The sequence below is a fragment of the Pagrus pagrus genome (assembly GCF_965226575.1).
Source record: "Pagrus pagrus genome assembly, chromosome: 18".
In the NCBI taxonomy this organism is placed as follows: domain Eukaryota; kingdom Metazoa; phylum Chordata; class Actinopteri; order Spariformes; family Sparidae; genus Pagrus; species Pagrus pagrus.
Window position 1 is genome coordinate 24,376,743 of NC_140202.1, and position 143,148 is coordinate 24,519,890.

The 143,148-nt window shown below is 42.1% G+C and overlaps 6 protein-coding genes, 1 long non-coding RNA gene and 1 gene segment (V, D, J or C); 4 read left to right on the forward strand and 4 right to left on the reverse strand.

Annotated features, from left to right (window-relative positions):
- Positions 1–11,383: 11,383 nt before the first annotated feature.
- Positions 11,384–25,485, forward strand: LOC311274083 (T-cell receptor beta-1 chain C region-like). The segment is given in 6 exons: positions 11,384–11,594; positions 15,348–15,392; positions 23,228–23,584; positions 23,958–23,987; positions 24,762–24,868; positions 24,993–25,485.
- A 3,140-nt stretch (positions 25,486–28,625) lies between these two features.
- paplna (papilin a, proteoglycan-like sulfated glycoprotein) lies at positions 28,626–50,348 on the reverse strand. Of its 2 annotated transcripts, XM_084380502.1 has the most exons (28): positions 50,124–50,348; positions 45,963–46,025; positions 45,554–45,657; positions 42,493–42,553; positions 42,183–42,285; positions 41,937–42,067; positions 40,588–40,711; positions 40,374–40,454; positions 40,103–40,275; positions 39,847–39,970; positions 39,641–39,767; positions 39,433–39,498; positions 37,638–37,842; positions 37,276–37,452; positions 37,022–37,172; positions 36,687–36,767; positions 35,201–35,396; positions 34,842–34,926; positions 34,534–34,660; positions 33,354–33,822; positions 31,439–31,597; positions 31,216–31,343; positions 30,572–30,626; positions 30,301–30,447; positions 29,831–29,958; positions 29,516–29,624; positions 28,969–29,144; positions 28,626–28,787 (listed from the first exon to the last, which is right to left on the reverse strand). In XM_084380502.1, exons 2-28 carry the CDS (start codon positions 46,017–46,019, stop codon positions 28,627–28,629), a joined length of 3,705 nt encoding a protein of 1,234 aa, XP_084236628.1. In that variant the 5' UTR covers positions 46,020–46,025; positions 50,124–50,348; the 3' UTR covers position 28,626. The 2 variants fall into 2 exon arrangements, with proteins under 2 accessions (XP_084236628.1, XP_084236629.1); XM_084380503.1 differs by lacking the exon at positions 39,433–39,498.
- A 1,202-nt stretch (positions 50,349–51,550) lies between these two features.
- Positions 51,551–61,675, forward strand: LOC311274281. The gene is made up of 3 exons (XR_014624737.1): positions 51,551–51,634; positions 52,103–52,163; positions 61,619–61,675. It is a non-coding gene; the product is annotated as an uncharacterized lncRNA (long non-coding RNA).
- Positions 57,791–69,265, reverse strand: psen1 (presenilin 1). Of its 2 annotated transcripts, none has more exons than XM_084381829.1 (11): positions 69,125–69,265; positions 68,018–68,103; positions 65,498–65,838; positions 64,336–64,477; positions 63,569–63,636; positions 63,225–63,445; positions 62,266–62,364; positions 61,914–62,006; positions 61,626–61,799; positions 60,126–60,244; positions 57,791–59,920 (listed from the first exon to the last, which is right to left on the reverse strand). In XM_084381829.1, the coding sequence occupies exons 2-11, from the start codon at positions 68,051–68,053 to the stop codon at positions 59,765–59,767; spliced, it is 1,449 nt and encodes a 482-aa protein (XP_084237955.1). In that variant the 5' UTR covers positions 68,054–68,103; positions 69,125–69,265; the 3' UTR covers positions 57,791–59,764. The 2 variants fall into 2 exon arrangements, with proteins under 2 accessions (XP_084237955.1, XP_084237954.1); XM_084381828.1 differs by having other exon boundaries at positions 69,121–69,265.
- Positions 69,266–69,463: 198 nt separating this feature from the next.
- On the forward strand, positions 69,464–72,689 carry LOC311274280 (enhancer of rudimentary homolog). Its single transcript, XM_084381830.1, has 4 exons — positions 69,464–69,564; positions 70,240–70,327; positions 70,988–71,108; positions 72,370–72,689. Exons 1-4 carry the CDS (start codon positions 69,562–69,564, stop codon positions 72,470–72,472), a joined length of 315 nt encoding a protein of 104 aa, XP_084237956.1. The 5' UTR covers positions 69,464–69,561; the 3' UTR covers positions 72,473–72,689.
- Positions 72,690–75,154: 2,465 nt separating this feature from the next.
- On the forward strand, positions 75,155–92,687 carry LOC311274348 (BRD4-interacting chromatin-remodeling complex-associated protein). Its single transcript, XM_084381962.1, has 14 exons — positions 75,155–75,242; positions 76,197–76,376; positions 78,784–78,829; positions 78,975–79,017; positions 79,234–79,299; positions 79,482–81,023; positions 82,361–82,579; positions 83,191–83,773; positions 83,873–84,021; positions 85,229–85,290; positions 86,138–86,286; positions 86,516–86,610; positions 86,801–86,903; positions 87,645–92,687. The coding sequence occupies exons 3-14, from the start codon at positions 78,789–78,791 to the stop codon at positions 88,367–88,369; spliced, it is 3,777 nt and encodes a 1,258-aa protein (XP_084238088.1). The 5' UTR covers positions 75,155–75,242; positions 76,197–76,376; positions 78,784–78,788; the 3' UTR covers positions 88,370–92,687.
- Positions 92,688–93,773: 1,086 nt separating this feature from the next.
- exd2 (exonuclease 3'-5' domain containing 2) lies at positions 93,774–101,728 on the reverse strand. 2 transcript variants are annotated; one of them, XM_084382262.1, is made up of 10 exons: positions 101,638–101,728; positions 100,515–100,585; positions 99,975–100,405; positions 99,591–99,847; positions 99,381–99,507; positions 98,423–98,733; positions 98,104–98,210; positions 96,832–96,967; positions 96,190–96,558; positions 93,774–95,139 (listed from the first exon to the last, which is right to left on the reverse strand). In XM_084382262.1, exons 3-10 carry the CDS (start codon positions 100,362–100,364, stop codon positions 94,923–94,925), a joined length of 1,914 nt encoding a protein of 637 aa, XP_084238388.1. In that variant the 5' UTR covers positions 100,365–100,405; positions 100,515–100,585; positions 101,638–101,728; the 3' UTR covers positions 93,774–94,922. The 2 variants fall into 2 exon arrangements, with proteins under 2 accessions (XP_084238388.1, XP_084238387.1); XM_084382261.1 differs by having other exon boundaries at positions 99,960–100,405.
- A 674-nt stretch (positions 101,729–102,402) lies between these two features.
- numb (NUMB endocytic adaptor protein) lies at positions 102,403–120,720 on the reverse strand. Of its 4 annotated transcripts, none has more exons than XM_084381649.1 (10): positions 120,584–120,720; positions 114,737–114,811; positions 108,414–108,446; positions 107,646–107,720; positions 106,973–107,113; positions 106,476–106,680; positions 106,083–106,379; positions 105,832–105,975; positions 105,073–105,210; positions 102,403–104,656 (listed from the first exon to the last, which is right to left on the reverse strand). In XM_084381649.1, the coding sequence occupies exons 1-10, from the start codon at positions 120,707–120,709 to the stop codon at positions 103,905–103,907; spliced, it is 1,986 nt and encodes a 661-aa protein (XP_084237775.1). In that variant the 5' UTR covers positions 120,710–120,720; the 3' UTR covers positions 102,403–103,904. The 4 variants fall into 4 exon arrangements, with proteins under 4 accessions (XP_084237775.1, XP_084237774.1, XP_084237776.1 ...); XM_084381648.1 differs by having other exon boundaries at positions 106,083–106,382; XM_084381650.1 differs by lacking the exon at positions 108,414–108,446 and having other exon boundaries at positions 106,083–106,382.
- Between the last annotated feature and the right edge of the window lie 22,428 nt (positions 120,721–143,148).

Genomic DNA, 143,148 nt, shown 5'->3' on the forward strand with positions numbered 1-143,148 from the left:
AAAACAAGTAGTTCAGACTCCATCTGAGCTGTTCATGAAGCCAGATGGTGAATTCAACCTGAACTGTTCACATGAAATCTCGGGCTATAACACTATTCTCTGGTACCAGCGCTCACCAGGAGACACTGCCCTAAAGCTGATTGGATATATGTTCGTTACAAATCCTACTGTTGAGACAGCATTTCAGAGTCACTTTAAAGTGAGTGGAGATGGACGGACCAAAGCTCATCTTCACATCCTGAAAGCGAGACACCCTGAAGACAGTGGAGAATATTTTGCAGCAGCAAGTAGGCACAGTGATAAAGTCAGTGATTGTCTCGTACAAAAACCTCCATAATAACCCAGCAGATAACAGCACACCTACAGGAAACCACTGAAACCATGTGACACAGCAGCACAACCAGTTATAACTGGTTCATTAGAGCAGCACTGCAATGAGGTAATGTAGATAATAATAAAGAAAGATCATGATAATAGAATCAATTAATTTATAATCATGTAATGATACACAGTAATAAAGTAAAACGATCAGGATCAGTTTTCATCCATCACAGTCACACACAAAGGTCATCTTAACCTGCTCAGCTCTCCACCGTGTCTGTCAGTGACCTCCATTACTGATCAATCAGATAATCATTTTCCCCATTAGTCTGATAAAATGTGCAAATATGAACCAAAACCCAAAGATATTCAATCTGCCATCACATATGATAAAGGAAAGCAGCATATCTACACAACTGAAAAGATGGCAAATGATTCATCAATTCTTAACACTGTTGTTCACTTAACTTTCTTAAGTACTTCCAACTAATTTTGGCTGACTGCAAATACTGATATATGCACATATTTTTCCACGTACTCTAATTACATACAGACATACAGTTTTATACACTAGTCATAAGTTTGCTGGGTAAAATAAGAAAACTGCTCATGGTTTGGGTTACATGTACATAGTTAAATCCTCATCTTTTCGGCCTGTCATATTGGCAGAAACGCTCATTTTTGGCATCTTCCTCAACCGACACCGACGACGTGATTATAATTTTGCACTCCTAAATAATAATGACTGCTGTCGGAAGCAAAGGTGGAAGAAACTTGATATTCCAACTAGGTCTTGGGCAATTTGGGATGACGACATGAGCATATAAAGTCTGCTGAATACAATACAGCATGTATCCTAATGAATAGATTCAACCAACAGATGGAGGCACAGCACATGCTTTGTTATCATGAGGATGTGGTGATGAGTTAACCCACACACACCTCCCTCCCTCCCTCTTCCCCATGAGCCTTATTCTTCTCAGCACATTACTTTACTCACATCATTCAGTGCCTGACGATGTTTTCATTGATGCAAATCTTTGGTTTACTCTTAATCTACTTTTATAGTAAGATCTCAAATGTCATCCTGAAGTACATTATTATCATTATCTATGTAACAATCATGCTATAAATGAATACTTTCTCCTCATTTCTGTTGTGCATCAGTAACATTTTCTAAATCTGCTTCTTCCACAGGTCAGGTGAGCGCTGTTACATTTCAAGAATTTCCTCCTCAGATAGTGAAGGAGAGCATTGAGGTCCAGATTCCCTGCAGCCATGATGATAATACCAAACTACAAATGCTCTGGTACCAGCAAAAAAAAGACAACCAGTCTATGACTCTCATTGGGTTTGTGTATGGACAAGGTTCCCTAACCTACGAGGGTCAGTTTGAACAACAATTCAAGCTGACAAAAGAAGAAACAACGAAGGGAAAGCTGATCATTCGCAGTGCAAACCCGTCAGACTCGGCTGTTTACTTCTGCGCTGCCAGTACACAGTGATGTGGTTGAACGACACTCCCTCACTAAAAACCCTCAGCGTCTTCCTGTAAACGAGATGTTTGCACTTTGCAGATGAGGAGTGTCTCTCTAAGTCCATCACTGGAGGAGGCACAAACTTGAAAATGTCTCTGGCTGTGATCGGATTTCTTCTCATCTTACTTCCATGTAATAAAATGAAATAAACTGCAAAAATAACAATTTATTATGCTTTAATTTAAAAAATACATTTTATGAATGTTTTTTCACCACGGCTTCTGCATCTACTAAAAATCTGTCTTTTTCCAACAGATCGAGCTACGAGTGTGACGTTTAAGCCGTCTTTTCCAAGAATAGTCAGCGACACTTCCAAGGTGGAAATTAAATGCAGTCATGATGACGACGGCCTCTATAACATGCTCTGGTACCAGCAAAAGCAGAGCGGTTTGATGACTCTGATTGGATACAGCTACATGAGCAATGACCCCGAATATGAGACACAGTTTGAACATCGGTTTGAGATTACAAGAGAAAGCACCAAAGCAGGAGCTCTGATTATTCAGAGCGTGAATCTGTCAGACACGGCTGTGTATTACTGTGCTGCCAGTACACAGTGATGTGGTTTAATGTCGCCTCATTACTAAAAACCCCCTGCTCTCTTTTCTCTCTGTTGTTTTCATGTTCAAGACCCAGAGTGTCAGGCTGGTGGAATTAATGTCAAGACAGCTCTATTACTTTTCTGGCATTAAAAACACAGACTGTGATTTTAAATAAATTGGAAAGGATGTGATTCCTCACAGTCACAAAAAATCATTTAAATATTAAAGTGTTCAACTATTTTGACTGATAAATGTTTTTTAAAGCGTAAAATGGAATGTGGTGGAATTGCAATACACAATATTATCCCAATAATCATCACAAATATGCTTAAAACTCTACTAAAACATACTGGAGTAACTTTTCCTGATATTTTGTGAAGGACAGAAGAAAATGTAATGCATGAAATATAGTGAAAAGGTCATGTTTTAATGTTTTTTCAGTCATTTCTTTCCAATTCCTGTTTTATTGTGGCTTCTAACTCCCCTCTCGTTTAAGATCCGCTTCCTGTCCTTGTGCGATTGTCTGCTCCGCCCTGATGTGTTTCACCTGCGTCCCATTATCCCCTCCTGCCTTGTGCATGTTCCCCTGCCTTTTTGCCAGTTTGTCTTTCATAGCAAGCTTTCCAGCATTTTTCACCCCGTTTTGGATACTCAGCCCTTGTGATTTGCTTGCCTGATCTCTCTGTGGATGTCACATTTTTGGCAAGTAAACTTGATTTTTAAGAAGTTGTCTTTTGTCTCTTAATTCAGCGATGGAGTGACGGACCTAAGATTTTGTAATAACTGATAAGATGTGGGCTCCTCTTCATCCATCAGGAAATCAATCTAGAATACATCAATGTACATTCTCAAGCTAGATATTCAGATAATGGAAATAAATTCTCCCATACAGTTTGTATGTAAGACAGCTGCACAATATTGTAAAAAAAAATAATTGACTATTTGGATACAGGCCTATATGAACACTTAGAGCAAATGAATACCATCAGCTGCAGTGAGCAAGTGCTGTCATTTAAAGAAACCTCTGACCACTGTCCACAAGCAAACATCATGCTTGGCACAGACAGGTGAGTCATGACAAGAGTAGGGCAAAGCAAAGCCTCAGGGCAAATGGTGCATAACCAATTCAGCCCAAAAACACTCAAAAGATACTCAACTCTACCATTTATATTCATCTGCCAAACAGCCACCAACAGAAAAAGCTCAATCACTCAAACAAATAATTCACAATTAACATTTGACAAAAGCATCAAAAAACGTCGGCCAAAAGCAGAAACATTAACTTATAATACGCATGTCGGCGCTAATTCTTACCTTGGTGAGGTGAAGCTGTGATTCACTTCCAGGAAGAAAACGACTGTTGGTGTGAGGAACAACTTTATATTTAACAAACACCTGAGAAATACTCTCCACCAGCAGTTTTAGCACAGCTACAACGTTTTAAATCCTCCACACAAGCCTCCAGAAGTAACATTATTAAACGGTTAGCAAATTAGCTTTAGCTTTTAGTTTATTTGCCGCAGGTGCAGTGATTGTCAAACGTCAGTGTAATGAGTGGGCGGAGCGTCGTCAGATTAGAGAGCAGTGACCAATCAAGGTCCAACAGAGAGCTGGTTTTCAGCCAATCACCGCAGCAGGTGATTAATGGCGCATATTTAAATGCTGCCAACAAAACACAAGATGTATTGTAGGCAGAACATAAACATATTATGTTATACTAAACTGAGACATGGAGGAGGGTATTGTACGATGATCCTTGGTTTCATATTTGATATTTTTCAGTGAGGAAAAATGCATTTTGCATATTGCAAGTTGCATATTTGTTGCATATTTTCAAACATGTGGCAACCAGGAGGGGACGATCATTATTCCCCCACACACCTTATTTTCTGCAATAATCCAGAATTCAATTGAAAATCCAGAAGGAATCCTTCCAACACTATACAGGGCCAACGTTTCTCCATTTTTATACCTGGACACATGATTGCAATCATTATTTTATTCGTTCATTGCCCTTAAACAGGATAGATTGGATGAATAAAGAGATATCTTTTCCCAGCATTGCTTCCATTTAAGTCTCTGATGGGCAAGTTTTGCTCGTCTTTGGTGGAAAGAAAAAAACCTGCAGATATCCTTGGTTTAATTGCAAAAGGGCACTGCACTGGAGTTGTCTGCTTGAACCTTTGAAAGAACTTTATTGACAAAACTCTTACAGGTAACAAGCAAAAAAAAAAAATATATATAAATAGAATATAAAAGAGAGGCTTTATGCTGGAGAGAGTACACACGAGAAATTGAATAAAACAATCTCAAATTATGGTTGAACTCACCAGATACAGTTTTAGTTTTCAGAGCTTTGGTTGTCGTTTGTGCAAAGGAGCAGAATCAGTCAGATCAGCTGTGTGCAGAGGAAGAAGGTGGGGAAGAGGAGGTGTGACGTAGAAGGGAAGGTAGTCATCGCCCATTTGTGAAGACTGTCAGAACAGAGGACCATGTGAATGCTCCACCTCTGATACCAGCTTTCAGTATATGGTGGAACTGTAAATTTGATATGCTGTAACTGTCATTTCAGTGTATTTTGGTTATTTGTCACTGTTGCACAGGTTTAACTTTAGTTTCCAGGATGTCTCCAGCTTTATACACATTTGGATTTTTACTGCTCGTGCTCACAAGTAAGCCTCACTCAGTATTATATAACATTTCTTTTAATATCAAGGACTGTTGTTTATGTAACATCTATACCACTTTGACTTTGTTCACAGGGAAAGTGGCGAGTGTTGAATTTAAACAGCCCTCTTCTAAAGTTGTGGAGGAAGGGACGAAGGAGCTCACCATTACCTGCAGTCATGATGACAGCAGCCTCCAAGCGATGCTGTGGTACCAACACCAACAGAGCAGTCAGTCTATGAGCCTCATTGGGTACACAGTCCTCAAGAGCAACCTGACCTATGAGGGCCAGTTTAAAGACTCCAGATTCCAGATTAAAGGAGAAGACACAGCAAAAGGATCTCTGCTCATTCATGAAGTCAACACATCAGACTCAGCTGTGTATTTCTGCGCTGCCAGCACACAGTGATGTGGTTTAATAGCACCGCTTGACTAAAAACCTCCTACAACACAGAAACTAATGACAGCTGTTGCTCAGGGTTTTAGTTATTTGAGAACTGAAATGAAATAAGTATGCTGATTACTGGGGTCTGATTCTGCTGATTGATGAAGTAAGTGAACATACAGTTTGTGCTCATGTAAACTTATTAAAGACATAATATGTAAATACTTTTATATTCAGCATTCTCCTGAACAGCTGAAGTAAATGGGGACTTGTTTAAGCGTAAGAAAACAACCGAAAGAAAACATAAAATGTCTCCATAAAATGTAGTACCTCCCCCTCCAGTCATGTGATCATGGGAGCATGTGACCTTGTGTTTCCTTTGTGTTGAACAGTTTGACTCCATCCTTCATCTGGACGGAGGCTCATCATGCTGATCTCAGTCATTTATCTGTCACTTCTTTTACACTCTGGTAGGTTTTGTGAATTAACTAATAATGGATGTAATAGCTGACCGGTACTTGAAAGGTCGAGTTCCCATCAAATGTACATATCTAAGTGCATTCACTCTTCTGTTTATCGAGATGAAACACAAAGAAACATTATCCTTCATGTGCTGCAGGTCTCACAGTTGTAGTTCTTCAATCTGGAGATCAAATATCGGACAGTGGACGCACAGTGAAGTTGGACTGCAGCATGGGTCCAGGGTTCAATATGAATAGCTACACCATGCTCTGGTACCGACAAAACCACTACGGAGCTCCAGTGGAGTTTCTCATCGGAGAGTACGAGTTACCTGCTTACCAGCACATCCAGTCCTCTGTCGACAAATCCAGAAACAGCTTCACTCTTGAAATAACTGAGCTGCTTCTCAATGACAGCAGCACCTACTACTGTGCTGCCAGTCACAGTGATGCACACAGAGCAGACAGTCATACAAATAACAAGTGTGACTGTCACAGATGGCACACAGGCAGGAAGGAGCTGTGGCTCCACTGGTTTGATACTAAATTGCTTATTAATGTAGGATAAGAATGACCTCCAATGCCAATATTGTGCTTTAATTTTTAATGTCAAGTAGTGGTTGGTAACACACATCACTTTATACATTTACTCATTTACTTAAGTAGGCTACAACTATGAGGTTCTTGGACTTTGATTGAATCATATTTTTTTATGCTGGAGAGTACACACAAGAAATGAAATAAAACAATCTCAAATTCTGGTTAAATTCATCAGATACAGTTTTAGTTTTCACATCTTTGGTTGTCGTTTCTCACGTTGGTTAAGTGCAAAGGAGCAGAATCAGTCAGATCAGCTGTGTGCAGAGGAAGAAGGTGGGGAAGAGGAGGTGTGACGTAGAAGGGAAGGTAGTCATCGCCCATTTGTAATAAGTTTGTCAGAGCAGAGGACCATGTGAATGCTCCACCTCTGATACCAGATTTCAGTATATGCTCTAACTGTAAATTTGACATGAAAATAATCGGTGTGTATTTTGGTTGTTTGTCACTGTTGCACAGGTTTAACTTCAGTTTCCAGGATGTCTCCAGCTTTATACACATGTGGATTTTTACTGCTCGTGCTCACAAGTAAGCCTCACTCAATATTATATGACATTTCTTTTAATATCAAGTACTGTAGTTTATGTAACATCTGTACCACTTTGACTTTGTTCACAGGAAAAGTGGCGAGTGTTGAATTTAAACAGCCCTCTTCTAAAGTTGTGGAGGAAGGGACGAAGGAGCTCACCATTACCTGCAGTCATGATGACAGCAGCCTCCAAGCGATGCTGTGGTACCAACACCAACAGAGCAGTCAGTCTATGAGCCTCATTGGGTACACAGTCCTCAAGAGTGACCCGACCTATGAGGGCCAGTTTAAAGACTCCAGATTCCAGATTAAAGGAGAAGACACAACGAAAGGATCTCTGCTCATTCATGAAGTCAACACATCAGACTCAGCTGTGTATTTCTGCGCTGCCAGCACACAGTGATGTGGTTAATAGCACCGCTTGACTAAAAACCTCCTACAACACAGAAACTAATGACAGCTGTTGCTCAGGGTTTTAGTTATTTGAGAACTGAAATAATTATGATGATTACTGGGGTCTGATTCTGCTGATTGATGAAGAAGTAAGTGAACATGCAGCTTGTGCTCATGTAAACGTATTTACTACATAATATGCAAATACTTTTATATTCAGCATTCTCCTGAACAGCTGAAGTAAATGGGGACTTGTTTAAGCGTAAAAAAACAACAGAAAGAAAACATAAAATTGGCTCCATACAGCTTGTCCAACATAATCCTAGTCTCTGATAGCCCCAAGATCTCAAATTGATTTGAAAAGACTGTATTTACACCCTTTTTAAAGCTGAAATCTTCACTGTAGCTGTGAGGTAAAAGCATCTTTTTAAATGATTTTGGGATCTCTGCGCTCTGGAGACTTGGATTATGCCAGACAAGCAGAATGGAGCCTTTTTATTTTTTTATTTTTTACATTTTAAAACAAGTCCTCATCAACTTCAGCCTTCTTTGAGCCTTCATGCACTTTAAAGTATCAGCTGATTACGGGTGAGTGTGATATATGCAGTACCTCCCCCTCCAGTCATGTGATCATGGGAGCATGTGACCTTGTGTTTCCTTTGTGTTGAACAGTTTGACTCCATCCTTCATCTGGACGGAGGCTCATCATGCTGATCTCAGTCATTTATCTGTCACTTCTTTTACACTCAGGTAGGTTTTGTGAATTAACTCATAATGGATGTAATAGCTGACCGGTACTTGAAAGGTCAAGTTCCCATCAAATGTACATATCTAAGTGCATTCACTCTTCTGTTTATCGAGATGAAACACAAAGAAACATTATCCTTCATGTGCTGCAGGTCTCACAGTTGTAGTTCTTCAATCTGGAGATCAAATATCGGACAGTGGACGCACAGTGAAGTTGGAGTGCAGCATGGGTCCAGGGTTAAACATGATGAGCTACACCATGTTCTGGTACCGACAAAACCACTATGGAGCTCCACTGGAGTATCTCATCAGAGAGTACGACCAAACTGCTGACCATCACTTCCAGTCCTCTGTCGACAAATCCAAAAACATCTTCAATCTTCAAATAACTGAGCTGCTTCTCAATGACAGCAGCACCTACTACTGTGCTGCCAGTCACAGTGATGCACACAGAGCAGACAGTCATACAAATAACAAGTGTGACTGTCACAGATGGCACACAGGCAGGAAGGAGCTGTGGCTCCACTGGTTTGGCCGTTAAAAAACAGTGAGGAGAGAATATAAAAGAGAGGCTTCATGCTGGAGAGAGTAACCACAAGCAGTGAAATAAAACGATCTCAAATTCTGGTTAAATTCATCAGATACAGTTTTAGTTTTCACAGCTTTGGTTGTCGTTTCTCACGTTTGTTAAGTGCAAAGGAGCAGAATCAGTCAGATCAGCTGTGTGCAGAGGAAGAAGGTGGGGAAGAGGAGGTGTGACGTAGAAGGGAAGGTAGTCATCACTCATTTGTAATAAGTTTGTCAGAACAGAGGACCATGTGAATGCTCCACCTCTGATACCAGATTTCAGTATATGCTGTAACTGTAAATTTGATATGAAAATAATCAGTGTATATTTTGGTTATTTGTCACTGTTGCACAGCTTTAACTTCAGTTTCCAGGATGTCTCCAGCTTTATACACATGTGGATTTTTACTGCTCGTGCTCACAAGTAAGCCTCACTCAATATTATATGACATTTCTTTTAATATCAAGTACTGTAGTTTCTGTAACATCTGTAACACTTTGAGCTTATTCTACAACCAAGTGAATGAAAACAAAAATCACATTGACTTGAATTGACTTTGTTCACAGGAAAAGTGGCGAGTGTTGAATTTAAACAGCCCTCTTCTAAAGTTGTGGAGGAAGGGACGAAGGAGCTCACCATTACCTGCAGTCATGATGACAGCAACCTTCAAGTGATGCTGTGGTACCAGCACCAACAGAGCAGTCGGTCTATGAGCCTCATTGGGTACACATACGGCGTGAATGACCCGACCTACGAGGTCCAGTTTAAAGACTCCAGATTCCAGATTAAAAGAGAGGACACACTGAAAGGATCTCTGCTCATTCATGAAGTGAACACATCAGACTCAGCTGTGTATTTCTGCGCTGCCAGCACACAGTGATGTGGTTTAATAGCACCGCTTGACAAAAAACCTCCTACAACCCAGAAAGTAATGACAGCTGTTGCTCAGAGTTTTAGTTATTTGAGAAGTGAAATAATAATGCTGATTACTGGGGTCTGATTCTGCTGATTGATGAAGACGTAAGTGAACATGCAGCTTGTGCTCATGTAAACTTATTTACTACATAATATGCAAATACTTTTATATTCAGCATTCTCTGAACAACTGAAGTAGATGGGGACTTGTTTAAGTGTAAGAAAACAACGGAAATAATCAGATACAGTTTTAGTTTTCACAGCTTTGGTTGTCGTTTCTCACGTTTGTTAAGTGCAAAGGAGCAGAATCAGTCAGATCAGCTGTGTGCAGAGGAAGAAGGTGGGGAAGAGGAGGTGTGACGTAGAAGAGAAGGTAGTCATCGCTCATTTGTAAAGACTTTGTCAGAGCAGAGGACCATGTGAAAGCTCCACCTCTGATACCAACTTTCAGTATATGGTGGAACTGTAAATTTGATATGCTGTAACTGTAATTTCAGTGTATTTCGCTCATTTGTCACTGTTGCACAACTTTAACATCAGTTTCCAGGATGTCTCCAGCTTTATATGCATGTGGATTTTTACTGCTCGTGCTCACAAGTAAGCCTCACTCAATATTATATGACATTTCTTTTAATATCAAGTACTGTAGTTTCTGTAACATCTGTACCACTTTGACTTTGTTCACAGGGAAAGTGGTGAGTGTTGAATTTAAACAGCCCTCTTCTAAAGTTGTGGAGGAAGGGACGAAGGAGCTCACCATTACCTGCAGTCATGATGACAGCAGCCTCCAAGTGATGCTGTGGTACCAACACCAACAGAGCAGTCGGTCTATGAGCCTCATTGGGTTCACATTCCTCAAGAATGACCCGACCTACGAGGTCCAGTTTAAAGACTCCAGATTCCAGATTAAAAGAGAGGACACACTGAAAGGATCTCTGCTCATTCACACAGTGAACACATCAGACTCAGCTGTGTATTTCTGCGCTGCCAGCACACAGTGATGTGGTTTAATAGCACCGCTTGACTAAAAACCTCCTACAACACAGAAAATAATGACAGCTGTTGCTCAGGGTTTTAGTTATTTGAGAAGTGAAATAATTATGATGATTACTGGGGTCTGATTCTGCTAATTGATGAAGTAAGTGCACACGCAGTTTGTGCTCATGTAAACTTATTTACTACATAATATGCAAATAATTTTATATTCAGCATTCTCTGAACACCTGAAGTAGATCGGGACTTGTTTAAGCGTAAAAAACAACAGAAAGAAAACATAAAATGGCTTGATACAGCTTGTCCGGTATAATCCAAGTCTCTGAAAGCCCGAGATCCCAAATTGATTTGCTGATTACGGGTGAGTGTGATATATGCAGTACCTCCCCCTCCAGTCATGTGATCATGGGAGCATGTGACCTTGTGTTTCCTTTGTGTTGAACAGTTTGACTCCATCCTTCATCTGGACGGAGGCTCATCATGCTGATCTCAGTCATTTATCTGTCACTTCTTTTACACTCAGGTAGGTTGTAATAGTGGATGTAATAGCTGACCGGTACTTGAAAGTTCCTATCAAATGTACATATCTAAGTGCATTCACTCTTCTGTTTATTGAGATGAAACAAAGAAACATTATCCTTCATGTGCTGCAGGTCTCACAGTTGTAGTTCTTCAACCTGGAGATCAAATATCGGACAGTGGACTCCCATTAAAGTTGGAGTGCAGCATGGGTCCAGGGTTCGACATGATGAGCTACACCATGCTCTGGTATCGACAAACCCACTACGGAGCTCCAGTGGAGTTTCTCATCAAAGAACATGAGAAGATTTCGGGGCACTTCCAGTCCTCTATCGATGCATCCAAAAACAGCTTCACTCTTGAAATAACTGAGCTGCTTCTCAATGACAGCAGCACCTACTACTGTGCTGCCAGTCACAGTGATGTACACAGAGCAGACAGTCATACAAATAACAAGTGTGACTGTCACAGATGGCACACAGGCAGGAAGGAGCTGTGGCTCCACTGGTTTGATACTAAACTGCCTATTAATGTAGGATAAGAATGACTTCTAATGGCATTTACTCATTTACTTAACTAGGCTACAACTTTGAGGTTCTTGGACTTTAATTGAATATTTCCATTTCTGCTACTTTATACTTCCACTCCAAAGTTAAAGTATAAGTTGTAAAATCATCTGATGTCACACGGTGAATATAGGTCATGTTTTTGATCAGGCCTCCTTCAGCTATGATTCAACATGATTTGGCCAGCCCAAAATCGTGTGATGACTTAATGTTTCAGATTATACCATGTCATTTTGTAGGTGAGAAGCATCAGCTCCCTATGACTCTGTCAAAGGATACAGTGTGCAACAAGCACCACAGGAGGGAAACCTTCAAGTCTCTGCATGCATGAGTTAACTTTTAAAAATATCCTCTACATTAAGCAGTTTAAAAAAACGTGTAAATTGCATGCATATGACAGATACTGGCCGATATATCAGTTGGCCTATAATATCATCTGAAATATCAGTAATATGCCGGTATCATATCAAATACCAATTTCATATCATTTCATATTGTAGATATTATGTATATACCAGTTAAATTCTATTTCTTATGTCTTATTATATTGTTTATTTTTTACTTTTATTGCTGTTTAAGTGTGATACTGTCCTTTGGCTGTTGTGACAAAGAAATTTCCCCATTTGCGGGACAAATAAAGGAATTCTGATTCTGATTCTGATCATTGTTACCCAATATGCGTCAATATTAAAAATCTTTTTTTAGGGAATGTTATGCAGAAAAAGATGCTCAGGAAAATGTATGACTATCAAATTCCCAGTGAAGTTTACTGTTTCAGTTTCAGATGTCATCTTAGACAATACTATTTATTATTAAACTGTAAAATATCCTGCCACATATATCCTTTTTAAGCTGGAGACATCATCTCCTGGATTTTGCACTTTGTCACCAATTAATACAGGCAGCAACCTCAGGAAATTCAAGTTCTGGATGGCTCGATGCAGAAGAATGGGAAATAATTTCTATGTCGGCAGTAAATAATGATTTTATAGTGATTGTATTTTATTTTTTTAACCAGTAACTGGACATGCCACAGGCCGCCCCTCCACTAAATGTTCTTTTAAGTGGGATATAAGTTATTTCACGGTCATAAATTGGCGCTCACACAGCGAAAGGGCGCATTTAAATTTGTTACAACGGCTGTCGCAGTAACGGACGGTGCGTGCACATCGTGAACAAGATAGAAATGAGCTTCACTGATAAACTGCGAGGATAAAGAGGTGTGACCAGCAGTGATGTCACTTCCTCTGAGGAGTGACAAACAAACCCAAACAAAGACCAGTTTATCTTTACCTCCCCTCTGTTCTTGCTTCTTTTCTTAGCCGTCACAGAAATAGCAGCAGTCAGGTTGGAGCTCGTTCATCCGTCACCCAGCCCGACCTGCACAGCTGCTCCCACAGACACACAGAGATGGAGGCTGAGATACGGAGGAGCTGGGTGGGGGAAGGAGAGGGGGGGGAGAAATGAAGCGACATTAGGTTTTTGTTAGACGGTTTTTCATCGTGGGGACAGGGGGCCACGGTGATACATTCCCATAGAGCCGTCGTACAAAAACCTCCTCCCATTAACACCCATTGTTTAGACGGCTACATGCAGCCTGGGAGCAGAAAAATCAGTAATCTGAGGGTTTATAAGATGCAGGAACACTTTGATATTGAAAAGTCAATTAATATGAAGGTAACTGGATAGAAAAAAAAGTTTTTTATTGACTTTCAAGTCACATCTGGGGCATTTGGATTCCTCTTTTAGTCATCGTCACAACAAACAGAACAACTTTGGACATAATGAAGCTCATCCTGCATGTTTGAAGCTTCTTCATCCTCTGGATTATTAGACTGTCTCAACATGCTGATTATGGAAAGTTTTGTGACTTTTTGTTGGAGGAGACATTCAGTGTGACACTGGAACTGAAGCTTACTTTGGAAAGGGAACAAAACTCACTGTTCTGGGTAAGTCGAAGCTTTTGCAACTTCAGTTCACTGAAACAAACTTAGATTATTTGAAACATTGGTCTAAAAGCGAAGGAAAAAAACTGTTCGTATATAAAAGCTGCAATATTGAGCTGAAGTGGGATCACTGTGAACTACAATGAGCCTGCTTACTTCGGCCAAGGAACCAAACTCACTGTTTTAGGTAAATATTTCACTTCATTACATTTTAATAGCTGTCACGTCACTTTAGAGTCTTTGTAAAAAATGAATTCTTTGAAAAAGTGTTTCTAAAGATAAATCTAGTAGGGAAAGACACGAGTTTCATGCTCAGTATTTCTGCACTGTGACAATGCAAACGAAGCTTACTTTGGAAAAGGAACAAAACTCACTGTTTTAGGTAAGTCAAAGCTTTTGTATCTTCAGTTCACTGCAACAAAAATAGTTGAATTGTTCCCATAAAAGTGAAGGAGAAACCAGTTTCTATAAAAAAGTTTAAGTATTGAGCTGAAGTGAAAACACTGTGAACCAAGGTCAGCCTGCTTACTTCGGCCAAGGAACCAAACTCACAGTTTTAGGTAAATATTTCTCTTCATTACTGTATTTTAATAGCTGTCACATCACTTTAGAGTCTTTGTAAAAACAGAATTATTTGTGAAAGTGTTTCCAAAGATAAATCTAGTAAAGAAAGACACAAGAGTTTCATGTCCAGTATTTCTGCACTGTGACAACATAAACGAAGCTTACTTTGGGAAAGGAACAAAACTCACTGTTTTGGGTAAGTCAAAGCTTTATCGACTTAAATAAGCGCAAGAAACTTAAACTAGTTTAATTGTTTAAATGTATGAAAGCAAAGGGAAAAAAAACTGTTGTTACGAAAAAGCTGCAATATTGAGCTGGAGTGAAAACACTGTGACCTACACTGATCCTGCTTACTTCGGCCAAGGAACCAAACTCACTGTTTTAGGTAAATACTTCAGTTCATTACTGTATTTTAATAGATGTGACATCACTTTAGAGTCTTTGTAAAAACAGAATTATTAGTCAAAGTGTTTCCAAAGATAATTCTGGTAGAGAAAGACACAAGGGTTTCATGCTCAGTATTTCTGCACTGTGACGATCGAAGCGAAGCTTACTTTGGAAAAGGAACAAAACTCACTGTTTTGGGTAAGTCAAAGCTTTTGTAGCTTCAGTTCACTGCAACAAAAATAGTCGAAGTGTTCGTGTAAAAGTGAAGGAGAAACCAGTTTCTGTGACAAAGTTGAAGTATTGAGCTGGAGTGAAAACACTGTGAACCAAGCTAACCCTGCTTACTTCGGCCAAGGAACCAAACTCACAGTTTTAGGTAAATATTTCACTTCATTACTGTATTTTAATAGCCGTCACGTCACTTTAGAGTCTTTGTAAAAACAGAATTATTAGTCAAAGTGTTTCCAAAGATGATTCTGGTAGAGAAAGACACAAGGGTTTCATGCTCAGTATTTCTGCACTGTGACAATCAAGGCGAAGCTTACTTTGGAAAAGGAACAAAACTCACTGTTTTGGGTAAGTCAAAGCTTTTGTAGATTCAGTTCACTGCAACAAAAATAGTCAAGGTGTTCGTATAAAAGTGAAGGAGAAACCAGTTTCTGTAACAAAGTTGAAGTATTGAGCTGGAGTGAAACCACTGTGAACCAAGGTGATCCTGCTTACTTCGGCCAAGGAACCAAACTCAGAGTTTTAGGTAAATATTTCACTTCATTACTGTATTTTAATAGCTGTCACATCACTTTAGAGTCTTTGTAAAAACAGAATTATTAGTCAAAGTGTTTCCAAAGATAATTCTGGTAGAGAAAGACACAAGAGTTTCATGCTCAGTATTTCTGCACTGTGACAATCAAGTCGAAGCTTACTTTGGAAAAGGAACAAAACTCACTGTTTTGGGTAAGTTGGAGCTTTATTGACTTAAAATAAGTGCAAGAAACTCAAACTAGTTTAATTGTTTAAAAGTAAAATGTATGTAAGCAAAAAATGTATGTTGCAAAAAAGCTGCAATATTGAGCTGGAGTGAAAACACTGTGACCAACACTCAGCCTGCTTACTTTGGCCAAGGAACCAAACTCACAGTTTTAGGTAAATATTTCAGTTCATTACTGTATTTTAATAGATGTGACATCACTTTAGAGTCTAGTTAACAGAAGTAAAGACTTCCCAAAATTAATTGTGCTCAAGAAAGACACCAGAGTTTCGTGTTAAGCATTTCTGCACTGTGACAATGCTGAAGCATACTTCGGAAAAGGAACAAAACTGACTGTTTTGGGTAAGTCGATGAATAAACTGGACAAATTTAACTGGATTTATAATCAGGGTAGTGTATTAAGAATCATAATGCATTTGGGTCTTCATAGCTTAAGCTCAGCTCAGTACTTTTTGTTGTTCAGCTCAAGCGCTGTGCCAATTACGAAGCCTATTTCGGCCAGGGAACAAAACTGACTGTTCTCGGTGAGTAAGACATTAAATAATCTTCTGATTAATTCCCCTGTAAGAGACGTAAAACATATACAAGTTAAAGGAAAAGTTTTGTGTTACATTAAACTTGTGAAAAACAAACAAACTGCAGTGCAGCTGAATGTTGGTGTTGAATGCTGGAGTCAAAAAGTAGTGGCATTTAATGCAATAAACACTTAAAGCAACTAAATTTAAAGAAACAAAGTAAAAGCTGTATCTGGGGCTGTTTTGAGCACTGAACAAGTGCACTGTGACTCCAGTGGTTATGAAGCTTACTTCGGTGGAGGAACAAAACTAACTGTTTTAGGTAAGAAATCAAAGAAATGACAAAAAGTATTTTAATCATAGTGCTTCTGTCAGAAAGTTACTGCACTCAAGTCCAGTTTAAGTTTGGCTCAGAGGTTTTTGTTCTTGAGATTAAGCGCTGTGTCAGTACGAAGCTTATTTCGGCCCAGGCACAAAACTGACTGTTCTTGGTGAGTAAATAATGTCTAACAGGATTGTGATTGTGATTGTTGGTTTGTGTTGCTTAAAACCTGCAAAAAACAGGCTGAAGTTGTTGGTTTTAAAGTGAAGTTACATTTATTTGAAAACTAGAAACTAAAGAAACAAAGTAAAAGCAGTATCTGAGGCTGTTTTTAGCACTGATCGAGTGCACTGTGACAATGATAGAGAGGCTTACTTCGGTGGAGGAACAAAGTTAACTGTTTTAGGTAAGAAATCCAACTAAGTATTTTATTAATTTGTAATTTTGAGTGTATATGTAACTGCACTGAAGTCCATTTAAAGTTTAGCTCAGAGGTTTTAGTTCTTTGTAAGTTAATAAAGCCTGACAGGGTGATGATTGACAGGTTTGCATTGCTTACAACTTGCAAAAACTGCAGCTGCAGTTGTCGGTTTTAAAGGGAAGTTACATTTATTAGAAAACTACAAGATAAAGCAGCAAAGTCAAAGCAGCATCTGGGGCTGTTCTGAGCACTGATCAAGTGCACTGTGACTCTAGTGGCAATGAAGCTCACTTCGGTGGAGGAACAAAGTTAACTGTTCTAGGTAAGAAATCAAAGAAAGTATTTTATTAATTTGTAAATTTGGGTCAACTCAAGTCCAGTTTAAGTTTAGCTCAGTGGTTTTTGCTCTTCAGATTAAACTTGGTGTCAGTCAGAAGCTTTTTTCAGGCCAGGCACAAAACTGACTGTTCTTGGTGAGTAAATAAAGTCTAACAGGGTAGTAATTGTTAGTTTGTGTTGCTTGCAACTTGAAAAAAACAGGCTGTAGTTGTTGGTCTTAAAGGAAAATTTATTCATTTATTAGAAAACTATAAGATAAAGCTGCAAAGTAAAAGCAGCATCTGGGGCTGTTTTGAGCACTAATCAAGTGCACTGTGACTCTGGTAGCTATGAAGCTTACTTCGGTGGAGGAACAAAGTTAACTGTTCTAGGTAAGAAATCAAACTAAGTATTTTATTTAATCTGTAGTGTTAGTGTTTCTGCACTGCACTGAAGTCCATTTTAAGATTGGCTCAGAGGTTTTTGTTCTTATTTTGGCTCAGGCACAAAACTGACTGTTCATGGTAGGTTTATAAAGTCTAACAGGGTGGTAATTGTTGGTCTGCATTGCTTACAACTTGCAAAAACAGGACAAAAAAAGGACAGTTACAGTTATTAGAAAACTAGAAAACTAAAGAAACAAAGTAAAGCAGCATCTGGGGCTGTTTTAAGCACTGATCAAGTGCACTGTGACTCTAATACTGGAGAAGCTTACTTCGGTGGAGGAACAAAGTTAACTGTTTTAGGTAAGAAATCAAATAAAGTGTTTTGTAAAATGTAATGTGAGAGTTCCTGTTAGTCCAGTTTAAGTTTAGCTGAGAGGTTTTTGATCTTCAGATTAAACTCTGTGTCAGAAAGAAGTTTATTTTGGCCCAGGCGCAAAACTGACTGTTCTTGGTAAGTTTGTAAAGTCTAACAGGTTGGTAATTGTTGGTCTGCATTGCTTACAGCTTGCAAAAACAGACTGTAGTCGTTGGTTATTAAGGAAAGTTACATTTATTAGAAAATTAGAAAATAAAGAAACAATGTTAAAGCAGCATCTGGGGCTGTTTTGAGCACTGAGCAAGTGCACTGTGACACTAATGGTGCAGAGGCTTACTTCGGTGGAGGAACAAAATTAACTGTTTTAGGTAAGAAATCAAACAAAGTGTTTTGTAAAACTTAATGTGAGAGTTCCTGTTACTCCAGTTTAAGTTTAGCTGAGAGGTTTTTGCTCTTCAGATTAAACTCTGTGTCAGAACGAAGTTTATTTCGGCCCAGGCACAAAACTGACTGTTCTTGGTAAGTTTATAAAGTCTAACAGGGTGGTAATTGTTGGTTTGCATTGCTTAGAACTTTCAAAAACAGGCTGCAGGTGTTGGTTTTAAAGGAGAGTTTTATCTATTAGAAAACTAGAAACTGAAGAAGCGAAGTCAATGCAGCATCTGGGGCTGTTTCGAGCACTGATCGAGTGCACTGTGACTCTGGTAACAGAGAGGCTTACTTCGGTGGAGGAACAAAATTAACTGTTTTAGGTAAGAAATCAAACAAAGTGTTTTGTAAAATGTAATGTGAGAGATCTTGTTAGTCCAGTTTAGGTCTAGCTCAGAGGTTTTTGCTCTTTAGATTAAACTCTGTGTCAGTTCGAAGCTTTTTTCAGCCCAGGCACAAAACTGACTGTTCTTGGTAAGTTTATAAAATCTAACAGGGTGGTAATTGTTGGTTTGCATTGCTTACAACTTGCAAAAACAGGCTGCGGGTGTTGGTTTTAAAGGAGAGTTTTATTTATTAAAAAACTAGAAGGAAAAGAAGCAAAGTCAAAGCAGCATCTGGGGCTGTTTTGAGCACTGATCAAGTGCACTGTGACTCTGCTGGTGGAGAGGCTTACTTCGGTGGAGGAACAAAATTAACTGTTTTAGGTAAGAAATCAAAGAAATTATTATTATTTGAGTGTTTCTGTGAGAAACGTACTGCACTCAAGTCCAGTCTAAGTTTAGCTGAGAGGTTTTTGCTCTTCAGATTAAACACTGTGTCAGAACGAAGTTTATTTTGGCCCAGGCACAAAACTGACTGTTCTTGGTGAGTAAATAAAAGTCTAACAGGGTGGTAATTGTTGGTCTGCGTTGCTTACAAGTTGCAAAAACAGGCTGCAGGTGTTTGTTTTAAAGGAAAGTTTGAACTATTAGAAAACTAGAAACTAAAGAAACAAAGTCAAAGCAGCATCTGAGGCTGTTTTGAGCACCGATCGAGTGCACTGTGACTCTGGTGGTGCCTCAGAGGCTTACTTCGGTGGAGGAACAAAATTAACTGTTTTAGGTAAGAAATCAAACAAAGTGTTTTGTAAAATATAATGTGAGTGTTCCTGTTAGTCCAGTTTAAGTTTAGCTGAGAGGTTTTTGCTCTTCAGAAAACTAGAAACTAAAGAAGCTAAGTCAAAGCAGCATCTGGGGCTGTTTTGAGCACTGATCGAGTGCACTGTGACTCAGAGAGAGGCTTACTTCGGTGGAGGAACAAAGTTAACTGTTTTAGGTAAGAAATCAAATTTAATTGTAGTGTTTCTGAAAGAAACTATCTGCAATCAAGTCCAGTTTAAATTTAGCTCAGATGTTTTTGCTCTTCAGATTAAACAGGCACAAAACTGTTCTTGGTAAGTTCATAAAATCTAACAGGAATGTAATTGTTGGTCTGCGTTGCTTACAACTTGCAAAAACAGGCTGTAGTCATTGATTTTAAAGGGAAGTTTGATTTATTAGAAAACTATAAGATGAAGCAGCAATGTTAAAGCAGCATCTGGGGCTGTTCTGAGCACTGATCAAGTGCACTGTGACTCTGGTACTGGCTCAGAGGCTTACTTCGGTGGAGGAACAAAATTAACTGTTTTAGGTAAGAAATCTAACTAAGTGTTTTGTAAAACTTAATGTGAGTGTTCCTGTTAGTCCAGTTTAAGTTGAGCTCAGAGGTTTTTGCTCTTCAGATTAAACTCTGTGTCAGAATGAAGCTTATTTTGGCCCAGGCACAAAACTGACTGTTCTTGGTGAGTGTATTAAGTCTAACAGGATCTTAATTGATTGTTTGTATTGCTGAAAAATGGTGTGTAGTTGATGGTTTTAAAGGGAAGTTACATTTATTAGAAAACTAAAATTTGATGTAGCAATATTAAAGCAGCATCTGAGGCTGTTTTGAGCACTGATCAAGTGCACTGTGACTCTGGTGGTGGCACAGAAGCTTACTTCGGTGGAGGAACAAAATTGACTGTTTTAGGTAAGAAATCAAATTTAATTGTAGTGTTTCTGAAAGAAAGTATCTGCAATCAAGTCCAGTTTAAGTTTAGCTCAAAGGTTTTTGTTTTTCAGATTAAACTCTGTCAGAATGAAGCTTATTTTGGTCCAGGCACAAAACTGACTGTTCTTGGTGAGTTGGTGTTGGTTTTAAAGGAAAGTTACATTTATTAGAAAACTATAAGATAAAGCAGCAAAGTCAAAGCAGCATCTGGGGCTGTTTTGAGCACTGATCAAGTGCACTGTGACACTGGTAGCAATGAAGCGTACTTTGGTGGAGGAACAAAGTTAACTGTTCTAGGTAAGAAATCAAACATCAATAAAAAATCAAGTATTTCATTAATCTGTAGTCTTACTGCACTGAAGTCCATTTTAAGTTTAGCTCAGAGGTTTTTGTTCTTATTTTGGCCAAGGCACAAAACTGACTGTTCTTGGTAAGTTAATAAAAATCTAACAGGGTTGTAATTGTTGGTCTGCGTTGCTTACAACCTGTAAAAACAGTCTGAAGTTGTTGGTTTTAAAGCGAAGTTACAGTTATTAGAAAACTAGAAACCAGAGAAGAAAAGTCAAAGCAGCATCTGGGGCTGTTTTGAGCACTGATCGAATGCACTGTGAACCAGAATGCAGAAGCTTACTTTGGTGGAGGAACAAAGTTAACTGTTTTAGGTAAGAAATCGAACTTTAATTTGAGTGTTTCTGTGAGAAACTTACTGTACTCAAGGGCAGTTTAACTTTAGCTCAGAGGTTTTTGTTCTTGGGGATCATATTCTGTGTCAGTATGAAGCTAATTTCAGCTGGGGCACAAAACTGACTGTTCTTGGTGAGTTAATAAAGTCTGACAGGGTGATGATTGTTAGTCTGTACTGCTTGCAACTTGCAAAACCAGGCGGTAGTTGTTACTTTTAAAGGAAAGTTCACATGTATTAAAAAAAGATGAGCAGCATCTGGGACTGTTTTGAGCACTGATCGAGTGCACTGTGACAATGATGGTAGAGAGGCTTTCTTCGGTGGAGGAACAAAGTTAACTGTTTTGGGTAAGAAATCGTTTTAAATTGCGTTAAATATTGTTCAGGTATGATTTTGTTAAGATGTTTTTAGTACTGTAAAGATACTCGCAGGCTCAAACAACTCCTGAACACCAACGTTTTTGCACATAACTAAATTAAAAAAGCATTATATGAACACAAAAATGTTGAATAGATGTTAAAATGGTCCATAAAAAAAAAAGTTAGAATAATTTCAGAGTGTCAGAGACAAAGAAAGGCTGTAGGAAGAGGTTTTGTCACGGTTGAAAGTCTCTGTGCTCCAACACCGAGGCTTACTTTGGAGCTGGAACTAAACTCACCGTTTTAGGTAAGAAAACCTGCAGCAAAATCATTTCACAGAGCTTCAGTCACAACTTGTTTGGATAATGCATGAGTAGGAAATAATGTCCAGTGTTAAGATATACGTTCAGACCTTTAATTTAATGCTAGTAAACAAAGTACAAAAAGTATTGTCTTTTTAAAAAGTGGAAGATTGTGCTCAGAAAAACAATCTTTGTCTATGTTCTCTAGCAAAAGTACTGCAGCGATAAAAAAAAACAACAACCTGGCTCTATGCCCAGATTATTACTCTCACATGGAGTTCTTATCATCTCTGTTAAATACTGTGAGTTCACAGTCAGAAGCTTATTTCGGAGCTGGGACTAAACTCACTGTTTTAGGTAAGATACTTACATGTTAACATAAACTAATCTAATATTCCTTAGGATCTACTGGCAAACTAGTTGGTAACTGAAATGTTAGATGTAAGGGTTGTTTTTAATCTCATGCAGTTAAATGCATTTTTGAATCAGAAGCAACTAAACCAATTCAGTATGCAGGTGTATTGTTTCTACGTTTTAACGTGCACAAAGGTTTTTACTTTATCTGAAGCAAAAAAAAAAAAGGCACAAACCCAGTTTTGCACCTGCCAGTGCTGAGAGGCTGCACAGTTTTTCTGTAGCCTTGTATCAGTGTGAACAACTATGACCCTGCTTACTTTGGCAGTGGAACCAAGCTGACTGTGTTGGGTAAGAAAACTTTATATATAAAAAAATATCCTGACATTAATGTTTGTCTTGTGACTTTCTTTAAACTCAAATCCTGAGAAAGATTAAGTTTGTTGCTGTAAAAAGCTGCTGTTTGGATGTCTTTGTTTAGTGATTTCCTGGTGTTAGTGTGCAGGTTTACTCTCAAATATGCTAAACAAAGTGTAAAAGTTATGAATTAAGTTTTTTTTCAAGCCCAAAAATGTCATTAAAGTATTTATAATGGCCAACATTTGATCAGCTGCTGGTAAGATTTCCTTCTTTAAATCAAGAAGTGAAGGAACAGGGTCTTTAAAATTTGATTAACGAGTCTTTAAGTGGGATCCTTGTTTGTGAAAAACTCCCAAATGCAGTAAAAGAATAAATTAGGCCGTGGTAGATCTTTGTCAGTTTTTTACATGCGAGTCAGCGGTGTGCTCAGACACTTATCCTGCTGAATTTGGAGGGGGAACCAGGCTTACAGTTCTTGGTAAGATCACTGCATTAAAAACCACATTTTTAACTGAGGAAACTCAATTTAAATGACTCTCTGCGAGTGTTTAAAGTTCAGTTTGAAAAAGTTCTCCTGTGTCTTTTTTGCACCCTGATGTGTACATCATAATCAGGTACTAAGATGTCACATTTACATTAGAGTTATTTCACACTGGTTTAACGTATGAATGCAACGTTGGTTAATTGACTTTTGTCCTTCTTGCAGAAAAAGACCGTGAAATTATCAAACCAACAGTGAAAGTGCTCCCACCTTCAACGAAGGAGTGCCGAAACAAAATAAACCCAGACAAAAGGAAGAAGACCTTGCTTTGTGTGGCCAGTGAATTCTACCCAGACCATGTCAAAGTATCCTGGAAGATTAATGGGGAGCCACGAGTTATTGGTGTGGCGACGGACAACCAAGCTGTGCGGCCAAGCAATGGACAGTTTTACAAAATCACCAGCAGGCTGAGGGTCCCCGCTGAAGAGTGGTTCGATCCCAACAATGAATTTGAGTGCATTGTCAGCTTCTTCAATAGGACTGCTACAGAGGACTGTCCAGCTAAAATAAGTGGCGTAGAAGGTATGTTCATTCATAAAGGATAAGTTCACCCAAAAATAAATATTCTGTCATTATCTGCTCAACTCTGATGGAAGGTCAAGTGAAGTTTCTCAGTCCACAAAACATTTCTGGAGCTTCACAGCAAAACAGCATTGCAGCGTTCTCCTAAACAGCTGAAGTAGATGGGGACTTGTTTTAAATGTTAAAAACAACCAAATAAATACATTTAATAAATAAAGTCCCCATCTACTGCGACGCTGTTTTGCTGTGAAGCTCCGAAAATAGTAGATAATGACTGAAATTTCATTTTTCTGTGAACTGTTCCTTTAAACAACATCTTCTTGCTGTTGGAAATACATGTAATTAATCTCTCCTTGTCTTGTCCATTTCATAGCTCCAGATACAGGAAATACCATGACAAAAGGTAAATACATTATTTTGTGCTTCTGTTTACCTCAATGCCTAAAATTATAATAATACAGTCTATAAAATACACTCATGGTGGTTTTTATAAGCATACATTAACTGCATATATAAACCGCTGCCACAAAGTACACTGGATGTGTCCTCTTTAAATCATGTTAATTTGTTGCCGAAGCACAATTACAATTATGATCAAATAAGGAAGGAAATTAACTTAGAAATTGTGTGAGTAACAATATTAGTTCGCGGAATAAAAAAGTTAATGAAATAGAAAAATGAAACAAAATAACAGACACACATATATATAACATGCATCATGTATATAAATATACATAAAAAGCAGTGTTGTGTTGTAAAAAGTACCCAGAAAGTTATATTTGAGTGAAAGTAAAGATATCATGTTAAAATATTACTTTAGGAAGAGTGAAAGTCCCCCATACGGATAGTACTTGAGTAAAAGTCTTAAGTGTACTTCATATAAATATTTACATGTCTGTATATACAGTTATATACCGATACTATTTAAAAATAAGCTTCTTTGGCTCTAATGTAGCGTGTAATCTGCAAAGTAACTATCAATTAAAGAAAATGGAAATACTCAAGTTATGATATTGCAGCCAACTCACCGAAATAAAATGTTGTCATTGTACGTTTCTGCAATTCACAGATATGTTAAATTTTCACTTTTCATACATATCACCTCTACATTTCTATAAAACGTATCATATATCATGTATGTTTATGTCACTCATTGTAATGTTTGAACTTTCTGCAGAGACATATTTGAAGACAAACCAGGCTGGCAAACTCGCCTACAGTGTTTTAATCACCAAGAGCTGCGTCTACGGGGCCTTCGTGATGTTGGTGGTGTGGAAGCTTCAGGTTCGTTCTCCACCGTCTCCACGTTGTCTGTCCCTTGTGTAAAAACTACTTCTGCAAATGTTATATGTCAAGGAACAAGTGACAAAAAGAGCTCATGAAGATGTGTCCGTTCTGTCTGTTGCAGGGTTCGTCTGGAAAGCGGAACAACTGAGAGCTGAGCCTGAACGAACGAGTTCCCGGGGATGTTGTTTGTTTCTGTAAATACTGGCTGAAAACATTGAAGACACATTTTTGCTGACTTTGTATGTTCTTGTTACTCAATTCTGCTAAAATACAGCTCTCTATATATTGTTGTTACAATCTTAAAGGTGCAATATAAAGGAATTTTAGTTGTTAACATTCACGACTTCACTAAAATTTGATGTGGAGGAATGACAGTTTTGACCTCGTGACATCGATGTATTGTGCTGCAATTTTTAGCACGCTAAATCCAGACCGCTAGCTGTTAGCAGCTACTCTGGCCAATTCTTACATATTGCACCTTTAAGGCTGCTTTAGTGTGGCCTTTTTATGAATGCTTATAATAATGATGATAATATGTCCTCTTTGCATGTGTGTTCGTGGTTGTGAATCAATTGTTTGCTTCATTTTCTTCTCAATAAAAGTCTTTTAGAGCATCTCATCGATCATGTGCCTTCTTTACCCTGTAAAAGTTTGTCCTCAGTGAGTTTGACGTCTCCAGACAGTCAAACTTTATTTAAATTCAGTGTATCTAAACAGCAGAAAAGGGCATGCGTTGATCTCCATGTCAGACACAGTTCAGAACATAGTGGTCGATTAAATTTAGAAAGAATTTGACAGATAGCTGTCACTCGTCAGTTGCTATAAATTGGTGCCAACAGAGCTGATAACATGCTGCAGTTACCCCACGTCTTATCTGTGGAGGTATTTTTAGCAGCTCACCTATCTGCCTTTTCTGAGAAAAAGAAACTATTTTTCACCCACATGCAGTTTGTTGGAACATCCCAGCTCAGATAAACTGGTTCATTTGAGTCTTAAGAAGTTTTTCCACTGATCAAACTGAGAGATGACTAAAGTGGCATTTCATTTAAATTAAATTCCGTCGACTAATCTGTATTTTAAAATTCCTTTTAATAACTCATTTGACCTTTCATGCGTTGTTTTTCATATCAAGTCATATCTAGTTTTTCCATTTTGCACAAATGAAAGAAGCTTATGAGAGTTTATATTCCCTTCATGAATAAAGAAGTTATCTTTTGTGAGTAGGAAAGTAAATGTGAGAGTGTGAGTGAGTCTATCACACAACAACAGGAAATCAACCGTCTCATCTGTGCACAGAAAAAGGTCGAAGCTGTTGTTGGCAAGGGTTTGAAACCCTGCAGAGGAGCAGAGAGCGGCAGCGGAGGAGAGGATGTGGTCATACAGCAGCCTGCAGATCGCTCTCTGTGCTGAGAAATGACGAAGGTGCAACCTTCCTCGTCACCGCAACCTCCGGCTCACACCTGCATCTCTGCACCCAACAACCCCGCACTGCATCTCTGAGCAAACAGCTGCTAACACTTCAGTTTCTGTGTCAACTGAAGAACTCATTTGACCTTTTTGAAATGGGTTTATTGAAGTCACATCTAGTTTTTACATTTTGCACAATTGAATAAAAGCTTTTTACATTTCACAATGAACACGAATGTGTGTAATAGCTCACACAACTGCTGGTAAATTTGTAGTTGTTAAACGTTAGTTAACAAACAATGAAATGCTTTATAAACCATGTATTAATCAATTGTTTATTGCAAAGTTGCAACTGATGTTTATAATTCTTTGTAAATCATAATAAACACTAAATAACAAAATAAATGTACTTAGTTACTTTCCACCACTGCTCATCAAACATTTTTAAATGTATTTATGACTCCAGGGACTCAAACTGAAGAAAAACACGTCCTACTTTCTACATTTGTTTCCCTCAAAAAACATGTTTGTGCTCGCTGCAGCCACATAAACAGGAAACACAGTCGGTGAGACCGCAACAGAAACATGTTGTGTCAAGCAGCTGCGAACATGGTAATAATATCTCCTCCTGTAAAACCCTGATGGTAAATTTGTAAGCTGTTGTTTTCATCTCTGGTTGTTACGTAACACAAAACAGCATTTATCACTCTCTGCAGTTTCATGTGCCAAACTGCAAACTGCTTCTGAACTAAGATTAAAAACACCTCCAGCACCTATAAAAGTGATCTATAACATTATCAATCTACGTATACTAACAGGACAGTGTGGAGTACAAAATAGTGCACGTTATTTTTCACAAACCATGTCATCTAACATAGAAACAAGGCGTAATGTGAGATTTCCATATGGGAGTTTTGTATTGGAGCAGGATAATCATATACTGTACATCATTGATACATCAGACCAGCCTCAACAGCTTTCATTGAATCTTTCTAAACATTTTAATGTGCTTATTCTGTGTTTTGAATGTTATTTATTTGTTTTTGTTTTATCATTTAAATCTAAGTATTAATACGTGACCAACATTAGTGTTTTTCATCATGAAAAACAGTCTTTCATGTCTTATTTCACTGATATTAAACACCAGGACACAAAGAGATGAGAAACATTTCTAAATCATGTGTTGCTAATAGCATCAACGACGGCTCTGTTCTTTTTAGGTGTCCCCGTGATTCATGACAGTGTGACAGTGAGCAAAAGTTAATGTCCTCTGTGAAAAATGCCTATAATTACAGAAGTAACAGCCAGACTACACTGACCTGATGTCAGAGCAGGGTTGTCAGATCATCAAAACTCAAATTTCCTCTGATATTTAAAAACTAAGAGAAAAGTTCATCTTCAAACCTTCATGATCACAGTTACTTTTACAAAAAATATGTGTGGCCTACACATAAAATGAGTCTGACTGGTTTTAAGTTGGAAAACAGAAATAAAGGCACAGCTAAAACAAGGGAAAACATGATTGGGGTTGTTCATTCAAGCTGTAAAATACCAGCCTGGTGTTAATATGGTAGGAAACATCAATTTTAGTCATGTAATCTAAGAGATATCATTGATTAATTTTCTATAATCAGTCAACACAGTTCAGGAACTACAGAGACGTTTAGTACGAAGCAGCTAAGCTGAGTCTTCATGTTGAGCGACCTCCTGTGGTTCAAACTGATAAAACAAGTCCTGCAGGAGCAACTTATTCAAAAACTAGAACCTTTTTTTTAATCAAAATATGATTTTATTATCAAATAATTACATAAAAATAAACAATGCAAAGAGAAAAATACAAACTTTTATCCGTGAAATGCCAAAATATAGATTAAAAAAAAAGAGCAGTGGTCACAACAAGTACAGCAGTGATGGAATCATTTCACGTGGAGGGGTTTACTGGATTTAATGGGCGGAAAAGTAAAATCATCATAATCCTCTAGAAAACAGAGAACATGTGCACGAGGTCCAGTGAGTAAATAACTTATTCATTCAACAGACTTTAACTTTAAGGCCTCTATTCAATGTTTCAGTGTTTTAATGCAGCAGTGTACAAACAGACTCCCTGAACAAAAAGTGTTCACAACCTGCAAACTCCTGGTTCACAGCATCTACAGCTACAGTATCAGTCCCTTTTTATCGATGTGTTCTTGAACTGGTCAGATTTGTGCTTTTTTAACTCATTTTGGCAAAATGCAGAAGTTCAGTGTTGGAAGGTTTTTTCAAAATTCAGTCCTCCAAAACGGCTTCTCCCCCTCCCGTCCCCTCTCCCCCACCCGTCCCAGAGTTTGTAGCACCCCTCCTCGGCTTCAGCCTAGCCGACCGAACCTGTCGTTCTTCTGCGAATGCCTGGTACAGCTGGCACAGCAGAAACTGGAGTAGTACGAGTTGGAGCAGAGCCGGGCGTAAACTATCAGCTCGCAGTTGGCGAGCTCAGGCTGGTCGACGCATTCTGGCGGCACATCGACACCTGCAACAGCAGAAATAAAGGACAGTGTTTTGTTGTGCCTCATGAATTCAGAACAATACACAGAACTTTATAAAAGCTTTCAGACAAAAGATGATAATGGTGAAACAAAGTAAACTTGTTATTTTCTCCTGGATTCCACCTGGTTAATCTGGGACAAACAGTTTCCATGTCTGATTCTCACCTTGTTGTGTGTCTTTAGTGACTCTGACTTCAGCTGTGGCGCTCACAGAGTAGATGCCGGTGTAAGCGTTACAGGTGTAAGTGCCCTCATCTGAAGGCTTCACGTTGTTCAGGATCAGGCTGCCGTCAGAAGACAGCAGGATTTTACGACCGTCTGGACGCACCGGGACGCCGTTTCTGTCGTAAGAGAGGAGAAAGTGGAGGTCCAGTTCAAGGCTGATGAGCTCGGTGCACCTTGTTTTACTCCTGCTAGTTGATAGAGGCTTTAATTTCTTACAGATTTAACATTTAAGGGCCCCATTTACAAAAATCTGTCACCTCATCTGAGGAAAAAGATTTCTTCTACTGTATAAAAATCACATTTGTGTATGTAAAACCCCAGAGTGGTGTTTGATTAAATATAATTTGAAAGATTACTTCCTTTCCACTTTGTTTTATTGTGGGTGACAAAAGGCCTGTTGATTGTTGGTGAGCCCAAAATGAGGCATCACTTCATCATCAGGTCCAACAGGATATAGACACTTGAGCCTAATAACGTGAGTTCCTACCTGGACCAGCCTATATTGACGTTGTCTCCTGACACCACACAGGGGAGCTGAGCTGTGCTGCCCTCAGACACCTGGATGTTATTGGGGGCTGTGGTGATCTTCAGGTCCGCTGGACAATAAAAACAGAATGAGATTTTTAAACCTAGAGAAACAGCAGCTCTAACACAGTCTGTTGTAATCACACTCAGATCTGCTGACCTCTGCTGGTGATTGCGTGAAATTACAACAATGATAGAAGTCTCTTGCATTCATATTGAACATGCATTGTCCATGTTCAGTGTTTACTATGATGTTAAAGACATGAATAAAACTCACTCTGGACTCTGAGCTGCAGCTGTTTCTGCTCCAGCTGCTGCTGGTTGGAGGCCGTACAGGTGTAAACACCAGAGTCCTCAGACTTCAGAGGGCCGACGATCAGCGTGCCGTCTGTGTGCTGCGTGTACCTGCAACACAGCAGAGACTTGAGTCACATGTCTGATATAATTTCATGAATTTTCAACTTGGTAACTGTACTTTGTTTGGTGAGAAACATTATTATATCATTGTTCAGTGTATTTTATGTCTTAAACGTGTCTGCAGGGAATCTTCAAGGATTATAATTGCATTTAAAATCTAATTTGCAATTGTTGGAATAACTATATTATGACTATGTGTGAACATTTTGTCATTTAATTGAAGCCCTACCAGAGTTAATTGCAGTTAGTTGGCAGGAATTTCAAGACTTTGGCGGTTCCTCCAAAATCAGATATACTGTGAGTAAATCAGTAGAGCAGTATGGTGATTACCTGGAGTCACTGACGGGCTGTCCATCTTTAGTCCACTGAATGTTGACAGACTGAAGAGCTGAGGGAGGGACGATCCTGCAGGGAAGTCTGGCTGTTTGTCCCGATCGCATTTCCACCGAAGATGAACCCGACCGCTCGATACTGAACCTGATAGAAGTTACAGGAATTTGATTTTGTCCATGCCTTTGGGTGTTTTGTACCCACAATCCTCAATTTCTGATCTTCATGGCAGAAAGCTTTATGTTTATGGAGAGTAAGGAGTTGTTCTTACCGAGGGAAAGGACCATCTCTGGGCAGTGAGGTAGGAGTCAGCGAAGAAGATCCCTCTGTGAGACACACACACGATTGTACGAACGCTCCTGTCATTCACTCACATAACGTTACATAAACCCATCATGCGTAAAGAACAGCTGACTTCTCGAGGTCAGCGTGTTGTGACACAACCTCTGACATCATCTATGACATCAGGGCTTCACCTCGACCGAGACAGAATAATTGGGGTTAAAGTCGGTCAAATTAAGGTTTTGACTGAATCTGGCCCCAATTAGCCGAATGCACAAGGGGTGAAAGGTTTTCTCAGAAGCTTTCTTAGAGTGCGCTGATCTTGAAACATATATACAATGTGGAGTTTACCGGACAATCCACACTCTGTGTATTGTACATCAATGCATAATTTGGATTTGTAGATACAATAGATGTCAAAAATGTCCAGACTTTTTGTCAGAGGCGGACAAATCAACCAAAATCTTGAACATCTTTTCCTAATTTCATGACAATCCATCCAAAAGTTGTTGAGATATTTCAAACCAATGCTACGTAACTCCCTGTCTTCCGGTTTTGCTCCTCTCTACGTCACCACACTTGCACAACTCCTTTCTCGAATGAAATGACGTCATGCAGATGCTGCTGCCTTACCTGTGACCGACAGGTAAATGTAGCGGTGGTCTCTCTCCCGTTCACGAGTAGCCACACACAAGAACCAACCGGAGTCCAGCTTAGTGAGAGGACCGACCAACAGGGAACCGTTGGGCTGCTGGTGATGCCTGAAGAAAATAAAGAGGTAGAGAATGATCACAAACACTGACAGAAATCAAAAATTAAATGTATGTGAAACCATCGAGTGTGTGCTGCTACTGACCTGCGAGTAGACAGAGGGACGCCATCTCTTCTCCAATCGACGATGACGGTGGAGGACGGCGGCGGGCTGACTCTGCAGGGCAGCACGACCGTCTGCCCGACTAAAGCCTCCACTTGAGAGGGGTCACTCTTATCGATGGTCACTCCTCCCAGGGTCAAACTGAGGACACAGGAGGGGGGAGACAAGGACAGAAGGAAGGAAAGGAGGAAAAGAGGGAAGGACGATCAGGAGAAAGTTGGAAAATCAAAGAAAGAGAAGGGAGGAAGAGAGTGAAAGAGTCACTTTATGCTCTACTGTTGGTACTCTGATTAGTAGTCACCAAAGCAAGCATAAAGATTGCCCACAACCTGGCTTCAGAGAGAGCTCAGACAGAAGAGACAGAGGAGAAACCCAGCTTTGGCACCCAAATGGCCCATGCAACATGAAGAAAGTGACGAGGCAATGAACCCTTCACCCACAAAACAACAAATGATGTGCGTTAAAAATCAACGGTGATGTTAACACACAAACAGACGAAGGACAATTTTAAAACACCCAAATTTCCCAGCATGAAGCAGTGTCCCCCTAAAACCTGTGACGTAGCTAACACACACAACTACACAAATATAAAGTGAGGAAGGAGGTTTAGTGACTAAACACACACACACAAAAGACAGATGAAGCATCACAGCACAACCTTTATTAGTTTGATCTAGTGACATCACGGCGACAACACAAAGCCCCGAAGGTGGTGGCGACTGACACGGTGAGACAGCAGGCACAAAACAAAAGCACGAGACGACTAACGTTTAACTCTGACACACAGTGAAAAGTCCCAGAAGCATTAAACAGAAGAGCTGTCCATTTAGGGTCGCTGTGAGGTTGTAAACTTCTCCAGAACCTCCTTTATTGAGGTTAAAGACAGAAAACGAGGTGCCGCTACTTGCTGCAAGCGTGAGAGTCTGTGGAGTTAGAAGTACAGTAGCGTAGCTGTGGTGTGTTTTACAAAGCAAGGGTTTGGATTATATTAGCACCACAACGATGTAAACAGCAGGTTTGCATAAAATAAAGCAAAACAAGTGAAATACTTTGTTGTAAATAAAGACAATTAAAAGCAGAAATGTTTATTACTACGATGCCTTTAAAAGTAACTCAACACCAGCCTGTTTAACTGCCCTCTCTGGTTCTAGACCACAGCTGCTACACCCAAAGCACTCTTCTACATCACTGTGAGAAGATGAACCACCAGAGGTCAGTGAAAACAAGATTTTCAGGAGGTGTTGAGTTCCTTGTTAAGTAAGCTAATTTGTCTGAGAAGCTTAGAAAAGAAGGCAAGGTTGACTCTAAGATAGCACACATATGTCTCGGAGACCTGGGGAATAAAATTTATGTTCGAAGGACGTAGCATGTGGAGCGTTTGCTAATAGGGAAGGCGTCGGTGAGGCGTCGGCATTTGGTCGACGCCTCGCCAACGTCTTCCCGATTAGCAAAAGTTTATCCAACGTAACTCGCGTAGATGTCTGCGAGGCGTATGTGTGCTGCTGGGGCTGTTTATTCAGTCTTCACTTCTATTGCTCTTCCATTTTACATTTACAGATGCTGCATTAGTGACATTTTACTGAAGATATTTAAAAATCAGAACTGGTATCCTTCATTTCTAAAATGTTTGGTGTGTTATTGAAAATTACTGTTCTTAACTCTGGATGCGGTTTATATAAACTCATGACACCATGATAAAGAACTTTAACATCAACATCATCATCATATTTTTTGGTAAATGATTGATGCACATGATTTGTCTGTGGACGGTGTTTCAATCTCCTTCAGCTCACTCTTTGCCCCTCCTCATTGGGGCTCCTTCAGCAGGGGTAGGAAGGCTGTTAACGGGGCAGGGACTGAGCTTTTCGTCGCGCTCCCTGGGTCTTCAGGGTCTTACCTCGCTGCTGGACCGGTGTGCTGGGCAGCAGTACCATGGGAAGGCCGACGAGGGCGCTGCTGGATTCTAGCTCTGTGGGCATGTGTGGCGGCGCTTGAGGCCTGTCTGCCGGTGCTACCGGTCGAGCCTCCCTGCACGGTGAAAATCCTCCCCATGTTACGTGAGCCACCTGCTCCAGCTCCTCCTCCAGATGCGGTGCCTGCTCCAGATGGGATCCTTGCAGGGGTAGGCTCTCTTCTAGGAGCTGGACCTCCAGCGGGAGCGACAGGGCCCGGGGCCGGCTGGCTCGCCGCAGGAGCCTGGCACGCCCTCTGGCACTCGGCGCGGGTCATGAAGTTGTTGCTGTTACCGTGGCAACCTCCGTACCAGAAGTGCATGCACTTGGAGGTGACGACGTCGAAGTGGTAGCGGGTTATCCAGTCGCTGCAGGAGCCGGCAGCGCGAGGAAGGGAGCAGATGGAGCGCTCAACTGCAGCGGAGAAACAGAAGGGGCGAGGTTACCAACATGAAGTCTACAAGCTAGGAAAATGCTTTTCCTGTGCTTTCAACTGTATCACATCAGTGGATAGGGTCTGCTCATTCGACATCCTCTGACAAAGACCATGTCTTTACCTTGAAAAAGACAACATATTTCTTTGGGTTTGAACATTGTTGGAAACATTTGGGATAATTGAAGTCAACAGCTCAACAAAATATATAATGGGGGTCGAGTCTTTTCAGACATTTTGATGCAGAAATGTTACATATTGTATCTTAATAGGTCATGAATGAACTTGAATTCTTCTCTTTCTCTATTTTATCTAAGCATCGAAACCTTTTCAGAGGAAAATGTATTTGTTTGACTAATTTCTTTTAACAAATGGAAACTGACATTTCTCTCTAAGTGCCACATCTTTGACCAAGACTATAACCCCTGAAGTGAAAAAACAGAAAACCGGATTTATACTGATCGCATCATAAAGTTTGGAGCAGGCCTGGATAAACTGGAGATATTTGGACAGGAAAAGTCAAAACTGCATATTTTCCCATGCTTACAATAAATCCTGTGAGCAAACCCTTCAATCACTGGCAATGGAGCGTCTCAGATTGTGTTTGTACTGGACGGATCCACATGTGAATTTCGGAAAAAGCAGGAACACAAAACCAGAGATCAACTTGTAATAATGTGTCGGTTGTTTACTGTGGTTGGGTGGGTTGGGGCAGCCCTCGCCGTTGGGTCCTCCTGCAACTGATGTGCGGTCGTAGCAGCACCCGTATGTGGTTCTACGGCACTGCACGGCATTCTCAGTGGGAAGAGAAGGAGCAGCCTGTGGAAACATGAGGTGAACAATGAGAAGAAACAGGCAAGAAGACTGTGAAGGCATCGATATCAAATGTCACTGTTTTCTAACGTTTCATTCTTGACAGACGATACCTCACACTATCAGACATCTTTATTATGGTCGATCTCTTCTTCACTATGTATAGATTTTCATTATGTTTGCTTACGGTGGGTGCAGGGGCCACAAACTCCACGCAGCCCTCCTTGTTGGGGCCCTGAGCAGCCGTCAATCCGTCCCTGCAGCAGCCATAACTGACAGACAAGAACAAAAAGTGAGAAGATACAAACAATAAAACACTTTGTACAGAAAGTTTGAGCCAAAAATAACAAAAATGTGCAACTCTGTCATTTCTAAGAAACCCTTAACTACACTGTGGTCGCTTAATGGTAGTTATGGTGGTCATGCGTAATCCCAAACAATCTCTGGTTAGAGCGCAGTTATAAAAGTGACACCCAGACAAAAGCTCTTAAACAGACTCCATATGTAACCTCAACCACAGGGTAATGACAGGATGGAGCTGGATACCTGGTCTGAATGCAGGATGGCTGGACAGCAGTGGGAGCTGCGGCATATGGGCAGCCCAGACCCTGAGGGCCCCCAGCTGTAGTGCGTCCATCGGGGCAGCAGCCATAATGGGACTGGCTGCAGTGGAGGGCCGGGGAGGAGCCGTGAGGGTCATGGACTGTGTTGGTCTGGGTCAGATCGGTCTCAGGCCTGCGGACTGAGATGAAGCCAAGTGGGGGGACAGTTCACACATGTAGGCTAGACCCCCACAGTTCATGGTGTTTAAATAGACAACACAAAGCAATAAAGGAGTTCACACGTTGCTTTAGAAATTTATAATAGAGCCTAAACTAGTGTGCTCGAGGCCACACAGCCCTCACTGGAAGCTGAAGCAGGGAACAACGGAGATTGAATTGGGACAAGTGGTTCCTGTGATCAGACCTCAAACTTGACATTCCTGAACACTGTGTCGGTGCTGCAGAATGCCAGAACATGCCAAAAAAACACCACAGCCAGCACTTGCACACTTCAGTGCTTCGGAAATATTTTAATCAGGCTGACAGTGTCCATGGACCCCTGAAAACATGTCAATCAGGCCTGGATAATTAGTGCTGGGACAGGGGCTGGATGGGGAAAAAGGAGGGGCCGATGGGCACAAAGTGACAGGAGTTATATCAGCAGAGAGGAGGAGGTGCAGGGGAGCTGGAGGGGAGCAATTATTAGGGTGCCATCACACCTACAGTCTGTTTTGTTAAGAAAAATATCACGTTATTTATTTGTTATTTACCAGTTATACGTTTAAGATGTTGGTCTAAACTGCTCAGTAGCTCTTTCCAGAGAGTGAGTTGTATCAATTTTCAATGAAGGGCTTTTGTAATGACTTAAAGAATGAGCAAGACGCTAACAAAAAAAGAGGTAGCAGAAAAAGACAAACATCAAGCCAAAGAGTAAGTGCCAGCCAAAAACACAATGAGCTAGCAAAAACAGACAGACAAGTGGCCGTTAAAAGTTGGGGTCAGCACAACGTTTAGAGCATCACACCCACCACGCGGTGACAATTGTCAGTTGCGACTTGTGGCTTCATATTGCTGGCTTTTACGGAAAATGACTTGTGGCCCGTTGCTTTTTTTGACTGGTACTCCGAACACATTAAAGGAGCTAAAAAAAAAAAAAAACGAGCCAGCAGAAAAGACAAAGAGCAAGAAAATACAAAGAAAAGACAAGCTAGCAAAAAAAAAGAGCTCACAGAAAGGTGAGGTCAAGAAGAGTTAGCAAAAGTAAAAACAGCGAGATAAAGACTAAGTGCTTGCAAAGACACATGGAGGTAGGAAAAAAGTCCCACAGACAAAGTTCAGCTTCTTGTGGGTCGAAATGTGTGCTGTGTTATTGCTCTGTGCTTCATTTCAGTATTCTTGACATTCTACTGGTTTAAACTGTGTGTCTATCACCTCACACACAAAACATCCTCAGTACTGTCTGTGTAATAAACTTCGAGATGGAGTCAAACCTGTTGCGTGGTCGGGCACGTAGGGCTGGAAACCAGTCTGTGTGTTGTCGTGTCCTCGTGGGTCCTGAACGCTTGGCACCACTGCACGAGACCAACAACAACAAACCAATGAGCACAACTTGTTAATCCCAAGGCAGCTACGCCATGAAGCATCCTGCATTATCGTCAATTTTAATCTAAATGGGACCATAATTTACTAAATGAACATCATGCTGTGTTAAAGAAGACTTGAAGCTAATGATTGACACCATGAACTCATTAGGAAGCTGTTTAATGGGGCAGTTAATCAAAAGCGATGCAGGTTTAATTTACAAGGTGGTTTTGGTTATGCTCACCCTGTGGGCTGTAGCAGGGCTGGGTGTTGCAGCGCTCCACTGTGGAGGGTTTGGGGTTGGCGTTACAGTGCTCCACAGGGTACAGGCTCCTGTCCTGGTCCGAGCAGATCACCTGTCGGTCTCTTGAGCCGGATCCACAGCTCCTAGAGCACTGGAGGAAAACGCAGAGAGAGATTATAACCGACAGGATGGCATGAGTTCACATTCAGCCACACTAAGTGTCCCTGCATTGTTTGTGTCTTTGCTGTTCTCACCAGGCCCCACTCTCCAACGTGCCAGCTGATCGTCCTCGGGCAGGCCGCCATCTCACAGGGTCGAGCTGCGAGCGGGCGGAGCAGAGTGCTGCAGGATGTTTCCTCCAGCCTCATTCCTCCTGAACCAATGCAGGTGATTTCCCTGGTCTGCTGACCTGAACCGCAGGTCACTGAGCACTGCACACAACACAGATTTTAAAACACAGATCTTGTACATTTATGTCTGCATAAAGAGTTCGATATTCAGCCTTTTTCTGATAATCACAAATTAGTGATTGTATAAAATAAATTCATTTAAAAACACACTACTTTGGCTGCAGGATGCAATCTGCACAGTAACTAGTAAATAACAGTCCACTCACCGCGCTCCATCTGCTTGCACGATACTCGGCACACTTGTGCATGTTGCAGGTCTGCAGAGAAGGCGGTGCCTCGGCGTAGGCAGCACAAGTGGCATCCTCCACCACGCGGGGTCCCGCAGCATCATTGGAGATGCACTCCACTTTGCGTACCTGAGAGCCTCCACCGCAGGTAACTGAGCAGGCGTTCCACTCACCGGTTCTCCAGCTGGGAAACCCACCGGGAGGAAACACAAGTCAGGAGATGTTGTAACGTGGTAGAGAAAACATGAAGAGTTTCATTCCGTTCGTTCAGATTTTGTTTTTGAGAAGCAAATATGATATTTGGCATTTTAAAATCTGGGACATTTAGAGCAAAGAGACGTTTTCTTATTGAAACCCCACTTTGTTTTTCTGCCCAGCGATATGTAAACTGTGACACAGCATTTCTTGGCAATGTCAGCATTTACCTGGGTAATCTTATCTGGGCTGACTTCTGACCACAACCCACACCCAGGAGTGAGAAATAATAATAAACAATATCCATCTATAATTCCCAGATTGACAGATTGTTTGCTTTTGTCCAAAACTGAATGTTAAATTAATAAACAATAACTCCAAAACATAGAAAAGCAGCAAATCCTAACATATGAGAAGCTGTAACCAGATAATGCTTGACAATTGAGTAGATTTATTTTACATCCATCAACAAATCGATGAATCGACAGATGGTTTCTGCAGAATTTGAACATCAACCTTCTATATTTCACTAATAAACTTTAGTTCTGATCAGAATTGTGGAATGAAACCCCTCAAATAAAATGCACATGTAGACAAAGGATGAATTGCTTTAACAACACAGCTACGAAGGCAAAAACTACTTAACTACTAGAGGCATGATTATATTAAAAACAACACATCCTCTTTGGAGACTGCACTCTACAAACCAAAAAGTGACTTCCAGCTACAAGACAGAGAGTATGTCTCACCTCCTGGTTATTGTGAACAGACACTGATTACTAGAAGAAAACAAACACTATAACCAGCAATCTTTATCCCCCAAATCTCTGCCCAAACTTTAGCACACATGTCTCCGGTCGTTCATGCAGTGTATCTTTCAATTGAGGGATAATGAGGGTGCACTAAGCGTCACCCGAGCTTCATAAACATCTCAGGTTTCTGAGCAGCAGCAGCATCAAAGAAAAGAAGCAGGAAATACCAGAGAGTCACTGACTGAAGCCCCGGCTCTTTACTACCACGCCGCTGCTGCTGCTGTGTCCCATTCAGATGTACACAATCCCCGACACCCCCCCCCCCTGCATGACGACCTTTGACCTGCGAACACCTCACAACACTACGGCTACACTAACACACAGGGACAGAGAGTGTTTACAGTTTTGCTAAAGCAATCAGGCAGCAGCCCGGCTCAGGGATCGGGCACAGAGGCCACAGGTTGGGAGGTTAAAGATCTGGCATCAAATCACCACCTGGCCTCCCTGGAGAGAGACGTTAAGTGTGTCCAAGATGAATGAGGATCATTAAATGGTTGAAAGGGAGATCTCTGAGCTGGACAGTTGCCCCACGCCGTCGTTCTGACCTCACATGAGGGAACAGACTTTGGCGCTAAACACAGATGCTACAGTCAAACACATCTGAAGGGGGAGAGTTTGTGACGGACATTAATTACATGTCTTTGGCATTTTTAAGAGGCTAGTAGCTAAGAAAAAGCAAATAGAGAAAATCATGACTTAATGATTCAGATCTCCCCCTGTGTTTGCAGCTACCTACGACTTCTACACGACCACAGATCCTGGGTTACCTGAACACATAGGCTCTGGGTCTTTCTGAGGATCTCCACAACTTGGGTGGATACAGGTACGCCATCCTTTCAGACAGTCATGATACACCAACAACAGTCAGAGAAAAGCCCCATTCACTTTCAGTGGAACAAACATGAACTCTGGCTGCTTGTGTCCTCAGAAAGTTCTGAGAAAGTTTACTATCAGAGTAACATGACTGTAGTTTACCTGCGGGTCTGTGGGCATGGATGTGGGTTGCATGTACGGTTGGTCTGTGGCCTCGGCAGAGACGCACAGAGATAGTCGGGGTATGACTCGTTATCGATGGTGCAGAAGACCAAACGGGACTGGTAGCCTGATGAGGGAACAGAATAACTTAATTTTGAAAAAATCTTTAAACACTGAATTGAATGTTTAAGTGCAAGACTCCTGACCTGATCCACACTCCCTGCTGCAGGCAGACCACGATCCGTAACTCCAGTAGTAGCCCTCTCTGGAGCGTCCATTCGGGAGATAAAATTCATACTGCACTCCCTGGTTTGGCTCCTGGCTGATCAGCTGAGAGGAGAGGGGTGCACATAAAGGTATAGTATAAATTCTATGTAGAGCTGTTTTAAAAAGAGATTTGGAGTTACATAATTGTCAGACAAAGAAAGTACAAAAACGTTATGTCAGTATGTACAATCTTACCTCAACAACGAGGGGTTCAGTGGTGGGGCCGCGGCCGATGATGGTTTCAGGGACGTTGTCGCCCTCAGCGCCTCGCTGGTAGTACAGCATTGTTCCAGCAACGGGTGTCGCCCTGGAGAAATCAATTACCCAGTGGCCATTGAGGTAGTACTCACCACGCAGGTTCTTGATAGCTGGAAGAGAGGTTATAGTCATTGTATGCACAGAATACATCCGAACATACAAGAGAATTATAACTATTTCTGTGTTTTCTAAAAAGTCAAACACTCACCAAGGTAGTTACGTGTGGCCACAGTCTCCCTGATGCTGATGGTGGTGGCTCCAACTGGGATGATGAACATCTGGTTGTAGCCTGAGATAAAAAAAAAATAAACTTAACTACAGAACGCTGCAAACATCTTTCAAACGTTTCTTTATCTGTCTGGTCCCTCTGTGAAGGCTCTGCTGGTGTGACAAAACGTAATGATTGGACACATGCAGCGTACCAGTTGGCAGGTCGCGTACAGAGAAGCTGTTCTGGACTCGGTGGCAGGTCTGTCCATTACCCCCACACTGCAGGCAGGGGTCTTCCTGCTGTGGAGACTCCAACATGTTGTCACAGCCCAGACGCTGAAAAAGGAACAAGTGGGGAAGTAGATTAGAGCGGTACTGTGACTTTTACTGGCAACAGACAGCTTGTTTTGCTTTAACTTATCATTCTGAAATAAATACTGATTGCACATTGTAGATTGGTTCCACCAGGACTTGAGACGGTTCAAAACCAGCACTGTTTCCGCTCGATCAGGAACTAAACCTGCCTACTTATTAATACAACCGAGTGTTTTACTTTTATAGCATTGAGATCAGGGTTTCTGGGATTCTTTCAGTAACAGATGTGAGTAGGCTACTTCTTCCATCACTGCTTTCACGTCCCAATGTTATCGCATCGACAGAAATATAAACATTACAACACAAAAGCCTCAAAAGAGTCCAATCACAGAATAGCCGGTTCAGGGGCCAAACCAAAACACCACTTCAGGGGGCCAAACCGATACAAGGCCTGATTTAACATTTAACAAGGCGTAACGGACGGGTACATCTGTGGGGACACGACGTGTCTGTGAAGGTAGCAATCCTAAAACCAACAAAACTCTGCTGAAGCTGAAAATTAAATACATAAACAAACAATAAGGTTCAAAAATAAGACCCGAGCGCGGAGTGGACTCTGGACAGCTGCTCCCCACAGAGGAGGTGATAAAGACACAATGGCAGAGGTTAAATAGAGGGAGGTGTTTCATGAGGAGAAGGTTGCTGCGATAATTAGATGAGAAAAGAATGAGAGCATAAGTGTTTGACATTACTACATAGTGAAACTAATCCTCTGACTGTGTCCGCTCTGATTAATGAAGCGAAGCTCGCAACCAGCGTCTGCACCTCTGAGACGATCTATTTTATGGACACTAATGATGCTTTTTCATCAAATCTGCAGCACGGATGAGGCGATTGGTTTTATTCATTTTAAACAAAGTAATCAACTTCTTTGCTTCTCCTCGGTGTTTGGTACAGTACACAGTACTCCTACTTGAGCAGCCACCTACAGGGCAGAGTTCAGGGTCAGACAGAGAGCAGAACAGTGCACATGCAATTACTAATTCCTAACAATTAATAATAGGAAATAGGGGTCATGATTCTCCCTCTTAAGTGATGATATGAGAAATGATTGCTTTGTGACAAATATTCCCCAGATTATCATTCTAACAGAGTAGATTTAGCTTCAGAAAGAACAGACGTAGTTCAGTTTTCCCCTCTTATCGTATCTTATCTCATGTCTGTGTTCATTTTGTGTGCAGCGTACCTTACAGACTCCATCCACACATACATCCCTGCGCCCAGGATGGCAGGGTGTACCATCGACCACAGCCCTGCGGTGGCGGTAGTAAAAGTTTTCTCCTCTTGGCATGCAGTTCAGCTCACAGGGGTTCTCAGCTGTCAGAGAGAGAGCAGTTTCATTTTAGAATAAAAGTACACTCTGGCAATTCAGTATCCCAATTTCATGTCCATTATGTGGCCTTGCAAATCCAGAAATACGACTACTTCTGACCTCCGTAATAAGGGAGCCACTTGTAGAGTTTCCCCTGGAAGACGGTGCCGTCAAACTGGGAGCACTGCTCCTCACGGAAATCCTTGGATCCCTCCGGACAGTCCTGATGGAACGAAGGGAGGCAGCGGAGAGGTCAGACGACAACTCACAGTATTTACAGAATTTAATTTAATGTTAGATGAATGTCATGTGAAAGCGGTTATGGATTTATCAAAAGTGTAAGCACGTTTATAGGCTGTACACTGAAAATAAAAAATACAGAGCAGACGAGAAAAGATCTTAAGAAGTTTATTCAGCTGTGTTTGTTCACCTGGATGTTGCAGGAGCGGTAAGACTTCTCTGGTCCCACACAGTTGTGTCCTCCATCAGTCCTGTATGTAGAGAATAAAGCATCAATATGAGACACTATTGGCTCATTTTCTTATAGATAAACCCTGATGTTTGACCTGATATGGAGATAGAATAATCTAGGTGGGAACCCAGGGGTGAAGTAGTTTCTCAAAGCTGAACCAAGAAGAAAAGTCATCTGTAGCGTGTTATCAGCTACATCTTTCAAATAAGCCTCATACACAGACAGTCAGCTATGAACCTGGGCGTTGTTTTTTGTTCAGTAATTTAATCTAAACCCTCAGGACATTAGAGGGTTTTTCAGACTTTGGAAAGCTATTGAAGAGCCACAGAGTTGTCATGTCTGTCTCTTTGGGCTTCTTTTCATGAGCTTATTTTAAAAGAAATACGGTTGATAGTTAGAGAAAACCTGACAAATGGCGTCATTTTTTCACATTTATGTTCGCTTTTTTTTCCTAGTGCATTGATTAACACTGTCTGCTAACAGCCTTTTTAGTTTCTGCCTGGCTACACAGACTAGATATAGATATAGACATTGACATATTCTGTCAATGTACATTTTAATTACTGGATAATGTTTTCCAGGTCGTAAGCGTCATTACAGCATCATTACAGAAGTCCCGATCGCTTATTTGTCTCACAAGACTTGGCAACTCTGGCCACAGAAGACATTATTAACTGTATTCACATGTTTACTTGGCAAGCAAACTGACATTCATGTGTAAAATCATGGGTGTGCCCCTTTAAAACCACAAAAATGTGTTTTCATTAGCCTAATCTGTGCAGTAAAAATCCCCTTTTGAATCTTTTCTGACTTGGGTTTCATTAAAAGTTTATGGGTCATTATTTTAATGCAGAAACAGTTAATGACTAGGTGGACTGCGGCGCACGTATGCAAATATACAGCTCAGACTGTCTGCAAGTGCAGAAATAACAAGTTTCGGCTCAGACGTTGAGTAACATTCCTCTTTAATCTGTGCCTTTTAAAAAAGAAAAGAAAAATCGAGCTCTCAGCAAGAGGAGAAGCCTCAACATCATCACTGTTGAGCCTTAAGCTCTCACAAACATCGACGTGCACCGTGAGACAGCAGATTGTTTTGCCTCCCTCCCTTCCAGCCACGCTGATAACTCATGATTAAGTCACCTCCAAAAGTACCTGCCCTTAAGCCTAAAAACAAGACGCACTCCTGTCAGAGCGCCAGAACTGAGGCTAAAACATGTCCGAACAGTCAGTGACAATATCCTGCCTTCAACTTTTCACCTGGGGGTGGAAAATAAACATCGCACAGTGCTTTCTGTTTTAAAAATGATACATGACGGAAAGGAGACGGGTATTCACGCAAAATTATTGATCGCACAAAATTAAAACGGACCATTTAAAGTGCGAGTTCTTTGGATGAAGGTCAGGAAATTTTTAGAAATGGATGTCGGGTAACGTTGGGAGTTCCTGTAAAGCACACAATGAGTCAACAGCTGTCTAATCATAGTATTTAAAGGTGTGATCCTGGCAAACCTGGCAGGCAAGATATGACTAGAGTTCATCCTACTATGTAGTGGAGGGCAGGACTCTGTTATTCATCATTCAGGTAAAGAGGGGGAAACAGACTCACTGACAAACTGTCTGACTCACTGACTGCACGGACATGTTGGAAACCTGCATCAGTATGGAGCAACATCTAACGTGAAATCTGCTAATGTTTAATGTGCAAAACTGCATTTTCCTACAGTTTTCCGTCACGTAAACGCAACAAAAATACCACACAAGGTGAAAACTGTTTGGACATGTTAAAGAAACAGCTCATTACAGACATGTTCTGCCTGGAAGGCATCTTTCTTGTGCTTTTTTATCAAAATTCCCCCAGAATCGTTACTCAATATCTGAGGCACACCGTCGCTCTGGCAAACACTTTATGGCCGGTAAACAAAGCAAACAGAGCTGATGAATGATGGATGACTTTGGAAATTTAATCATTATTGACTATTGACGCTTCTACCTCACTACATTTCAAGGATAATGCAGGAGTCTTATATTACAGCTTTAAAAGTTGATTTTTCTGCAAATTCTTTTACTTAAAGGCTCCTGGTCGCTACATTTTTGAAAGAGTCCCGCCAGCGCTGTCTTAGGCTGGTGGCTGCACACACACTGCCCAAAGGTTGACGACCAGGAACTTCCCAAACACAGCAAAATAAAAAAAAATACAAGCAGAAGGAAGGGTCTCTGTCACACACTTCTAGCAGGTCATTAATGAATATTCTTGTGTCTATATTGACTCATTCTGCCTTTAAGTAAGGTTGTAATGGAGTATTTTGAAGTAAAGGATGTGAACATTTTGCAGTAAACCGAATTAAGACACACATCACTTCCCACTTCACGAGTACAGATGTACTCTATGTGTTACATGAGGCAACACGCCGGCTGGATTCCAGCAACACGAGCTATGAGCAGAATATTTACAGTGAACGCTGGCAACAACAGCAAGCGCGACTTTATGACTCCTCACTCTGCCATGTTAAGTCAAGATGTAAAGCTAAGCCTAAAAAAATGGGCAGAAAACCATATTTTAATGAATTATACTTTAAAAACCAGAACACGTGAGCAGCTCAGGAGGATTTTTTTTTTTTTTAAAACCACTTCTGAAGTCCTCTCAGCCTAAAAAAAGGGCAGATAGAAATATTCGCTCCTCATCTGATCCTCTTCAGCAGCCAAAGGGCAACACCCAGCTAAGAGAGGTCCTTTTAACGTTAAAGGGCCCCTCCCTGCAAGTCTGCTTTGGATGTAAGACAAGCCCACGTCCTCGTGACTTCAAGGCATTCTTTTAAAATCAAGATACAGTCTGTGCCCATGAACCTCACAATTAGTTTTATTCACGGAGGGGAAAAAAAAAAACAGTGTGTGTATTCAGGAGCTCACAATGAGCTGAGTCTATCAAAGAGAGGCTGACTGTGAGTCCATGTGCACAGGCACGTTTATGAGCATGTAGGTGCATTAAAAGATAGATGGATATCGGCAGGAAGAGACGTACCTGTGGGTGATGCAGCGCCTGGTTCTCATGGTCACGCCGCTGCCACAGCTGCGGCTGCATTCTCCATACGGACCCCACGTGTCCCAGTGATCCACACCGGGCACCTGGACACAAGACAGCAGTTTATATAAGACATCACAGTGTAAAAAACACGATATTAACTCGTGTTTTCTTTGCCAAATCTCATTGAGTTTCAAATTCATTCTTGGCCTCGGAAACAGCAGCTGTTCTAAAGGTCAAGAACGAACTCTGAGACTCATTTTTAAAATAAAATGGACGAGAAACCGTGAAAGTAGTCCACATAATTAAAAAGCACACTCCGTTCAAAGCTCCAGTGCAATTTTTTGGCATTTTTCCACGATTTTATCAGTTATCAAACAGTTAATCAGTTGTTTGAGTGGGAGTTTACCGTGAGCGCTGGTGCCAAGAGCAGCTGTAGGATTACCAGAGGCAGCAGCATCTTCATTGTTCCCTGGAAGAGAGACAAAAAAACAAAAAACCAGACGTCCATGGTTAGTCACTGTGACTAATAGAGGCTATTACACATTGAGCAAGTTTTCCGGAAATAAGCCAGAATAACAAGAGCGGAAACTGTAATTGATGAGAGACACGGGCCAAAATATACAGCAGGACTGAAGAGATTTCAGAGTAAAAACCTCTTCCTATCTGATCCAACAACAGTAAACACCATAAAAAAAACAAAGCCTCGGTTCTGGCTGACAGTCAGTCAACGGTTTCATTGCCCTGCAGCGTTTCTTACAAATGTTGCCAAGAATATAAATCAGTTATAAATCAGTGTATGAAGCAATGGTTTTCTTTTTAAATCTTTAAACAGCTCATCAGACAAATGCAACAGCATGTTCTGTGGTTTGGTTTGTGGCCACAAACAGATGATCAGCAGCTGGATCTGCATCTGTAATGTTTCTGGCTGATTAAACCTTGTATGTTGGAGATGTTCAGTTTGAGCTCCGGTTGGACTGAACAGCCACACACTGATGAGTTTACTAAAGCTACAACGGTTAGTCAATTAATCAGTTAGTCGATCAAAGGAGAGTTAATTGCCAATTTCTTTGATAATTAATTAATCCTCTCAGAAAAAGTGAAACATTTGCTGGTTTCAGCTTCTTAAATTTGTCGATTTGCTGCTTTTCTTTGTCATTTATGACAGTAAATGAAGAGTCTTTGGGTTTTGGGCTGCTGATTGGGCAAAAGATGCAGCTTGAAGACATCACTTTGGGCCACCTGTGGTTAATTATTCAATTAATCCTGAAAATAGTCAGCAGATTAATTGCCCTCAGGAGAGTAAATACCTCCACCGAGGCCCAACAGTCCCCTTTAATTCAATCAAACCTAACCCAGTATCAAACTTGATAGCCCTGTATTGCTCCAAATCTTCTAGGATCTGCTTCAAATTGTTATCACTCATCGATACCAGCCACCTAAATATGCCTGATTTTTGCACTAAGATCCATGCATTATCGACAAAAATGTCAAATAACAACAAAAAGTGCCCTGTCTCGCATTGTTAAAGACATTTTTCTTATTCTTATTCTACCAACCAACCAGGAAACACACGGAGTTGCAGCCCTACAGTTTACGTCGTGGCTTTGGAGAGGGAAGTTCACAGGAGAGTGAATCATCTTTTTTAACTTCTCTCTCTATTTTTTTCCAAATCCAAAACATTCCCTGGACATTTTAAAGGTCCAGTGTGTAGGATATCATGGCATCTAGTTGTGAGGCTGCAGACTGCAACCAACCGAATACCCCTCGCCTACCTCTCGCAAAAAAAAACACACGAAAACACACAAAATGTCCTTTCTAGGCTACTGTAGAAACATGGCAGTGCAACGTGGCAGAGAGGAGCTGCTCCCTCTGTAGATATTAAAGGCTCATTCTAAGGAAAGTATGTAAGTAATTGATTAATATAGAAAACAACTGCCAGATTGAATGAAAAATATAATAACTGTTGCATTACTACAAGTCTTTTAGCTGTTTACAGATCAAATTCTCAGGTCTGGTGTGTCTAAATCATACAATGACGCCATGCTACCCGTCCTTATTTAAAAAATGAAAGAAAAAAGGAAAACGAGAAAAATTGGTTAATTAGTTGCAGCCCTCAAACAGACAACGTGAAATTATGTGGATTTTACACTCCAAAAAAAGCAAACACAATCACATATATTACAGCCTGTAACATGCTAAAACAGTATCTTAAACAGTACTTTTTAAAAACCACACCTCTTGAGGGACCAACACTTATCATCGCCCTCTTCTATCCCATCGCTTAATTGCTTAACTGAGCTAAAAATGTACCCTTTGTTGCATGAGGAGAGAGTGTTTGTTTGTTTTTTCCAGGGCAAATGGAGGGTTTCTTGCCCCCCTGAGAGAGCGAGAGAAGGGGGTCGTCTGGAGCTGCCAAACCACCTCTGACCCCCGTCTGCCATGACGACCAAACACCCCAGCAGTGAGGGAAGTTACCCTGCAGCCGCGAACACCCGACAGCGAAGAAGTCAGAGAGACGATTATGTCACAGAGGAGAGGAGACAGGCTGTCAGCATGTCTGAACTGTGTCTTTAACACAAACACAAACACAAACACACCAAAAGCCCCGAATTCAGCAGCTTCCCTGGGTGGTGACAATCTGGGACGGTTCGCTTCTGTCTGGGCCAGCGGCGCTCATTTACATCTCAATAACTCTGGACAGATAGAGGAAGGAATCCCCCATGTAAGCCTCGGGCTGCCCCAATGATTATTTTCATTACCAATTAATCTGTTGGCTGTTTTTTCCATTAATCAATTAAAGAAATACCATTACACGTTTCCAGAACCCAAAGTGACATCTTCAACCTCCTTGTTTTGACCAACCAATGGTCCAAAACTCCAAAGATATTCAACTTATAATGAGATGAAACAGAGAAAAGCAGCAAATCCTTAAATTTGAGGAACTGGTCCTTGTGACTGTTTGACATTTCTGCTTGATAAATGACTTTAAATGATAGATTGAGTGTCATTGTTGTCGTAAATCAATCTTATATCCATCAACAAATCCATAAATTGACTGATTATTTCTGTAGAGTTGTAGCCAGAGTGTTTATTGACCTTAAATGTATGCTTAATAAACAAAAAGTAAGATTCAAATCAGTGTCTTTTACCAAGAAACAGTTCCTCAGCAACACAGCAACCTGAAAACTTCTTGTTTAAGTCAACGCATACTTTGAGAATATGTAAAAGAAAGTCATGCTGAGCAATAAAACCCGATCAGCTGTAACCGGAAAATGTGGCTAGAAAATGACTTAAATATATAATCTGCTATGAAATGCTGCTCATCCTGATGGAAAGTAGGAAGTTGTGAAGTTTCGTTTCTGAAGCTTCACAGCAAAACAGCGTTGCAGCATTTTCCTGAATAGCTTGTTTTAGAAACGTAATAAAAACAACTAAAGGAAACATAAATGGCTCCACACAGCTGCTCTGATATAATCCAAGTCTCCAGAACCCCCGAGATCACAAATTGACTTGAGGAGACGTAATTTATTGTTTTTAAAGTAGCTGCAAAGCTAATAGCTTTAGCGCACACGCCGTCTCCACCGTGCATCGAGAGTGTAAATAACGTCTTTTCAAATAAACGAGCCATTTTTTTAAACAAGTCCCCATCTAATTCAGTTTTTTAGGAGAATACTGCAACACTGTTTCGCTGTGAAGCTCCAGAAATGTTTTGTTTACTACAAAACTTCACCTGACTTTCTGTGGGCATGACGGTGAGTAGACAACGACAGAATTTTCCTGTCAGGGTGAACTTTTCCTTTAAGATTAATCAACTAATCTGACTGATTATCCTCTCAGTAAACATAATATTCCTCTGAACTCTGAGTACAATCTGAGCTATTGAAACAAACCTTTCTAAGATTCCTGCGTCACTCACTTGTTATACCAGCTCATGAAGCCTTTAGCCTCAGGCTATACACTCTTTAATCCCAGCAATTAACTATTATTCAACAGCCAGGAGGGCAAGCGGTGTCTTGTGCTCTGTACACACTGTGTGTGTGAATCATGACATGATGGCACCGGGCACCTGGTCAGTCTAGGAAAGCATCAATGGATCTTGAGGAACAAACTATGAATATTTCTATAAATATTAGGTCATACATTGAATGTTTTTTTGTTTTTCTCCCCTTAAAGTGTGTCTTTAGGCTTCACATGTGTTTTTTTATGACTTTATTAAACTTACAGGTCTATCTGAACTCCTTTATCTCCAGAATATTTCTAGAATATTCCATTACGCACAAATCAGGTTAGTCTAGCTCCTCTCTTTACAACATTGTTTTTGTTATTTCTCCTTAAAGAAACATGAATATGAACTATGATTTATTCAATCTATAAAACAAACTAAATATCCCTTCTCCCAGACTTAAACCTTTTTTTCCCCCCATCTCTTATCTTAGCCAAAATGATTTCCTTTCTCCCTGAGCAGCCAATTCTTCCACACAAGTGCGACAACATATAATTTTCCTTATTGTCACAATCTTTCAAGAAACCTCCACTGTCCTTAAGGTGAGAAGATGAGGCTACTCACCCCGCTCAGTGGTTTGAAATGCGTTTTCTTGGAGTCCTTTAACCGCCGGTGGATCCTTGCGGAAGGACCGTTCAGGGCGCAGCGGGACTGACTGACTGACAGACAGCTGGTGTCTCTCCGGAGCTTTGACTTGAAGATGCGTCTGAAAAGAGCCGCGGTGTCCTGGATATATGAGGAGGGCTATCAGGCTGGGAACCTTTGTCTCTCTCTCCCTCTCTTTCCCTCCCTCTCTGACAGGAAACCGAGCAGCAGCAGCAGAGGAGAAAGTCCTGTTGGTTAAACCTCCTCCGCGGCGTCATCAGCGCGCTTTTTAACCAGCAGCTCATCCAGCCCAATTACAGCCCCTCCTGACGGACATGGTGGAGCTTTACGCGCACTCTGTAATTTCAGACTGTAAAAATAACAGTTAATCAACGTGCCCGCTTGTTGTAAGGCCCCCATAAGCACATCCTATATGTCGTTTTATTCCCACAACGCGTCATTATAACGCGCTCCCACTGTGCATACTGTACATGTAATGCCAGGGTAGCCATCCAGAGTCATCTCCTGTGAGAGTTTTGGGTCTAATGGAAAGGCAGGGTTGTAATCTTTAGCTGGAAATGGCTCCCAAATGTTACCTCACATTGTCCTAAGAGAAGAACGTGGGATTGTATGTTTGGTTGGACTCTGCGATCATGTTTCCCTTTTAATTGGTGACAGTGACTGTACGTCCTCATTATAAGGATGTATAGATTCAAAATAGATTCTGCAGAAACATCATTTTTATTCCTGGCGTTCTTCGTCCTTGTCAATATCTGGTGCCTATGTTACCCACAATGCAACTAACATTCAGTCAGAGATTCGTGCTAATCCTCTACTTAGGTTTCGGCACAAAACCCACCGTGTCAGTGTTAGGAAAACAATCATGGTTTGGCTTAAAATACATGTTTTGTCGACACAAACGCGGCTTGAAATTGTCCCACGGTCTCCTAAAAAATATCCAGCTGTGTCACGCTTACAAATGTTGAAACCCTGTGGCAGAGCGTCTCTTCAAACTGTCTGATAACAATCTTGAGGTCGCTGATAAGGTTTAATATCTTGGATATTTTATTAACAGATGATGATGATATTTATAGGTAAGGCCAGAAGATGTATGCACAAGCAAACATGCTCTCATATGGAGAGAAAGTGTCGCTGCACACTTGTGGCCAAACAACAGAAAATCAAGCGTACAGAGACTTCAAGTAGCTTTATGTCATGTTTCAGTTTGTGTTTCTGTGTTTTCCCATTTTATTTTGAAGTTTTGCCCTCGTGTGTCGTGTGTTGCTTTTCATTTCCTCCCTTTGTGTGAGTCTGCCGCCTTTCTTCTGTGTCCACCTGTGTCTTGTTAGTAATCAGCCCTTGTGTGTATATAGTTTGTGTGCTCCTGATGTCTTTGTCAGTTCATCCTGTGTTTCACCTGTTACTCACCTGTGTTACACACCTGTGTTATTTCCTGAGCTATTTCCTGAGCCTTCCAGTGTCTCCCTGTGGTATGTTTAATGTTTTTTTGTTCCTGGCTTTGCATTTCTGTTTGCTCCCGTCTTTAATGATTTGTACTTTGCTCTTGGTTGGTACTTTGTTTTTGAGCTTGTGTGCTGTTACTTTGTATTCTTGGCATTTTGCATTTGTTTTTGACGATTTTTTTGGATTTCGGCTGCTTATTAAAGCCCCCTTTTTGTTCTTAATCCTGCCTGCCTCCAGAGTGTCTTGCATTTGGGTCCTCACAAATGTCTGTTGCTGCAGGAGTCAGTACTTTCCGAGCTGTTTTAAGAAATCTTACGTATAAATGTATATGCCACCTTAAAGTGTCTGAAAATAAAATCATCCTGGTTTTATCTAACATAAGTCTTAGCACTGCAAGCGTTTGTTTGTAATTTATTTGATGTAATGTCTTGTATGTTATCTGGACTCTGAGTCTGCAATGATGTTTTGAATTTGAATTTTGCTGCTATTTGCAGACTTGAACTACAGTCACCGGTTTCCACCACCTTCGCCTTCACCTGCCGACATGAAAATCAGGTAATAAACATGTAATGTGAACATGTTATGACACATTTTGCACAAATATCATAAATAAGCAATGCACATCAAGGGTTTTAATGAGGTGCTGATCACTAGAAAGTGACACTCTGGCTCCATATGCAGATTTCTTTAATTCGATCCTGTGCAGCTCCCTCTGGTGCCACAACAGGATTCATACACCTTTTTTCTACATGTGCAATAGTACTACCCCTCTGAACAGACTTTGATGTAGGTACAGCAAAAGCTGACATCAGCATGCTAACATGCTCACAATTGCAATGCTAAAAAGTCACTAGTTTTGCTGAAAGGTCAGAAAATCATCAGGATACATCATCTGGGAACCATGACAGGTTTCTGTTTTGAATCATGTAGGCTAGATGTGTAGATATTTCACAGAATAAGTCAAAGCTTTGACCTGATGGTGGCGCCAGAAGACAAGTCAAAGAATCACTGGAATCGGCAGGATTCAACCTCTGAGGACCATGAATATTTGTACAAAGTGTCGTGACAATCCATCAAATAGTTGTTGAGATATGTCAGTCTAAAGCAAAGTTGTGGACCAACCTATGGACATTGCCATTCCTAGAGCCATGCTGCTAACGTGGCTGAAAATAACATCAACAACAATAAAATCAGTTGTTGTCAACAGTAAAATCAGCCATGTTTTCCCTTTTTAGATATTTGATTTGACTTAAACTAAAAGTAGACCGTTCCCTTTTACACAAAGTTGGCAGTGAGATTTTGCTTTTTCTTTATGTTGACAGAAAAGTTTAACACATGTAATTCTGCAAAGTGATGTTACTTATTTTGGGGGGTCTGTTAAACCGCACATAAACAAATATAAAACTCCAGTGCCATAAATTCAAAGACACTCATTTGGGTTTTTTGTGAGCACAAAAATTACTGTCGACACGTATAATTGTATTTCGCAAGATGATGATGACAGCTAGAGTCTCCGAGGCAGTCTTAAAAACATGTCATCAATTCAAAATTGTGCTTCAGAGCAATTTTCATAAAATTAGAAAAAGTCATGAGGTATGAAGATAATAAACGATGTCTTTATTTTGAGCTGCTAAAGAGGGGCGGTCTCCAGAACCCCGAATTATAGATTAGGTTTAAAGAAACAAACTTGATCAGCTGTGTTCTCAATAATTCAGGAGACTGATCTCAAATAAACAAAAACACAAAGGCTCTTTGACTCAAAAATGTGAATATTTGGGGTTTTAAGGAGGAAAACCACCTCAGCCACTACTACAGCTGTGTTTGAACCACTGCCAATATATGTTTCCCAAAAAAGACTGTACCCCTCCCCTCTCCTTTTGTCTCTTCAGGGGGTGTGGTTTTCTAAAACATCCCAACCACCCAAACTTCTGAAGTTATGCAGTTTGTAAAAAGGATTGTAAAAAATACATCTTGGGTGTTATGTTTACCCGTCTTGTGCCGACTTCCTACTGTTTTCTTCTTTGATGGGGTTTTCTTATTCTTCATTTTTTTCATGAAAGAGTGTGAAACTGCTGCTGGAGAGCCATTTTTCTTTTTCACATGTGAGTAAAAACCAAAGAAAAACAATCTCAACGCCACCAGAACCCACTCAAGCCACATGTTTATTTGTCTGGTTTCACTAAGGGATCATTTGTCCATGTTTAGGCCAGACTGGATGACTTTAGTCTAAATGTTTAAAATCAAAGCGTTTCACAGGTAACCATGAGCTTTCGAAAGGGGAAGGAAAACTCAAAACAAAATGCAAGCTGCGTGTCTGCCCTGCTTGATGCAAGTCGAAACACCACTTAAGTTCAATGGACCATCAACAGAAGTCACGTTACAGCAGTTCCTGTTGTCACATCTTAGTCTTCCTGTGGGAAAAGTCAAGCTCGCCGTCAACTTATAGCTCCCGAAAAAGCAGATCATGTCCATCCAGTTTCTCTAATTACGTTGCTTGTGCACCATAATCCAACATATTCACCACAATATACTGTGTTTTCTGATTTCATTACCGGTATAAAGCAGCAGTGGAGGAAGATATTATACAATAGTATTGTTAGTGAAATGTATTTAAAGTAACAAAAGTAAGTATTCAACCCAGTAAAATGGCCCTTAAGACTGTTATACTGTCATACATTATGATAATATTATTGTTGATGCATGTCATGTGTATTTTTATATAGTGTTGGGTAGTTTAATCGATAACAACGCATCATATTTTATTAGCTGGATTATATGTCGTAGTTGATAAATGTAGTGGAGTAACTGCAGTAGAGTGGCATTAAATGGAAATGCTTGAGCAAAGTTTAAGTACTTCAAATTTTACAGTACTTGTACAAAAGGAAAGTACTTGAGTAAATGCAGTTAGTTTCTTTCCACCACTGTTATAAGAAAAAGTCAGGAGATAATTGTGTTGATATGGTGTAAGTCTGTTTGATGGACCTACAAACTCAACTTTCACTTCAGTTTCTGACTCTGGCCGGTGAGTGAGCAACTGCTGAACTTGAGTTTTCTGAGGTCTCTAAAATAAACTCTCTCTTCAAATAAACTTTGAAGCCTGAGGCCAAAATTGGAGAAGAAGCTTTTCGAGAAAACAGGAATTTTAACATCTGCAGTTCCTCTCACACACTTCAACTCTCACTGTTAGAGACCAAATCTGTCTGAATATGGATCGACCTAACATTCGACACCTCCAGCTGGAAGACACCTCTTGATTTTGGTTACCTAATTACCTTTCCTGTATCGCCATCATCAGACTTGGCAGACTTTCTGACGTGTCACTCTGATTTATAACACTCTTACATCCCCCACCACCAGAAATAAACCTACAGACATTTAATCAGTTACCTTATTATACTTTGTTGAGACCTGAAATAATTTATCTTGTTGTTATAAAGTGGGGATGAGACTTATGAAGGGTCACAATATAATCTAAAAGTCCGTCAAGTGAGACGATCCACATCTTTGGTTGAGTTGCGTCTCCGTGTGTTTGTGCCCACTGGTGTAGGCAATAAGACGTTTAACAGCAAATCTAGTTTCAATAAAAACACATCAAACCTTCTTTAGGTGTTTTTTAGTTTTGACTTTGCCCACAAAAATCACAAAGTTGTACATGATGCAAAAAGTCCGAAACTCGAGTGATCGTCAGCTTCAGAAATCTGCGGAGGATTTAAACAAACTGAACATTTGCAACACTTTATTGGGGTACATGAATGAATGAAGGAATTGATGAATGAATAACACATTTGCTTCTTTCTTGTCTGTGTCTCTACATCCTGTAACCCAGTGTGGCAGGAGGCACCTTCAAGTCTCACATCTCACAAGGTCGAGGGTGGGAAGAAAGAAAATCAGGTATTTTTAACACTTTCGCTCAAACACACAGCCGGTGACCACCCACTTCTCCTGGTCACTGAACAAACCCAAAAATAACATCCAAATAAAACCTTTACGGGGGCGGTGCAGCCTCGCTTCCGGGCATGTTCTTGTTTTAATTATAGAAGCCTAATGAGCACAATGCCTTATGAACAAACTTTTGAAAACCCCCCCTTTCAACCAGACTCCACATTTTCCACATGAGACCTCCAGTTTTGATTCCTGGTCATTAAGTCTATCCGTGGCTTTAAAAGGAGCCCTAAGCCACAGGATTTAAGCTAACATTCAAATTACTAAGCCATGCATCCAATCCCCTCCATGCCTAAAATGTAAATGCAGACAGAAAAACACTTTCTATATGTTAAAGAAAACAGCTGTGCCCGGTTTAGCCTTCGTGCCCACCCAGTATTTAGAAATCTTCTGCAACGAGCTGTTCTTTCCATCTGCCTTGTCCTCCAGGACTCTGTTTTCACTGCACCCAGGTCACATCCAGCCATGTTTCCATCCTCCTCGTGGGCCTTCAGAGCTGCCGGCTGAGCTTCTGCGCCTGCCTCTCCTTTGCATTAAAGGCATATTTCGTGTCCTGTAGCTGTTCTATTATCTCCTTGGCCTCCTTCATCTCACCGGCTAGCTGGGTGTATTTCTCCACCAGCTCCTGGTTCTCTCTCCGGAGCTCCACCACCAGCTGGCTCAGCTCCTCGCTCTGCTTCCCGCAGTGCAGCTTCAGCTGCTCCATCTCCGAGAGCGTCTCCTCCATGTGCTTCACCAGGCTCTCCAGCTTGTCCTTAGACATCTCTTATATGCTTTTATTCACCTTCTTCGTGTAAAGGCTTTGTCTTCTTTCTCCTGTCTGGTCGAGCGTCTGTGCTTGTTGCTCGTCTGGAGTGATTATTCAAGTCTTACGTACCTCACATGGAGCAGATATCCCTCCCTGTACAGTAATCCCCTTAGCAGAGCTATCCTGGGAAACCTCTAATGCACAATAGTGTGACACACAGCCACAGCGTCTGCTGCGGATAAAAGTGATTGACGGATTAGTTCAGTTCAGTATAGTCTCATTTGTCAGTTAAACGAGCTCGAAGGCCTGCAAAGAAATGTGACGTCTAATTTAACATCTGTGGGAAGAGAAACAAAACGGAAACTATTTCTTTCAATGGGGACTCTTCATCACCATCAGGAGAAAATAGTCTTAATCTTTCCTGGGAAAGCAGCCCAACAGCCTCAAGTGCATGCTGTAACCTAATCTGACCAGAACAGGTGTCTGGAATAGATGCACGAGAAGCCTTTTGGAATTAACTCTGTAGTCGTTCACCAGCCGAGGATTCACAAGCCAGAATGAGGCCTCGCTGAGGGCTTGTTAGGTAAGTCACAGTATGAGGCTAAACATTCTGGGTAAACTGCCATACTGTGCCACTGTCCCGGCCAGCCAGGCCAAACGGTCCCCATGGTGACAGTTAATGCGTCCAGCGCTCCAGGCAACGGGCCAATTGCGCCCGTCGGCCAGTTGGCATCGGGGGACGCCGAGCGCGGGATGCCAGTGTATCAGCACGCCGAGGAATTTCCACAATGTTCCCACCGTCTGCAGAAAATGCTTTGCGTCAGTCGCACTGGAAATCAGTGCAGATGATGCAGGAGAGACAAAGGTGTTTTTGTAGCAGTGTTGAAGCAAAAGGCAGCTCCAGGGGTGCTGCTCCCCTGACCTTTGACCTCTGTGTGGAGGGTAACATCACAAAGCTTTATCTGTTTTTGATGGCCAGACTCAACAAATTGGAAGTTTCTCTTAGCTGCTTTAAATATAGGATCTAAATGCTCCTGCCACCACTGTTCAAATGATAAATTGCTAGGATGGATGTGCCTGACCAAGAACTTTCTTAAAGAGTACTGCCTCTGTATCATTGACGACTGGTGTGTGATGCCATGCAGGAAGCCTGACAAGTTCTCACAATGACAAGTAATCTGACTGCGAACCCGTTTAAATTCCCTACTGTAAAAACTGTCCTGTAGCTATTTATTATTATTATATTGGTTTGTCTGTAAATAATGACAGAAACTGGAACTGACACTCTTTTCATTGGTGCAGATTTCCTGCAGCCTTGTACCTACACGTGATATTTGTACATGTGATCGAGGGTTAACTGTGCTCCTCTCTTACTGGACACACCCATATTTTAACACAAGTGCTGTTCTGTGGTCCACACTCGCTCACACACCGACAAAAAGTGGAAATCGGAGACTTGAGAATCCGCATGTCAAGACTCAACAGACAAAAGAACATTTTAATTTTCGTTATTTATTAAAAAACAAAATCTGAATTGAATAACCTTGCATAACACACATATGCATGTGAAGGACAGAAAAAAAGCCAGTCACCCAACATACTCCCTATAAACAAAAAGGGAAGAAGAAAAAAAAAAAAAAAGATTCAGAACACATATTACTACGTTGTTCCCTCTTGGTTTCGTCTCTGCAAGCATGAAACTCGAGTGCAACTACGACAGAGCGATCAGTGCAGCTCGTCCTCTACTATCAGCCAGCATCAGCTCAGAAGCTTGGGTTCATACACATCTCGATTGTTTATACATAATCGCCTTGATTTAAACTTTTTGGTTTGAGTTTAACCCGACTAAAAATAGCCAGTTTAGCAAATAATGCTTTATAACTTTTCCAAAAATCTTCACAAATTCAAGTATCAAATCAAACTAAATCTACGACTCCCTCATTCATCAGGATTTAGTGGTTTCCTCAATACACACACAGAATGTCTGTCAAAAGTTTTGCTTGTTTTCAGTCTTTCCCAGATTTTTCTGATATGTGTAGGAACCCTGTTGACATGTACCCCCATGTTTCAAAAAGTACAAAGTTTCTCATCTGCATATCTTGAAAAAAAAAAAACACACAACAGTTATCTGTGTATCATCGAAATCATTTGTTTTTTTGATGTAGCATAGTTCCAGACAGCACCAGGCGAGCGTCATGAGGGCAGCTATAGCCTAAAGGTTCAGAGTTTGTGACCAGATGATCACAGGTTACAATCCCTGGACAGGTTGGAAAATAAACAAAAAAAAAAATCAAATCTCAGTCAGGAAGGAGAATGAAAAGCACATTTCTGTCCCACAATAACAACAACATCAACTACTACTACTGAAATGCCCTTGAGCAAGGCACTGAACCTCCGACTGCTCCAGCAGAACTGCTCAGTGGCTGACAGTACGTGACTGACATGGCAGGCAAGTCTCAGGTGTGAGTGTGTCAGTGTGTGTGTGTGTGTGTGTGTGTGTATGTGTGTGTGTGTATGTGAACTTTCCTCCCTCTGCATGCTCTGAATTCAAATGTGATTTAAGGGCAAATAATCACGGTGAAATATCTGATGAGTCAGTGTCACAATAGTACTCATATTTCAAATCTAGAGACAATAAATCTTCCACTTTTTTCCCCCCCGTGAGAATCAAGTGTGAATCTTTCGGGGTGTGACTCGCTGCAGCGTCAGAGATTTGGTTTCGTGTGTCTAATGTGGGGAAAAAAACACATTTTAACCATTCTTAACAGCGGTGAGGAAAGCACATCTGGTGACTGACAGCTCAAACACAATCAAACTACACATTTACCAATCTATTATCAATATCATCATAGAGTGTCCAGTTTGATGAAGGCTTTTTTTAAATCTTGGGTCGAGTTTGGGGGGCGGTGGCAGCTCACAAGTCGGAAAATGACGATCAAAGTCTTTGAAGGGAGATTTAATAAAAAACCGCCTCCCTTTGCTCGACAGCTACCGCCAAGGTGTCCCTGAGCAAGGCACCTACTGTAGAGCCCCGGTTGTAGAAGAGCGGTGGTTGCACTGGTGTGAACGTGTGTGGCTGTGAAGCAGGGCGCTGCTGAAAAGGAGCAGACGAGCTTTTAAAAAGCCTCCCTGGATAAATAACGGTAAAATATCCCCACTAATTTCTCTTTATGGAGCCTGAGACCGATGAAGATGAGGTCCCAAGTCGAGCGAGAAATGTCACTTCTTGGTTATAAACAGAATTAAAATATTTAAGAACAGCTGTCGTGGGGGATGCCCTCCCGTGGCGGCGGAAAAGAAAGGCAGAACAAAAACAACTTGTGTCCCGTCGTCATGAGTTCTTAGAAGGGGATGTTGGGCAGGAGGGGCCCCTGCATCGCCCTTTGTTCCCCCGGCTGTAAAGGGACCGCTCTGGTGTTGTTGGCCGGAGGGCTATGTGGGTGAGGGTTATCAGGGCAGCGTCCTGCTAAATGTAGAACTGGTGTAGCGCCAGCTTGTCCATGAAGGGCTGTACCAAGTTATCTGTGGCGAAGTAGAAGACCAGGCCGAAGAAAATGGAGATGGGCAGAGCGGGGAGCGCTTTCTTGAAGATGGCGAGGAGGAGCAGGGTCAGACACAGGCCCTGCGGGGGTAGAGACAAACACAGAGGAAACAGCACATTAAAAGAAATGTGTACCAAACATTTCAGCTCTGGAGGGGAAAAAACACAGGCTGTTATACAATCAAGTGGTTCACATAAAGTGGGGTTTGATGCTGTGCTGAGAGACAGGGATGAGGCTTGCGGTGACTCGAGTTTGACACCAAAATAAGCAGCTGTGGTCACTCACGATGAGGATGGCTACGAAGCAGGCGAGCGTGGTGTTCCAGTCGCCGCTGGCTGTGGCCGAGGCCTTTCCCACCAGCATGCTGTAGAAGATGAAGTCTCCGAGGCCGAGCTTGACGCCCCCTGAAAACACAGGAGGACACCACATTCAGGGTGGAGTCAATTCAAACACGAGATCGGCTTCAGCCCCACGCCCTCCAACCCCCATAGAAATCTTCTCTCAACTGTAATTACTGTACAAACAAGAGCGCCGACCCCATATTTACTGAAGCCTTATGTTAAAAAGAGCGCAGGCCCCCAGAATGGTACGGACATGAAACCTAGCAATTGCCATGAATAACGATTCCTAATCTGCTCTGACTAAAAACAGTCTGGAGCCAAACATTTAGGTTGTGTTCACATACGCACTAATTTCACAGAAAAGGGAACACATAAAAACGTTCCCAAAATGTTTTTATGTGTTCGGAGAAGAAGGAACTGAAAGATGATGATTACACACTGAGAGGAGGCAGTCAGACAATCTGGGGATTCACAAGGTTGAATTACAGAGCTCTGCTTCGTATTAGGCCTGGGAGGTAAATCTAAAACGATCATAACGAGGTCTATAAAGCACTTTTTCCCCTCCCATTCAGAGAACAAAAACATTAAAGCTGCTATAACCCATATTTATATATTAACAACGGATCAAATGATGAGCAGTGACAAACCCAGATAATTATCTCCCGTTTCCCTCAGCTCAGAGAATTTCAGCATCGTTTAGCTCATTGTTTTGGTTGCATGACTTGCACTAGGGCTGCAACTAGCGATTATTTTCATTATTGTGTAAAATACTCATCACAATTCTCCGGAGCTCAAAGTCACGTCTTCAGAAGACTAAGTCCGACCAACGGTCCAAAACCCAAAGACTATTATTGTACTATCATATATGAGGGTGAAAGGCTGCAGAACTTACATTTAAGAAGCTGGAACCAGCAAATGTTTCACATCTTTGCTTTAAAAAATGACTGAAGCAATTGTCTATTTACTGTTTTGGTTCATCGTGACTGTGCTTATCAGCAGGCAGCTTTTTCCAGTGAAAAGACATTGCTGACAGTCAATAATTTCCCTTTTATTTGTTACAAATTTTTAAGCATGTTTTTATTAATCTGCTGTGGATAAAACTGTATTAAAATAAAACCCATGTGGAACAAAATGGCTTCCATTGCCAAATAATAATCCAAACCCTTCTGACAGAAGGAGGCATGTGCCTTGTTCTTCGCCGAGCTTTTTAATAAGTCATACGATGGATTAATTTTTCATTATTCATGTTCTTGCTGTCAAGAAGGATAGGATGTACTTTAAAGAGCTGCTGCTGTTGACTGTAATCTAGCTGAAAAGAAGGCCTGATCAACTGAGATGAGATCAACAGAGAGGAATCAATCAATCAATCAATCTTCATCTGCCATAACGTGAAACCTGACGCATATTTAAGCTGTAAACTGTATATTCTCATGTCAGCACTTACTCTCCTCATCGTCGTCTTCAACGGGAGGCCGAGCGGACGGCATCTCCTGGATCTCCCTTCTGCTCTGCTCGGTGGACTGAATCGGCCCCAGCTGGTGCTGCTGCTGGTTGACCCAGTTGGGGGTGAAACCCCCGTCGTCATTTGGCAGACCGGAGGGAGCCGGGGACGACAAGGCTGCAGACGAGTGATAACAGTCAGACTAAACAACAAGCGCACTGTTTGGAAGGTAACCACCAGAATAAACCTCACTGAATCACTCTGCCCAGACATTTAAATCACCCCGCTCACCTTCTTGAGCCTGTTGTTGAGGTGGTGTTGCTTCTGTCGAGTTCCTTTTTGGCCTGTCGGTGTCGGCCATGTTGACGAGCCACACCATTGTAGCTGGGGAGAAAGTGAGAGAGTCAAGATTTGTTACAATTGAAACAAAAAACAGCTTAAATGTCTAAAATGTTGATTGTTTAAGGCCTATTTGTATGACAGTATCAGCTGATGTTCATGCTTGCTGCTTGGTGGACACGGGGCTACTGAAATGTTAGCGTCTGTGTGTTTTGAAACATTAAGCATTTCATAGCACAACCCTCTGTTTACAGATAAAATAATGAAAATTTAAATAAAAATGAGTGTTCTTGTTCATTCTTACAAGAGTAGATGAGAGCTGGGAAGATGGGTTCGTTCCTCTCCTGAGCCGTCTCCACCAGGATCCTCAGCGGCCCTTTGGGACAGAGCACCGCTAACAGATCTGAGAAGAGGAAAGAGTCCAGACAAGTGATGTTAGCCACCAAACAGAGGGCTCTGTGAGAGACCAAAAAACAGCAGCCTGATGTGACATCTGTGATAACAAGAGGCAGCAACTGAAGTGAAAATACACAGTTTCTGGCTCTGGCAGAGTGGAGTCAGTGGAAAGGTTTGATCACCCCTCAAAGAATACTGGGCCCAGCAACAAACCCAGATCTTCTCTTTCTTCTTCTTCTTCTCCATGTTCAATGAAATGAGTGCACTGATTCTGAGTCCAGAATAACTTTAGACTGTGATCTAATATCCATTTCCACTAAAAGGAAAAGGAACTTAATAAAAAACAAGAAATGTCACAGCCGCATGAACTCGAGACTCTGTCTCTTTGTCCTTGATGCCCAGTGTGCAGTCAAAACAGCTCAGAAGCTTTGGATAATACAAGCCCTCAATTGTGCTGGATTTACACAGCGTGGCAGGATCTGAATCTCTGGAAACTTAACGGTCATCATACTGACCAATAAAGGTATTTTTTGGCAAATACAGCAATTATTTACTACTCCTTGACAGGAAAAATCCTGAATGCCCCTGTTACTAATACCTCATTTATCTAAACCCACAAAAACTATAAAGTGTAAATGATCTGTTTATGTATTTTGAATATTTAAGCAATTACCTCTACCCTCTGACAATCACCAAGGAAGCAGCTAATAGGAACCAACCACTATTTTCACTGCTGTGGCTCAACTTTGTTTTTGACTTCCTTGTCTCACAGAAAACACACATTTCCTTTAACCGGACGATTGAGCATCTGTGCACAAAATAACATCAGCTGTTGGGTAAAGCAAAAGAGAGAGTGGGAGGATTTACCGTAGACAGATATGACAGCTAATATGAGCCAGGCGGTCCACTCTGGCAGGTACTTGATGAAAACCAGGGCCATGAGGGCGCTGATCATGATGAGGTAGGCCTGCTGGAGCCGCAGCGGTCCTTTCCAGTGAATACACATCATGCCCACCACTCCGAAGTTCCAAATTATTATCGCCAGGGTGAAATAGTCCATGGCCACGTTGTAGGTCTTGAAAACCTCCCTGTTGGACGGAGCAGAGACATGACTGAATACACTCACCACTGTAAAGAAAGTGCCAACTTGACATCCATGAGAATGTTTGGAAACGTCGTAAAATGAGATATGATGTCGGGGTGGGGCTCACTTGAGGTAGATGTAGGAGAAGAAGAAGAGCAGGAGGAGGGAGGAGAGGAAGAGCCATCCTTGGATCACCTGTGGAAGCATAGACCAGAGTCATGAGCTGTAACATGCAACACTTTTCAACAAGTCAGTGATCGTTTCAAACCACTTAGACAACTAGCTTGGGCGGGGTTAAGACAGAGAGAGTTTGGACAAAGTAAAAAATCCATTGTACTGATGTGCTCAGCTCTAATTGTCTAGTTTAAATCACCAAATACACAGAGTCAGACTCCCATTATTTAGAGCTCCTACAGTGTGTTTTCTCTTATTTATCCTGATTAACCTCCTCTCAGGTCAGTGTAGCTGTTGTTGAGCTGTTAACCTCTGTTTGTTACAGAACGACTTAGACGCCTAATACCATTACCAATGGCTCATGACAGTGTGCCAGCATGCTGAAGGAACAGGAGGGAACAGGGGGTTGGACCTGGCACACCTAAATGGAATGAAGCCATTCTAATAGCCGGTACACCTGTGCTCAGCAAGTCAAAACGTCCCCTGTGAAAATGGTTTATTAGTCATCCATAAGCCCATCCAAGAGCTCTAATGATTTGGCTATGTCTACAACCACTCCCTATTTACTAGATAGTACATTATTTAGCATGTGAGTGCACTTGAATAAAATGGATTCATCATCGTTTTTAGTAACACCTGTGCTTTGCTTACTTTGATAAGTCAAAATGTCTGCTATTTTAACTCAGTTTAAACAAACACTATCATGTTATTCAGCGGTACCTTGTAGCAGCGGTACTTGTATAACAGCACCAGCACCAGAGTCATGACGATGATCACAGTGATCATGATGGTGGCGTTCAGGATGGAGTTGAGGGCTCTCTGTCCTACGGTCTCCGTGTCTTCAGGGAACGGTGTGTAGATCCTGGTGGGGGTGACATTACAAAGACACATCTCAGTCAAACAGCAAAGATGAGAATATATAACACATAGATACAATAAAGAAAATAGGATTGTTTTATCTAAAATAATATTTTTCATATATTTTCAAACCTATCCAGCAACTTACATCTGTGGTTAATTAAATATGTATATACTGTACTTACTGTACTTACTTACTTTGAGGGTAATTTATTTGCCAAAATAAGACAAAATAAACAGCGAAGAAAATTCAAAGATAGATTTGATTGCCAGCATTTTTTAAACCAAATGTCTACAGACATCGCAGTGATATCGTGATCGTTCTTTGGATACAACTGATGCAGTTACTGCAAAGCGCTTTAGAGTTGTATGCACTGCCACTTTAATAACATTTCGTCTAGTCTCTCAATCAGCTGTCATTGTGCTTTAAACAACAAAAATATTTGTTTCCTGACAGCTTTCTATAGAAGGATGACAAATTAAAGATAAACACAAAAAAAGTTTCCTGTTTCAAAGTGCACTTGGTGTCAAATATAACCTAGCTGGGTTAATATAAAACAATTTATTAGAAAAGTAATGCAGTTAGAATTTCAAGCAGTTTCAAGCACCGTATCCAAAGTCAAACCACTTTTCAAACCTTGAAACACTACATTAAAAATTAAGGCATTTTCAAGGATTTCCTGCACCCCTACAAACCCTGCATTACAGCTGGCTGCCCTCAGTGTGAGTGAGCTAATCTTACTGCTATTTCAGAAGGATTAAATTGCTCTGAATGAGAGCTTAAGGAGTAAATGTTAGGTTTGTGTGCCCAGAGCCAGATTCAGACTCTGCCTTAATGATCTTATGCAATTACACTAATGTCTTGGTATTCAAAGTATGTAGGTATGATATACAGTAAACAGTATATACTGCATTAACTCCACCTAGTGGCACTTTGGCCTTGTTGCATTTCATTCAAACACCTAATGAGCTTTGGATCTGGTCCCATCTTATTACCGCAATCTGTCCGATTTACAACACTCACAATCTCTGCCCGTCATTCTGGGTGTAGAAGCTGACGGACTTTATGGTCGCCACGACAACCACCATGCACAGGGTCACGGGAACAAACAGCATGATGACGTGCTTGGCCCCGTATTTCAAGGTCAGCTCTTCATCCTCGTCCTCCTCAGCCTCCACCACGCGTGCGGGTCGATTGGCGGGGGGCTGCCCATTCTGCTCTGGTCCGCTACCATTGCCACTTCCTCCACCATCTCCCCCACCTCCACCATCACCTCCTCCTCCTCCTCTGGACCGTGCTCTGGTCACTGCAGCCTCCTGGGGCTGCGGGGTGGGTTCAGGGGCGACATTGGTCTCCTGTTGGTCCTTTGGGTACGGAAAAAGAATCTCTTTACTTTTCAATTGTGCTCAATGTACAGGGACATGTACATTACTTGTTTAGGGAAAGCTTAAATAGAATATTTCAAACGCTGACAAACACATTATTTGTACGTACAGACATTAAAGATCAAAACTGTGCAAAACATGGAGAAAGTAGATCAAGCACAAAGGCAACAGCTCGGGGATTTCTCAGAATGTAACGTCATGCCTGTTGATCAAATTTTCCATGTAGGCGTGGTCCAATACAGATTCATGAAGGGATAAACTATGAAACGTTTTGGAATATCCTCGTGGACTGATGAACATAGACATACCGTGAGATAAGGTGTACAAAGTAACAGTGACAATACTAGTTCAATCTGTGTCATTTGTCTCCACCTTTGTCTCCCCACTGTTTACGTCACTCCCTGCTGTAAACTATGTAACAAAAAGGAAAATGCCCAAAAAAATGACTATAATTTTTTTTTGCGAAGAACAATCATTTTCCAAACATAGGGCTGCAACTACCCATTACATCAATTGCTGATTCTTTTCTCAATTAATGGATCAGTTGTTTGATCTATGAAGTGTCAGAAATGGTAAAAACGTCCATGGGTGTTTCCCAAAGTCTATGATCATGTCCTCAAATGTCTCTTTTGTCCACATCCCAAAGATATTCCATGAATGAACAAGTTAGGCGCACCAGTGCAACCAGTGTAAAAAGTTAGTCTGGAGCCCTGTGATTAAGTTAATAGCTAACCATCTAATCAATTAATTCTTGCAGCTCAAGTGAAACACGATTTGTCATCTGTAATGCAAGCAGTATTTCCACTTCTTGCTTTTGTGAAACTGGCCCCTGACTCAAAAACAGACTTCTCCCCTATTTCAATTTTGTCTGAAAAGTCTATTTTTAAAAGTCATGTCAGCTTGAGAAACCAGAGATGTCTTGGAAAATCTGATCTCATATTTTTCCACATAAATATTGGCAAATCTATCTTTCTTCCCTCTCTCTGTAGCAGTACTGGATCAACAAGTATCTCAACCAGACCATAATATTATCAGAAAAACCCAGGGATTTACTTTGTTTTTATTGGCAAAAAGTTCCTACAGATTGGACAAACACTGTAGCAAACTGTTATCAAGCCATCCGTGTTTGCATTTCAGAGCATATCCGGCACATTAACACTCACTCAACCAGTTCCTCTAAGGATAATAACGCCGCGCTCCTTCCCACTCTGCCTGGGGATCTGTCCCATCAGGACAAAATAAAAAGGCATCTCAAGAAGACTGTGTGAACTTCAACTTTAGGGCTGCTAGGCGAGTCAAGACATGAAGCAATCCCAACAGGTACACAGACATGAAGACAGGAGACGTCTCCAGAGACTGTTCCTAGGAGTGAAAGCAGCCACGGCTCTTAAACAGGCCACTGTACAAAATGACCTCCCTGTGTGGCTGTACAGTACACCTCATTGTTTCTCAGGCGTGGGAATAAGGTCAATGTTGGTGCCAAGGACACAAGAGATACAGCAATAAAATATACTGAATTTGTGTTAAAATAACCAGTTACTTAGAGCTGTAACACTGTAGGATTATATCAGAACCTCTTCCAGGCATTCTGGCCTGACTCAGCTGTCTGACCTCATTGATGATCTGGCTGACTGACCATAATATGCCGTTTAAGACAGAAATTGCACGTTTTGTAGTTCCCAAGACTGAGAAAATATAGTTGTAATGTACATACACAGTTGTTATGGGGTAAACAAAATATTTGACATGGCTTAGCATTGTTAACTGGACTGTGACAGACAGTAAAGGGGGACTTTGACCGCTTGACTATGCCAGGAAAGCCACACCTTTATTTACAGTATAAGCCAAATTCAGACAGCAGAGTAGCACAGTGGCATTCACGTCCCTTTAAAGTCTAACATCTGTCCTTATCAGACCATCACCAACCATAATCATAACTTATTTCACAAAAAGCCAAGTACTCAAGAGTCAAACTCCTCCACAGTGTGAGTGGCGCCTCAAACTGACTAAGAAATAGATCTCTTTCATCACTGACTTGACACGGAAACAGTGGGTTGCACACAGCAAAAAACCGTTTGGTAATCATTACCCAATACATCAACACGGACGGACAGAGATAAAGTGCTAGAGCAACTGGGATGCATTCTTTCATACTGACCATATTGTTTTCAATATCCTCTGCATTGTTCGCCATGGTTGGCTCGGCAGACACTTGTCCTCACATGCAAACCAAATTCTTTTGCCCTGATGAAAGAGAATAGGAGACAATATTGTGTTAGTGACTCATTTTTATGACTTTTTGACAACTGTTGAAATGCACTTTAATGTTAATGTTTCATGTCTGGCTTGACTGTGATGGTATTGGTGATAGCTGCTACAGATGATCTCATGCTATTGTTATTTCTGTCTGTCTGATGTGTTTTTAATGTATCTGTATGTTCTGTGCTTTAAAGGATATTTTAACTGTTCTAAGTCTAAGTCTAGCAGCAGAAAATGGGTACATCAGCTACAACACTGACTCAAATCAAGGTTGTGAAGATAGAAAGTGTGCATTTTATATTTGTTAAGACAAGTGAGACAAATGTGTGATCTGAAATCAGTCTGATAAGTAATAATCCATGTTAACCCGCCTATCACACTGTCCTCAATCATGATGAAGGATAGGTCTGTCTTAATTCCCAGGGATCCAGATATATTTAACCATATACGCTTTGAGTTACGTCCTAAATACAAACCTGCATACCTATATATACATTTAAAGGGTTACTAGTCAGCTCTTACATTGGAGTTGCACTAGGAGAAAATCTCTGACATGTTAATATCTATATTAATGAAGGTTTGAAAATATCTGAACCAATATTATCCTTCTTAAAACATGCAAGCAACTGTGCCAATAACGATAAATATGAAGGAATCTGATGTGTAATCATTATCTCCTGTGTAACGTTCACGGTACTGATTAAACGCCGGTAAATAATAAATGATTGGCATTTGCTGAACAGCTGCTGGTTAAAAATGACTATTGCTATTGTTACTTGGTAATCAGGTTAAAGCTAATGTGTTTTAACGGTGATTATCTAATTATCTTCATTACACACAGAGGCGTTTTATCACAACCGAAAGGCTAAAATGGCTAGTTAGCCAATAATGTCATAACGGCAGAGCAGGCAGCGGCCGCGCTGGGCGGCTACCGCTGCTTAACTTACACAGCTCAGACAAAATATAGTTTCTGAATAGCCGGCTAAAAAGACAGAAACTTACCTACTGGGAACGATAGTTAATTTCCTAGGGTTTTTGATTTGGCGTGCTCTCAAGTAGGTTTAAAACCCGGGCACTTTCTCTTCTTTGTTGTTCCTGTCTTTTCCCAGAACTTCCGGTCGCTGCTGTAAACTACTTCCGCTCTCACGCCTTCAGGGAGCGTTCACGATCAAAACATTTGTTTAAGGTTTTTTATTAATTTTGTCAACGCTAGAATAATATTAGTGTTTAAATAAACCATGCTCGTTTGCGTATGATATTGTCCGCCAAATCTGAGCATTTAAATCGACAGCAGGCGAAAAATAACAACAAAATTCAGAATCGTTAAAATCTAAACGAGCACAGGCTTCGGTGAGTTCTTCTTCCGGTTCAAAGGTCATATCGTTCGAGAGGAGGCACGGATCCAAGAAAATCCACCGAAACCAGCAAAAACCCAGTTAAAACATGGTTAGTACGTTATGATACAATGTTTGCTCCATATATTTTTGTGAATCCATGAAAACATTGTCCAGACAAAGCAGTGTGTCGGGTATAACATGTTTTTTCAGCAGGAAAATTATCTAAATAAGGCTGCAAGCTCTTTGCTAACGTTAGCATGAATGTGGGGGACGATTGGCACTTGAGCAGCTGCAGTGAACCACACTGACAAGCTCAGACAAAAAAGCACAGGTATTCTGCTTATCAGACCTGTAGCAATTAGTTAAATTGTTAGTTAAGACTACTTTTTCTCGTCAATGTTGGCCAACGTAGCTAGTTTACATAAGGATACCGCACTAGACTGTGCGTCTGTTTGCTTACTCTTTAATGAATAAAAGCTTATTTTTATCTTTAAGATATGACGAAGAAATACAATTTTTTTAAAACTTTTTTTTAAACATTGGTTAACTAACAACCAGAGCTCCATGCAGTGTCTTAGTCTGAGTGAGTTAGTCTGTACAAACAGCAAAAAACCCTGCAACATATTACATTTCTATTGACTTAACTACAAAAACAAAAAGAAGAAAACAAACAAGTATGCACACTTTGCGAATATCTATCCACCTGGAATAGACCTTCTTAAGCTTTTTCATTGGTTCAGAAATAATGCACCTCAGTCTGACAGCATATTTCTTGTTTTTCCAGTCCCACACCATCCTGCTGGTGCAGCCCACCAAGAGGCCAGAGGGAAGGACATACGCTGATTATGAATCTGTCAACGAGTGCATGGAAGGTACGCTGATGGTCCTTTTTTGTGCCCTTCTCTTACAGTGACATCTTTCCTCCTCTTCGGCTCGCATGTAGATGCTCTCTCTGTCCTTTGACTTTTGATGCAAGGCCTTTCATTGCAGACATGCTTCCAATCTAGTTTGAGTCTTCATCTGTAAATAGTTGAGTTTTATCTGTTTATATTCACAGCTGACCTGTATGTAGCTTGTGTATACACACATGAGTGAATTATGGGTACTCTGGGTGAGACGGTATAAAAAAAATTCTGCCTACCAGCCATGTTTATTTACAGAATTGAAGTACGCAGAATGCATATATTGCAAATCAAGCAGTAATTGAAAGGTGTTAATGTGCAGCTGTAAAGCCAATGAAAGTGATCTAAAATGCAGTGTCTGCACAAATTTAGCAAAAAATGATATGAAACACCTGGAGACATAATTATTTGTTATGCACATTATCACGCCATTGTCATCAGGCCTGATCATAGATCTTTAGGATGAGAATCCAAATATTGTTTGTTTTGATATTATTTGACCACAGTTTACAGTATCACATCAATAGGGAGATAGTCATTTTTTGTTTTTCTTTTTTTCTTTAATTCATGTACATGATTGGTTTTACAGTGTAAAAATGTAGTATATCATATTTTCTGTCTCCTGCACAGGTGTGTGTAAGATGTACGAGGAGCATTTAAAGAGGATGAACCCCAACAGCCCGTCGATAACATACGACATCAGCCAGCTGTTTGACTTCATCGACGACCTGGCTGACCTCAGCTGTTTGGTGTAAGTTTGGAGATTTCAAAATATCTGGATAAATACTTTGTTCACCATATAGCCTCAAAATATTGCAGTGTCGTTTTGAAGACATACTGCCCAGCCCTATTTTGGGATTTGAACACAAAATATTCCCTTTTAAGCAGTGTGGAAGCACTATTCTGGGAAATTTCCTCTTGTGATTTAATTTCTTCATTTAAAAACAACAAGGCAATGAGAAATATTATTACTTGTTTAAGGTCTCTCTCCCTGTTTGCAGCTCCATGTGGAGGGTTTACTGTTTTGTATGCCATCCTAAACCAGTTAGTGAGGACTGGGAATGCACTTTAAAATCCTCTGACAGCATTATGGTCCTGTAGTACTTCTAAACAGAAGCACACGTGCTGTAAAATGGCAGGAATATCATTGAAATTAAAGTCAGGTCTCCATACTTAAACATATGACTGACTATATTTTTGATATCTTGAGATTAAATCATGATACACAAAGTGATATAAGAACTACAACATGATCCAATCCACACATTTTATTGAACAGCAAAATATTCATACATTTTTAGATGTTTGCAGGGAAATGGCACATAACACAACAGCGGAGTGAGCTCTGTGTTTATCAGTATCCATGCTGTTTTCCTGCTCATGTCGAGGTTGGCACGTGTGTCCCACAGTTTACCTGTTGATTCACACCCTCCCTCTAGAAAGCTGTGAGTGTGACTTCATGTGGAGTTACTCCACAGTGAGCTGTGTGGACCAGTTTAGGAAACAGCTCAAATCCCTTCAAACTATAAACCCCAGGCAGAGAAACGGGGCGACTTGATTATTTAAACGACAGATGTTATTATTTAATACGTTTACAATACCAGTGCACACTTTTATTGTTCTGTCTTCTCGTGGTGAAACTGATTAACCACTCCTGGTCCAAAAGCTTTTATATAATTAATTAGAGCCTGATATCTTTTTATGATAAAACCGTCCAGAAGATGTACAACAAATTAGGATTCTCACCCATATGACTGCAAATATCCAGTCAGAGCAGATGAAACTTGCTCTGTCTGAAGCCCTGTCAATTCAATGTAGCATGTTTGTTAGTTGGAGTGATTTTGAGCATGAGGTTCAGGTATCTGTGTTTACAAATGACCACTCCTGAGCACTGCCGTGGTTTTTTCTCTCTCCCTGTAGCTGAACTTGACCTCAAGCAGAGGGCAAGCAAACAGAGAAGTTGAGAAAAACAGAAAAATTAAAACCGAGTATATTTTTCCGTGTTGCCTCAGGTATCGCGCAGACACACAGACGTACCAGCCATACAACAAGGACTGGATCAAAGAGAAGATCTACGTGCTGCTCCGCCGTCAGGCCCAGCAGGCAGCGAAGTGAGGCCTCTGAGGAGGTGGAGGGTCGGGTGGGGATGGTGGTGGTGGGCGGGGATCAATATCATTTTTCTTACTAGTAACTTGTGTTCAGACCGCTTTAAGTTGTTTTGAGACGTTTTTGACAAAGTTTTTAAAGTTTGTTTTTTTTTTCTCACAAGGGGGAGGAGTGTTTTGTATTGTAATGTTTGACTTATTAATAAAGATTTCCTTTCAAAACAAAAGTTTCTGATTTGAGTTTGTTTTCTCTTGTTGTTGTGTCTTTTTTGTCTACTTGTGCGTTGGTTTTCCTTCCTTCCATCCGCCATTTATGATGTCCTTTTCTCTTACCCTGTCATCTTCCTCATTTCTCTCTGTTTCTCTGTGTTTCTATCTTTTCTGTTCTTCCTTTCTCTCTCTTGTTTGGTCTTGACGGTAAAAAGTGCTATTTAAATATAAAAATGTATCACTGATGGTAACTTCCCCTTTTCGAGAATGATGTTCAGTCTAATTTATTCAGTGTTTCCACTGGTTTCCTGTCTTTCTTTTCTGTATTTTCTCCTTTTGCTCTTTCTTTTTGTCCCTTTTATTTTGTCCCTTTCCTTTTCTGTTTATATCTTATTTCTCATTTTTTCTGTATGTTTTCTGTATCTTTTGATTTTCTCACACAGTCTGCTGTCGGATTTTTTTTTTTTAACTCTGATAAATATTAACAGTTTCGTGAACCAAAAAATGAACTTTTAAGTATGTTTCCTTTCTGCCCTGTCTTTTCTTTTGTCTCTCAAGTTTTTTTTTCTGTCTTATTTCTTATTTCTCTGTCCTTTTTCAAAGCCTCTTCCTTCTGTTACCCTTCCTCCATCTTGTGCTGTGTACTGCCTGTAAGTGATACTGAGGATGTCAATTTGCTCTGCTGTAATGCACATAGTAATTTCCTCCTTTTTCACTCAATACAGGGGCAAACACGCCGTCTCAAAGTATTGATTTTTTTTCTTTCCCTGTAATCTCTGCTTTGGAAGATTATTAACAATTTCCTGGTCTTCAGAAATGGATACTTCAGGGGGAGTTTTATTAAAAAAAAGATTTTTTTTCTCCTCCTTTCTATTTTCGATGTTACTATGGATATCAATTCGCTCTCCAGTTTTTCCTCAATACAGCAACAAATAAATGTTTTATAACTTCCTGGGGAAAATATTTATTTTCCTGGGCTTTTCGGTGGACCAAATAATGAAATTTCATTCTTCTGCACTGCCCTGACATTTCTCTTTTTCTTTCATTTTTCAATCCTTTTGTATGCTTCACTTTTTCTCCCTCTTGGGCGGCATCATGTTGACAGTTTCCCCCATTTTCACTCAATACAGTGACAAATAAACAACGTTTTTATAGCTGCTTGGAAAAGATATTTATTTTTCTGGGGGGGTTTTTTTTAAAGGTAAACTTAAAAATGAAATTGTTTTTGACTTTTCTCTGTTTCCTTTCTTTTTGCATCCTTCAGTTTTCTCTCCCTTGGACAGGATAATGTCAATAAAATCCCTCTAATGGTGACAGTTTGCTTTACAGGAGTGCACAAGATAAATTCCCCTTTTTTGTGCAATACAGTGGCAAATAAACGATATAACTCCTCAGATAACTACACCAACTTCCTGGGAAAAAAGTTGTTCCCTGTTATTTGTGGGATTAAGATTTAACATGTTTTTTCTTCATTTGTTTCTTCTTTTTCCTTTTTGTTTGTCTTAATTGTTTTATCCATAATTTCTTATTCTTTCTTTTCACATTTTTCCCCTCACTGTCTCCCTCTTGAACAGTTTTGTCCTGTTTTCCTTTTGCCCTTTAATTTTTTCCTGATTGCTTTGTCTTGAACTCCTTCTTGCACCTTTTCTTTCTTCTTAACAATCTGCTTTTCAAAAGTGCATATTGAACAAAATGTTTAATTTTCATCTGTTGTTTCTCGTCTCTCCTGTTTTCTTTTTGCACCTTTTCCATGATTTTATTTTGAAATTATTTTATTAATTTTTATTTCTTAATTTCTTCTCCTTCTTTCACCCTTTCTCTCTTCTTAACAGTATAGAAAAGTACAACTAAGGATAATAAATTCGATTTTTTGCATATAGGATAAAATTAAAATTGTCCTTGTTTATTCTGTTTTTCTTTTTCCAGGATTGTTTTGTTTGTCTCTTCCACATCCTCCTCTCCTTCCCTTCCCTTCCTCTCTTCTTCACCAGTATAGAAAAGTGTTTCTCCTGGTGTCGGTTTCCTTTACAGTCATGATAATTTCCTCCCTTTGGCACAAGTGTTGTGGCAAATTAGCGCATCTCTAAATATTGATTTTTAAAATCTCTCCCTGGGAAAGTATTTACAGTTGCGTGGACTGAAGGGGATGTCTAAAGAGGAAAATCAATAAAATGTAGGGAAGACATTAGTAGCGGGGATGTGTGAAGTGTCTGCCTCCTCTCCTCTCCTCTCCTGGATCTGGATCCTCTCCTCCTCCTCCTCCTCCTCTTCCTCCTCCTCCTCCTGCTCGGTTGTATTTTTCTCCACCTTTGTGTTGTGATCGGCTCTCCCCAGTCTGTTTCTCACACCCACCCCGGTACCCCCTCCTCTCCTCTCCACACCCCACCACCACCACCACCACCACCTCCTCCTCCTCCTCCTCCATCCCACCCTACCCTACCCCATCCACTACCCCCCTCCACCACCACCACCACCACCCCCTCTCCTCCTTTTAGCATCTGAAAAGACCACTGAGTGAGAATCGATGGCGCAGAGGCCCGCTTGACAGGACAATAAACCACAAAGAAGGGGTGAGTTTTTTTTTTTCTCCTTCCCTCTCGGTTGTGTTTTTCTGAATTGCGGAATTACTCTAATGGCACAACGATAAGGGGAATCGCTCGGGGCTGGCAGCGTGGAAATGATATTTTAACACAAGGCATCTTTTGTTACCGCGATATGATTTACAGCAGCTGCCGTGGTCCCACTCTGGAGAGCGAAGGAGGGAGAGGAGGATAATAATAATCATTTAAAAATAAATAAACCCCCCCCACCCCCCCTCCTTTCGTCGTTTCGGGACATTCATTTAAAACATGAGCACACATTCACCTTACGTAACCTATAAATGCATCAGTGGAGCCTGCGTCCTGTTGTTGCCAGAGAATAGCGTGCACTTGCCGCTGCAGGTTTAGATGAAGGGGTCGTTCGCCTGGATTTCATTGGGCGCTGCGGTACCTTGAGGGGTGTTAATGCGGTTGTCGTGTTGTAAACAAAAATATGTCAGCGGGACCAGAGAGGAGAGGAGAGGTTTGTCTGGGTGCCTTTTTTTTTTTTTCTCTTCTATATAAACGCACCTCCCCTGGACGCTGAGCACAAGGCGAGTGAGTAATGTTATAATTGGCGTGCGCTGCGCTGCGCTGCGCCGAGCTTTGCGTCTTCTTTGCAGCCATGAGGAGAGAGGACAAGTCTCATCCGAGCCGTCTATTTACAGCTGAGGGCGTCCAGATCTGCCTCTCATGTCTGTGATAGCCACAACAATAGCTTCCATTTTTCCTTTAGCAAGCCCACCCTCCCCACAGGCATGATCAATACAGTCCAGAAGATATGATGCTATTATTGGTGAGAGATCCAGTCTCTCCCCCCCTTTTCTGATGAATCAGATATTGATCTTGTGTCTCACAGCTGAGATGGGAATGTGTTTTGGCTGCTGGTAACCTCAAGTGACCTGACAGCATCCCCCCCCTCCTTCTCCTCCTCTTCACCTCCAGCCTCTCCACCGTGAGGACGCAGCGATGCCCCAGCAGAGGGAGGACCCGGCTCCGTCTCCGTCCCGCCGCCTCGGCCTGGCATCCCCCCGCCTCCAGACACCGAAGCCCGGCCACGACTTCCCATGAGGCCACCACCAGAACTCAGCTCGACCGCTCTGTATGGGGCCTCTCACATATGAAGTAGGTTCGTGATGTGCTCTGTGTCCTTCTGGAGAGTGGACGCATGAGTGAGACTTCATGAGGGGGTCAGGTTGTGTAGTGGGCTTGGATGACAGCCAGACAGGTGGAGTGATGACACATTGAGGGATTTAACAAAATAATACTGTGCGTCATCTGGTCTGGTTTCTAAAAATCATTCAAATTCAATAATCTGAGGGACCAATAAGGAGTCACACCGGTCTGGACGGTAATATTGAAGCAATTGTCTGATAAAAACACACATGTTTTGATAAATAATCGATTATCTAGGTCGATGGTCGCTGCTTCCAGCCTCTCATCTGTTGACTGGACGCAAAAAGCAATTTTCCTCACATCCTGTGGTTCGGGACCCCCAGATTTTATGGCTAAACACAGAATAATGCTGTACTCTTTCAGCTCTTCTGGCCACTAAAACATCCTTTAAATGAAACAATTTTAGGGAGCAATAGCTGTGATAGGACGTCACAAGGGGTCCCAAAAGTTTGGGAACCATCAGTCTGGACAGCAGTTAATACATATCCAATTCTTTTGAGAATCAATCGACCGTCTAAGTTAGTAGTCGCTGCTTCCAGCCTCTCAAATTGTAATTTCAACCCAATCAACCAAGAAAATGTTGGCAGTGTTTCTGCAATCTATGGATATGGTGACACTGACATGGTTCAATTTTCTATGTTATGTTGTGGCAAAGTTTAAGACACTGGTAAACACTGTTTATGGTCTGGTTAGGTTTAGGCACAAAAACCACTTGGTTAGGGTTAGAAAAAGATCATGTTTTGGCTTAAAATACCTGTTGTGCTCATCACAAAGACAGCTGGAGATGACCCAAGGTCTCATTAACAACACCCGGCTTTGTCGGGACAATCACAGCTGGAGATGTCAAATATATCTGGTTTTAGTCACAACAAACATGACTGGAAATTCTCCTGAGGTCTCCTTTAAAATATCTCCTGGTTTCACACTTAGAAATGTCCAAAGTCATCACTGGCTTCACAGCCTTCTCACTTCTAACTCCACCATCACCTCCATCTCCCAAAATGACAGTCAGGTCATAAACATGTAACGTGAACGTGATAAGACACATGAACAAATGTGAGCATATCAGTGATTTGCAGAAATGTTAACTGTTAACATTATATCTTGACGGCTGGGCTGGTACTGTATTAAATTGAATTTGTTTTTAAAGTCCATTTTACAGATGTCAGCTTGGGCTGTGGAGCTTTTGAAGGCCATTTTTCACAATTTTCTGACTTTTTATAGGCCAAAAAAAGATTAATTGAAGAAATTCATGCACAATTTCATACAAAGTAGAAGTTGAAGGTGCTTTAGAGGATAATAAAACAATAAAACAGAAAGGAAAGTAATTACATATACTCTACATATCCCTACTCCTACATTAATACATACAGATGGGTGACAAATTCAAGGAGAAACCATTCCTTCATTGCACGTCGGCACTGATTCTCCAAGTCTCTTGAGCTCTACTGGAGGATTGAACCATTCCTCCAACAGATATTCCCTCATTTGGTGTTTTGATGATGGTGGTGCAGAGCGCTGACTAACATGTCAGTCAGCATCTGATTCGCGTCATTTTCATACTCATCAAACCGTTCAGTGAGCCCTGGTGTCCCGTGCATGGGAGCGTTTGTCATCCTGGAAGAGATCACCGCTATCATGTGTCAGCACAGGGATAAAGGTGATCACTCAGAACAACTTTGTATTGATTTGCAGTGATTCTTTACCTCTAAGGGGACAAGTGGACCCAGACCATGCCATGAAAATGCCCAGAACCACTGTTTATGTTTCTCACCTCATATATTCAGTTTGTCACCAGTAACTTGCATCAGGAGAATGCTCAACTAAATAAAAAGGTCTTAAAGTTGCTTTTGAATGAGGTCAGTGTCAGTGTCGGTGCAAGTCCAAAAAAATCCTTTTAGACAATTAAGATTTGTTCCTTGTGATCTGAGAGATCTGCTGGGTTTGTAAACTGAGAGCACTGTGGAGGCCATTAGCTGCTTTGTACCCCGAGAGGAGGATCTTAAAAACACTGAAAGCAAGTTGTCAGATGATATTTCTGAGAACAAGAGTGTTCATTTTTCTTGTCCTTGTTACAGCTGTGCAGCAGCTTTTCTGAATGAGCTACAGAGGAGAGCAATGCATATGTTTCTCTGAGTCAGACTGGGATAGAAGGCCTCTTATTCTTTGAGATATATCTCAGATGATGAATAGCGACCTTAGAGATACCGCTGGTATGACTTAAATCACCATCTGTATTAAATCCTATCATTTAAAGATGAATCCATAATAAAAAATACCAGTAGCTGCAGCTGTATTAGCAGTGAAATGTGTGCTGATTGATCCTTCATCTCAATAATTTCCCTCTTCCTCTTAGTTGACATGGAGGATGAAGATGGGACTTGTCTACTTGATGTTTTGTGGTGAGTCAGATTCTTGCTTCTATCCAACAGTCAGACGGTCCAACGTCTTCTTAAACTCGTACTTTGTCTTTATGTGCAAAACTCTTCTGAGATTGAACTGATTTTGATTGTGTTTTTATTCTCTGCCTTCTCCTCGTCTTCGCAGTGACCCCCAAGCCCTGAACGACTTCCTTCATGGGACCAATGAGGTAACAAAAGAGTCTTAAATAGAGAGCGACTCAAATAAGAAAATCAATAGTGCAAATGATAAATGTGAGAAGTGAATATTTCTTGGCTCGCGGTCGGGTGAGATGTGTGGAGGAGGCCTGAAAGTGTGATAGAGAGTCAGAATGTAACGCTAAAGAGCATTTCTCGCCGTGACTTTGTGAGCCCAACCTAAAAATCGTCTGATTTTATCCCACCAGCTGCAGACTGAAGACCTGCTCATTAACTCCTCCTCTGGGGAGCCCTCCCTCTTCACAGATGCCCCGGTGAGTGTCTGGATCCACAGCCAGCAGCGTCACAACAACCAGCATTTTCCCCAGGAGGACGATTTTTTTCTCTCCTTCTGTGCCAGAAACTGCTTCCTGTTAAGTCTTGCTAATCACACAGTTCTCCCGTTCTTTTCACTCTCTGTCCCTCTCTGTCTGGCTCCCACTGTTTCTTCCTCCAGAGCCCCGTCTCTCTGCTGGGAGATGGCAGGGATTCCCCAGACACGCCTCCACCCGGGTGTGTGGATCTGTCCTTCCTGGAGGAGGCCCTCCTGTCATCGCCGGAGGGTGGGGAAGACCCACAGGTGGTGCAAGGTGGGACGCCTGTGGAGGCTGGATTTGAGGCAAAGAAGGGAGAGGTGGAGGAAGCGGAGGAGGCAGAGGTGGCATGTGATATCCTCCAGCAGAGCCTGCAGGAGGCTGAGATCACAGAGCAGACCATGGCTCTGGAGGCAGGTCTGGCCCAGACTGGGGACAGCCTGTCCCTGTACTCACCTGCCCCCCTCCTCTCTCCACCCACCATACCATTCATACCCAAGTCTGTGACCTTGCCCGTCACGCCCGTGTTGCCCAGAGACACCCAGGCAGCAGTGGAGCCTCCCCAGCCCTCCCTCCTGGCTGTCGGCCCAGGCTGCCCCTCTCTAAAACCTGCTGCCCCGCCTCAGCTGATGGGGCTCCTCCCTGGAAATGTGTTCCCTGCTGCTTCTCCAGAGACCTCCTTCTCCCTGAGTCCCGCCCAGGGATCCAGTATGATCATCCACAAGGCTGTTCCCAGTATGACCAGTCGTCCTCTTATTACCCCGACCCTGAGAGCGACAGCAGCAGCAGCTCCGGGCATCGTCCTGCAGCGTGCCCCTCTCCCCATCCAACCCAAGCTGCCCATCAGCATCCAGCCCAGGCTGGTTCAAATTAGCCCCAAGCCTTCTGGGCAAAAACACACTCCAGGTCTCACGTTTGTCCCTGGGACCGGCTCACCAAATATTTTACTCTCCCAACCTCCAGGCCAGAAGCCTGCCGCTCCACCGCAGCAGCCCACCCAGCAGCTCCCCAAACCAGTCAGCCTGCAGCTGGTCAACCAGGGCGGCTCCTTCGTCCTCCAGCCTCAGGGACTCTTCCAAGGCCAAAACCAGTTCCTTCTTCCAGGCCAGTGCCCTGTCACCATCTCCCAGCCTGCCAGTGCAGCTCGACCACTGCTGACCACCAGTCACCAAGGCCCGTCTGTCCACAGCCTGACGTCCTCCACCGGGCAGCTCGTAGACGGCTCTCAGATTCTAACTGTGCCCCAAAGACAGCTGAACTTCAGCCCTGTCTTCACCACCCCTACAGGGCAGCTAGCACTCCGCCAAGCCACTGTGCTTTCAGGACCTTTGCATCTACAGTCAGCGCCCCCTACTGTCTTCCAGATGCCAGCACAGCTGGCTGGAACCTACACTCCTGGAGGACAGGGGCAGCGTGCCACCCTGGTCCACAGTCCCGCTCTTGGAAACCACATAACCTTGATCAACAGTTCAGGGGTGCTTCCCCCAGATCTCACTTCCATCTCGATCGTTAACGGCCCCTCAGTAGTTCAGGGGCTGCCTTTCGCTACCCCGGCCCCGGCTCCTCAGACAGCAATGACAGACGCACAGCTGAGCCTCCAGCAGGCCTCCGTGGTGCTGCTGCCAGAAAGAGCCATCCAAGAGGAGAGGACCAGCTCCGAGGAGACGTTCCACCAACTACCACAGGTGAGACATGGATCAAATCCTCTTTTATCATATGTGTTATTTAGCATTGTTGTAGCAAACCATGCTGCTGTCTTTGAGTGGTTTGAATATATTTTGCAGTCCAAAACCAGAGAACTCTTCATTTACTGTCAAGAATGACAAAAAAGAATAAAATTCTTACATCCACCAAGAAATATTTGACAATTTCGGTTGAAATACAACTTAAACGATTAACTGATTATCAGACGCAGTAGACTTGTAAGCACACTCTTGAAACTTGCTTGGATGGTGTAATCCATCTCAGTGAACAAGAGGGCTGCACTAATCTTCAATCGTCAATATTGCATAGTACTTTAAGTCATAGTGAGATAACACAGTGAGGACGGATGCTCCAATCTGCCACATCAGTTAACTCATCACGTTCAAGGAGTACTACTCAGCCTGTGAAAACAGTGACATAGTGTCAACAATGACTGGAGATGAATAAGTAGAGATAAATAACCTGATGGTGCCAGCGGAGATATCTTTGCTTGGGCTTGGAGAAATATATCAAACGAAAAGCACGGGGTATAAACTGGGATTGTGAAGTTCTGAAAGATGCCAGTGAGAAAGGGTTTAATCAAAAGATGTTTTTGAGTTGCATCATGGGAAATGTAGGCTCCAGTATTTTTAAAGCTTGAGCGATGCAAGGAACTGATCATCGGGATATCTCTCTCTTTGCACCTTCTATTTTGTTTAACGCAGTCGCCAGAATAAATGTTGACGATGTACGTTTTTGTAAAACAACACAGATACGTGGAAACTTTACGTTTCATATGTTGCAACTGCTTTGTGTTTCCTTATGTTTAATTTTTACTTTTATGTTGTCAAAACTCTGTGCTTACGTTCAGGTTATGTTTAAAAAAACACTTGGTAAAGATGGAAAAAAAGATCATGTTTTGACCTGGTTCTGTCGGCGTAAAGAAGGTTGGAAACTCTCCAGACATCTCATTATAAAAACTCTATTTTTGGCTGCACATTGTCAGAAACATCTCATTAACAATATCCAGTTATGCTGCCACCAACACAGCTGGAAAATGTCCTGACCTGTCGTTAAAAATAAATGGTTTGGTAATTACAAATGTTGAAATGCAGTCTTGACAAGTGGACTTTCTAAAACAAAATCCTCCAAAAATCTAGAACTATGTACCATGTATTTGCAAATTTCAAACAGACTAATATACTGGATTTGTAGTTAAATAGCTAAAACTTGAGTATAAACTGTCAAAGTTCACCTTAAATTAACTATAAACTAAATCATAAAACATTTTCAATTCAGTTTTTAACTCTCTCCCTGTCATTTATCTCCGTCTCTGCAGCCCTACGGACATGTCCTCCAGCATGTGTCGGTGCAGCCCCCCTCTGCAGCGCTGCAGTCCTCCTCTCCTCCTGTAGTCACGGTCCTGCAGCCTCCTCCTGAACCGCCACCTGTGGAGATCCCTAAACTTTTGATGCCCCCAGCAGACTTGACCCAAGTAGTGGAGGAGGTGACCCACTCGATGAGTCAGAACGAGGCCTTTATGCACCATCTGCAACAGGTCAGAGCCTCAACAAGTTCCTGCTGATTCACCGATGAAATGCTTGTGATGGTTTACATTTATATGTTGGTGTCGCAGTGCTCACTTTTCACTTGTCAAAGGAAGATTGTATTATTTTATGGTGACTTTGTCTTGTTTTGACACCAGAAAAATTCAAATTGTGATGTTCAGGAAGGCTGTTTTTACAAAGTCTTCTTTTAGTTAATAATCTCTGAATTCATATGGGCTTATGTAATGTTTCCCAGCCACAAATGACAATTGCTACTGTTGATGTTGCTCAAGGCAAAGTGAGTTTATGTTGCACAGCAAGAGACGATGTAAAGGGCCGTACCGTCGGCAGTAGAACAACATGTTAAAATGCAATAAAGAGGAAAATAAAATCAGTTAAAGTGGAATTAAGTTAAACAAATAACGGTACAATACCGCTGCAATAATGCTGTAAGTTTTCCCAAATTTAATAAAGGCAATAAAAGTGCAGTGAAGAAAATGAATCAATGTAAACGCAAAGAAAAACAGCAACGAGGAGCTATTAGCTGACTGCTTCCAACAGGATGTATAAAATCAATCTAACAGCTGTTTTTCATCTTCTTTCCTCATCATGTCTACCACAGCAAGCACTTAGTTCTCCTATCACATCTGAGTTGTTGGTTGGAGCGCTGCCAGTGGTGCCGATGGAGTCGCTCGCCTCCCCGGTCCCCAGTGAAAGAGAGAGCCAACCACAGAGCCATGCCGTCACCGGTCAGGACACTGTGATGTCCGACCAGTGCGTCGAGGCTTCTCCGCTTCACTCGGACCCAGAGGACACGCCGCTGATCTGCCCCTCCCCTCCGATTCAGGACGCCGACAGATCAGCTCCAGCAAGTTTCTCCCCTCCGACCGGGCCTCAGATCGCTCTACCTGAGAGTTCAGTCCCACAAATCACAGCACCTGATCCCCAGGTCCAGTACCAGGTCCCTCATCAGCTCCAGGTCTCACCGGCCTTATTTGCCCAGAACCAGATCCAGTCATCAGTTTCCCAGCCTCTGCCCCAGCTCCAGGTCCAGCCGTCCGTCTCCCAGCCTCAGTCTTCAGTCAACACTTCGGTCCACAGCTCGCCTCTGCGTGTCTCGGTGCCTCAGCAGCAGCCTGATCCCACAGCTGCTGGTCTCTCCAAAGGAGGAGACGACTCTGCTGTCCAACAGCACACACAAAACAGTGAGTTCCAGTAACGACACAGAGCGAATGATTCTGTTATAATTATTATGATCTGCAATTCGATCATCATCATCATCACCTGTGTCATCATTATTTCAGAGCCAACAGCTGCCTTGGTCGTGGAGAGTAAAGCGTTTACTCTCGATGTCCATCCACCCTCTCCTGCAGCCCAGGGAGTCCAAGCTCACGGGCCCTCAGCTCCCGGAGAGAGTGCCCCGATCCAGACGAGCCAGCAGACCGGCACCAAGGTGAGAAACACATCCATTCACTTCAATCCGAGTAAATTTAAAAGGACGGTTTACCCTAAAATATACCCGTAGTGCTATTTATCGCTCTTGATTGAGTTGTCGAGTTTTGGAGATATGAGTCAGAGATGCCTGCCCTCTCTCAGCTTGTGGTGCTCAGAGCGTCCAAAAAAAATCACATTTGTAAAACTCAACATTAATGTCTCTTTACAGAAATCATGTCCCGGTTACATAAGATAATCCACAGACCTCGTTGTTGTGAGCAGTTTCAGGAAGGAACTATTTTTATGCCTCTGCACCGGCGATGTTTTCAGGTTGTTCATCCCTCTGTCCATCCCATTATTGTGAACGCGATATCTCAAAAATGCTTTTAGGGAATTTATTAAAATTTGGCACAAATGTCCACTTAGACTTGAGGATGAAGTGATTAGGAGCTGGTAGTCGAAGTCACCACAAGCCGAGTGCCGTCTACTGCCAATTTATCGGAGAGAAAACTCCAAAACTCGACAACTTAACCAAAGAATCTAGACTGACAAACACTACAGGTAAGAGAAAAACAAGTTTTTTTAAATTCAGGGTGAACTCTCCCTGTAAGTAATACAATATACTGACTGTATTATCTAAATACATGTGTAAAAAATTAAATCTAAAAGTTTATTTTTGCATGATACTACTTCCAGGGCTGCATCGAATGATTATTTTCTTTATTAAATAACTTGTCAGTTACTTTCTGATAAATCTTGTGGTCTAAGTGTGAAATTTGCTCACAAGTTGACATATTTACGTGTTACAGTTAAAAACCCAAAGATGTTGAATTTATTATCACACTCAACTCAGAAAACAAGCACATTTTAGAAGCTGAAAACTACTTTTTTGGCCATTTTTATTTGAAAAATATGTCCATTATTGAAAAAGTTGCCGATGAATTTTTGTCGAACCAGTAACTGATTAATGTACTGATCGTTTCAGCTCTAATCATCTTCACCTGTGCCTTTTGTGCTTCACACCCAGCTTAACAGATATTATAATTTGTGTAACGAGTCGAAATAATTTCCTGTGTGGATTAAACTCAATTGGCTCCGGCCTCGAAACAGATTTCAGGCTTTTGAAATGATTATTTGTTAAATGCAGCAAAGTTATTATTAATGATTTCAAAATGCACCCCTGTCTCCATCCTTTGATCTCATCCGTAACGTTGCCTGGCTGCCAGCTGGCAGGTCCTCTGGAGCAGCAGCGAGAGGAGAGGCTCACACCAGCAATGCGCCGGCACAGGTAAGAGAGCAGCAACTCAGGCTCCTGTGAATAAACCGTGAAATAGAAAACATCACTCAGGTTTAGACAGGAATACTTCTGCTCGGTCAGTGAACAATGAAAATGCATGAAAATAGGTTGCAATGATCTGAAAACAAGTCTCAGAGGAAGTGTATTAAGCTTTTGTCTCTGTGCAGCGATGAAGTGCCCAAACAGGCTGCTTAATTAATTTGTTTTAAGACCTCTGACGCTTTGTGAGTCAGATAAATATAATGAATAGTTTTGAGTCGGACTAAAAGTGAAGGATTTTTACTTTTATCCTTCATTAAAGGCAAAAATTTCACCTTTGGAAAGCTGATTAATACGAGCTCATCGCTGACCTTTGTCTCTTCAGCGACTCCTACGTTGGCTTATTCAGGATTGTACTGGATATGATGAAGCTTTCTACCTCAGTATTAATCAGCCAGTTAATTTATTAATTAATGAACAGTTGGCTGGTTTCACAGTCGTGGATTAACTCTGATCCTTCAGTAATCTTTTTTAATCTGAGTCCTCTAGGACTACTTTTACTGTCTCTACTGCTGTTCATACTGTTTAATACTACTGTTGCTACTGTGGCCACTAATACCACTTGTACATTAAGAACAACTAGACCTCCACTGCGTCAACTACCAAGGCCTGATCACCAACTGGGCAAAGAAGGGCAACTGACCCAAAAGTTCAGTGTGTGCTACTTGCTTTCTGGTAATGTGATTACTTAAAAAAATGTCAGGGATTTGTATTAGAGCTCTGCACCACTGTTTTGTTAATCCGGCTCCCGCCCACTCCTGCTGGATTTCAGACCGTTACTTATCTTCGTGTTCTTCAGGTTTCAGCAGCGGATTTGTTTGGATCACGCAGCGGTTCAGAGCCCGTTCACCGGCCCGGCCTTCTCCACACTGAAGGACGCTGTCAGACGCCTGCTGCCGTACCACACCTGCGCTGGTCACCTGCCCACTCAGGATGACTTCAACTTAGGTGGGTGACCTCTGGCTCACGACTGTACTGATGATTCATGCCGGTGAAATGATTTGTAAAAGAAAATTGTTAAATTTAACGACTCATTTATTGTCTCTTGTATAGTTCTTATTATTACTTATATTCTAACAAACCAAAAGATATTCATTATACTCTCAGATGTGAGAGAAAAGCTGCAGATCATTTTATTCAACAGTGAATGTGACTGTGAAGGTCTTTGTGTTCTCAGTGGACCAGGAGTTTGACACCGTGTCCGGCTTCCTGCTGAAACGCACCAAGGACATGGTCAACAAATACAGGCAGCTACTGGTTAGAGAAGCCCAGGTGAGACCGAGTTCTTTCTCTGCGCCTACATTTATAAACTCTGCAACGAGCTCCTCCGGAGACCAGGCATCTTTCATTTGTAATTTGGCAGTGAGAAAATTAAACGAGCTTAAGCATCTTCTCAGCAGTGTTTGGAGCAGACGGATGAAGCTGTGTGTGTTTAATGGGGAATGTGAACTGGTTTCCACAGCAGGAGAGTCCGTCAGCAGAGATGGTGATGCTGGAGCGTCTCTTCCTCCAGGCTGAGCGATGCGCTTTAGCGGAGGACAGACGGAGAGTCCGCAGAGACCCAGGTGAGTGTCCCAGCAGGAAACGCAACCATCAGCATCATCATCTTCTTTATTACACATGTCTGTTTGTACACAAATGGTGGAGGCGATCCGCTTGTTTTGTTTTTTCCAAGAAAGATTAAGTTTTAAATCCCAGGACTAATGTATAAAATATGGATGGTAAAAGTTAATTAGTGACACTCCTGGTTTTTTTTTTTCTTACACACTAATTTGGCGGTGCCTCAGAGCGCGGCACTTAACCTCCATATTTGCTCCGGAGCAGTTCCCAGGTGTGAATGTGTAATTAAGCTGTGTAAATGTGGAGCAGGGTCGTGCTGAGAGGGACTCTGCATGGTGACGAGAAAATTACATGTGAGAGGTTAAGAGCAAATTAAAACGGGGTTGTTATGTTAATTAAAAAGTTGGAAAAAGGGGGAAGGAAGCACTTGAAAACTGTGAAATGTCAGGACGGGACTAATATAGTATAAAATAATAATAATACACAAATAGAACAGAAGCTCTTACTGTGTAAATCACAAGTGATAGTTTACCTTAAAACAAACCCCTACATTTACTTACACTGGTGCAGATGTGTGTTTCATCCATAGTCCTTTAACAAATATTACATAGTATATACAAGTAGACGCAGTGATTTGGGTGAACTGACCCTTTAAAACCCTCTTTGTTTCTGCACTGCTGTAGGCCCAACATGGGTTTGTAATGATGTCAGTCCAAATGAGCTCTGTTGACCTTTATTTCCTCCAGAGTCATTCATGATGGCCTTGGCTACATCAGCGTCTTCCCCGCACGGCGCCCCCTCCTCCGGCCCCTCCCACCCGGTCTCCTCTGGCAGCCCGTCCTCTCCACCAGCCTGGACCACCAGACTGTCAGACCGGCCTCCGGGACTGAAGACGTACCGCTCCAGCTCCCGCGGGGCTCTCAGGCTCACCATCAAGCAGGAGTCCGGCTCCCGTAAGGTGGTTCACAACTCGGCCTGCGACCCGGGACTCAAGAGGGACCACATGGGGCAGCTGACCAACGGCGGCGGAGCTGTGAACGAACGCCACTCTCAGGCACCCAACGGAGCACCCCAGCATCCTCAGCACGACGAGGAGATCTCCAACGGAGCTCTGCCTTGTGACTCGGCAGAGGAAGTCCCACAGACAGCACCCGATTCCAAAATAAAAGCCCCAAACCCTCTTTCTATGCCAGAGCCACAGGCTGGTGGCTACGAGTTGCCTCCCAGAGATGTCAGCGCCCCAAAACTGAAATGCTACAGGTTGGATGCGTCGCCTCGGCCGGAGCAGCGGTTCAGCCCGCCGCCTCCCCCGCTCCAAGAGGACAACATGCTCAGTGAACATCTGCAGAGCGCCATCGACAGCATCCTGGAGCTTCAGCGCCTGCAGGGCCCCTCTGCAGCCCCGACCAGGGCCACGTCAGGCCCGTCGCTGGACCAGGCTGTCACCAGCATCCTGGAGGGACACCTGTGAGGTAACCTGCTCTGACAGGCGTCCACACAGATACAGAAACAGCTGTCTGAGGGGGGGAGGAAAGGTGTACTTGACTTCTTATCTGTTCCCAGAGTTTTGTTTCTGGGTTTCAGAGATCACTTTTAATGAACTGATTGTTTGAAAGACGAGAGAGGAGGTGGAAAAAATAAAGAGGCACTATAAAGAGATGCATACCAGACAACAGCACTATCTATAGTCCGATAGATGTTAGATACTTCATTTTGATGTACGTTTGTGGAAAAAAATCTATTTGAATAGGAGCTATATTGTTTCAGTGGTAGTTAAGTCATTCAGAGGTTTACGACACTGGTGTAACCTTCATCAGCATATAGTATATAAGTAATAGTGAGGATAACGAAAACGTGGACTAGACTGAGATTATTCAATAGTTTTTTATAAGATTTCTTTCACAAATGTGAAGTTTCTTTTGCATAGTGCCAAGCTTCCAGGGTATTTATTTTGATAATCTGTGCCAATTGTGTTTTCACATGAGTTGCAGCGAGTGTGTGACCAGCGTGCGTGTGTGTGTCTTTATTTAAATTGGTTTGCGTGGATCTAAAGAGAGAGAGTGTGTGAAAACATCGCATCCTGCGACGGGGCCGTACATGAAAAAAAAAAAAAAACAAACCCCGCAGGCTCCATCATCTCGGCTTATCGAATGAAACTCCAAAGAAATTTGTGACTTGCTACATCCTGAATACACCAGCAAAACGTCCATGTTGTGTCTCTTCCCACAAACTGGAGTGTGTCTGTGTTAAAGCAGAAAGGAACCGAGGGGAACACAGAGAAAATGATTAGGCAGAGTCGTGCTTTTCTTTGTTTTTAAGTTCGGACCCTTGTCGTCGCTCATGCTGGAGTCTGACTGTGAAATAATTGTAGAGATTCTTCTCATACTTTATGTATTAACATGCAAGCAATAATGAGTTTTGAGGGTTGTTAGGAGCAGTGGTGGTGCAGCGAGGAGGGAGAGGGAGGTCTTCGCCCGTCATCGGATGAAAAACCAAGATTGTTTTTTCAGGAATGTGAGATGACTGTTTTTGTAAGGGTGTCACGATTTCGATTCTAAATCTGAATAATTTCAATTTCCAGCATGAAAATCAAAAGCACGATCAGTATTTCTTCAAGTATTTTTTCTCTCCACCCCGCCTGCTTGAGCACGTCCAAAGGGAAAAAATCAACACTTAAAAGCTCACAGTTAGCCTGCAGCTGCACTTCCAGATACCTGTCCTGTTTGCATACAGACGATCAACTGACAACACTGAAGATGTTGGTTTATTGTCTTTTTTCAGAGAAATCAAGCTTTGTAACAAATGCAATTTCAAACCTTAACTGTACCTCCAGTCCCCAAAGCGTCATTTTTTGTCAAACTGGAATCTTTATTTTTGGCAAATATTATTTGCACTTTCATAACCCTAACCTTCAAAAAACCAACAGGATAAAGTCAAGTTGTTGTTGTAAAATTCCCCCTATCCTTTTAAAGAAACATTTAAAAAATGGAAATTAGTTGTCAGGGCATAAAACGAATGTGAGTGTCCAGCCTGGCTCGCCGCCTCTGCAAAGTAGCGAAAAACTATAAAAACTAAACGTTGTCAGGTTAAAATTTGGCTTATTTCTCACCTATTTTCGTAATTTAAGAGAAATCTCAGATTCACCATGTTGGTCCAGTTTAAAATCCCGGAGCAGACAAGTGACAAGTGGCGTTCGTCCAGTCAGGTGAAGCCAGTGCAAAATCTTCAATGCTCAAAAATGTAATCGAATTGTGACCTTAAAATCAAAAGTCAAATCGAATTGTGGATTTGGCGAATCGTGACACCCTTATGAATTCATCATCCAACTCCTGTGTAGTTTAGAAATTGTGTTTCGAGGGTTTGAGGGTCACTTAACGGCATCAGCGATCCAGTTTGAGAAGGAAAAAAACACCAAAACCGCAGCTGTTTCTCACAACACACTGTACAGAACTTGAGCCTCTCTGCATCATCAAACAGCCTTTGACCAAAAAAAAAACTAAAGGAATCATCCGCTTCACATTTTAAATTCTCTTCTTTATTTATGAAACGATCAGTTTGGAGCCCGCCGTACTGAGCCGGAGATTTATTTTCGCGCAGCCATCGTGGAGCAATATGATTTTTTGCAGCATCTTACGTTAACGTGACAATCTTTATTGGTCTGTGTGGAAATGTGAATCCTGTTCATATGAGAATACGTGAGAGGTCATGTGTGTCGGTCGTACGACTCCCTCATGAAACTTGTGCAAAATATTCTTTGTAGATTTTAACTTGAAGGTCGAAATGTTAAAGCCGCAGAATGTCTCTAATTTTTTGTAAAAAAGAAATAAATTGAAAATGTGCTTCAGAAGTCACCTTTTGAAGACACCGTCAGGGGTCAAGGTTTGACCTGTGAATTGGAAAACGTTTAGAATATGCCTTATTGTTAATTCAACCTTTTGAGGAGATCTGCAAAGAAAAAGATCATCGACGTGAGGTTTTAAACGCTGGTGTTCTGAAATGTGAAAGTAACCCGCTCCTTCGAGAAGAAGAAGAAAAAAAGATAACTTCCAGAGATTTGGGGCTTAAAATCAAACAGGCCTTCTCATGTCTTGAATTGATTGTCATTTTTTTATATGTGAAATCGTCTTTTGTTGGGATGAACAAAAGGAGTTATAATATGCAGTAATTTAGTGTTGAAATCCTCTGCAGTAGTTCGGGTGGACACACACCAGAGGATTCATGAATACACTTCAATACCACTCTCATGTTTGTATGCTTAATAAACAGAGCTTTAGAAAGCAGCCGGTTAGCTTAGCATAAGGACGATGAGCAGAGGGAAACAGCTAGCTTAAAGCTCACTATAAACAAGTCGTAAAAATGGCGTGACGATGTGTTACGGAGGAATTATGTGCCAAATTATTTCTTTTTAATGCATCAACTGACGACATAAAAGAAGTTGCTTTTACCTCCTAATCATCACCTGAACTCAAAATTTCTACCTTTGTTATGCAGCCTACTGAATATACACAGAGTTTATATCCCATAATAGTAATAAAAATAACTTTTAATTATAGGATATACAATATTATTATGGGACGAATGGCCTCCTCCATTTCTTTCTTTTCAACCTGTTGAATATGACACGAATATTGTCACGGTCCGGGGTCCCTGCTGGGAACCCAATTTTCAGGGTTCAGAAACATCTTATTTTTGGTTGAAATGCTCTGAATGGTTCAAATTTAGGTGTATGACCTGGAACTGAATTCGTTAAAGGAGTTAAAGAGCCAGATATTTTTCTTCTGGAGCTGGTAGAGACCAAAACTGGAGTCAATATTGGACTAACAGTCACGAACATGACTATAAATGAACACTATAGTATATGAAAGAAAGGAGATTTTTTTTTTTTTGCTTTCGATAGAAGCAGGCTAGCTCTTTCTCCATCTTTATGCTAAGCTAACCAGCTATACTAAACAGACAGACATGAGAGCAGTTTCAACTTTTACCATAACTGTTAGCAAGAAAACAATAATTCCTAAATTGTGTTTCCTTTAACAGAATTTGTGCCGAAATTACGTCCTGTGAGTTTGAAGTCGTGAAATCTTCCGGTGTGTGTCCGTCCTCAGAGGTTTCACTGTAATGCAGTAAAGATGTCAGAGTGTCTTTCACAACACAGGATTGCACTCCCTGTCACCGCTACACTTCTCAAAAAGGGAAATTCCACCAAAATGTTTTTATTTTGAAGAAAGTATTTCCCCACGTCCGCCCTTTTTTCTCTCTCCTCTTTAACACTTTAAAGAGACTCAAGGTAAAAGGAAACTGAGTGAACTGGTGGATTCCCTTTGAGCGAAGCAGCCTCATGTGCCATTGTTATTGTTGCATTCAGTCTGCAGTGTCGAACACTGACCGTTAGAAATGTGCTTAGTTTTGTCAGCATTTTAGGACAAACTGATTACATCTGCATGTTGAGCCATTTTGGTATTTATTTGTAAATGTGTTTTTTTAATTTTATTATTATTATTATTTATTTATTTTTCTGACTGAACTGTGAAACCAGGGGAGCTCATAACTCTACACTAATTCAACTTCAGATACAAAACATTTGACTGACAGATTGTTCTGATGCCAAAATCAAGAGGCCTTAATTCAGCAAAACTAGATTGTAAAAAAAGAAAATGTCATTCCTGACAAAAAAAATCCAACTGAAGACTCCTTTGACCTGAAAGTCACGAGTGATTCATATATGAAATGTTAAGAAAACCGCTTTTGTACTCATTTTTACAGACTATTTATTAAACTGTGATTTTGTAAGAAATAAAAAAACAAACAGTGAATGTGGTCGTTTCTGTGTGTCAAGTGTTCACTGGAGCTGCAACGATTAATTGATTAGTATTGATAGTTGATTGTTGCGTCTCATCCCAGGTCATCAAGCTGCCGACCCAAATACTCAGTATTTGACAACCTGGGCAAGAAAGTTACATTTATTTTGCTTTAAATTTAAGAACTTACTTTCTGTGATGTAAATGAAGAGTGTTTCAGTTTTAGACTGTTGGTTTGACAAAACAAGCAATTTGCTGAAGTTACTTTTCGGCTCTGAGCAGTTTGTCGACACTTTAAAGGCGTCCAGACTAACTTTTTACACCGGTTGCACTGGTGCGCCTAACCTTTTCATTTGGGTACACCAGCACATGATTTAGGTGCATCCAATAGCACATTTTCATTTAATTTCGTAACATATCATGTAAATGATTAACAGAAAAAAAAAAGGTGTAGATAAAGGCTTTTTCCTCACAGGCGACAAGAAATTGAAATAACCTTCACAACCTTTTTTATAGGCTACGTAAAAAAAAAAATATATATATATATATATATATATATATATATATCTATCAGAACAGCTCTAACCTGGAGCTCTGCTAAATCCTGGGTCAGCAACAGGGGTCCTTCATTGTAGGTAGGTCATAATTACCGTACAACACATTTGAAATTTCTGACATTCAGAGCCAATTAACACAATCATTCTCTGAAAATAAAAAAAGACCAATATACATTGTTTTTAGTGGTAATTTCTTTTATTTCTAAAACATTTCCAGGAACTGATTTCTGCTTTACTTCTGCTGATCATGCCGTTCTATTTTCCAATTAGTTTCTGTCCAACTTCTGCAGGTCAGAAAATGTCTTAACAATCTATGTTTTTTACCAATTTCTATCACTTCAGCAGATCAGTCAGTTTTATTTTTTTATAGTTAGCCACCAGAAATTACAAATGAATGAAAAATGTTGAATATCCCCTCATTATTTCGCCACTTAACAGGTAATTGTGAAAGAGATAAGCAGATTAATCGATAATGAATCACGTGTTGCAGCCTTTGTGTTCACCAACAAAGCGTCACAGAAGGTTAATACAAACATGACTTTTATTTTTGTATCATTCACAATTTAGGAAAACAGCTTCAGGGCTTACATTCAGGAAAATACAGATAAAGACAAAGCAGCTGTGTTGTAAATAAATCCGTCACACTCAAAAAGAGAAATCTGCCTTGCAAAGGAAAGGGTTTAGTTTTAGGGTAATATTCAAAATCACATTGGAGTTGGCACCTTTTTCTTTACTGTGCAGGTTGGATTCTGTGAATCGACGTCGTGGTGAAACTGAAATGCGGTCATCATGTCCAGATGCTGCGCCTCCAGTTAGATTCAGGGATTAAGAGGCACATTAAAACATGAGCCATGGGAAGTGTCCCAAACATCTGGAGCATCAGCAGCAGGACACAAACATCAGGAGTTTAAATGATCAACTAAAGCAGCCAACTTTACTGCGGTTACGCTTCGACTCCCCCTGCAAACGGAACGCATTCAGGCACCTCGAGACCAAAAATCTGATTTCAAGATGCTTCTGGGAAACGTATACATCATCTACTGACTTAAAACAGACAATAGAGTGAAAACAAAAGCAGGGTGGAGCTCCAAATAATTTAAGGTCATAATAAAATGACCCTCTCTCTGCAAAGCAAGTCGTTCGTTCTCAGACTGATGGAGGTAAAAGCTGCTAACCTGCAGGGGGGAGCGGGGGCATTAGTTAATTTTATAAGGGGATATTAAGAGCAGGCTGGAGCTTTTACTAAAATATGTTCTTAAATTCCAATATTTTTACCATTTTCATAAATAATTAGACTTCTTCATGATTTAAAAAAGTGGCCATATGCAATCTGATCCACCGTGGCGTTGTGGAGTTAGTGTTCTTCAGATTCAGTGCTGATATCTTCATCACAAGTAGAGTCTCTGCTCGAGTTCATTTAGCTCATTCAGGTCCAGGTGGCGATCCAGCAGCAGCTCACTGGCACTCGGCGTGTGAAACACCGTCCATCAGAGATCGAGTGCATTTGCTCACACACTCATCACGACCTCACCGAGTGCCGCAGCCGCCACATGCTGGTAACATTTCCGTGCCTTGCTGGTAGATAAGCTCGTTCATTTTCTCACTAAAAAAAGCAATTTGGCTTGTAAAATTAACAGATTGGAGAAAACTGGTCCGTAGCTGCGTGTGGTCCTCAGTTGAGCTTGATGGGCAGGTCCTCTCCGTATTTACGGAGGAACTTGCTGTGGTTGTGGTCGACGGACCAGAGAGGAGGGAGGTGACGAGGGTGCATGGTGGTGAGGAAGTGCTGCCTCCAGCGACGCTCCAGGTCCATCAGGCCCTGCAGGCCCTGCTCGGCGTGGGCTCGCACCACCTTCAGACCGTGAGGGATGTACGCCTCATTAAAGATCCTGCAGAGGAGAGAGGAGAGGAGCAGTCAGAGGGAGACGGCAGAGTCTGTACAATGTAATCACTGCCTGTATAAACACTTCATGCAGCGCGATGATTACAGGTTGACTGATGAACTAGGTGGGCCAGTATTAGATTATCATAAGCTGTGTATTTTTTCCATTCTGATTAGAGATTCTGACTTCACTGTTTACATGAATGCTAAATAAGGTAATAAATAAGATTCCCCAAAGAATTTCACAGGAATTTTTGATGGACAAAGTATTTCCACCCACTGTGAAATGTCTAATCTGTCCAACAGAAGAACAACACTTCTTTCCCTACTTTAAATTCACTTCAGTCATTTGCTCTGCCTGTTATGGAATTTTTAAGATGGACACACGTGTTTCTTTCGAGGATTTCTGTGTTTCTGGTTCAAGGGATTCAGACTTTGTTCATCTCTTCCAACACTTGTTTGAACAGCTCATGCTTGAGGTGGTTTAGAAGTGTCGCCATTAAATAGTTTGTCCACCAGAGGTTTTTTTTTTTTACTTTTTTCTTACTCTACATTTGTTGGTCTCTTTAATGTCTAAATGAAAGTAAATCCTAAGAGCTGTGTTTTGTGCATTTATGTAACAAAAATGTTTTATAGTATTGGCCAACAGCTGTCAGTTTTTAATTCAACTCTCAAAATACCAACACAAAACACCACCAAACACCACTTGCAGCCAACAGAAACTTGCAGTAAAGTTTTGGCTTCATTTAAAAATTTTTTTTTACTTTATGAAGATATTGCTCTGACCAGCTGAAAATGTCGCTCAAGAGGACCCTTTTCACAGCGGACATTTTGACTTGCAGGAAAAACACAACACATATTTTTTCTTAATAGGAGGACAACTCTTGCAGTTAAATTCAGCCACACAAGAGTCACAGGTAAAACTGCATTCCCAGTTTTATCTCCTCTAAACTGTTTGGTTGAGGTTTAGGCGAAGAAAACCTTTTCAAACCCGGTGGAACTAAATAACCACACTGATTTAAATTAAACTCAAATTTATTTGGTTTTATAAACTCACCTCGTCTCCAAACTGGCAGCCTGCTGCAGTGCGTCCTCCGTCAGCTCCTGCTCTTCGTTCACGCTGAGGAAGCTCTTGATCAAAGTCTGCAGCTCCTCTCGTCGCTGATCCGGCAGTCCTTCCCCGGCGGTGAGCAGGGCCCGAGCCGCCGAGCGTACCCGCCGTCGGTCCGAGTCCTCCAGCAGGCGGACTCCTTCCTCGCAGCCCTGAGGGGCGGAGAACTCTTCAGCCAGCTGTTGCTTCAGGAAGCTGTCGTGCACGTTAGAAGCGGCGTGGCAGCTGGTGCAGAGCAGCAGGATGTCGTGGGAGTTGTGGTCCTTCATCTCGGTGGGAAAATGCCGTCTGTACTCATGTGGCACAATGTTTTTCCTGTGGGAAGGAGGAAAATGTGAATTAATCTGTCACTCCTTAATTAAATATTCACCTTTCATAAAACATGACGTATAACATTTTGTGATGCATTCCATTTTCTGAGTCAATTATCAAGCACAATAAAATAAAAGGTGAAAGCTTCTGAAGTGTGAGGATTTGCGGCTTTTCTCTGCCTTATATCCCTCGAAATCTTTGCATTTGGACAAAAAAATTAAACAGACAGCTTTTTAAAAAATAACACTAAATTACAGATGAATTTAAATGTCAAACCTGATGTAGGAATCCGCTTTGCCACAGACCACACACAGATTCTCCTTCGCCGTGAGATAATAGTCCTGTTGGGAGTCGGGACGTCCCGACGGCTCAAACAGCAGCCTCACGACAAAAGGATCTTCACTCTGGAGAACTGGGGCAGAAACAGAGATAATGTTGATTATATACTGAGAGATAGAAATGCAGAAATCATGACATGTAAGCCAAAGTTGAGGGCAACACCCCATCTCCACCAGACACATTTGAGCTGCTTTTCTGAGTTTTAAATTTCATTAAAAACAGTGAAGCAGCTTGTGCTTCATGCAAGATCGACCCCCAAGTGTCCTAAGTCTATTTTCTTCCCACTTAATTGGGTAACTGCACTGACTGACACTTCAAAATGCCTTCAGAGCACAGCAGTACTAAAAATGTGACTCAGGATTGGGCTGCCAACGTGCTGCTTTCACTTTGAGGCTGTTGTAGACAAGGTGTTAACAGGAGCCTGCAGATAATAACAGTCTTATGTCCTCAGATCGTGACAATGAATTGACAGTAAAGTTAAACCAACAACATGCAACTTTCTCATATTGTGTGTACTTGCTCAAGTGTTGTTTGCCTGAGGCAGGCATGTTGACGGTTTGAGAGAGACTTTGAGAGTCAAACCAGTTCTCAGTGGGTGAACTGAGCAGCCACAGAGATAAAATAAAAACCTATAAAAGAAGGAAGGGTCACTACGTCACTGCATCTTGCTTTGGTACCAGACTGAGGTGTCAGCTGTATTGAAGTCAACAGGAGATGCAAGGAGAAAAACACTACAAGCCAACATATCTACATATAGGATAATAGGATAATGCCTCCACAAAGATAAAAGGACACACTTCAGGGAAAAGTTGCATGATGTAGCCTAAACCTGCAGTACGGAACTTTTGTCTCCCCCTTCTGGCAATGCGAGCAATTAAACAAACACTGTCGACATGCTCCACATAGACTCCACCATACTCCTAGTTGCTGTAGCTTTAAAAACACATTGTTTTTATTGCGCAGCGTGGGAAAGTTGCCAAAGATTGAAGATGTAAAAACTCTGATAGAGAGATCTGGGGGTGAGACTCAACAATCAGCTATCTATCTCCAGGAAGTTACATTTGGTAACTTGCTAGCTACTACCACAGTTTGACAAGGGCTTGAATGTAACAGATGTCATTAATATGTAAAAGTACCGTACAGCAGGTTTAAAGAAGAAACATGTAAGACATTTTGTTAGTAATGTTCACATGGAGTTATCCTGTGTACCTCCTATTCCTTTATCTAGGTACCATTTGGCTTTCTTCTTGTCGCAGGTACACAGAGGCTGGTTATCTGGAGCATGGAGGAAGCAGTTATCATAGAGAGGACTCTTCCTGTAAGAGACAAAGAAAGAACAAAACTTAATACATTCGCTGAAACATTTATGAAACAATATCCACAAACTGAAAAAAGACGAGAGTAAAATCGGCATCTAGCATTTTATTTTTGTCCATTCTGCAGCCTTCTGCGGAGTTGCAACTCTTTAGAAACAACAAATAAATGCCAGTTCATTTTAGCTGTTTTTTTTTGTGTAGCCCATCCTCACCTGGCAGAATAGCCCACACCAAGCGGTTTCCTCTTGTTATTCTTTCGAGGGTCTGGGACTTGCTGATCTCCAGACTCCGGGCTTTCATAAGTGGGCGGTTTCCGCGTCCTCCGCCTCCTCTCTCCATCAGCGGCTTTGTCCTCTCCGTCTCCTCGGCCTCTGAAGGGCACGTCCACCAGGCCCTGGCAGCGGGAGGCCAACTCAGAGTAAGAGCTCCCGCTGGATAAAACGGGACCGGCTTCAGAGTTGAGGCTGAGGAGGTGGAGGAAGAGAGCGATGGACACTTGGGCATCTCTGGCAGCGTAAGTCATCTGGGAGGAAGAAACGACAAACATTTAGAGGAAAACAGTATCAAGTAGTGAGGTGGGTGGAGCCCCCGTTTCCAGGAAATATCCCCTAATCAGAAATTCCGATTAAAAGTCCACAACTCAACAAAATACATAAGAGTCGTGTCGTTTTTGTCATTGCAAATGAGAAGAAAACGCAACATAATTAAATTTTTATAGTCAATTTAAAAAGACAGACTGTATTTTCGGTTTTCTCAGCACTGTAATTTTTAGTATCCACTCGTCGTTAGCAGCTTATGTAGCAGAATTTTAAGCTCTGTGATTGAATGATTCTTGCCAAAATGCATCTTCACTTCTCACCATACAGTACGTGTTTATGCTCACAAGATAGTAACCTTTGTCTTCGTATGAAAGAACAAAATATTTTCTTATGCTGATGATTCAACCAGAAGCGTTTCATGTCAATTTAAGCTGTGAAGTACTCCAACTGTCAGTCACCAAATGTTGTCAATTGGGAAAATGAAATTGATTTCTAGAACAGAGGACACCCAAAATAGCTCCTCACACTCCTCAACTCTATCATCTTAAAGTGCTGATTTATTCACTGAGGAGAGCTGAAAAATGTGAAATATGAAAAATGTGAAGAGCGCTGAAATGCAATAAATCATCACCTGCTCCAGGGTCAGTTCATCTGCCTCCCAGTCACTGCAGCGCAGCTCCAGAGATTTATCTAGAGATACATTCAACAGATCTGCTGCCAGAGACTTCAGACTCAGGCCGTTATTCACTGTAGTTAGCCTGAAAATGGAGACAGAATTCAAAAGGATCATTTGCAATTTACAAACAACATGGCACATTAAAAAGCAAGAAACAGACTTTACCTTTGTCTTAAGGCAAGGTAGCGCAGGTCAACTGTACATGTCATCGACAGACCGTAGTCACGCGTCAGACGCTTTCCGTCTTCATAGCAACCGACGCCGACTTTCAAGACGTGAGGGTCTCGGAGGACTTCCATTAAGCTGAGAGGGAATGTCTGCAGGCCGCTGCGAAACGCCTGCAGCCTCACCAGGACACACAGACCTGAATATGTGGCCATCTGTAAAAGAGAGACCGCAGAGGCTCTGCCTTTCACAGAAACCTGCGACGGGAAACGGCAGCCAGGTCAGAAAAAACAGGAGCAGTATGAAAATGTTAGGGGAAATGTTATTTTTCCTCTTGGTATATAAAAACATGAGGAAGGTATTTCTTACGGCGGTGACCTTTACCCATTCACAGTCAAGCCCCAGCACAGGTAGGACAGACAGCTCCTTCTGCATCAGCGGCCACAGCTGCAGCCACTCCTCCTCAGAGCTCACCATCACTGGTTTCACCCCAAGCAGCTGTTCAGAAGACAGTATCTGCAGGGGCGGCAGTTGTGAGGTCTGACACTCCACAGCCTTCAACTCTTTCTCCTGGAATGGCGTTTGGGTGAGCTGATACTGGGCGGCTGGAAACTCCTTTTCCACAGGACACGGAGCTTCCGCAGGATCAGCCGCCTTCTGAATGGAAGGCAGCTTCCTCCTTTTCGTTCGGTAAACTCGCCATATGAGCAGCCCTCCTAAGGTGGCCCCTAATACTGTTGTTATGACAGCAGTTAAAGGCCCTCGATGAGACATGTTGGCTTGTAGTGATCTTCAGTTGGCTGAAAAGTGCAAACCTAGAGCGGAAAAAAACAAAAACAAACCACAAGCCCAGTTGGTCTACAGTGTTCTGATCTGCACGTCCTAAACAGAACTTTTGTTATGAAAAGGTGAGTGATGTTTCACCTTTCCTGTGTCAGTGGGGTCCCATGTAAACCTGGCTCTGTTTCTGTGATCTGTGCAGGCACTGCATCTCTCTGGAGCAAAAAAAAAGCAACACAACAGGCCCCCCATAAATAAACAAACAGTAAATGTAATGCATTATCTGTGTTTGATATTATCCAATCAAGAAACATGTTAACCGTTACAAAAAAATGTGCATGGATTGCATTTCGACAAATTCTGATAGGTGCAATCTGTGACCCGTCAGATTCTGTGACCCTGATAAAGACAGACAGGTGAGGTGTCCATGCTGTGCAGATGGACATCCCTATACACAATAGTTCCTACTATCACAGCTATTAAAATATGTGATCCTGTCTGTGCCCTGTGATCAAATTAGTTTTTCTCTTTAACTTACAACTATCAAAATGTTTTAGCCTTTACACTGTAAATACTACAGAGGCACCATGTTTGGCAACAGCTAACAAAGTATGTAATAACGTATGACTAAAAAACAGCTTGCAGTGGCAAGACAGGCATTGATTAGAGAGGTCAAATCATTTAATAGGTCACTGGACTTTGTGTAACACGGGTCAAGTTGTGTCACGTTAGCTACTCCTATAGCTCACTTACTAATGGTCGTTTCACCAACGCTATTAACCTCATTCCAAGAACAGGATGGACAGCAATGCTTTTTCAACTGAACACTTGTCTGTTACGTGACTAAGTTGTAGGGTTTACACGAGTTCATATGCAGCACCGAGCTCTGGTGTGTGCTGTCATTTGACAGCTGAAGTGAACGCAAGGCTATCAGTTAGCCAACAACTAGCGTTAGCAGTACAACTTCTGCTAACCACCAGATGTGGCACAACAGCGTCAAAAACTACTCTTTTCTCCTGAAATGAGAACCTATGTCACAGGTATCATTGGCGGGCATGAGTTTCTGTTTTATTCTAGTTAGATTTGCTCATTAAAGCGAAGTTTAACCAGCGTTTGCCTGGCTAGCCGCTACAGCTAGCCGGTTTACTTGCTAACTTGTCACCTCTGCGGCTTCTACAGACCGGCTACCCGCCGCTAAATGTAATACATCCATGCATAACAACAGAGTACAACTTCCATGTACTAATACGTGAAGTTTGAGTCTTACCTTTACGTTTTAACACAACCCAACGCCAGTTTAACACACATGTACACTTGCTTTACTTTGCTGAACTGAACCATGTCTTCCGGCCTGTATTTATAATGGCGCTGCTGCACCGAGGCGCAGATCTCCAGGCAGCGCCACCTGTCGGTGGGAGGGAATTACAACAGGGAAGACCAATGCAACAGAGTCACTGCTGCATCCACACAGGAAACTATCTGGTCAACAACATTGTTTATATAATCTAATCTGTCTGAATATAGTCTGATATAAGTATAATTATATTATATTATATATAATTGCACCCTACATGCTTTGGTGATGTTTATTGGTTAAGTGCAAAGACATGAATTGCCAGTGTTGTCAAGAGAAAATGATCTACTCAGCTGCAACATTTCCTGTACCCTGCAATTATTTCCCTTGAAATCCGCTGACCACTTTAAATATTATGTATGCGTCTACAAGGTCTGCAACTGATCATTATTTTTATTTGAGATTGTATACCCCTTTCATATGATATGCAAAAATAAAATGGATAAAATGTTCAAGGTGACATCTTCAGTTTTTTTTTGTTTGTTTGTTTTTTATACATTTCAGCAACTGGAATCACTGAATTTTTGTTGTTTTTGATGTACATATAAAAATAATTGTTCCAGCTCTAGCTTCTACCCCAAGTAAATAATACCTGTTTCATTATCAGTGTGAAACAGATTCTGCTTTAAACTGTATGCATTCAAAACATGAAGGCATTCACTCAAGAACACAGACCACTTTTTCCTCTACCACCATCAATTTATTCAATCTTTTAGCTTCAACCGAAGAAGTGGAATAAAGTAATGAAATAATTACAAAATGGAAAAATAGATCAGATAACAGATCATATTCACAGGTTTGATTTAAAAAAATAAAAACATGACAGAGAGAAATCAGACAGTGAGAGATGAAACCGATTTTTTTTTTTAATCTCCCTGTAGTTTTCTGCTGACCGTCAGAACCACAGCAGGCTAACGGAGGTCAGGGCAGCTCAGCAGGCAGCAACGCAACTGACTAACCCATGTTGATCAAGGTCACCTGTGAGGTCAAATCATCTACTTTAGTGCTTGTGCAAAATAAAAGTTTAAAAATCAACTACTTAAAAAAAATAATATAAGATGTGGAGAAACAGGAGATGACTCATCCTACTGTTAAATAATAATAATAAAAAAAAAAAGATCATTACCACACAAAAAAGAATGACAATGAAGACAGAAAAAGTCAAATGTGAAGTTCTGATGTTTACTAAACTACTGAAAACTGAGCACAGGTAAGAGAGGCAACCAGCTGGGCACCACCACCATTGCTAGGTCCATATTGATTGTTGCTGCAATGATACCCTATTTACAGTGAGATGCTTCGCATCCAATCACAGGATGCAACAGACGGAAATCAAGAGATTTTTCTTCAAAAATAAAACAATAAAACACAAAAGTAAAGCAGCTGTCCCTTCACAAAATCTCTTTACATCACATTAAAAATTAGCACTGCTGTGAGCTGTGTGTACAGTATAGATTCTTTATAGATATATATATATATTTATGTATAATATATACGGTCATTTCTTGTATACACGAACATGTAACTCATTGTAGCTAGCCTGTGCCTTTGGCACGATTACTTACAACTCTTCTGTTAGATTCCAAAGCTATTTAAAATATACTTAATGCATAAAAATAAAGATTTTGGCATTGTCTCACTCTATTCTTCTGATTGGGAAGTTATTAATGAGAACTTCTCATCTGGAAGCTGAGTTCTCTCAGTGCTGCAGTTCTTCTGCCAGGTGAGGGAGGTCTCGTCCTGTCAACAGGGGGCGCTGGGAGCTGGGCTGAGTGAAGGTGGGCAGGGGAGGGGAGCCACCACACCTGGGTGGGTGGTAGGGGGCTGACAGGGGGGCTGGGTGTGGCTCAGCACAGATATTCCACAGGGTAATGACGACCTTGCGCGCCACAGCACAAACAAAACAATACAGACGATGCTAATGAAATGCCTGGGGAGCTGCACCCTCGTTAACAGCAACCTGTTTTGTTTTTTCTCCCCTCACTGCTGTGCACAGTTCTGCTCCCTGCTGATTCACCCGCTGCTCTCCACCGTCTCTCCCCTGCAGAGCTTGCCCACTGAAACCGAGATGAAGAGAGACAGGAGGACATTCCCCTCTCTTCTTTAGTCAATAACCTGTCTGCTCCCTCATCTAAAATGGCCTCCTTATCGCCAGTTCTTTCTAACTTCAAACACAGTCTTCAGAGCTGGATCTCAAAGGTCTTGTGCAGCTCAGTGGAGAAGGGATTTGTCGGGGAGGGTGTGGTGCGCTGGCGTGAACGGCCCTCCAAGGCTGCCCACTGGGCCTCAAAGGCATCTTCCTGCGGCGGTGGGGGCGGCTGAGTGGCTGGGGATGATGGAGCGAGTTGGGACGGAGCAGCCCAGCTGTCTGCCCCGTTGAAGGTCACACTACCATTAGATGGCTGGAGGGGAGCAGGGTTCATTGCGGTGGCCTGTGGGGGTTTGATGAACGGGCTGACGTTGGCGACAACCTGGGCATCATGCTGGGGTGTGGTGGAGGCTGGGACGGGGAATGGCTGGGGTTGCGTGGCTGAGCCGAACACATGAGCGACCATCTGTGAAGGAGTGATGCCGACCACAGGCACGCTGGGCTGAGGGAACGGCAGCCCGTTCGGCATCGGGTAGGAGGCTGGAGCCTGAGCGTGGAAGGCGGGCTGGCGAGGGGGCAACATGGGCACGGTGGAGGGCAGAGAGGACATGAAGGCCACCGGGGGAACAGAGGGAGCAGACGCCACAGGCATGGGGGCAGTGAACGGCTGGTTGGGAGGCGTCGCTGCTGCCATGTTTGGACTAGGCTGCGGGGCACGGACCGACTTGGTAACTTCTTCTAACCAGCGATCTGCTTCTGATGGTGTGCGTTTGTGGGAGGGCATGACTGGGGAGGATGTGGGGGGGACCACTATCACTGGAGTAGGGGATGACCAGTTACTTCCTGTTGGCAGAAAGTGAACAGAAATAAACATGAATGAATACACGTCACAAAAACTTTTAATTAGGAGTACAGCGGACACAGTATATCAGTGAGACACAAAGCATGAACTTTAACACTGAAAGCAAATAACAGTAATGATTAATCATCCAAGTTCAAAACTATTACTGGACTAAAGGACTAGATTGAAATTTGGGGAAATACTGTATGTTTATTAGCTCTCTGTTGGAGAAATAAAAAAAGAGCGATAGCCAGCAGCTGGCCAGCTTAGCTTTTCTTAGCTTAAAAGGGAATGTAGGTTTTCTTAAACCCGGGCCCTATATCTACATGTTTTGAGAGGCTAAATTGAAAAGTTTGCTATCACAGAGTGCACTGTGATAGCAAACTTTTCAATTTAGCCTCTCTGAAGTGCTGCTTACCTGGCTGTGCTGAGGCCGGGGCCCCTGCTGGGGTCTTAGCCCAGGGGTTAGTGTCTCGAGCAGGCAGAGCGGGGGGCAGAACTGGGGGGTTAGCAGTAGCAGCAGCAGGAACAGAGAAGGCGGGAGCTGTGCCGTTCACTACAGCAGATAAGAGACAGAAGCTAGTACGAGCAAGCTTGTGTGTCGGGCGACGTGGAGCGATCTTTTGTTAGACATGCACAATATTACCGTGCAAGTGTTAATCACACACGTAAAGTACACGTTGCAAATGTGAGCAGGCACACATTCTCTAACTGCAAGCAACACAATCATCACTGGAAGTCTAGTCACTTCCTATAGAGCTGAATGACAAGGAAATTCAGCCAGAATGTGGGCAATGAATGAGACTGTTGGCCACAAATGTTGGCCACAGAGAACATTTGGCGGTCATCTGCAGCAAACAACCAATCTATTAGTGTTTACTTCCCTTCTCCCCTACGGAGAGGGGAAGTTTTGCCTGGCAAGTGCAAAAAAAACCTTCATTACAGCCATTCTACGTCTCTAAACTTCTTATAACCACAAGAAGCTAAAAACTGTTGCTCTACAGTAGGATTCTGTTAGTTTTCAATCAATGCTACATGATTAGCCATTTCTTGCCAAATGGAACTCATTCATTGAAATGGTTAACAGAGCAGCAACAATATCTAATTAGTCCCATCCATGGACTGAGCTACACATGTTAGATATTAAGGATTTAAGAAGAGGTTTCGTCGGTGTTACCTGGTGCTACAGGAGACTGCGGGGATGAAGCCGGTTTGGGCATTGGTGCTGAGGAGAAGGGGTCCTCCGGGGGTCCACTGAAAGCCGAGGTGATCTGAGTGCACAGCGAGCTGATGCTGTCACTTTCTCCTTCTACCTCAGGGACTGGAGGGGAAGCACGAGAGAAAAGTTAATAATAGAAGCAAATTACGGACTAGGGAGCAGCTTCTTTACCCGGGCTGTCCTCTGCTCCTCCTGACAGTTGGTCTCACCTGTGTTCTTCATGGGGAAGTCAGACTTGCGCTGCATGTTGGAGGGCAGCTCGTTCATTCGCAGTGACAGCTGTCGTTTGAAGGGAGAAGTCTTCTGACTGAGGGCCGGGAAGCCTCTGAAGGAGCCCTGTCTGGCGATAACATCGGCCGGTGCGTGTCTGCGCGGTATCGCCTGGGGTCCCAGGGCGGCCAGAGAGGGAGGCGGGGAAGACGAGGGGGATGGTGAGCCTCCCGTCTGGTGTGCTATAGAGTTCGTCACACCGATGGTCGAGTTTCCAGCAACATTAACATCTGTCTCTGCTGTTAGAGAAGGGCAAAATTCAAGCAATGAAATGAAACAAAAAAACAAAATTTTTGACTTGTGTTGACGTTACACCGACTACATGTACAGACCTGTTTTAGCATCCTGTAGCTGCCTCATGACTTCCTCCCGTTCTGCCGCCTCTGTTGCCGTAGTAACACGAAATGAGCCTTCACGAGTGAAAGTGGTTCTGTTGGCGTCAAAGGTTGCCGTGACCCCACACTCCTTCTCCCGTTTCTGTTTTCGCTCCAGACAGGCAGCAAATGCACAACCCACAGCGTGACTGAGACGCTCTCCCTGAAAAAGACAATGCAAAAAATTAAGGTCACCTCGACCAAAGCAGCAAGTTAACATAATGGTCTTATTTATACTCGCCCCGTAGTTTAGTACTGATGTAGAAAAATGAATGTTTTTCCTATTGTGACCAAGGCTTAAAACCCATTATAAACATGGTATAAACCCATTATAAAGAAAGTATGAAACACATTATATTTCATAAATATTTAATCGGAAGTGTGAGCAGTCATCAAACATGTACTGAACATCAATTATTATTACATAGTATTGTAGGATTAGAATGGGTGCTTACTGAGTCTTTAATGGCCATAAAACAATGGCAGATCCAGCGTCGCGTGGTACCGTCCCTGCAGATGTAAGAGAACGCCCTCTCAAAGTTACGATCCGGAGCGCAGAACGACACCTTCTCTATTGTCTGGTCCAGAATCAGGTCCTGCAAAAAACATTTTTTTTCTCTCATTCTCTCTGTGAAATAATGTTGGTAGTTCCTTGACAATAAAACTCATCATCATCAAAGTTCATCACTACACAGTTGTATAAAAGGGTAAAAAAAAAATTTAAAAAAAGCATGACAAATTAAATTCTCTCTTTTTTTCATAACCTCCATCTGTCATTAAATGTTAGTGCACTGGTATAAATAACAGCACAGAAATCATGAAACACTGATCATCACACCAGGTGCCCTGAACAAAACGGTTTGATGTAGTACCCGTTTCTTCCAGCAGGGGTCAATGTAACCTTTACGGTTAACTTCCATCTGCTCCTGCAGGTGCACTGAGTACACATTTCCAAGGAGGGCCCTTTGCAGGTCACTAGACCAGAAGTAAGGCAGCCTCACTATCATTAACTACTGGAGCTCAGCAGCTTCCGCCTTCACTAAAGCCACGTCTACTTCCTCTGGCTGCTCTTTCTTTTCGATCAAAGTGTTTCTGAGCCTGTGATGAACGACTGAAGGGCCTTATTACCTTCGTTTTGTCGTCTACAACGCGGAGACCATCTGCCGACACCCACAACACGGCTCGCACTGGCTTCTTCCCAGCCTGTGAACAAAACACAACAAGAACAGGTAGGGGTAAGAAACAAGTAAACGTTTTGTAGTGTCATCATGCCCCAATAAATTCCTTTCCCTTTGTACCATTCCTTGGTACCTAGTCATAAAAAAAAGACAGTCGACACACACACAAAGCACACCTGTAAACAAAGAGAAACCACCAGGTAAGAGACAAAAGAGAAGTAGATTTTCTGAGTGCTGTGTCATTCAGTAGGACCCAAATTTAATAAAAGAAACAAGATGTTTGGTTTGAGAAACGGTGCACTGATGCAGTCAACAGTGGTGGCCCCGTTTGTTAGAATAACAACAATAAAATATTTGTGTGTGCACAAGAAGGTTCATTCACACAAACTGTTCATTGTTCCATTCTTGGTTCATGGAAGAAGAGCTGAAGGGAGAGAAGGCACGCCTGTTAATACAAAAAAACACACACACACACACACGGAAACACAAAAAAAAGTGCCCCGCCCCAGCCTAAACCACCCCACCTGCTCAAAGACACATGCATCATTGTGTTTGTCTCTCTCCAAACAGACTCCCCCCACCCTTTGTGTATGAGTGTGTGTTTCTTCCAGCCTTCAGATGTGATCAAAGGAAGTGAGGTGTTACGTGAGAGGAGGAAAAATAATAATAATGCTCATAATAAAAGAGATACACTCAGACACACAAAGCAATAACTTACTTTTGCAAAGAATCCTTTGAAGAATTTCCTGTCCTGGAAGTGGATGTGGTAAGAAGGGAGGGTGGGTGAGAGGGGTGGAGGAGACGGGGGAGGAACAAGGCATGAAAATGTTACCTAAGAAGTCTAAAAATTGTCTGGAGCCCAGGGGAAGGGGTTTGATTTGGGGGTTTGTTTGTAGGTGGAGGTGAAGCTGGGTTATGAGTGAGTGAGTGAAGCAATGGATCAGGTAGCTCCACATGATTCCATACTGATGGAGGTATTGATGGGTGGTGTTGTGGTTGTTATTGTCTGTATGATGATTAGTACTATCACACAGGAAGCCTATAAACCATATTATTGTTCCCAGCAGAGCCCTCGCGACAGCAGGAAGTGACACCCCGAGGTTCTTCTGTGATTTAAATAAACAACAACAACAACAACAACAACCCCACAAGGATACAACAGTCCCACAGCTAAGACAGCACACCAAGCTGCCTGGACAGAGGAGATAAAGATGGCGGACCCTCAGGTGTGTGTCTATGTGAGTATCTGGAGGAGATAATCCCAAATCCCATTTTCATTCTTTCTCTTCTGATTCCTAGACTGAGACGTGGTCATTGCATGGTTGTTCAGCAGACAGAAACAGATTCCCACAGACGGCGGTTTGACCTCTGAGTCAAACCTGTGACTATTCACCGCTCGGGCCAGAGTCGGGGGTCAAGTTTAGGCCGCCGTGACCACATAAAGAAAACCAGAACCAGACCCCGACCTAGTCTTAATCCTCCCTTCTTCCCCAGAGAGTTCCTCTCCTCCCCATAAGCTGTGAAAAGGAGTGCCACTCTGCTCCTGTTACACAGCCGTGGTGGAGACGGCACTCTGAGCACCATGTTAATGCATGATTTAACGTGTTAACCAGCACCGGAGATTCATTTGGAATGAGCTAAGCGCTTGTTAGTGCGTGTATGTGTGTTTGTGAGAGCAAAACAGACATGCAGATGATGGTAGAGTCTGCACAGCAAGTATTAGTAAGCTATGGTTAGAGGAAACAAATCGCTACAGGGTTGAGTTAACTAGAATGGGAGGGCAAGTGTTGGGGGAGGGGATTCGAAGGAATTTTCTCTGCAACACCACAATAAAAACCTGCTTAAAAAGACAAAAAAAAAATGTATAACACGAAACAAAAAGGTAACACAACATTCAGGCATTCAATGTGTGAACTGGGATGAAGCTACAGAAGGGGAGAAAGCTTTCTGGGCAGAAAGGACAGCTGAGTTTTGAAAGATCAAGGTGAAGCCAACATGGCAAAAAATTAACAACTGAAGCAGGAAAACTACTTTGCAGCCAACAAACCTCACAAATAATAATGTGCGAACTTTACCTCTTTTAAAAAGCCAATGCTACAAACCTTTCAGCGGTACTACCAGCAAGAGGTTTGCATCAAAACAACGCTAACCACTAGCAGGATGTGCAACAACGAATCACACATCTTGTGCAACATCTGCCACGCGCCTACTCTGTGCAACAAGTCACACCCAACATTTGCTACCAACATGAAACAGCTATATCTACTGAGAGAGAGCGAGAGTACTTCATCAGAAGAGACAGAAGAGATGCTTCTTCGCCTGACAGGTTGTCAAAGATCTAAAACCACCATCCTGCAGAGTAGCTAGAGGAAGGAGGAAGGTTGCCTTTAAATCACTAACCCGGTGAGAGTAATAATTGTTCTTTGTGACAGTTTTTTGATGAGTTGAGGTAAGGACATGTAACTCTGGGTAAAATATACATATTTGGGGTTAACTCAGAAATCATCTCCAAGGAGGGTGGAAGGGTATCCAAGAACAGACTGTATAAAATATGGGTCAAGCTTCCTGGTCTGAAAAGTGAAACCTTAGGCCCCAATTCTTTCCAACAGCCAGCAGGGGGCCGATACTGATATATCTGCGAAAGGCCGATACATAATCGATATATCAGTTGGATTACCAAATACGGTCACTTCTGGCTCCAAAAGACCAAGATGGCGACAGCTATGATGTCAAACTCAAGGCTTCAAAATGGAAGTCCACATAGCAATGGGTGACGGCGGAGTTACACTTGGATCCAAGCTTTTCATACCATGACACAATGTAAGGTTTAATTGAAAGCGTCAGCTTATACACACTGTCTGATGGACTTGATGAATTGTCAATGGTGTGCCCCGAGGCTACTGGGTGTTTATGTACAAAATACAATTGAAATTCTTTCAGCATCTCCTGCTGGTTGTGCTCCACCCCGTCTACACAGAGGAAACACTCCAGGTCACTATGAGCTCCTGAGTTACATCAAAAACACTCCCACTGCCAGAACACAGAATACACCTCCAACCCCGGGCCAACAGCCAACAGCAGCAGGAAGTGACATCATGATGACAACGCAAAGAGGGCAGCTTGGAGGTTGATGGTGCCGCAGTGCAGCCTCCTCCTCCTCCTCCTCCTCCACCCGCCTCCATCCTCCCCTCTGAGTCACGGGTGGCGGAGCTGTGAGAAAACTCTCATTACCGTCCCAAAGGCTGCTGGGAATACAATAGAGTTGGCTGAGCTGTAGCTGTCACACACACACATTGACAGCTAGACCACCAACACACACCCTCCAGCACAGGATGGAAACCTACACACACTCACGTACACTTTCATGTTCTTCCTTCTTATTCATGCATTAGCTCACTGCTGTTCTTCATCTATCTGCCCGCTCTCAGCTCGTGTTGGGGTCGTTTGTGCTGTCGGTCTGCTCTTAGCTCATTTTCAGGAAACAGCCCTCATCAGCCCTCACCAGATATTAAGTGCCTACAGGTGTGGGGCCTGGTTCCTGAGCAAATTTAGTTATTAGTTCCTGGAAGTAGAGTTTACTGCTGAGCAATATTAATTCACATCCTCTTCATTGGTAGGGGCTGTATTCGTTGCATGGCAACAGATAGCTTATTAGAGAGTCAGTGAGGATGAACTGGGATCTATCAAGGCCTCGCTAATTGTATATCTGCTTAAAGGGTGGCTCTTCTACGGTCTGGACAATTTAGATTTAACACAGATAAGTGGCATCAGGGGCGGCAACACTGTATATCACCATTTTGCTCTGTTCCAGGCAGCAGAATCAGCCTTGCCCCCATCATAACAAAGATTATAAAACTTTTCACAGAGACCTCAAACGGCACTAGAAGTGACCATCTATGATTCAAATCACGAGCTGAGAACCCTCAAGTCAAACCTCATTTTGTCAGTCGAATTACTTCATGTTTCTTTTTTAGTTGCGTCATTGCAGACAGAGTAACACATGATAACAGCATGGCAGGCTACACACTGTACAACCTGACTCTTGTCTGAAAATGACCCGACAAAGAGCTCCAGAACTCCTCCACTGCACTGAGCACTGGTGCTGAATGTTAACAAATACTAACAGTCCTCTAATATGAAATTTTGTGTTCCCAAGTACTCACGCAAAGACAACCAGATTGTTTTCCTTTTTTCTCAAAGAAGCAACTCCCAACAACACCGGAAAAAAACGTATTAATTCAATTTGTCTAAAAATTGAGACAGAAAAGCAAATACAAATGGTGCCGAGCTGCCAGCCTGACTGGATCGCTCGTCATTCTTCATTTGCCTGGCAGACTCCATGTCCTGTGGCAGACAGATTTGCATGGAGAAAGCGAGGTTTATAGGAACCGATCTGAATGCTGATTAAGGGACATGATTTGATGACAATTTGTTCGAAATTAGCTTTCTGAATTTCTAACTTTTGCTGTTCATTGTTGAATCATTGAAGGGTGATATATTTTACGTGAATCTTTGTTTTTGGTTAATAACATTTGAGCTTGCCTAACCCTTTCCTGCACAAAGCCACGAGGATAAAGTCTGTTATTGTAAAATACCCCTGTCTTAATAAAGGTACAATATGTAAGAATTGTGCACCTTCATGAAATTCATACTCGAGATCTTTATACCACTAGCACTGGAGCCTTCGTCCACTACAGGAGGAGGTCTGCAGGAGAAGAGCTGGTTGGCATGCTAACATCTTAGATTTCTTTGACATCAAACTTCACATTCTGTTGTTCATTTTTGAATGTTTTGAACTAAAATTCCTACATTTTGCACCTTTAAAGAAGAATTTGAAAATGTAAATGGAAGTTGTCAAGGCATAAAACCAATTATCTGTCGATCTTTACAACTCTAGATGCCATAGTCTAAAAATTGGGTTATTATTCTATAGCTAGTACATTGCGCAATCAACATTTACCTCACAATGTTTTGTTAAAGCAAAAAAATTGTGTATTGCCAGTTTATATTGTGAAGATTTAGTATCTGTAAAGTGTTCCCAAAGCCTCGAAATGCTGTTTTTCCTGTGCGATGGCATTTCAATTTAAAGTCTAGTAAGCTTCTTTCATCAGAATGAATAAGCACCGAGACCACCAGTGATTGTTTTGTGGTATTTGCTGTAATGTGAGCCTCTCGGGCACACAGGTAAACTGCCATGTCCAGGCCGGGGCTCAACTGGATGAAGTCCTCTTAGCAGGAATGTAACAGCGGCAGTTACATCACAAAGATCAACAGCAAATGTCACGATTTTTTTCCAGAAGAACAGAACGCAAAAGAGGACCTTGAAATGCCTGCCTCGCTTTATGAACGTGGCAAATGTTAATTTCCCACCCTACTTATAATTGTAGGTCAATAAAGCCATGCCTGTGCTGGCTTACAAATAAGGGCCTCTGGTTGGTGAGGAGGCGAGGGAGTGGAGGAGCAGAGGAGCCAGAAGAGGAAATGTCATTGGGTTGAGGAGGGTCAGAGAGTCGCGGCCTGCAGGAGGACATGAGGCACAAGCAGCCGCCTCTCCTTTTGAGTTGGCTCCATTTTGTCCGCCTTGCTAAAATGACTGTAACTCAATAAGACCTCACAGCCTCCAGGCTCCATGTGCACCATGTGACCTCATCAAGCACCAGTGTGTGCGTGTTCTACTGTGTGTGTTGATGTGCGTTCAAGCTTTGTGTATTCACTATAAGTATATGCGTGTTTGTATGCGTGTGTATACAGTGTGTCTATATACTGAGCCTCTGGGTGCACTTCTTCCTGTGTGTGCAAATGATTTGCCTGTGAGCTCTATCTGAGTGTTGTATTTGTGTGTATATGTTCTACAAATGTGTCTTTTGTGCCACTGTGTGAGGCTGTGAAATTGTGTGTAAATTTGCGCACATGCTGCTATGGGTTTCAACACATGTGTGAGTAAATATAAGTGCTGTATGAAAACGTAGTGATGCATGCGTGTGATTTGTGGCACTCGTTTTCACACATTTGATGTATGTGTTAGCACTTTTGTGTTTAATATAAATGTGTGTGCAATGTGCATGTTTTATACCACGATGTGTCAAAACTAGCGTTGAAGTGTGAAGCGTGTGTGTGTTTTCTAATTTGCGTTATATATCCTCTGTTTTATTAAACTAACTGGTTTACAAATGTAAGTATTTTACTCTCCGTTAAATTGCACTCGTAAAATATTGAATTATTCTCGAGTACGCTCTACAGGATAATCAGACCAACAAATGGCTCTCAATAGCTTGAGTAGTCTTCAACAGCTCATTGATGAGCCCTCGTCACCATTTTATGAAGCAGGAAGAACGGGCACTGATAAAAGAAACAGGGTGGGAATTCTCAATTAGTCTGAGTCATTTAAACTGAAACTGAAAGCAGACACTTCCAGCAGGAGTTTTGTAACCATTGTTGGCACTGAATTTAAATGTACCTTTGTCCCGAGACTCCAGAATCAGACCTGCCGACTCAGGTTTGGCCCTGACTACAGAGAATCAGGAGTTTATAACTTGGGTGGGGCCTTGGCAAACAACTGACAGCATGGAAAAGCAATTGCTCCACGGTTTCCCCCTTCCCCTCCCCTGCTCCCCAAACTGGAATTTGTTCTTTTTACGCAACTCCGCCAGAATCTGCTGCAGCAGGAAGTACATGCCGGCCTATCTCCTCTGGCTGAGCCAGTGTACAAGGGAGAGAGAGGAAGAGACACTCAGAACAGACCCCGACACCAACTGGAGGTTGTCTGAGGGTCAAGATGGGTGGAGACCCTCACTGACAAATGGCAACAATCAGCCTCGACGTACAGGATAAACTAAGCAGGAATAAATAAGGATGAAAAAGAACAATACTGCTTGGTGACAGATGAAGGAGAGCTGCCACTAAATTAAGGAAATGTTAGAAGGAGTCAGTAGATCAGTGAGGGAAACTAATGGAGGAAAAGATAAAGAGATAAAAAAAGGAAGTGTGGTATTTAGCTGCCTCGTTCCTGGAAGCACGGTGGGGTTTCCTAGTGAGACCTACCGTTTTCAGCCGCTTCACTGCATCCTCGCAGATGTGCATGCCTCGGGACTCCTCCACCTCCACATGTCCCAGGTACTGCAGGGGAGAGATAGGGAAAAGAGAGAGTGAGCGATGCTGTGACCAAATGTTTCCTGCGGCTATCTCTGCTGAAGTTTAAGTAAGGTTACAATAATATACTCTGGAATGAGATTGGGTATTTAAATGAGTGCAGACGGGCTCTTATCCCCTAGTAGGCTGGCGTCGGTGATTTATACACCCAATTAATTACCATTTTGAGGTCAATCGCAGTTCAATTACTCCCAAGTTGATGCCTAATTCTGTCTATGGAGAAAATGATAAACACTGTGTGATTCCATGAGGAGGGGATAACAAAAACACAGAAAAACAAAGCTGCTCTTTCCTCGTACACGCAGCATCCTAGGTTGGATATTTCAGCTCATCACAACACAGTTGAGATCAGGCCGGGTAACGTCGTCAGCCACTGACTTTAAAGAATTTTCTTCTGCAATTTTCTTTTATTATGAATCGTAAATTATTGTGCAACAGGGAAAGTCCAAACAATATAGTACTCCATTGCCTCCTGACCTGCAGTATATTATGGCTGGAGCAGGCTAAAAACTGCCCCACCAACACTTGGATGGATGAAGGAAACAAGCCAAAACCCACAGGCCTCACAAAAAGTTTTCTCTTCTTCATGCAGTTTGGAGGCTGGTAAAGTTGTACCAGAATGAATTGTATTGCCTTCATGAAGTATCTTCCCCAATGGAGGTATTATTAACTATCATATATTATATATTATCTTTATATTGTGCAGCCCTCGTCCATCTGAGTAACCTATTTAAGTTGCCCTCTCCTTTTGTCTTGTAAAATAACTTGATTGAACATCTGTATACCGAAATGTTATTACATTTTTCCTGCTTGCAAGTGAAGTGGACAGTGTTTTTTGTTCTGACTGCCTCCAACACAAGCAGTAATCAATATAGTACAGACTGAGATAATTGTTTAGACTAGGGCTGCATGATATGGTTAAAAAAAATAATTATCATACTGCGATTACTGCGACAGATATTACAATTTGCTTATGATTCATGATTAGTGGGAATGATCAATAGATTATGTGACATCTGTTGGGATCTGTACCAAAAAAAACAAGATTTGCGGGCCAGGATATCTCCGCAGCACTGCAGTACTTCATTATAATGCTGTTTTATTGCACATTTTACCTTTATCAAATAGGTGGATACTGCACCTTGCCATGCAGCAATGTAAACGGTATTTCAATTAATAGTGCAGCCCTACTTTTGACTGGCATCTAGTGACTAATTAATCGAGAGGCGATATGGATCAGCATCTGTGAAACTCAGGAAATTGCAGTGAATTATCGATCACCACATACGTTCTCTCCAATTACCAATTTCCTGAGGGAAACCCTGAGCTCCAGCCATGCAGCAGCCCACATCAGGAATTACTTTGAAATCCTACGTGAGGGGGTTTAACTGCAGCTGAATGAACGGAAAAGGCTGCCTCCTCCGGCTCGAGACTCCCTCCGCTCCCTCCCGTCCTCCTGGAACCTGAAGTAGCATCACACCCTGCTGTGGGTCGCTCCGCAGTCACAACCCTGACCTCCGCAGCAGCCATTGTGCGCGAGGGGCCGGAGAGGAAGTCCTTACCCTTTCCTTATAGATACACACACACCGAGTGACGCTGACCCACGCCTGACTCCCCCCGTCCTCTGGCCCTGCTATTTTGAGAATGTGACGCCACAGATGTGAGTCACTGTCGGCGTTTTAGAATACACATGTGTGCGATTGCACGCACGTAAACAGACAGAGGCGCGCACAAAGCCGCTTGTGTGCCGAGGACAATACTGATGCAAGCAGGCAGCAATGTGTAGTGAGGAGAATGAAAGCAGCAGCATCATTAATGGGGGATCAGCCTGGAGACGTGGCTGAGGTGAGATGAGTAAACGCTGTGGAGGCTTGACGTGTCACTCACAACAAATGCTTTGTTGGAGCATCTCACTCCATCCCGTTAGCTGACACATTCACAAACATTAGTGCGCTCAACCACAGCGACTTAAAGGGACAGTTCACACCAAAAGTAATAATACATATTTTTCCTCTTACCTGTAGTGCTATCTATCGATCTAGATTATTTTCGTGCGAGAGCCTACTCATGGAGAGGCTCGTGCTTGTGACAGCGTGGGATGTTAACATTAATGGCATCCTCCTCGACTGAGCTGTGATGTTAGCTAGCTTAGTTAGCTAGCCACCCGTGCCTTCCGGTTACATGATAAAACTCGACAATTCACACCAAAACAGTCTAGATGGTTAAATAGCACTCAAAGGTAAGAGGAAAACATGCACTTACAGGGTGAACAGTCCCTTCATAGTGATACTAATATCTCCTGAACGGTGTGTTTTACACGTGTAGGCTAATTTGATTCTGAAATCCAGGTTTGTTTACGGGCCCACTCCAGGATTAGTTCCACTTGCCACTAATCCCACAGTGGGTTTCGGATTAGATGCAGTTTACATGTCATGATATTTGTATTATTGTGCTGTTACTGCCACTGCACTGCTTGTGTTTGATAAGGAAAAACATAAAATGAAATATTGTATTTATATTTCCCTGGCCTTGTGTTGATTTTGCAGCTGTAGAAGACCAGCAGAGTTAACACAAAGGAAACATCTGCTTAAATTCACATGTATAAACATTTGAAGCAGCCAATGATAAGGAGGACGGGGGTAAAGACAGCAACCAGACAGTAAAGAAGAGCAGTTCTGTATTGTTTGAATATTCAAGTTTTATCTTGAAGAATTACTTAACATCTTGTGAAATACAGCTATTCACTTTCTTGCCCTGAGTGTATGATAAGGAGATTGATACTGGTCAAAGGTCTGTTCAGTGAATATGTAGCAGCCAGTTTGCCTCGCAGCCCATCTGGTTCAGAAGCTCTAAAGGTGGCATGGACACAAGGTGGCATTTCCCAAGTATCACATCAATATCAATTAACTGAAATTGGCTTTGTTGGTGTAATCTCTGGATGTACTCCAAATGGATTCCAGGAATTAATTCAGGGTATTGGCCATAAATCAGTTTCTGTGGAAAAATCCTGTCAAATTCAATATAAAGTCCCTGCTGTATGCAGCTTTTGCAAACTCCTTCTTTCCAACGTGTGAATAACTGCAGAAAACAAGCCGCATGCATTCATTTCCATACAAATAAGCCTGTGCAGTTTAAACCGAGGACGTACAAATACTTCTCATCTGCTTCACTGGTTAAACACACACACAAGCAATTCAAGCTAATCTCACATCCATCTCCAGGCTTCAGGTATTTCCATACAGAAAGCAAGTCTTCATTTTTATGCCTTTGACAATCACCTTGAATCACGAATAACTGTCGGTTCTGCAATTTCTGCTCAAAAACAACATACATAAGCATAAACATACACACAAACACAAATGCTGCTTAATATGACACATTGATAACAGGCTGAGCACAGTCAGAGGCAGTCAGCAGGGCTTCTGCTATGATTGTCAGTCCCAAGCCACAACATTAAAGGCTCATTTCACTCCATTTTGACACCTCCACCTGCCCAGATCCCTCTTTTCCCCTCCACACCAATTTGAAATACTTCTTCTTCTCCTTCTTCTTCTCCTTCACTTCATCTCCCCTCCTACCCTCTATCGGTTTCTCTTCAGTGCGGCTGTCACTGATCATTCAACACAACTATTCCAACCCACAGCTCCTCTGAGACACCTAGAGCGGGAGACAGGGAGCAGGAGGGGGAGGAGGGATACACAGGAGTAGCATGGTAGGTTGCACCGGCACGATGAAAGCCAGTGCAGAGAGAAAAAAAAAATGCTGGTGGAGAAGTGTGTGTGGCTGCAGAAGTACAAGAAGGAAAGCATGACAATGAGAGATAAGGTAATTGTTATTTTGCCCGGAGTGGCTGATGTGTAATTCACTGACTGCTTTCACTGCTTTAACAGTTTGCCTGGAGATTTTGTGAGCAGAGCAACAATGGTCAGTTACCTGAGTTTAAAACTTGGCAAAATGTGCCCACTGCAGGGATTGTTTGGTAAAATGTAAGCACTTTTCCAGCACTTTCAAGGTACCTAAACCAAATATCTTCTAACTTTTTAGATGGCTCTGCATCACATTGTACTCAATCAATTGTATAGATACCAGCCTACTAAATACATTTGATTTCTTTATCAGGATCCATGTATTATTTCCTGAGAAATGTATGAACATGTCGGAATGCCCAATCCAGTTTGGATGGAGGATGGTCTTGGATGGCAAAGACCCATCCTCCATCCAAGTTTCTCTGTAATACTACTGACAAACTAACCAACAAACATCAAACAAACAAGGGCAAAAAACATAACGGCCTTGACGGAGGTAATTAAGCATTTTCAAAACCTTTCAAAGACTTTTAAGACTGGCAAATTTACAGCTACACAGCCTGGTGTTGCTGTGTTACTTTGGCACTGAAACATTTAAATAAAAAATTTAAGAGTACTTGAATGAAAACTCTTCACCTTGAATAGAAAATTTGTAAAAACATATTCAAGACAAAGATCAAAGACAATGCTCTACATGAAGAAAGTGATAAATAGGAACAAAATGTGAGAAGACGTAGCTCATCTACACCTTCAAAGAAGTGTGAAGAAAGAGCAGAGAAAGAGACAATTTATGGGGAGCAGGTGGGGGAGGAAAGGTGAGTGTGTGTGTGAGTGTGTGTGGGACATTTGGAAGACAGATTAGAGGAGATCTTGAAGCTTGTATGTTTCACACACTGGCTGAAATGTGCTCGCAAACGACTTCAGGCCATGAGGCGACACACATGCACACCTGTTCCACATCAAGTCTGAAAATCCAACGTAAAGGAACAGTTGACCCAAAAATGAAAACACTGTGCTCCAGAAATGTTCTGTGGACTGCAAAACTTCACCTGGTGAGAAGATAATGACTGAATTTTCATTTTTGGGTGAACTTTTCCTTTAAGATCAGAAATCTCATGGTAGCCCCTCCACTGCCTGTCTTTACCATCTCACCACTGTCGCTTCCACCTCCCTCCACTATTTCTGCTCCAGTTTCTTGCTCAGAAGAAACAGAAAAGAAGAAGAAGTAACACACACAAGTAGCATGAAACCATCACTTTTAAACTAGGTGATGAACAATCCACATTCACTGACCACAGTTCATATATTCAGAGGGATAACTTTCCCTTTCTTGACTCTGCGGTTTTCAATTCCCCTTTATTCTGAGTGAAGAGGGACTATAGACCCATGTGATGAGAGGAAGTGTACCGTTGCACTTCTGTTTGCAAAAGTGGAAGGTTTTGTTGCCATAATACAGCAAACTCTCCACTCAAATCAGCTGCTGCACTGCAGGTCCAGTTTGGCCATTTATGAAACACTGAAGACATGTTCTGCATGTACACACAAACTGCAGCGCCTCCTGAGTCACGTGTCTTCACTGCCCCCCTTCAATTGTTACTTGTCAGCTATAATGAAACATATTCTTCAATTGTGCATATTTTAATGATGATTAAAGTAGTTTTCAATACTCCTGGAGACCAGAAATCAATTGTGCACACACTTCCCACAGGTTTTCGAAGGCTCCAGCACAGAATCTTGCAACCTAGATAAAAGCTGTGCTCACAGTCTCTGAATGCTTATAATTAATCACAAGCAGCGTCCTTGGGGAGCCAGGCAGAGTGCAGGTTTCTCAGAGGTATGAATGTGCAGCAGTAAGGTCAGCACTGCATTTTGTAAGATTGTGTGTCTGTGAGGTTTTTGTTTTCAGGTGTGTTTATGTGTAAAGGAGAGTCACCTTGACTGCAAAGCTACATTTGCCGCTGCGGACCGCCTCCTCGTCTGTCTGCCACTGGTGCGGCCGACTGGACTCTGGGACGTAGACGTCTTTCTTCCGGCGAAAGCTCTGCCGTAGCTTATTCATCGCTGAGCTCCCTGTGAGTGGAGAGAGACATTTTATTAATCCAAGGGTGAAGACTGAGCTTTCAGCGGCAGCTACATAAAAAGGTGCCAATTTACACAAAAAGGCAACGGTTAAAAAGGTGACAGCAGAACATATTAAGTAATAATACAAGTTTATGTGTCTGGGAAATGGAGTCAAGACTGAATGTCAACATAGAAATTAGTCAACTTCCTGTGTTCGATACCAGATTAGAAGCTGAACCACAGAGCCAAAGTACCACTTTCATGTGTCCTGTCTCGTGTCTGGAAATAGAAAAGCTTTAAATACTGACTCCAGTGAACAACACAGCAAACTAGTGTCATTCTGACTCACAAGTGGGAACAAAAGACCTCAAGTCTCGGAAGTGTTAGGAGTCAAGGCGGCCCAAATAAAAGAGAACAGAGGACACTGAGTGCAGTCTGCTGTTCTTACTGAGGGAAGTTTTCACCTGAGGATTAAAACAGCGCTTCAAGGTTACAGTCAGGGCTGCAATATTAATAATTTAATAGCTGACAACTAATCTATCGGCAAGTATTTTGATAATCAGTTAAACTGGGTGCGTAATTTCTTAAGAAAACAAGTCTAAATTCTCCAATCCAGCTTCTGACGTGAATATTTTCTGCTTTTTGACAGTAAACTGAATATCTTTAGGTTGTGGACAAAACAAGACATTTGAGAAACGCCATCTTGGGCTTTGGGATTTCACAACACTGACTGACATTTTTTCATTATCATTAATGAAAACAGTTAATGATGTCTGCTTGACCAAAGAAATCAGGCTTCTGCGAGGAACACAAATGATACTTGCCAGCTTGTCCTGTGCAATGAGGGACTATTAACAATAACAAGGGTTTGCTTACTTTTGGTTTAACTTCCAATAAAGTGGTGGCTTTTCTAGCAAAACCTGAACACTCATTTAGCGATATCTCGCTGCGTTCCAACACAATTATCATAACCAATAGAACCGATGGCTGCAACTATGAAAATAAAACCCAAGTTATAATGAGCCATAATTTTCCTTATTTTTCTCCCTTTATGTTTAGGCTTTAGGCTGTGAGTCAGAGTCAGACTTTCGAGTCAGAGTCGAACTCTAAAGTTCCCTGACAACCCTTAAAAAGCACAATTAATTAGGCTAAAAGCACTTCTTTAAACAGTGCACATATGACTTCTTGGCTCTGGGAGCAGATTAGGAGGCACAAAAAAGCAGAGACCCAATTAAAAGTTGCTGATCCAAACTAGAGCTGAGAGGTGCATCCATCATGGAAAGCCTGGCTAACGTCTCCCTCAGCAGCTCATAACTGAGGACCAGAAGTCATTCGGCCGTGCAATTCTAACTTTTAACACGTGAGCAGAGCAGACTCCTTGACTAACAAGTCGTACCCATTAACTTCTGAGCTGATGAGGATCGGACAGGATTAAAGGTCTTTAATCCAGGAGAACTGACTGTCCGCACACACATACATGAATAAGCAGCAACATAGCAGCGTTCACACACACACACACACACATGCTCACAGTGACCACACACATATGCACCTACTTAACTACACACACACTGACAGGACTGAGCTGTCTGTTTGCATAGTGAAACCTGTCCTGTGAGCCAGTATTGGCTTGGGGTGAGGATCTCTTATCTGTCTGTGTCAGGCTCCAGCTCTGTGAGCAGCACACAATGAAGCTTTCAGGTCTGACCAGACCACCAAACACACACACGCACACACACACATCTCAAACTTCCTACTGTCTCTAAAGGGCTGGGACCTGGAGGGGACCATGGACTCATGGAAACTAGAGCCTGACTGATATTTGATTTTCAGGGCCGATGCAGATACTCATATTAGGAAATAAAAAGTTTTTCTATCAATATATCAGCTGAAATACACAAGCACTTGCAGTACTTCAGCGGTTGTCCTGCGGTGAAAACTGAACCGAAAAAGGTGGGGACACTTTCATGTGATGTGACATGTAAAAACAAGAAGCTATGTTTTTGTTTGATGAAGCATTTTATGAGCACAACTTCTAATTATAGTCACTCTGCCAACTGAGTGGAGGTGTGGCCACGCTTGCAAAAGCCACTAGTCATATTCAAGATTCTGTCTGTAGTTGGTAGTTTTTTTCCTCCCTTTTTTCCAAAATGTTCTGTAATGGAAACTCTGGCTTTTGTGTGGTACTGCTAACACCTCTCTTTTCCATTATCTGTAGACTGAGGCATAACTCACAGAAAGACAGTCATGACCCCTGAGCCATACTGTGGGTAGAGAGCGAATTCAAAAGGTGAGCTTTCTGAAAAAAGGGGGTGAAAGGGCAACTAACTGGGTGTAAAACAGGTGCTTAATAGTGTAAAAGCACCTGCTTTGTTCTAAGAGCCAAATACCTCTGCAGGTGTAACCCTATAAAAGCACTCAGTTTGACTCGAGTGTGTATAGAAATGTGTGTGTTTGCATTTTGACTGTGCACAAGTTGTAGCCTGCAGTCGAGTGAAGTGTTTGAAAACAAGACGACTGAGTGAGAGGCAAAAAAAATATTGCTTCATCCCTCACTCCCGCTCTCTCTGGTTTATTTAGGTCATATCATGTTTGGGCTCACTGCAGTGCCAGTGACAGGCTGCATGCTTCCAGCCTGCAGAGCGACGGAGGAGGAGCAGCAGGGAAACAGATTTGTCTGCTCTTGAGCACCTCGTCTTCCTTCGGTGTCACAAATTAAAGCATTTGTCTCGAATATACGGTGCACGCATTGTGAGTGAACGTCTTCACATTAAATTCACTCGTCATATTGTCATCAAGCACAACCAAACACCACTAAGTGCCAGTGTTTTTATACACATCTTTTAAATATGTGAACACAGGCAGTGTTTTTTAACACATCTTTAAGAAAACAAGTTTGTTTGTGACACTGTAGAATGATGTACTTTTATAAAACAGACATTCCTATTTATTACAGCCAGGCAGAATTTGAAACAGCTGGCACTGGCAAACAGGCCAACTTAACAACCACACATTTTCTCCAAATACCTGCCAGATGGAGGCTAGTTTGCAAGCTGCAAAGACTGGTTATTTATCTATTAGATCGGTCGCCTATTTCTCCAGTTTGTATTCGTATTAAGTCGAAAAACTGTGAAAGGAAACATCTCCAGATTAGTGTTTATATTCAGATATTCAGTTTATGATATAAAAAGAGAATCACAGCAAATCCTCACATTTGGAGCACATCTGGAAAAGCTACAACCGTAAAACGTGTGGCCTTTTTGCTTCCTGGATTATGTAAAAAAACACAAATCATTATCTCTATATGAACAATGGATCAAATGTCATCTAAAGGGAGTTGCTCATAGTGACAAACCCACAGGGAATTATTGACTGTAGTCCTCTAGAGCCCTAGAGAGGGTTTTAGCAGGTGTATTCGATATCTACATGTTTGTATTGCTCCTAGAATATTATAATTAATGTGGCTCGAGGATCATTATTTCAACTACGGAAGAGGGGTCAAGCCGTCATGGCTGAGTGGGTTGCAACAGGACTCTGTCTCAGTACACCGAGGTTCGTATCCCTTTTGGAACATATTAGTGTTCACTAATTATTTTTACACGACGTTCACATATAATTTTCTGTTTCTTTTCAGTTTTCTGTCACTGTTTGGTTCGGTTTAGGGGACACACATACTTGGTAAGGTTAAGGAAAACATTGTTTGGGTTAACATACGCCTGTTTGAAAAGAAATCTTCAATATATCCTTCATCAGTTTAAATGATGGCCCTGGACCAACATAGTAATTGTCCCGAAACAACAACACAGCAATATCAGATTGATCAGCCAGTTTCTTTGGTTTTCTGACCCAAACTCTGCACTAATCAGCCTTGTTTCCAGCAGCAAAAAAAGCTTGGATAAAACAACCGTATGCTACCTACACATCACTTAAAAGGTAGCTAACAAACAAACTAAGCAACTAGCTGGGGCATTCAGCGAAGTGTTTAGCAGCTAAATAGTCAGATATTTCCCTTAGGAATTGGTGGAGAGCAAAACAGAGATAAACGTGTTAATATTAGACTAACATTCATTAGACAGCCACAAACATGACTCAAAATTAATGCAAATCTTACTCTGTCTCTCCTGGATGTGTAAATAAGCATGAGTAAAGTAAAGCTGATACTATGTCTATGTTTTACAGCTTGTTCCACTATTCTTTTAACATTTTTAACAAGAGATTTCTGGCATGAATTCCTGATTAAAGTAGCCATCTGCTCAATGGCATAGCTTTATGTTGGTCCACTGATGCCCTTTAGTTTTTATGCCTCTTCCCACAGCACCTTAACAAACTCACCTTCTAAATCACTTAACACTTATGCTACTGCCAGCTTACAACCCACACACCTTCTCTCCAGCGTACTGCAGTGTCTTGGAGAGATAAAAAAGTACAGATCAGGAATCTAAGTGAAACCACATATACTCATGTGCGTGGGAAGCAAGCGTATGTTTGAAAGATGAGTGTATATATGGTGAATACTTGCACTTGCTGGGTGAGTGTACAACAAGTGCAAGCATTTGCAGGAACGTGATATGAGTATTTTAAGAAAATTAGAAGATTACCATGTCTTTGGGCATCGTACTGAAGTTCTTTGTACTCTTTTTTCTTTTTTTTTTTTTATCCCTGTTCAGACTGACACAATGACCTGGCATAGATCTACATTTGCCATGGATTTGCACTACGCATATAATCCAAACCTGAATCCTTAACCCTAATCTGGACCTCAATTTAAACCTTGTCTATTGATATCCTGGCTTGGCTTTGGTGTAAGAGCGTTCATGATAAATATAGAATACTTTACCAATTCAACCCTCCTACAGTATGCAGGCATTTACACTATACTTATGTGCAGTATGGATCAGTAAGGTGTGCCTGTGTCAACAACAGCATCAGCCCGGGATTAACTTGTAACAGCAGACTGGTAGGTCAAACACAGGTTGAACACATGTTCATTATCCCAGGTCAAACATGGCATTTATGTATGAAATCTGCATTAGCAGCAGTACTACCAGCATTAGGTAACTCTATTGTGTGTGTGTGTGTGTGCTGGCAGGAAGGTGAGCAGTGACCGGGATGGAGGCCAAGCAGAGTGGGCCAGAGGGACAGAATGAGCAGTGAGGGGGAAAATCTGGATGTGTTCGTCTGGTGCAGAGGGAGTGCTGGGGTGGATGGTGGGACGGTTGGGGGTCATGTGAGGTGTGTTCAGCCCTTAAATTGGCCATGCGCCAGAAAGAAAGAAGAAGGAAAGGTGAGAGACAAAGATGGAGTAGCAACTACTGACAGGGAGAGGTGAAAAGGAGGTTAACAAAGGGAAAAGTCAAGATAAATGGCAGGAGGGACGGGGGGTTGAAAAAAAAAATTAGGATTGGAAAAGTTAGAGAACAGAGCAGAGAAGAGGTAGTGCTAAAAATTAATTTGCACAGGTGCCTTAGGTTTGTTTTTATTCCAGGCTCATTAAAAATAAGTATAATGCTCCCCACAGCATTAGTACGTCTTCAAAAGTAGTTTTAACTGGATTAAAAACCAATCAAATCAGTGCAACCTCACAACCTCAAGGAGCTAAAGAAAACCTGTAAACAGACTGGCAAATACTTCAAAGTTTCTGATCTTCGTAGGCATTAATGGCAGTAGTACAAAGAATTACACTGGTGTTATCCTTTCAAGTGAAGCAGATGAATACAGGTACATTTAAATGGAGTGACTTTCTACATTTTGTCGTTTGTAGAGCTACTTCTGGGACACCTCTTAAACATGTTGTGTCGTGCCTTATGGAAGTATTGTCTAGAATGGCAGCGATCAGCTCAGGCGGCCATGTTATAGCCAAAACCCGACGAAAACGTGCCTGTGGAATCTAAGGGTTAGCTGAACAGCCGATCAGACTGATTGAACCTGCTCAGTCGGCCGAAAAGCTGCAGAAAAGGGCCGAGTAGTGCCAGCAGGTTGCATGACAGGTGTAAACATCACAGGTTGCAAACACAATTCCACTGACGGACAGCGTTGAAACATGTTTGACTACATCGTGTCAGGGGGCAGCGACATGTCCAAGGGCTAGCTTTTAGAGCATCAAAAATAAAACACTACTTTGGCAGTCTTTAATTTACCTTCTGTCAACTACAAAGGGGCTGAATGGAGGATAGGGAGGCAGGAGAGGGAGGAGGGATAAGGCGGGTGGGGAGGTGAAGGCTTTGGTGCAGGAAAGCAGGATCTGATCTCTGCTGGAGCTGTCACAGCTCCTATAGTCTGGTGCCGTGAGGATCTCTGGCTGTTCTCCTAGCTGCTCTAATGAGGACAATTACACAAGGACCATTTATACTCTCTGTGTTCATATACACAGAAACAAGCAAGAGTGAATTACAAAAAGCACAGCACTCCTGAAAGACTCTCACATGCAACATCCTCAATGTAGTCAGCGGATAATTACGGACATTGGCAGTGAACAATGTCGGTGAAGCGTTAAGACAGAAATATACAGAAGAGGAGAGAGAGCGAGACATACAGGACAAACACAACTAAAAGGGATAGAAGAGTAAGAACGGGACTTTTCCCTTCGTCAGTGCTTCGCTGCTGCTTCTGCTGCTGCTTGGGAAGGAGGGAGGGAGTTCTGCTGCTGGCTGTAGATGTAACAGTATTTGAATAATCTCTCCAGGAATGGAAAACTGATTAATCCTTGCAGAAGGATCCTAGGGATGAGTACAGCGGTTGGGTTTCAAAGAAGAGATAGGGAGGGGGGGAGAGGCTAGGACAGTGAGTGAGCATGAGAGCAAGAGACAGAGACAGAGAAAGAATGGGCAGCAATTCAAGACAAAAAAATCCCCACTGTCTCCTTTCATGACTTGCCCCGCCACTGTGCCAGCCGTTAGTCTTCATCCTATTTTATACCGCTCCGTTCCGGGAAATCCGTGTTATCTGTGTTCAGGCCGAGTTTATAGTTTTGGAGAGCAACAATGAGACAGGATAGACTGGATCAATAAGGCCTGCCAGCCATCCGTAATGCAAAGCACGCCTGGCCACCGTATCTGCTGAGCCCCGTTATCGGGGAGCCGGCCGTCTTGAGGTGATAGCGCCTCTGGTCTGCTCCAAAACGGCCATATGAAGGGAGAATTTGAAAAATGCTGTAACCGTGGTAATCCAATTTTCCGGGCCCCAGTTTGTAGCTTGGCATGCTTATGTAAAAAGAAGGGGTAGAGAAAAAAAAACAAGGAGAAAATCTGGATGAAAGTGTGCAGTGCATCAAGAGGAAGCCAAGCCAGGCACACAAGGGAAAGGCTGAGAGAACTCCCGGTGCCCAGGATCAAACTGTGGCACCAGGATCAAGGTCAGAGGCCTCCTGGTTGGAGAGTTTATGATGACGACATGCAACTCTCTGTGTTTTTATTACCAATAACTCAACAACAAATACAATTAAACTGTCAACAACTGGAGTTGAAACACTTACAACACATGTTACGTTATTGCTCGAGGCTGTAGCTGATTTAATGAGTGTGTGATATTGACATTCAACGTTCAAGTACAAGAGAACAATGCGAGATGGGGCGTCCATCTGATTCCCTTCATTAACGCTAATCATTAATGCTAACCCCTTAATGTGATATTCTGGGTCACATGCATCAGTAATGAATTAATTACTGTAGCCCAGTTTACCATTCGAGGGTAGTCTGACCTAAATTGAGACTATTCAATGTCATTATATACATTCAGTAGTGGCATGCTGTCTATACTAAACAACTGGGATCACTGCTGAAAATGTGCAGACTGTTTCCCTCTACCAGAGAGCATTTTTCTATCTGAGCTGACATTTACTCTGTTCAAAAAGACAGCTTTCCCCAGAGAGCACAACTTTTGGAATAACCAAAAATAGAGGTGGTTTATAAAGAGGTTTGTCTTTCTCAAGAGAGCCACATAAGGTCCAGATGCCTCGAATGTTCTGCGCATGCATGGCACACTTAACAGTGCTGATGTTAGAAATCACTTTAGAGCTAAATAACCATTAAAACAATACAAAAACTGACAAATAATCTTTCTGCCAATGTAATGACCCTGATTGTGTTGGCCCATTAAAATGATCTGCTTCTGTTACCTCGCAAGGCAGCTGGTTTCGCAAGATCATGTGATTATGTAATCTTGCAAATTCATCTTGCCGGGTTTCAAACTATGAGGAACTACTGTCAGCTACGGACGATGTATGTGATGACCAACATGAGAAGTGGCTATTCCTTTGAAATCCGCAACGGTGAGTCCTCGGGAGATAAGCATAAATGCTACCATGACATCAGCATCAACATCAACAGACAAGTGTCTGCCCTTTTCCCTACAGTTTCTAAGGGCAACTTTCCAGTTGGTTATTTGTAGAGATCAACCAATTAATCATTTTTTTCTCCAACTGAACGGGGCAAATAGCTAGATAAACTTCATTGTGATGTTACTTAATTAAAATACTTTGGTTATCAGCCAATTACTCAGCTATTGACGTTTTTCTACTCCAAACTGTTTTCTCCTATCGGCCTTTAGAAATCCATTATCGGTCGACCTCTAGTTCCATGTAAGAAATAATTTGGTGCGTCAGGTCACGGCTTCTGCATTAAAATGTGTAATGAACTGCCAACACACAACAAGTAAGAGAGATTGTAATTGTTATAGGCTAGGTGTTATGCTAAATTAATGTTCTTAATAGGTGAATTTAGTTCTAAGGTTATGCATAACACCATAGGCTGCACTTGCACGTTTAATAAATGCAGTGGTATTTAAACTGCACACTGCAAGTATTGTGCAATTTTGAGGTACAATTCTTCTTTTGTTGCATAATCAGATTCTTAACTGTTACTCCAAATTAGTATCACTCCTGCCTTCATCACAGCCAGTTACTATAAGTGACTTCAAAAGGCTGAACATGAAATAACAGCAGTGCTAACAGTGTGTTCAAGCTGGTGTAAAGGGAGACTGTAACAAGTAAACAAGTTTAACTCATCGCCAGCTGCTCCAGCTTAGCACACCGCTCTCTGCTTCAATGATCTGTACACTGTGAACCATCAGTGTCCCTACAATAACCAGAATCACTGTACAGCATGTGTCCGCACAGTGACCCAGAGACACAACTTGATACCCATGATGAAAAGATTGATGCAGATCCATGAAAAGTGCAACACAAAGTTGAGACTGTAAAGTCTTGACCTGAAATTTAACCTGCTCTTTGCTGCAGTGCCACGGATGTAGAGAGCATTACTAGCTTGACAGCAAACTGAACTATTAAAAATACTGAAACAAGTCAGCAGGAAAATGAGTCAGCATGTATTTTTATTCCTGAAAAGCATTTATTTTAGGAAGTTCAAGATTTAATGGACAGAACGAGAGCCAGAGAGAGAGCAAGGATACGAACGGGTGGTACAGGGGAAGGAAATGGTGCAAATAAGGAGTGCTGGCTACTGTTTGCATGGCTCACTCGCTCCCTGAATCACTGCAGAGTCCTTCAATCTGTTCCCTGCCCCCAGCAAGACACCATGACCTCCGTTTCCTGAATACACATGACTGACCGGGGTTAGGGTTGAGACAGGGAAAGAAAATAGGACCCAGACTGCCGCTGCACAGGGGATATTGAGTTGCTTTTCTCTCCCGCCAGTCAAACTCTGTGCGTGTGTACATCAGTATCTGTGTATCTGGCTTTTTGTGTGGTCATATGTGTGTGTGTGTGGGTGGGAATCGGTCAGGCGAGGTATTAAGGGGCCCAGCCCAACAGTAAGTCAGCCAGCCAGCCGTCCATTCAACATGGGGAGTCACACATCACTTTGGGCAACAGCTGAGGCCACTTTTAAACGAGCAGGGCAGTACCCTGGCACCAGGGAGTGGCAAATCACTGTCACTGTATCGTCTCCCCTCAGGCATGCCCCAGCGATGATTCACAGACTGAATCAATAGGCAGGGTCTGGCCTGGTTTCCACCAAAAGGCAACACAGGGAATCGAGGAGGCATCCTTAAGATTTATGACCTGTGCATTTGCCCCAAAACAGCGGTTTTGTGATTGTTTCTCAAAAATTCTTGCCAGAGGAGATGGTATGCCAAATGGAGTGGAGTTTCAATTATATGAATAGAGCTGTAAACATGCTGTGGAGAGGGGCTGCTCACTGAAAGCATTGGCCTGCTTGGAGGGGTTTGATGTCCTGGTCTGAGTGCCCCAACTCCATCAATCCTGGACCCTCTTTATGGTAGACTGCTGCTGAGAACACAATACATAGCCACTTATGTGGCAGCCATGGGAAGATGTCTTTAAAAAGTGGCTGTTGTAGTTCGTACCACAGCTTGAACAAAAACAGCCATTTGGCGCAACACCTAAGCCAAATGAATGCAAGATTCAGATCTGATGGTTGTTGGTAGATCCCAGTGGACTTTGGGCCAAGAAACACCAAACTGACATCAGAGAACTAATGGTAAACTGAATGTTGCGTCAGCCTCACACCGCCTGTGTTTCGCCCAAAAAGCTGCACTTGAACACACCACAAAGACTACAGCCGACAACGTGAGGTGAAATACCTCTCCATGCCACCAAGTAGCGGTAGTCCATTTCTGCATTCAAAAGGGTAAACTTAAAAGACTTAGGACTGCAGATAAACAAGCCACTGTAATAAAGCAACATTTGCTTATCATTTTCACACCACTCTCACTCACATACCCATTTCTAATCAAGAATATGTCTGATAAAAAGTTGTAAATGGCACTGGCAAAGAAGTAGAGGCCAAAGTAACACACAACACAATAACACAAACAATGACACACTCAGGTAACACAGAGAGATCACACAGAAAATGAAAGCACATTCATTAATACAAGTGTTTATATGACCTCCGGGGTTGTAACAACAGCATCAGGCTCAAGGAGCTTTCCCTTTCTTTTTCTGTTTCTGCTTTCGTGCACTGATTTGCTTAGCTGAACAGCTAATCTGTGATTTCTCTCACCGACGGGCTCAGCCGCCGATTCTACATGCTCGAAAAGGCCCAAAAGCTGATTGGTCTAAAGATCTGAATCTAAATAATGATCTAAAATTATTTATCGAAAATGAAACATGCTCCACCAAATTCGTGCACTTAAGCCTTCCACAAAAAATGCATGTTTTCCTTTCTTTTGATTTAAGAAGAATCACCATCTTCCTTCTTCATTGGAAGGACATCAGTGTTGTGCAAACTGTGGGACAGAAGCTTAACCTCCTCACAGGCGATCACTCAGAGTGAACCGTAACACATTGTCCCTGACTCTAGAAGTGACCTCTGCTGGGAAACTTTGAGTAAACCTCGAAGCGAAAAAGCTACTCATGGAAACCATGTTTACTTTTTCCCCTTGACATCATTGCATTACGCACACACACACACACACACACACACACACACACACAGCGGGAGCAGGGAGAACACACAAGGAGAAGTGGATACACACTTGCATAACCCCAAACCTGCCACACACCCACAAATGTAAAACATGATCCACTCTCAAAAGCACACTCTCACACATGTGCACAAGTGAGGCAGACGACTCCAGCATCTCCGGGCCTAAAAGTCTGGCTCCATTATTGAGTTCTGTTGTTACTGAGGGAAGTAAAAGTGCCATTAGAAGAGTTGCAGTAAGGTGGAGAATCAGGCCAAAATACTACACACTGTGTGTTTTACCAATGCACTGCACTGACCTGCGGAAACACACACAATGTTACATATTCACCCAGGCCTCGGCAAAGTGCTGTTAATACATGATCTATTAATCCGACTTACGGCTTACTCACAACAAAAAAGCGAGCATTAGCACATTTATAGAGTCTCAGAAGAAGAATGCTGATCTAAGATTGCAGTTTATATCCCTGGGCTGTGCCTTTTACGCACATATAACAACCAACGAATCCAGGAGGACCTCGGCTGACCAAAACCTGATAGCTGCCCATTCTTGGATCCTACTGTGAGTTTGTGAACTTGCTGCAACCTGACCCCAGCGGACCGCATGGATATGTGAGGAGACCGAGCCTGTCACAATCCGAGAACTTTGGTTAAAGTCCCATGTGATAAACATTCACTTTACAGCCAACCACAGAAAACGTCAAGAAAAGCTGAGGCTTGAGCCACAAACTGACAGGCCATTTCCCCAAGAGGAATAGCTCAGACTGCGTCACATCATATCCAACACAGACACACTGTTTCTGTCAAGTTAAACAGGTCTGGATGTCCCCAGCTTGAGCCTGTTAGCATTCAGGACAGAGATGTGCAAACAGGCACTTCCTGCAGAGCTGCTGACTCAAAAGAGAAAAATAAAACATCAAAGAGGAAGTTATCAATAGTTGAGTGACGTGTTGGAGGCAGTCTTATGCACAACTGGTGGTTTGGGCCTCAGTCATCACCAGAGATCACACAGTTAACACTCCACTCGTCAGTGCACCAGCAGCACTGTCATTTCTGATTCAACCACATCAGGGTTAGTGACAGTCTGTGGCCGCGTTTTTGAAACGCAGTCATTACTGCTGACATAGTCAGCTTTGAGCTGTAAAAATGCTTTCAATTTAACCACCAATCCAAAGTACAGTTTAATGCCAAAGGAAGTGATCAGGACCGCAAATAGCACAGAAAAAAAACAATCACTGTCAGCAAAGATCTCATAAAGTATCTGAACAGTACTGAGGTGAAACCTTTTGCCAGATGACTCTGTTTACATACAGCAGCTCAATAAAATGAACTGACCTGAAAACAAATTCAACAGTGGTGTTCAAATCCCTTTTTATTTTACCTGTGACGATGTCTTTTAGCCAATTCTGACAACGTTCAGTTCTGTTTTTATTGTCAAATCGATACCACCTGTTTAAAACGATGACAGTCCCATTCAGTAGTATTCAAACGTACTGAAGCTATTTAAAAAAGAGATTGCCCAAGTTCCCATGAAGTCAAATTCAATGTATAAATGTTATGATCACATTTGTATTGTTAACAGTATTTTAGAGTTTGTAACTTCCTGGGAACCATTAAAAAGCGTTGATGATGATGACTCATCCCGCACTCATGGTCATATACTAGCTTTGCATTCAGTAAGCGCTCTTTAATTTCTATGACGCTGCCATGAATGCATAAAAGAAATACATCACCAGAGCGGAGGATCTCTGGGAACGTGGCCTCACAGATTACTGTACAAAAGCACAAGTTTGAAACATTATTCACTGGTTAGAAAACCACCTCGGTATTCCCCTTTGTCAAACTGGCCTCCGGCTGTTCTGTCCCAGTCCAGCTGTGTTCGCAGGGAGCTAGAGCTAACGAACCGCTAGCATCATGGCTGTTGGCGTAATGCACACTTGGCGCTATTGGCTACTGCAAACACCAATCAATATCCATGACAAGTCTCTCTTTATCTGCCTGTTATTACAGGCATTACATAACTATGCTGAAGCAAACAGCGATCCACTAGCCATTTCAGGGGAACGTTAATATTATTACAAATGTGCTGGTATGTGCTGAGGTAATTTTTTCGTCTGCAGATTATTCTTTTAAAAAAAAAAACACAATTTGTGTGTCTTCATTTCTTTATACTGTGGTACTGAAAGGGGTATTGAGCATCACTTTTTACTGTCATAGTATTGTGACAACCTTTCTTTAATGGTGGGAAGTGAGAGGCCCTTGTTTGCCACACTCCGCTCATCCTCCTCCCTGTAGTCCTCTCATCCTTCTCCCTTTCCTTCAGCTAAAGCAACCCAGAGGAGATATCTGCCCTGCAGCTGCCGAATGACTTTGCCTCTTTAAAGAACCTATGATTATAGGGCACCGACTCGCAGCAATGTAACTGTCCTGACAGCCGCAGGCAAATGCTCCGTTAATATCAACATTTTATCGATTTAACAAGTTCACAAAGAAAGTGAATCAATTTAGGCATCAAAGAAAACCTACAAAGAAGGGAAATTTATGCAGTGATCAGAGCCAATTAACTCGCTCCCCAAATGAGCTTCTGAGCCAATCCTGGAGGAATTTAACTGCATAGGGAGGGATCATTTTTTAAATGCATGGTGCTGTGCATAAAGGGAAAGTTAAATCCGGCTGTCAGTGGTGGTTTTGCAGACTGTTTATATTATGCTTTAATGTCATTGCTATCCTGAGAACTGTTTATCATTATCATAATTACTCTCCCTCTTCTTGGTAAACAGAGATTGTGGAGCAAACAGATACATTTTACAGTAGCAGTGGGTAAGCCACAGTGTCACTACATATGATGCAAATGAGGCTGTATGCTAATATGAAAACTGAGCTCGGATAAGATGAGGCTGCAAAAGAAAGTCAAAAAATATATTCAACCCTCAAGATTAATAATCATGTCTGCAGTCTCATGCTGCTGAACAACGAAGATTGACTGCTGTGGTTCAGAAATGGTCAAGCAAAGTGAAACACGTCACTCAAATCATCAATAAAGCCTTGCAACTAGCAGTTATTCCTTTAAAAACAGCAAAAAACGGCCATAACAGTTTGTTTTATGTTCATTTATGGGGCCAGAAAGACCTTTCAGCCTGGCTATACAAGTGTACAAGAGGTGAGGAAAGCCCTGCAGTGAGGAATGGTGTCAGTATGTGTGTTCACTGAGTGATGAAGGCCTGTCACTCTTCACTGCTCTCCCAATCATCATCTGGGGTAGCTGCAGGGAAAATTCTGCCGGGGCTTTAAACGCTGTACTGCTGGCTTCAGACATTCACACACACTTTTTGACACTTTGTGATACATCACGTATACACTTGAGAAACAGAGAGAACACAGGACAGCAACGAACACAAGTGACAGATAGAGTTAAAGGCAGGGAAGCAGAAACATACAAAGAGGTGACAGTGTGAAACAGATTTTTTAAAAGGGTGACGGAAATAGTGAAAAAGTTGCAGATGGAGATGAATGAAAAGGACCGGAGGGATAGAAAGAATTTAGATTACATGGAAAAATACTCCAGAAGAAGAATCGATATCACACAGAGAAGCCACTGCATGGTTCCAACTGCTGATTCAATGTGTTGTGTCAATAATACAGCATTTTTAAAACAACACTATTGGAAAACGCCAACACATTACCATTGGTCAGTGTGTGTATGTGTCTGCGTATGTGTGTCTCAGTAGCAGTGTTTGTCCAGCAGCAGGCGTGATGAGAGGACGGAGTGGAACAGGAACTTCCTGCTGAGTGAGCAGACATGGAATGACTACACTGGCCCTCTGACCGGGCCAAAACTCACAGAAACACATGATACAGTACGAAGACACACACACACACGCACACACACACTCAAATAATTTCCTGCTCACCTCACTCCAGGTCAGGTAAACTGATCTTAAAGTAACAAAATGTAACTTTCTGGACAAAGACAGAGAAAGATTGACGACCCGAGTCACTGACCCAAAGCGTCAGTATTTGCTGACATGGGGATGAGACTCAGTCGACCATCTTTATCCAGAAATACATAAGAGCAAAAACAGACTGCTTTGACCACACATTTATTTGAGTCTACAAGCTACTCGTCATCCACCTTCAAGGGGGAAAAGGAAACTGACAGAAGCAGTAATAGGAGTCCACACGATGCAAGGCGTTGTACTGACGTCAGGAATCAGCCAACCAAACTGGTCCTGTGAGCATGAATGTAAATGGAGCCGTCGTGTTCAGTGCAGCTGTGGAGCTGATCACCCATTTCAGGAATTCTCTCCACGTACCTGAGCTCGACTCTTTGTATCCTGGTCGGGCTATTTGTCAAGACGAAGGATGACTGTAGAATACCAAGTTGCGCAACAGATTTAGCCGAACTGCAAGTACTACCTGAATGTTTCCGCCGGCAGATTAATGGTGAAGGGCTGGAACAGGACCAGAAAACGACACGGAGGAGGTCCATGGCTACTTTAAACCTATGGGTATATATGTGTATTTTACCTTCGGAGACTATGCCACATTGCCAGGCAATAGTGGCTGAAGTCTTAATGGCTCTAATTGTGTTAGCTGTGCAGTTAAATTAGATTAGCGAACACAGCAGTGCCTTTGGAAGAACAGGGAACATTTCAGTCTTTGCCAGTTTCCAAGGTATAGGAAAATATATTCTCCAACAATAATTCTGTGATGTGTAAAACTAGCCTGGACAGCGCCTGTAAATGTGTGAGGCTAGACTATGAACACTAGGACTGCCAGGAAGAATGAGATTATATTATGTTTATATCAAGTCTCACTCCAAAACACCATGTTTATAACTAATGTTTATGTAAGCAACAGTCTCTAAATAGCAAGCGACATATTCCATGGTGCAGTTTTATTTTAAGTGCCAGGAATGATTCAGCAGTCATGGTAGATGCCTACTTTTTCCAGAAATGCTGGACAGCTCTTCTATAAAAGAGTCCAAAGTAGAAGGCTGTAAAATGAACACAAGAAGTAATTTCACCATGTCCATTCAGACGGCCAACGAGCCAGGCAATCAGGCTCTTTCTCTGCAGCCAAAATTGGAACAATAAAATCATTTCACATTTTAGTGTAGCCTTTAATGAGCACAAATGCATGACAGTATTGTTAAAGTATGCTGGATGGGTTTGTGTGAGGGTTTTAAGTATGCAGACGAAAGCAGATGAAGTCACTGACCACCACACCTTCAAGAATCATATCAGCAAAATCAGCGAGTACAGAGTGCAGATGAACTATAAAACCTGTACAGCACAATGGAGTGTAGGCGTCTCGTTCAAGGAAGCTTTCCAAGTCACATGACTGCTGGACGAACTATGGCTCCAGGGTTTGAACTTCTTACCTTAACATATATTGATTTTGAGAATCTGATTTTGAGTTCTGTCCATATTTTCTACAGTCACAAACTTAATCTAACAAAGAAGGAGGATGTTTTTTTTTAAAGGGCAAAGAAAGGACAGCCCTGTCTTGTCATCTCTTATGAGGAAAGCAGGTATAATAAGGACGACAGATGTCAAGCCTTGGCCAAAGACGACGTCTGGGCAGGCAGTCAGGCAAGAAGACAGACGAACCGGCAAGGACTGCAGAGCATCAGAGAATGGAAAATTACCAGGGCTCTACAATCAGCTGGGCACCTTTGATCAGCCAGAGCCCAGGCACCAATTACTGTGGGATAATCGGCAGCCCTCAGAGGGCTGACGAGCAGCAGGCACCGTGGGCACAACGGGTCAGTGACCAGCAGGCAAAGGCCTGGTCAACAAGGCTCACAGAGCCAAAAGCCGACGGTGCCCCTCGATGAAATGCTGCATGAAGGCGGCCAAACGGACAAGCAGCACAGTGAAGCAATTGTTCCCCTCCTGTCGACTCAGCACAGTGGCACTCTCACAAGCCAGACATCCCTCTCCGCAGACCGCTCGGTGGTGGAGGAATGGTGCAATGGTGGGGAGTGTGTGAACCTGCTACTGCACATGCCTTGGGTGTTTCGCACACTTTCCCCTGCACTGAAACATACTCAACATACGTAGAACAAATGTGCACACACATGCTGCTCACACACCTGTCCCTGTAATTCTGTGGTAAACAAAAAGCTGCAGTGCTCAGGGCAGCACTTGCTGCACAGTGATGCAACACACAGGAAACACGTTCCCCACCGCCCCTCTACGCTGATAACCCCTTCCTACCCAGGAAAAAGGCTTAACTACCTGTTCCTGACTTACTTCACATTATCTGAGAGGAATGTGGACTGACAAAGCAAAGTAAATGTAACTGTGAGACCCTCCCAACACAAGTGCTACATTTTTCCATCTCACTTTTCCCTCACGTACAGTCTGATGTGTGGCAAACCAGCAGCAATGATTTATAAACAAAAAGCTTCTCTACTTGAGGCAGAACATGATATTCAGCTCATTAATAATTGACACTGTTCTTGTGCTGGGGAACGTTCAACATCGATTAGGCTAGGCAACAGTGTTGACTGCTGTGCTGCTCCTCCTTCCACTGTCAACAACACAGTGAAACCGTTCACAGGCTGCTACAACAACTTCTTTTAGTCACTGCTGCAATGAAATAACTCAATTACAACATCACACTTGAGTGTCTCATCACCGAATCTTTTTCTCACTCATATCGCACAGTTATTTAACAGAAGCACAGTAGCCAGTAGACTTTGGATCAGACACAATGCAGTTACACAACAGCCAGTGCCGGTCCAAGTAGACCCATATGGGCCAGAAGGAGCTTCCCTGCAAACCACAAGTCAGCACAGTCTGATCTCAAAGGAGTGAGGCCTGGAGTAACAACAGATGTTACAGGAGAGAGCTTCTTTATGAGGCCAATATTGTTAAATTTTATTTTTAGAGTTTTGCCAACTGAAAACCTGTGTTTTTGTCATGATACGAAAGCTGTATTTCCTTGTATGTCTTCTTTTGCAACTTAAAAACATATTTCTCTATAAAAACCTTTTTAGCATTAAAGAAATTAAACCCAACATCTCACATGCACCGGTGTAAAACACTGCCTCGACACTATCAACTGCATAAGAACTTTGCCTGAATGAAACACAGTAAAAAGACGTAGTTGATTTTAGTAAAACGGCAAAAATAAATTTATATAACCAACACCAAAAATCAGGGACCAGAGATTCAACACCAGGCTGAACTTGTAATTGCCAGAGTCTGGGTTGTTAAATATTCTTATCTTTATCATTTTGATGCCATTGCACAAAAACCTGTTCAGCAGAAGGGGAAACAACTGGTGGACTTGAGGTGAGTTCATGCAGCCTGTGTGCTCAGTCATGTTAATGGAAACTGTGCGCAATGTGTGAGGGAATAGTATTGGTGTCATCCACGCTATGTCCAGGGAGTCATTAGACATAAACACAGACACACACACATCACTTAGTTTTGAGACAGGGAGTCATTACACCAACCACACACTGTCATGTTTACATCAGTTCAAATAGAAGAACTGAGAACTGAGTTTTACCAACATGGTTTTATAAAGCCAATAAAAAAAACAACAACTGATTTTGTGTCAACATCAGGCAAAGTTTTCATTCATACTTATATGTGTAGTTCAGTATGCAGCTGCAGGTTAAGCCTTGGCTTCCTCACATATAGGTTATATCCTCTAGAAAAGAGCACAAATATATCAATTCTGATTATGTCAAAAAATGGTGGTAAAAATAGTATTGGAAGACCTGAGAAGACAGACAGAAGGAAAAGGAGGCCAGAGAAAAAGGAGGGGTGGGAAACTTTTACTCAAAAGCCAAACTTCTCAAATCCAAAATAGCAACCACTGCTACTGGCAGATAATACGATGAAATGGCGAGCAGACAAGAGAGTCGAATGACTTGATTTCTTTATTTTTTGCAGCCAAAGCCCTATTCACACACACTACTACTGTAACCTGGGGACCTCCAGTAATTCTTAGTAATGGCAGAGGTCGTCTGTGATCTTAATTCTGTGCAAATCTGCCGTGTCCGTAATTCTCAGAGTAAAAGTTCCACCACATAAGCGGCCGTTACTTGATCTGAATGAGCTGAAAATGTCTGCTTATGCTTGGAACACATGCGGAAAGTGGGCAAATCAACTCTAAACTATATTATTAATGTGGCTACTGAAGAACAGATGCTCCACTGCTGAAATGTTAATGTTACATGGAGCCTTGACATCATAATCGGGGGAATAATGTCAGTAAAGTCAAGTAAAATACAGATTTGGTTTATCCCATGTGAATGCACCGCAAGAGACACAGACGTGCAGAGGTAACGTTTTAAATTGGGATACTTGTCCTGCGTCAGTAGGGCTCAACTTAATGTATTTGTAACATTTTGGTGACTTTTTGGGTCAATCTTATTGTTCTGCTTTATACATAAATGCACATCTCAGTCAAAAGGTTTTCACGTCTAGCACTCTTGCTGGCACTGGTAGCCAGGACAAAGTTCCCACCCTGTGAGATACACCACCGATCACTCCATCCTGGGTCACTCGTAATTAAACCAGAGATCAGAGGGCTGAATAAAGCATGAGCTGTTCCAGCCCAGGAGGCTCGGGTATCACTCTATATAGGGGCCAAGAGAGACAAAGGGAGTCCCTTAGCCCCATACCATACGCAGGGAGGAGTGATACCGACGCAAACCTGAAAGGTAACTCCTTGCATACAGTGACGCACCCCCAACCCTCTGAGCCCTAATACACAGTCTAAACAGCCAGGGCAAAATGAGGAGACGCAAACCCCCTTGGACCTAATTAAGCTAAAGATATTGTCCCAAATGGGGACACTCAAAGAGCTGCGTTCAAAGCAGTAAAACACCGTGCAACACCTACCCTTACACTGTTGTTATTCATTTTTTAATGAAAGTGCTGATACAGCCAAATACTGGAACTACGAAACAGCCGACAGACACAAACACTGCATGGTTTGTATAAAACAGCGAGACTAAATGCACTGTAGTAACGTGGCCACTCTTCACTGACAGTAGAAAACATGATTTCAAAAATGTTCATGAACATGACTAAACTAAACTGACAAAGAATGTTAAGTTATGCTAAAAAGCAATATGAGTGGAGGATGCAATGTACCAAGGCTGCCGAGGTTGTTACTGCTAATGGCTTATATTGTAAGTTGCAAGAGACGGGATTTCAATTCCCTCTTCTCAAAGTCAATGGGTTTTTGGTTAGATGCTTCAAATAAGGTCTTATGGTTCACACAAGCCACCAAAAAAAAAAATTCTCCACCATTTACCTGTCAGTAAATACCTCACATTTGAATTAAAAGGCATTTTTAATTGCAAGAGAAGGGAAACAAACTTTTCTGTTTCTTCTAAGTGACTTTTTACATGTGTCTTTTAATGGACTGTCATCTCATGTAGTCTGTTTTTGGAGTGAATTAGGAGTGATTTGTCATGCTAACCGCACGCTCTGGAGACTGGGATTTAAAAGCGGTCAGAATAGTGCAACAAATATAAACATGTCCTGCTTCCTAACTTGACCTGATTGGAGTGTGTGTGCATCTAAACATAGTCAAAGATGCTCTGCGCTCTTCCTCTTGTGTACGTCTTGTCTTGTGTACAATCCGTTCTCGAAACAGTGAATGTTTTATATGAAAAGGTCACCACCAACAACAAGCATTTCCCTCTGCGCTAGAGGATGACACTGTTTACTGACAAACATATCAAAGATACAAGTTCAAATCAACTCTGCAGTTGCACAGAACCTATTTTAGGCTACTTATGTTGAAATGGGGTCAGCTGCACATTTGAGATCCTGATTCTAAAACCTCCCCTCTGGTTGGATCTTCTCAGAGTGCCTCTGTTGGATCCAGTCCCAATCAGCTCAGAATATGGAGCTCTGTGTGTGGATCTAACATGTGCAGACAGTATACCTTCTTGTAATGATGCGAAAGGTACCAATGCAACATGGAAGTGGATGCAAGTGTTGCTCACATTAAAATACGTCCTCTGGAGATGCTATTAGAATAATTTTACAGGTAATTTCAATTCTACAGGCCATTTTGAGCATAACATTTTAATTTGATGATGAATTTGATTTATAAGCGCACTCGGCCTTGTAAATAAAAATCTCCAGACTGCAAGCAGCTCTTTTATTGAGCAGTCTTTTGCTGACTTACCATCCGAAAAAGGTTCATAGTTTTGGCAGAGGAGAGTGTCAAGATAAATCCGTGTGACTTGTCTGCATTCTTCTTTGTCATAATCTCTGACACCATGCCATCAAAAACACAAAGAGATGGATTACTTTCTCCCTTCTAATCGATGATAGCGCGCCGAACTTGGACGGGAACCGGATTTTCAGGCACCTCAGTTCACCTGAGTGTACATGTCCTTATTCTCACCTTCCCACACAAATCAAACTGAATAGGCAAATATTTGAGCGTTTTATTATATCACTCCAAATATGCCTGGCGTGCCCACACTTCTAGTGAGCTGTGATGGTGACAAGAAGCACACGTTACGGATGACATCAACAGCCAGCACATTCAATGGCCCATGTCAAAACTGCAGCCAAAAGGATTAACATGAACAATCAACAAGGAATAAGGTGAGCAGTCAAGAGACGGTCACAGACAATTCGCCGTGATCCGGACCATTGGATGTTAGAAGAGGAGATCAGAAACCCGGACACATATCTCCAGTTCTTGTCACCTCATATCACTTCAGTTACCACTGGACTCGCAGCTAAGCTGACGTTGACGCTCACCCTGCTTTCACCACTGGCGGCAAGACTATCTCGGCGCTATCAGGGGACTAAAGTGAAGCCCTTTGATTGCGTCGTCATCGCACAGCAAGTTTATCTACCCATGTTGCATCACTACTCAGCATTCACATGTACAGCTCACTGCCAAGAAATGGGCCTCTCCTTTGAGAACAGAACTGCTGAGAGTAACGCGAGTTTCTCCCACAGAGTGAATCACAAAGCTTTGGACAGAGACCTGCATTATCTTCCTCTCTCAAACAGCTGACAGACTTGAACAGTGG

Coding starts and splice junctions, on each gene's coding strand:
- paplna (XM_084380502.1), bottom strand. CDS start 46,019: ATGAAGATGCTGCTGCCTCTGGTAATCCTACAGCTGCTCTTGGCACCA. Junction 31,598..33,353: donor CACACCGGTCCAGCAGCGAG/GTAAGACCCTGA, acceptor CTGTGTCCTCAG/TTTGACCCTGGGAGGAGTGA. Junction 29,145..29,515: donor GTCAATATAGGCTGGTCCAG/GTAGGAACTCAC, acceptor CTCTTACGACAG/AAACGGCGTCCCGGTGCGTC.
- psen1 (XM_084381829.1), bottom strand. CDS start 68,053: ATGGCGAACAATGCAGAGGATATTGAAAACAATATG. Junction 62,007..62,265: donor CCCAGCTCTCATCTACTCTT/GTAAGAATGAAC, acceptor CTTTCTCCCCAG/CTACAATGGTGTGGCTCGTC. Junction 59,921..60,125: donor GCTTCGTAGCCATCCTCATC/GTGAGTGACCAC, acceptor CTACCCCCGCAG/GGCCTGTGTCTGACCCTGCT.
- LOC311274280 (XM_084381830.1), top strand. Junction 70,328..70,987: donor TGTCAACGAGTGCATGGAAG/GTACGCTGATGG, acceptor TCTCCTGCACAG/GTGTGTGTAAGATGTACGAG. Junction 71,109..72,369: donor GCTGACCTCAGCTGTTTGGT/GTAAGTTTGGAG, acceptor GTGTTGCCTCAG/GTATCGCGCAGACACACAGA.
- LOC311274348 (XM_084381962.1), top strand. CDS start 78,789: ATGGAGGATGAAGATGGGACTTGTCTACTTGATGTTTTGTG. Junction 79,300..79,481: donor CCCTCTTCACAGATGCCCCG/GTGAGTGTCTGG, acceptor TTCTTCCTCCAG/AGCCCCGTCTCTCTGCTGGG. Junction 86,611..86,800: donor TACTGGTTAGAGAAGCCCAG/GTGAGACCGAGT, acceptor TGGTTTCCACAG/CAGGAGAGTCCGTCAGCAGA.
- exd2 (XM_084382261.1), bottom strand. CDS start 100,364: ATGTCTCATCGAGGGCCTTTAACTGCTGTCATAACAACAGTATTAGGG. Junction 96,968..98,103: donor CCTAGATAAAGGAATAGGAG/GTACACAGGATA, acceptor TTTCTGCCCCAG/TTCTCCAGAGTGAAGATCCT. Junction 96,559..96,831: donor AAAGCGGATTCCTACATCAG/GTTTGACATTTA, acceptor TCCTTCCCACAG/GAAAAACATTGTGCCACATG.
- numb (XM_084381648.1), bottom strand. CDS start 120,709: ATGAATAAGCTACGGCAGAGCTTTCGCCGGAAGAAAGACGTCTACGTC. Junction 108,447..114,736: donor CAGTGAAGCGGCTGAAAACG/GTAGGTCTCACT, acceptor ATCCACTTCCAG/GACAGGAAATTCTTCAAAGG. Junction 104,657..105,072: donor CCCGGCCTCAGCACAGCCAG/GTAAGCAGCACT, acceptor TTCTGCCAACAG/GAAGTAACTGGTCATCCCCT.